Genomic DNA, 144,179 nt, shown 5'->3' on the forward strand with positions numbered 1-144,179 from the left:
CATGCTTCAAATTGTGCGTTCTGGTGAACTTTGAGTACTAATGTAGTCATTATTCCAAATAGCTGACCATGGATACCACATAAATCTTACCACTTGGGCCTTGTGAGAAGGCTTGGTATCTTCTAATGTCTGGCTAGTTACCTATGTCTCTGTCCAGCTAATAATTAGCCCCCCCCCTTTCAAAAAATCCTAGATCTGCCCCTGGGACTGATACAGAAACTATAGAATTGAATCTAGAATCTGAGCACTAAAGGAACAGCAATTGTGGAACAGGTAAAATGCATAAGTTATAAAGACAGAACCTCCACTACATAATACTGTACATGCCATAAAATTGCTTACTCCAACAAAACTGAACTGTTACTGAACATATGAGCATATAACAGTACCAATTGGTATAGACAATGGTAAGACTTCTATACTTGAAATGATCTCTATTTTTTCAATTCTTGGTTGAATAATCAAATGATTGTACTGTGTGCTTATTTCAACTTGGATAGAGGGTATAGAATCCATTTACTACAATAAAAAGTTTTGTAATAAAACTACCAGTAAGCTTTGTTTTCACTTTAAAATGGTGTAGCTAATGGGAAAGAGAAAAGCACAAAAGCTAGTTTAATGCAATTCCAAAATACACTATGGCCAAATTTACTGTGTCACATATGCGTGTGTTTCTTTATTAAGATAGACTATGTGCATTGCAAATGTGTTAGTAAGCTTACTTACGTATCTCTGAGCTTTGGTTGATATATATCACAATGGAATCGAATCAGGTATATCATATTCAGTTAAGTTTTATGCCTAGAACTCTGGACCAAAGCACTGAAGGAGAAATGGAATATCAAAGGATATAAAAGAGATGAGGGTAGCAGTTAAATTACCAGTCTAACCGGTCGTAAAGGAGCTACAGGTGAAAGGTGACAAAGAAAAGAGGATGGAGAAACAGTGTATGTAATAATTATATGGGGACATGATCAGTGTCTAGAACTGGTGCAGTTTGTAAGGGCAGGAGGGACAAAAGAGGATTTCTATAGCTGACCATGCGTATATTATGGCTTTAAACGTTCTCAGTTTAATTGTGTGGATGCAGCCTTAAAATCAGTGCAATAGGACTTCAATCATTTAAATAACAATTATTCAAACCACAGGCAGTAAAAGTGACTGTTGTATTGAAGCCTTACATTAATTATTGGTGAATGTTCAATTGTACATGTATTTGAACAGAACCTCTGCATAGTATCCAAACAAAATAAATTCGCTTAATATGCTTTTTCATTGTATATACTGGCATACAGTTATAATAGAGTACTTAGTGTGGTAGGAACAGCAGCTAACAAGGGTGGCTTATTGTTTTCATTTAATTCACAGATGGATCACTTTCTTTTGATGTATAGTATTATCCCACCATCACAGCTGGGTAGATACAGTGTAATATTTACAAAATTCTTTATAATTATATTCAATGGAATGTTTTACTGACTGACTAACCAATTGACCAACTGAAACATTGTCTTTAAACAGTAAAGGCTTTTAATTGCTATAATCGGGTTTGAGTTTATGAACACTACAAACTATTTTACTTGAAACTGCATTGTTCCTGTTATTTAACTTTTAATCATGGCATCAGCAAATATAAGTAGATATAATAATTATTTTACAATGGTGGCGTGTTTTTACCTTCAAGAAATCAGTTAAATGATATCTGAATGAATGAAACATTTGGGTACAAACCATGCACACACAAATAATATAATTAGTTATACTGTAACATTGTTACTTTATCACTTGACCAGCTTGCATTCAATATTATACAGTGAAACCTGTCTATATGCTAAAGACCATCAGACCATCAAAGGTGGTGCATATGACAGTGTCCTATACCTATCAAAGCTGTGGAATCCAGATTTTTTGGCTCAGTTTACATGCGAAAGACATCCTTTGTGACCACTTACAACTGTCCAGATGACACAAATAATGCAAGTTCCCTTATTTTCAAGTGCAACTACTGATTAACATTACTTATCAGCATATACGTAGCTCTAATAATGCATGAACAATAATGTAATGCAGTAAAAGGTTAGTTGAGGATGTGGTGGATGTGGTGGATCACATCACTATTAATAATAATAACCATTGCCTTGTACTGTATAGAGAAAGGCTGTGTCTAGAGTCACGGCAATCACGTGAATAAAAAAAAATTAGACAAAAACCTAAGAAAACCAAAAAAAAAGGTTTGGCTAAAGCGAGGATCGAACCTGGGACGTCCCATACTCTAGCCCATCGCTCTACCACTGTACATGTATCACTGCGGTTCCAGCTACCATACTCCCTTAGTTTGTACCTTATTATTATTATTATTATTATTATTATTGTTACTGAGCAGACAGCACAGCTGATATGCTCAGGAAAAGAAAAGCAATCATAAAATGAATTTAGCTACGTAGTTACAAAGATTACAGTTATTGAGTTCTATACAATGTTTGCAGTTCCGCTGAAAAAGAGTCAATATTGTTGCTCTCAATGATGGAAGATGGTAAGTTGTTCCAATCCTTAATTGATCTGGAGAAAAAGCTCTGTTGGTATGAATAGGTGGATGAGTTTGGTAGAATAAAACGATGTGGGTGATATAGTCTGGTGGATCTTGTCATTGAAATAAAATGAGGAGTATATAATGTCATTCACGAAGAAGCCTATATAAATAACACCAGTAAAGAAGAAACTAAACCTGAACCCTTACCCTAACCTAACTCTAAAGTACAAGGCGCATCCCCTAAAGTCGAATGCTAGGGGCATACTACCAGGCGCGTCCCCTAAAGTTGAATGCTCGGGGCATACTACTAGGCGCGTTCCCTAAAGTCGAATACTCGGGGAATACTAGACTCCTGCCAACCCTAGCTCGCCTCAAACTCAACAAAAGCTTACCTTAATACAACTACTGTGTGAATTCTGGGTGACTGCGCCGTGACTTTAGCAGCAAAATGTCCAGTCACGATGCCGTGACTCTATATAGGCACAGCGATAAAGAAACTTAGTATGTATGCAGGGGCGGCGGAGTAGGGGGGAAAGGGGGGCTGCAGCCCCTGTGAAAAAAATTATGGAGGGGCTTAGCCCCCCTACAATTATCTGTAGCTGTGATGGAGAGTTTAACAGCATCATTCGAGATACTCTAATAGAGCAGTCAAGATCGAGATACTCTAATAGAGCAGTCTCAGTATTCTTTGAGAAGCAGTGTAGCAAGTTACGTATGTAGTATTGAATAACGAGATATAGTGTAGTTGTTATTATTATTATTATTGTTTACTGTGCAAAACCTCTTACAAAGAGTATATACAAGCACAGATAATAAATCAGCAAAATTAATTATGTGGCTAATTGATGTTCAGCTAGCCTTGCTTTAAATTGGTCTAAACTTGAACAGGTGATGAGGTCGTTGGGTAAGTTATTCCAAATCTTTATACTTGAAGGGAAGAATGAGTTAAGGTATGAGTTTACTCTTGTGTGAGGCTGTAACAGCCTCATTGAATGACCTCGTAGAGAGTAGTTAGATGGAGCTGGTATGAGTATGGTATCAGCCGGTACATCAAAAACTTGAGCATTACAGAATTTGTCCACAACTTGTCAATTGGATAAAAGATTTTCTTGGACAAAGACAACAGCAAGTAGTTCTGAATGGTGTAACTAGTGAGCAGTGTGAAGTTATCTCTGGCGTACCGCAAGGTACAGTACTTAGCCCTTTACTATTTACTTGTTTTATTAACGACCTACCAGCTCTAGTGAACTCTCAGATACGACTCTACGCTGATGATATACTTATTTTTAGACCGATTTATTCAAATGAAGACACTTTAGTATTGCAGAGAGACCTTGATGCCATAGTGAGGTGTAGTGAAGACTGGCAAATGTTTTTCAACCTTAGCAAATGTGTACACCTCAAGATCACTAACAGGATATTAACAACTAACTCAACATATTTTCTGAAACAACATCAAATTTGTAGATCTACCAGTGCCACTTACCTGGGAGTAACAATAGATGAACACCTGAAATGGACAAACCATATCCAACATGTTACCTGTAAAGCAAACTCAGCCAATGCCTTTTTGCGACGTAATATTAGCTCTTGCACTCAACAAACTAAGAAGCTGTGTTATCTAGCAATGGTACGTCCTATCTTAGAGTATGCATCAACTGTCTGGTCTCCATACACTAACAGTAGCATCTACAAGTTAGAAATGGTCCAACGAAGAGCTGCAAGGTTTATTACAAACAATTATTCACCCTGGGCTAGTGTAACTGAGATACTAGATCACCTGAATCTACCAACTCTTGAACAGCGACGGAACAATTTGAAGCTAGTTATGATGTATAAAATGGTGCATAGACAAGTTCACATCGATAATGGAACCTATTTAATCCCAACAGCAAGCCAAACACGAGGTCACGATCAACGATTTTTGCAGCCACACTCCAGAATTGATTCTTACCTTTACTCTTATTACCCCTCTACAATTAAATTATGGAATAACCTATCTAGCAGTACTGTGGAATCACCTACCTTAAGCACATTTAAACAATGTATTAATTATAGCTAAGTACAATCACTACAATTTATTCTTAATTTAATCTGTTGTACTATATACTCCATATGGAGGTTTCTGTACAGTAAATAAATAATAATAATAATAATATCTATTAACTGGTGCATGATCTTAAACATTGTGATCGCTTTCAGTTGGTTTCTGCAGTGAGCCAGAGGTGGCCAATTGTTGGTAGAGGGCAAGTATTTCCAGCAGGTAATGACCTTTTTTTGGTCTTAAACTTACAACTAGGCTATGGCATCACCAATCTAGACCCCCAGTTCCCCCCTAAATATAGGTGTCTCCGCCGCCTCAGACTCTGTATGTATGACAGGATTGATGCTATTGTATTGACCATCAATTAGTTGGTACATGCAAGCTACTGTGACAGTACAGATCATGGATAATGATCACATTCATGCAAGTATAGTTACATGTGGTGAAATACATGTATAACTGTTCAATATTTAGTTTATGATCATGCATGTTATACAGTGATATAATGTTGTGTATAGTTTCAGCATTAACATTATAATGTTCATGGTTTCAGCTTGCAATTGATATGAGTGTTATCTTTCACATCAATAATGATTATAGTGATTTCATAATAATTATGCTTTATGAAACAGGTACAGTGTACACTGCATGTGAATGATGTTATTGCATGAAGTCAAAAATTTCAGTCCTGTTGTACTAACATGAAAAATGTTATAACCATTACTGTAACAGTAAGAGCTCGTTGAAATGCACTGCCTAATGACACAATTATGATGATGTACAGATGTAATGTTATTGTTTACGACTTGTGTTTTGCTGATGTTACACATACTTATGTAAATAGCAAAACATTATTGACAAATTAGAATCTTTTTCAAATCTTCAACTATAGCTGTATAGCTACTGTATAGTTATTCTACATAGAAGATTATAGCTAGCTGTAACTATAATATGTTTAGACTTCACTATATAGGGCTGCTGTAGATTGCTATAATTATACATAGAAATGTAATTATGTGCATGTACATAGCCTTAAGACATGACGTCACTTGTGTGGCTTCCACCTAGCAACACAGATAACCTTGACATGTTAAACACAGGAAGTCGCCACCTTTTATAATTAGCTGTTTAAATAGCATCACTATACATACAGCAAAAGTGTAATAATTATTAAATCCAGTAGCAAATCTGTTGTCTTCCCAAACTGACATCAGTATAGCTACTGTCATTTTGCGTAGCTATAGAGTGTATAGCTATACAGTAGCCACATAGCTATACTTAGCACTGTATGTTATAATTGGCCCGGAAAACCGGTGCAAGCCCCTCGACAACGCCCCCGCCATACAGCTACTGTATGTAAACTACGTACATGATCGTGTAGCTATTTATCGCTCCGGCGTAACTATAGCATATTACCAAGGTACAATCCCTAGCATTCACGCACTATCCGTACCAGTACGTCTTCACAATCATGTGACACCACTCTGACAGTAGCTACTAAACGTTCAACAAACTCACTCTGTGACAAAATGTAATGGCCGAGGGATCCGGCGCTCTTAGCAGAAGAGAACACACTACGCGAGAACCCACGAAGGTGAGACATGTGTGTAGCTGTATACTATAGCCGACTCAGCCTTCATTGGCCCGGGCCATGTAGAGATACAAGACCGGCGCCCATTAGCAGCATGTCCCACTTGTCAGAGTAACATTCTGGCTGCGTTACTCTGTTTTTCTTTTGTCTTTTACAGTTGTCCAGCGCGTGCCTTTCTTTGTGCTGGGGGTGGTAGGCAAGGGCAGTCCATCAAGCCTGGGTTAAAAAAATAAATAAATAAATTAGCTACGACGGAAATGTCACGGCACCGTTGCGGCAAGATGAGAGCCTCTCAAAGAACAAACCCTTACAGTCTCTGAACAATATTGTTCATATAACCAGCTGACTGCGTTACTGTCCAAGGGTGTATACTCTGTTTACTGACATCTCGACTGACATCGACGTGACCACAAGATGGTTATCAGTAATATTAAGCTGTTGACCACTGAATGTGGTGCGAAGTATAGCTAGATGGTGCTTGTGCGGATTTGTACTTTCCTGTCAAGCGAAGTTGGTGGGTATGCATATGTAAACAAATAGTTAATAATCACCGAAGCGGAACGTGGGTAGCTATAAATATTATTGTTGCCGCATTCCTGTGGGATATGTTTATCCGATGAAGAATCACAGTAATCAAAAATGCATGTCTTATTCTTTAATAGATATTTAGACAATAGTTCATGTGACTTAATTTTGTTAGCGATTCAGTATAGTTGCAGCGTTTACTTTTATTTATTTTATTTTTAATTATACTGGACAGCCAGTAATTACTGATATCAGGAGTTCATAAGCCCGTAGGGCGAGGAGTATACAACGACCAAATAGCGAAATCTAAATTAACTTAGGCGATCCACTGTCATAGCAACCCTATATCTAATAATAGTAACTATCTATTTATTCGATATACCGTATAGCTACAGGTATAGCTATTTGTTTTTTCTTTGCGCGAGAATTGTAGATAAAGAACCCTGTACGTCTTCCCAGGTGAAACGGCCCTCCTTTCAGATAGATACTCCTAAGATACCAAGGGTTACGTGAAATACGGTTGAAATAATTCCGTATAAGGCGATTTTATTTATAGTAGAGCTCGTTGCCATGCCACTACTCCTACGTTAATTTAGATTATGCATTTTGTACTATCGGTATGGTCGTTGTATACTCCTCGCCCTAAGGGCTTATGAACTCCTGCTGATATGTCCAGGGGGACCAGCCCCAAGAAAAATCAAATACACAAGTACAGATTAGCTAACTACTTACATACATGCAATTACATCAACTACAAATAAATCGACTGATTCCAACTCAAGTAAATGGTGGGGTAAGTGGTTCCATTCATCAATTGTTCTTTGTCAATGTTCATGTTGCATTTTAAATGTCAGAATCTTCAATAGTTATTCAGCAGGATCTTTTAATTGAAAGCATGCACCGAATCTTGCATGTATATTATATAGCTATTTTAGTGATACAGTGTACATGCATCCCATGGTGTAGCTAAGAGTCGATTCAGCAGACACTGCAAACTTAAGGTAGCATTCCGAGTCACGTGAGACATCTGATTCAACTATAGTACCCATATGCATTGTAATTAATAAAATTTCTTAAGAACAATACATTAATGCCAACATCAAGAGAGGCAGCACCCATTAAGATTCCTGTATCATTAATAACTTATGTAGTTGGTAGTCTATTTAGTGTCATTAAGGGACAATTATTTTAGCCACTTATAAAATTGTAGGATACTGTATATAAGTTGAGTATGGCATATTTGACTACTTGTTGACTATTAGAATCAAAAGTAGCTTTGGTACTCTGCTAAATTCCAGTCTGCTTTTAAGTAGCTATCTCAGGCTGTCACTATTTCAGCTAATGTCAGCATGATTTGTACTAAGCATATAATAAAGACACAGCAAAATATTTTTAGATAGGGGGCACTATTCCAGGTGGTAAAACTAGGTACAACATTGTGTAAAGCACAGTCAATACACAAAGCATAATCTCTCTATAGGGGTCTGTGGGAAAGCCACAACAAAAGCTTTTTGAGATCAATTTTGAGGGGGCAAATTTATCCACTGACTGCTCTGCTAGTGCAACTGACTGTTCTATTGCAGTATCTCACACAGAAAATCAATAGGGTGGCTCCAGCCCCCCTTACCTCCCAGTCCTGGGTAGCTACACCTATGCTTAGGTGACTTCCTTGGTTGCTTTAATTATATACCTGATTGTCTGCTCGTTTTGTAATTGTGTGTATGTCATTACTTTTGTTACTGACACTATGACTCTACACAGGAAGAGAAGGAAAGTATATTCAAAGCAGTTAGTCATGGTGATCTTACCACAATTCAAAACTTACATTCTAGTGGAATAGATGTGACTGGTGATGTTGATGTTGTAAGTGTACAGTATATACGAGTAGTCCCTGATAAATAATGTATATATTCTATACTATACATAGCTATATAATTTTAGCATGGGTGTTCAAAGATGCTGCCTGGGGTTTACCTCGCATGTTTCCCAGGCAGTGCCATGATATTTCTCACTCATTATCATGGTTTTCTCATGGCTTTGATGCCAAATCAGTTCAAAGATATGATACACTTTGACTTGTTACATGGAGCATTAAATTAGTGTGGGTTTGGGTTTACAAGTTACAATGAGTTTAGTGTAGATGCTAAGATTTGAGTACGTAGTTTATAGTTGATAAGATTTCAGTAGTTCATGGTTGATAGTTACTAAACATGAATGATCAGTAAAGTAATTGTTTGGGCAATGTGTGGGTGTGTATATATTTTTACCCACCACATCAGAAGCCATTGAGCAGACCGCAGAACAACACAAAGAGGATAACAAGAATTACAAGATTTAGTAACTTATAGTTCTATGTACTTAACTTCAATGCAATAACTTACTTACTGTCCCAATAGCACAGTTATGGGCTTAATGTAGTACAAAGTGGTAAACCAAAATATCCCACAATCACAATTTTCTGGCATTGTAAGCATAATGACATATATACCACTTTAGTGGGCGTTCAAAGGTGCCGCTTGGTGTTTAACTCGCATATTTCCCAGGCAGGCAATATCATGGGAAAGTGGTTTGCCAATGACTTTGATGCCCAGCCAGTTCAAAGAAACGATACGCTTTGACTCGTTATATTGAGCGACATAGAGCTTTGCGTTGTGGGACTCGATTTTGTAGTGGTTGAGTATATTTTTTAAGATGCACTAGTTGGTTGTTAGTAAAGGATAATGAAGGCACAAAATAATTGTTTGGGCGATCGTGGATGCATATTTCTACCCACCACGTATCAGCCTTTGAACAGACCACAGAACGGAAAAACTACTACTACTACGCTGAAATAGGTTAGTAACTTACAGTCCTAAGTACTTAACTTAATATAATAACTTACTTACTGTCCCAATAGCGAAGTTAGTTGGCTTAACTTAGTACAAAAATGATAACAATATAAACTCAATCCCACAATCGCAAGTTTTGTAACATAGCGTGTTGAAGCTAGTAACGTATTAATGACATTTTAACGTATGGACAATGTTTTGATGGCTATTGGCCCACGCTTTTAAAACCACGATCAATTTTCAGATGTTACTGTATAAAACAAATGGGATGAGTTCTCGTTAGTTCTTCACCTATTAGGTGAGTGCGCCCCAAGTGACATATATCACTTATACCACAGCTGCTAGGAATTTTGATGACATATACACCTGCAGCCCTCGGGCCTGCGGCCCTTGGGCTTTGGGTGTATATATCAGCAAAATTCCTTGCAGCCGTGGTAAAACTATTAAATGAATAATGTTCTGAAGGCTACTATACTAGCTCACACTATTTCAACCACTATCAATCATCAGATAAAAGATCTTGAGTGCTCTGTAGTTCTTTCACTTTTCAGGTGAGCCTGTGTGCATAGAATAATATATATTACTTACTGTATACCACAACAGTGTCAGATTTTGCTGATATACAGCTGTATATAACCCTTCAGGGCCGGAGGAGGGAAAATTGAGTTGGTCAGGCCATTGACTATAATGTTGAAATTGCTACTATATACATGATGAGAGAGGAGCTGTTGCACAGTGTGCGAAGCATGAGCATTCTAGGGGGTCTGGGGGCATGCCCCCATGGGAAAGTTTTGAAAATTAGACACTCAGATATGTAATTTTAGTGATATTTCACTGCTAGCTAGCTATATAAATATGCTCAAGCCTATCTGTTGTTCTTCAGACTTTCTATACTATGTATAATTGTAGACCTGACATACAGGGGACACAGCATGAAACTTGCTGTATGGTTCATTTAGTTATAGCTAGCAATTAGAAGTTCAGGGGGGTCTGGGGGTGCAACCCCCAGGAGCTGCCGAAGTTTTGCAATTTGAAGGCTTGAAAATGCCTCAAAATTTAAAATTGATGCTAAATTTTAAAATAAAACTAGCTAGCAACTTGCAACTTTCCCCCCAAATTTCACAGGGAACCCATGTAGCATGTCCCCCTTTAGCTAGGATATAATTACTATACAGTGAATTCACACAGTTACAATAAAAAGCTATACAGCTACAAAATACAGTATACTACTATACTTGTTTGTATGAAGTGAACGAATCATCACGTAAATATACTGGCGAGACCAATCAGTATTCGAAAATGGCGCGATGTGGGTGAGACTGAGAGTTTGCTCAGTATCTCGACAGGACGAGTAGGTAGTTGAAGAGGAGTGATTTCTACTCAACATCTCATGCAGATGGCCACCATGTAATGTATGGGTGTACAGCTTCTTGCCGCGGAATGAGTCATCTGGTTTGTCACTGCCAGCCCTTCGCCCAGTAAAAGAAGCCAAGAGAGACAAGCCAAGGAATGCTAATGATTATTTTATGAAGATTGAATTGTGATATAAGTGTGCTGGTTTAGAATGAAAGAAGGCGCCTGCCTTACACGTGATAAATGCCAACTTTTCAGCACACGTGATACTGTACGTAGAACCCACAATCATTTCTGTACAAAACGATACGAATGCTATACTGTACTGTAAGGTAATTGGAGGTACTATGCGTGTAGTTCTGCGCTTTAGTTAGGCTGAGAAACTAGGTAACTACTCGTGTCATGCATTTTCAATAACATCTGTAAAATGTACGTAGCTACATGTAGATGTGATCGTCCAAAGGTTGTATGAGAGTAATGTAGTCCGAGCTGGTCAGCAAATTGGTTCAACTCCAGATTATTGGTCCGGCTCAGGCCTGACCAACCGGACCATCTCCTCCAGCCTTGCCCTTGGGCCTGCATAGCTCTCAGGAATTCTGGTGTATATTTATATCAGCAAAATGTTGCCTGAGAACTAATGGTGTAGTATATCAGCAAAACCCCTTGCAACGGTGGTGTAACTATTACATGTATAGTGTATACATTCAAGTTTTACTGTTTTCAATTGGTTAATATAACACGTAGAAGAGTTATTTACAATTGCAAAAATTGCTTTAAGGCATACGTAGCTAATAGGGTCTGCATTACAGTTAAAAGGAATAATGAGGACTCTGAATGGTATAATAAAATTATAGCAAGAGTGGTGTATTTATTAGGGGAACCAAAGCTTTGCACAAAAAAGTACATGCTACGGTGCTAGTGTTAGTAAAAGCTACGTACAAGTGTAATAATTATTATATTTTAAGCAAAGGTAGAAGCAAGGGGAATTTCATGTGCTGTGTTTTAAAAAGAAATTGTCAAAATTATGCTTTGTGAGTAAAGACTTAGAATATGTGACTGGGCCTGTGAATATAGGGCATGTGAGCACATGATCTTTGCCTACCTTTTCAAACTTCCATCACTCATAACTTTTTTTACCATGGTATACTATGGGAATGCAATTTCAGCTCATAAGCATTTAATCAAACGGTACGGTCGTACCGTTTAAGCAGGGATCATGGTGAATGTTTCATGCGCCGCCCAAAATTCCGCCTTAAATCACCCTACAGACATTTTACATGATGAAAATCACCTTTACAGAATAGTACTAGTCCATATAATACATAAAACAGCATTAAATACAACAAAACATTTACAGGTGGCCGGATATAAATTTTTTTAAATCACCCAAAACTCCAAATTTAGTCTCACTCACTGCCTCACTCACTGCCTCACTCACTGCCTCACTCACTGCCTCACTCACTGCCTGACCACAGTCGCAAGCCTAGAGCCCAAACGAAGCAGCACACGGTCACCATTTTACACTACAATAGCAAACTCAACAGTGGGATGTGCCTTTTGGGGTTCTGACAAGTATATACCCTGTGCATCTTGTCTTTTCTTTTATCTTCAATCAGGCTGCTTGTCTTCTTCTCCATCCAACGAAACCATATCAAGGCATTAATTTTCCATATCAACACTTTCTTTAAGCAGCATAATAGACACCACAAAATTATTTAAGGTTCTTAGAGTACACTACTGTACGGAGGTACCACCGGTACTCCACGATAGGTCACAAGATCACGCCCATTCTTTATTCTACATAATAACTATATCGATCTATTGATCGAGACCATGCCCCTTTTATGCTAGCTGTATTTTTGACCACACACCTTCAAGTTGGTAGGCTGATTTGAGATACTCTAGTCTAATAATCGATCAAAACCACGATGAACGCACCCTTTTTGGGCAAGCACACATCTTTTGCAGGTATACTCTAGTACAGCAGTCACCCTAATAGAACAGTCACATGTTTATAGCTAGCTGTATGCTTTAACAAAAGAAAAAAATCTAGTATATTCAAGCGGTAAAAAGTAGTGAAACAAGAGGTGAACAATGGTAGTTATTACAGCATAGTTCAGTGGGAATCCCAACTTTGGCATTGAACACAAAATAATTGTTATACCATGCCAAAGTAGGGATTTCCCACTGAGCTATGCTGTAATAACTACCATTGTTCACCTCTTGTTCACTACTTTTTATCGCTTGGATCCCTACTTCATTTTTAAATTCATAATTATACTAGTTGACTTTATGACACAAGTTACAGAATACAAATGTTCTCTTCCAATTCTGAGACTGATACGATCTGTAGAGTTACTGGGTGTAGTTTGTGCCCACATGCCCTGTTTTTGCAGACCTGGTCACATATTCCAATAGCTATTCTGAGAACATCATTTAAAACTGCAGACACAATTTGGTGGGTTTTGTCACAATGTCAGGACATTTGTTGCTGCAGGAGTTCCAAGCAGTCAGATTACAGCGTACAGCTGTTTGTGTGCCATGACTACTTTTAGCATAAAATTAATGTCCAAGTTTACTATTGACTTTGTCAGCTACTCTAGTAGAACACCCAAAAGGATTCCAGTGTGTGATCTAATATAAATTTTAACCACTATTAACTTGTTTTCTGTCACCTCATGATTGTGCCACATGTAAAAAAAAGGAAAATGTATACTTTTTCATTTAGCGGACTCAGTGCATGCCAATTTTCAACAACGTTACTTGAATTAAGGCAGAGGATACCACAAAAAGAATAAGGTCAGGTTAAGGGCAGGTCCTAGTTGAAGACAACCAGCAAACTGTGCATGTATTGGCTGCAGAACAAATGAAATTGACATCTTTCTTCTAGACTCTGAACTGATCACTGTATTATACTGCTTAATTGTTAGGGTATAGCGAGCCTGGTTTGTGGTCACATGAATATAGGGTACCACGTTGGCTTGGGAGAATTGACTGCTGGAATGGTAAATGGAATGGAATTTTTAAAAGTCCAATATCATTGTTTTATATCCAAATGAAGTACAGTGAAACCTCAACTATCCAGACTCCACTTATCTAGATTCTCAGTTAACCGAACTACGGAAATGACTGCTCTATTAGAGTAGTGACTGTTCTATCAAGGTAGTTGAAATACTGATAATTAATTTTTTTTCTTTATGCTATTTTAAGTTATTTATACACAGTTTCAGAGATTCGGACTTTTCAGACTTATGGACCACCCCTGGTCCTGAGGAGTTCAGATAACTGAGGTTCCACTGTATGATTTCCCCAAAGTCAGCTTTTAGCATTTTTGTGCCTCACCATAGTTTGATTCCATTTACCATTGTGACGTCAGTTATATTCATCAATACCAACAAAACTTCTCCTGTTCCCAAATGGGAAATCAACAAATTAGCCAGCTGGTTACATGTATGCATTGTCAGTGCCGCTGAGAGAATTTATGAGGCCTGAGGCAAATCAAGAATGTGAGACCCCTATAACCATATAGCTAGTAACACCTTAGTTTACGAAGCACACACTAGCATGTGAAGTATACTAACCTAAGGGGGCCTGAAGCATGCCTCCCAGGAAATATTAGAAAATGAAACACTTTGAGATTGAATATGAGAGTGATTTTAGTACCACATCACAATACAATCATTAATGTTTATTTTACTGTTGTATTAGGGTGACTGCTCTATTGAATGTATTGGAATACATTTAGCTTGAATTTTATAGTAAACTTTCTGAATACAGCACTATATCCACTGAACATCATCATACAGTGCATGTATCTGTACTTTTTAAAATCAGTTGTACAATTGATTTGTACCCTGGTCATATTGGTATAGTTTGTAAACAAACTTATAGCATGCAGTGTTATGGATGCACTAGATGCACATATTACCAAGACTAAACAATGGAATTTCATTATTAGTTCAAATTTAGTTATTAAATTCATAAAATCTTCTAATCAGTTAATTCCTTTCTAGTTAGTTTGGTTATTAAAAATCCATATCACTATTCCTGTAATTCATTCCACTTTTAATACTTGTACACTCTCATGATATTCATACATAACTGCAGTCTGAGAAAACTTATAAATGCTACCTAGCTGAAGCTGAGAAGGAAACATGAATCCAATTGGCTATATGAATTGCATTATAATTTAAAATTATAGCAAGTATACAATGCAAGTGTTCTAGATCTGCTGCAATCACCAGACCTCTAAAGACCACCAGAGTATGTACACACAGAGCTGAGGCCACAAAAATTTAATAACAATTGGATGGAATTCCTCTATACAGTTATTGAAGTTTTGCTTATTTTGTACTACTGGGTGACGTACTAAAAACATTTCCAAATCTTTGTATTTAAATATCTGATGGGTACATAAATTTGCCTACTTTTTCAAATTTTTATGACTGACAACTTTTTATGTCATCATGCTATGACCATGCAATTTTCCACCCTTGTTAAATATTTAATTGGCTATATGATGCAAGTTACAGAATGCAAATATTCAATACTGAGATATCACCAGTTGTGTGACGGGGTGTAGTTTGTTCCCACATGCCCTATTTTTGCAGGCCCAGTTAAGTACAGTGCGATGCATATATTTAATGCAAGAAAACTTTGATGAACTGGACAATTAAGTAATTTTTGATGGGTAAACTTTTGATGAACTTTTGATGAAATGCTTTTAAGATTTAGAATACTAAATTGTAAAATTTTAAGATGGCAACTTTTGACAAACTTTCAAGCATTAAAACAATTCCCTTTGCGATAGAAATAGAGTATAAAGTACATGTACTTTTACCAACTATTGTATGCCATGTTACATGTTATAGTACGTTCACGTTGAGCTGAATCCTCAAAAACATTTAATAACTCATGGATGCAATTACACATGATCTTGAAATTTGGCTCATTTGTAGTACTGCTTGACCCGCTAAAAATATTTCAAAATCTTTTTGTTCAAATGTTTGACATAGTATTTACAGCCAATCAAAATTTTCGCAATACACTTCCTATGGGGAAGCCGTATAAGTACAGTGTCCATTACAGCCCTTTCCCGAACTTGTAATGGAGCCAAACCATACGTGTCTGTTGTTGACACCTTTGCTGTTACCAATAATTATCTGGTTGGCTGAAATGTTGACTCTGTTGAGGAAAAATCCACTTTTAATTTTTAGCTGTTTTTCAGGATTCAGCTCAACGTGAACATACCATAGTGTATTGTTCTCCCTGTATAGGGTAAATGGACTGGTTTACATTCTGCAGCAGAAAAAGGCCATTACTACGTGGCCTCAGCTCTTCTCCAGTGGGGGGCTAAAGTGGATGCTGCTGAAGAGGTGGGTGGAAACTATTAAGGACTAGCCTATTAAGCTCATTTTTTACGCAATATGTATGCTATGCTGTACTGCTCAAATTTTCCCTATTATGGTCAATATTATGTTCACTACATTTCATTGTGCCTGAATCAAATATGCTCAAAATTTTACCTAAAATACTTTCATGAATTTCCCAAAATTTTCACCTATCATGCTCTTTAGTGATTCCATTATGCCTGCATTATGCTCCTAGGTTAGCAACATTTCTTACAAACATTTTAATCATTGAATACTCTATTACAGTATTTCACTACAAAGTTACTGTTGAGTGCTCTATTGCAGTTTGCAGTTTCCACTGACTGCTCTATTAGGGAGTATCAATCTATTTTCATGGAATTAAGTTCCATAGTTTGAAATATCCGACTATTATGGTAGCTTTACGCTGGCACAGCACTCTAGTCTGTAATGCTTTTATTATGCTGGCATAATTATAATTATTTACGCAGGCCTAGTTATGTTTACTTTATTTCATTGTGCTGATGCATATTAGTAATGCTGTGACACCCTACACTAGAACAGTATTTTGATTTATTTATATAAAAATGCTTGCATGATGAAATCTTTCCTCTACACTAAATAAAATATGTGACTGCTCTATTAGAGTATATTGATCTATTAGTGTAATGGTACTATTAGGTACAATGGTATGTCAGACACATTCCTTGGTTGTTGCTGGATCATATAGTCGAAAGGCAATAGCACATTCCAAAGTGAGCCTCAGTGCTAATGCTACTGAAGGCAGTTAGTCTAGGAGGGTCTGAGGAGGCATGCTCCTCCAGGAAAATTAATTTCACATTAATTTTAAGTGCTATTAGGAGGCAATTAATTGTTGATCTATAAAACTGTGTGCACGATACTTATTGTTAAGGATAAAACTGGACACTGACCAAAAAGCACTCACACAGTATTGTTTAACTAATTCTTAAATTTTATCATTATTTGAGCCCATTAGTAAATGCAGAGAGAAACAAGGCCAAAGCATAGATAAATATAATTGTATAAGGATTTTTATATTATCTCTGAAATAAAAGTAGCCTTTTTAAGTAGCATTTATAATGGATGAAGTGGACATGAAGCTGTTCTGGGTGCTAGATTGGTTAGATAAGTGTTGTTTACGTATATCAGTCATTTCCATTGAACAAATGCTAAATATGGCTTGTTCACAACTTTTAGATTTAAGTTTGAAGGTTGAGGCTCTGTCCTCACTGGTCGCACCTACTCTGACATCGTATCCTTGCTTTGATGCTTGATGTGTCATAGTTGAAAGGCTATTAATTTTGTGACCTGATCTTGGAAAACCTACCTTTTTGGCACATTGGTCAATTTTCTGTTTTATAGCTTAAATGAGGTACTGGGTATTCGTGTTAAATTTCAGCTTAATATATTTAAGCATTCCTGAGATATGGCCATTTTTCTGTCCTGTACATCACAAACTAATTTTTATGGTAATGTATTGAGTTCTGCGAGTGATTAAGGGTGACAAATCACTTTGTTTACCAATGATTCCATTCTTACTATCTAAAATACTTTAAAAATACATTTCTGATAGTTTAATGAATTATTCTTGGTACATTTCTGCAGTTAAATCTAAGACTAAGTTTTAGCTATTCCAGCACCTGAACAAATCACCCAATTTGTAAGTTAATTGTTGTCCCACGCATGTGAAATTACTACATGGTCTGATTATAATCATCCATATCTCCTGGTAAAAAGAAGCTATGAAACTTCAAAGAAAGAAGGTTTAATAGTTGCTTTATCCAAACATGAAAAAAAATTGAATTAAAAAAATTGGCGAAATGTTTATTTGAGTTTTCCCAAAAAGTTTGCTTGTCCCCAAAAAGTACTTAGGTTTTCCAAGATCCGGTCACATATTTTGCTAGTGTCTATATCCCAGTTGCATAATTATAGTATGTAAAAATAAAAACTTTTGTGTGTAGTTAACTTTGTTTACAAAAATTAATTTGTGTTTGTGTATATACTGTGCTGGCCACACAATACTACAGGGTATGCACTGTATTATATTTTACTAAATAACGCTATGTATATGCATTGCTATACAGTATAATTGGAGGACTCCACTACACTATGCTGCCAGATATGGACACACTGATATTTTTAACCTACTGGTGGCTAATGGTGGAGATGCTAACAAGGAGGATAAGGTGAGCTAGCGTAATTGCAGTATGATAAACAAGTAAGCTCTCATGATTTTACAATTCAAGATCATTTTCATTCAGAAAGTTTGAAATGATGTTTGGCTTTTATAGAGTGGAAGAGTGCAAAATTTGTATCATTTGTGAAAAAAAACCTGAAATTTTCCATACCAATTGTGCTCCTAGCGAAATTTATTTATTGCTGTAGTACCATCACAAATTTGACTTTTGGTGACTTTTTGTACTGAAATTTCATTAATAAATTTTGTCATTATCTCCCTAAGGAATTCTACACCATTTAAAACATGGTTCCAAATTAAAGGTGTTACTACTTGACTTTTGTTTGAGATCAATAGCTTATTACACTCCAAAGTTAGTTTTTGTATTTATCTGCTTCAAGGGTGTAAATTATCAAATGGACAGGTAACTTAATAGAATTTTGTGGCTAATACAAATAATTTTGGTATGAAATTATCTATTGTCTTCAAATAAAAACCAAAATTGTTTCTTTAAACAATATCTTTAATTTGAAACCATGTTGTAATGGTGTAAAATTATTCCTCAGGGAGATAAAAATAAAATGATGAATTTTTGATGTAAAAATGGTCATAAGTCACTAAAGGTCAAATGTGCGATGGCACTATAGACATAAATATTTGTCTTCAGGAGTGTGGTCTGTGTGGAAAGTTTGATGCTTTTCTCAAAAAATGCACAAAACCACCATTTTACACACTATGTCACTCTGTGATTTGTATCCTGGTGCATAATGTTATACTGTATTCCAATAAAAACCTGTAAACATGTTAAATAGCAGGATGAAATTAATGTTTCAGATGTGAGCATTTAGTACAGTATACTTCTCAGAGACATTACCTGTAATTATTGTTCAAACTTAAGTGAAGTGACAGCATAGATCACATGACAAGTGGACAAGGGATGCTGATGGAGTATCATCATGCATGAGTACTTGAATGTGAACTTATTTAGGCAGTAGTATAATAACTATTTTCAACCATGAAGTGATGAAGACATATCGTGCAGCCTAGTAAAGCAAGAGTGGATGCGTACCAGACAAGCAACAGTTAGAAAAACTGTGCATGCTTTAGTTAATTTTAAATTACTTCAAATTTGGAGGGAAAAAGAGCATAAAATGCAGCAAGTTTTGAACACATTTGATAAAAATGCAAATCGGTTTTGTGCCATAAACACAGGGTAAACCACTTGAAACTACTGTATTTGAAAGTTGGCACATGGTGTAACTGTCATAGTTCAAATGTTTGTGATTTGAAAAAAATTATTCCAACAATCATGGAGTTATAGCAAAATGCCAACCATGAGTAAGAAATGTACGATTGAGGTTTTAACAAAAAGCAGGCAAACTAGCTATAGTCAATGAAATGAGCTGACAATATTATTGGCATATCCACTGTAAAAAAAGCAGGCAAATAATGAACCTTACTGCATATTATTATAGTGACTATCACTAAGAATTTGTGGTGACTTTTACTATTTGCCACAATATTAGCTACTCAGTGTATAGGTAGATTAATCATTTTAGAATAGCCCTTTTCTGTGATTTGCAAGGAATCAGATTTAAAAACCAATGAATTATACTATATAATAATTATATGTTACGTCAATGTTACAAGTCACCAGTACAAAGATCGGCTATATACAAATAAATCACCCTGTAGAGTTTAAATCAGCAACAAACAAGTCACCCTGCAGAGAATTCATCCACAAAAGTCACCTGTAGGAATGGCATTCGGTAAAGTTACATATACAAGTCACCTTGTAGGAGATTAGTTAGAATCAAGTCACCATGTAGAGAGTTTAGCTACAAACAAGTCATCCTGTAGAGCATTCAGCTATGTAAAATTCACCCTGTAGATAGTTCAACTACAGTATACACCCTGTACAGAGTTCAAATAGCTACATGATAATCATTTTATTCAGTTAATTTACAATAGACCAATAGACACATGGTTGTACATCAATGATAAGCTTCTTTTTGTTCAAAAATTCCTGTAAAAGAAATTTAAAAGGAAGCCGGCTTTGGGACTTGTAATTACATAAAGAAATGGTATCTATACCAAAACAGATACATTGTGAGGCCCTCCAAAAAGGCCAGAGTGAAAAACAATTATGAAATTAAAGGTGGCAGCCAATGGAATAATGCTATAATGCCAATCATTTTTAATGACAACGGCATTATCATTAAAAGTGATCGGCATTAGCATCAATGCAGCCATTTCTTGGCTACCATCTTTGAGTTCACAACTTGGAGAGTTACACCTTTTTTTACAGCTTAGTTTTTTTGCTATAGATATACTTACTACAGTATAATACTGTAGTATCTGTACTAAAATACTTATGAAAGGTCATTTCCCAATGTATATACAGTATATATACTGACCTTAAACTCAACATGCTGACATCCATTTATTATATGCTGCATGAATTATTCATTATATTACTGTGCATTTAGAATGGGAAGACTCCTCTGGTAATGGTAGCAAACTATAATAAGCAGCACCACTCAACAAAAGAAGTGGAAGTGAACCCCACAAAATATGACCAGGTATAGTTGTAACAGATGATCAATGACAATGATTTTTTGCTTGTCTTTCAACCCTTATTGATGAATGAGCTTTTAACTATATATTATTTTATGATGAATTATTTTTATTTTTATTTATTCAATGTCATGTTTACATTGTTGTTCTGAAATGGAGACATCCTTATGATATATAGCAGGAAATTTTTAGCAGGATGAAACTTTGGCGAATTTGGTGAGTGATTGGTGCTTCACCAAACTAAAATCCATAAACTCATTCATTCAATACAATCTGTATTACATGTAGCTACTGTACAAACAAATTCAACCAACTTCTTTCTTGCCAAAACCTGTGTCTATTGAGGCAAATTCACCCAAGTTTCCTTCCACCAAACTTTCTATGTTATTACACAATTCGATGCATTGCAAACAGTTCATTGTGACATTCATATTTTGTTATGTAAGTATGTGGTCCTTTCTCCACAAAGTATATGCATATGGTGAAAACACTTCATGGGGTTTATAACTTAAAAAATTCTTTAAAAGACCATACAATCTTGAAAATTTTGTAAAAAATGTAAAATTGTAAAAGTGCATGCTACTCTACCTGTTTTTGATATCTATTACCAGCAGTCATGTGAATTTATGGGTTGGAAAAGTTTAGTGATTTTGTTTGATTAAAATGGCATTTGCAAAACTTGTACATTGGTTAGCCAGCTATACCGCTTACCATTATATGTACTGTGCTGATACACCAAGACATCAATATACACTCTCTGGCCTGTTCCTTCAGAGCCTTGCATTTGCTGCTCTGTCTATCACTGTTGTTGTTATTACTCATGGTCTGTTTTTGTTGTTGACTGGAATCAGCATTGTCACCATCCTGGTTATTGCTCTCTTCCTTCTCTTCAACTACTATCAGTATTACAAAACTTCCCCACCAGATAGTAGTGTAAAAGGCATAGGGTGCCACTCTGGAAACATTTCCGATGCGTAATTTTCCCCATCTACAGTATGCACACCATAGTCATTATTACCATGAATTTTACTTTGTTGGCATGCTTGATTGTATGTACTCTAATAGTATCTTGTTTTACTCTTCCTTTGAATGTTGGAAAGGTGCACTGTGTCCCCCTTTGATCCTTTATTGATTGTTGACAACTTTTTAAACTTAATATTCTCTTTTATTGTACCAAATACTGTAAATTTATTAGACAAAGATCGCATGTAAGATTGAGGATAAACAGATCCCTCATAACAAAATAATATGTGACCGGATTTGACAAAAACAGGCTTCCACACACATCCAATTCTTTGACTTTAACTGCTTGTAACTTGATCACTCAGTATGCTATTGGCCTACAATTTTCACAAAGTTCTTTCATAACATTGAGCAACTACAGGTCAAAATTTGAAAGTGATATACTTCTACATTGAGTTATGGTCCTTTACATTCACAAAGCTGGATGTGTGTGCAAGTCTGGATTTGTTAATTCCAGTCACACAATATTTTATGAATAGCATGCAGTGTAACTAATAACTTTAAAATGTGGTAAAACGTTGTTCATTAATCAAGATGGATAACACACGAAGACATGCATGTTTTTTTTTTTGTAATTTAATCCGTTTACATTTTGTGCAGTCTAAATAAATTACCTTATCAAAAATATTAAGTTTATTTTTTGATTATGATCTTTTATATATATATTTTTAAGGCTAAAGAAGAGCGGGATGGAGAGCCACCCAGTAAGAAACCTCGCCTTCACAAGGTAATACGTAATATAATTCACTTTATTTTCATGACAAAAGTAATGTGATCAATTGTACAGTACATGATTGCTCTATTTCAATTCTCAATCTTTTTTCGCACTGGTGTATTATAACTAGTATTTTAGCTACTTGAAAGCCAATTGCTGCAATACTAAAGATAGTAAACCACAAAGATAATAATTGGAACTTTTGACTAGTAACTACAGTAGCAATAAGTGTAATACTTATCAAGTTGTGTTAAAAATTATGGGTGAAAATGTTTGTGTTGATTTGAATATAATATTTTCACCAATAAAGCGAATTACGGTATAATGTATTATCAGTATTCATATACTGTCAGTGTGTAATTACATATTATATGGTGTGGCACATATACTTTGCTTGGGAGGATCAAAGTGCTGAAGAGTGTTTTAATAGTCATAAAGTAGCAAGGATTCTTTATGACTAATAAAGAATAGTTGATTGATAGATACAGTGTAACAGCAATGAAAAGTATGCTAATTCACTTGTGTATATAAACAGCAAAGATACACTGTATGAAGAGTATTAATAAGCTTAATCAGTGTATTGCACTTAACTAAAATTAGTCAAACTTTAATCCCATTTGCTAGTTTTATGGCTGGAAACAGAAGCTGATCATAATTTATGGTCACTTACTAATCGACTAGTTGCTGAAGCAATTACATGAATGGTGGAAGTCTAATATCTAGTTGTGTATCTTCTTGAATGCTATCATTCCTTGTAAAAGTATTTGAAATATATAGCTGAAAACTATACATTTTGAAGTTATGACTCTGGTGAAAAGTTTTAAAGATGTGTTTCCTTCAACACTATTATTAATAATTAGAAATGAGATACAGTATGTGATGAATGGCTACTATAGATAAATCATGTTTAAAATTTTACACAGCGGGGGAAAGGGGTACAGACAAGTTCAGATCCCACACGTTAAAAAGGAAATCTACACTGAGGAATGTATGAAAGCTGGTATAGCTAGCTACAATCTGTTATAGTTGATGTATATACATAGTTACAGTACATGCACATAGTCATCTCTCAGTAATGTTTCGTTGTTGAATTTCACCATTTAGGCCATTGCAGAAGGTTATGAAGTCCTACAAGCTGATATTTGACTTAAATACCTACCACATGAGAATTATTTTTAGAGGTGTTTATTAAATAATTATGTCATAGTAATAAACTAATTTTGTCTTTATTGGCATATCAAAGTGAAACAGCTCTTCTAAGTAAAGGGTAGAGAAGGAGGGGGAGTGGAGGGGGAAATTTGCTCCATAATGCACCATCCTGGATCTCTCATTGCACAGCATGTGTCATTGTAAATTGTTTTTAGATCAAAAGAAGATGGCTTTTTGCTGTAGCTAAGCATACAAAAATGCATATGTATAACTCATTTTGAATGTTTTGTTGTACTGTTTGAGTATAAGCTTGAGCCAATTTTGCTTTGAAAATAGAAAATAGCCTATTATGCTTTTGAGCAGTGCTCAAAAATCCAGCTTATTATGCTCAAAATTACGCTTTCAAAATCAAGATTATGCTCTTGAGTTGGCTGTTTTATTAGAGTATATCACTGGCCTTTCCTAACTGCTGTATTAGAGTAAGTGCCTGATCACAAGTGTGAATAATCAGTTAAGAAATATAATAATAACATTATACATTTTTTTACATGAAATGCAGTGATAAGGTGTAGTGTGTTCATGTTTTGCTGCATTTTTGGAACGTGCATTGCACATTTTACTTAAAAAGCTTGAAAATCACCCTAATATGCTGGCACAATGCTTGATGCTCTTGCTAGCATAATGCTCAAAATTATGCCGGTATAATTGGCACAAGCCTATTTGAATTATTTGCTTGGCTACAGTATATATGTATCAAAATGATGATGCCACTGTAGGAGGATAAGATGAAGATAGAAACGGCAGCTCGTAATGGTGATGTGGCAACACTTCAAGAGTTAGATTCTAATGGTGTTGATGTGACTGGTGTAGTCAGTGATCAAGTTAGTGGCACTGCAACATTACACATGCAGCCATGCATACTTCAATACATTGTTACATACATTTATACCAGTTGATATATGCAACCGAATCTGCGAAAGGGGGTCTTTTAGCCTTTCTAATTGCATGTACTAGTACTTGGCAACCCATAACTTGACTTGTGAGTATGGTACCAGCCCAAAATTTAGTTATTGTACACTCACATCATAGCACTATTTCTGGATGTAATTTTAAGACAACGGCTTAAACAGATGATGTGTTATGACTTGTCAAACTTGGAATTTTTGAAAGGCTATAAGACCCTTTTAAGGGCCTTTTCGCAGATATGGTCACATAATAAGCTTTATTTTTATACCCAAACATAATCATCATACTCTTAGTGTCCACTTTTACAGTACGAGAAATGTGCATTGATTATGCCAACATTCTGCTCAATACTAAAATTGATGCGTTGATGATGTATTGCACATATTATTAGCTGAATAGTACATTTTGCTAACAGATTCTGCTTAATAATAGAGCAGTTATGCATGATACAACAGTGCTTGCTTTGTAAAGAGCAAGGACCAAATGAACAGTCATTACACAGTGAAATTGTAGCTATGAAGTTGGAAATAACCAGCTAGTATTGAGAAAAATAGATAACCTTGAGTACTATATATTTAAAATAATACATACTTAGGTGGAAACAAAAGAATTGTGGAAAATAGGAAAGCAAAATGTGACCGGGTTTGACAAAACCAGCTAGGCTTCCACACACAACCAGACTTGTCCTCAATGAAGGAGTACCCTATCACTTTCAAATTTTGACCTGTTATAATGAAAGAATTGTGTGAAATTTTTAAGTCAATAGTATAATATATGTGACCGGATCAAAGGGGTCTTATAGCCTTTCCAATTGCATGTACTTGACAATCTATAACATGACTTCTGTGTATGATATCAACATGAAATTTGGTCACCTTACACTCCTAACATAGTCTTATTGCTGAAAGTAATGTTACAACAATGGGTTAAACATATAATGAGGTATGACTCTTCAAACTTGGAAATTTGGAAAGGCTATACGGCCCCTTTTCTCTTGTCAGATCCGGTCACATATAGTGGTCAAGTTAAAAGCAATTAAAGACAAAGAATTGACTGTGCATTGAAGCCTAGTTTTGTCAACCTCACATTTGATTGTGAACAGATGCAATAACCCCAGAATGCGGCAAAACATGTGGTACAAAAATGGCACAGAGTTTTGTAGGTTGCAAATAATTTAGGTAGGCTTCCATTTAGCTTGCCAATAGTATACAGTAATATGGTTAACAGTCACTAAATTTACCACTATTCACAATTATTTCAGTTGTATTTACATGCATTATACATGTAGTACTGAGACATACTTCATACAGTTATGAATACAGTAAGTATAAGCAGCTTCATCGTTTAATGTGTCTTTATAGAATGGATTTACTGGTCTGCACTGGGCAGCACTACGTGGTCATTACAATGTGGCCTCAGCCCTCTTGAACTTGGGGACAAATGTGGATGTTACTGGAGGGGTGAGTAAACCTATTAGTATGCTGGTATTGCACATAAATTTAAATTCATGCGTAGTAGTTTCCAGTTGTATACATATTGGGAGATAGTGGCAAACTTAACAAAGAGTAGTATAGCAGCGTGACTAGCAACAGTGGCTGTCTGCAGCTGTAATATATAACACTAACAACTTTAATATTAATTTTAGCAAACTAATTTTGTACAAATGGTAATTTGTCCCACCAAACAAAACTTAATTGGCAAGCATTCAGTATTCAGTTGTAGTGGTTACCTCATTATAGTTTCCTTCCATGTACAGCAAGTTATGGCATGGTGATCACTGTAGTCAATTTAATACCCATTAATTTTGTTATCTCCAGTTGGCTTGGTTTGTCAGTTACCAAGACTCTAATAGAATAAAATTTCCTAGGTTCAAATTTGGTAGCATTTTTGATAGCAAGTAGCTAACAAAGTATATGCTTTGCAAAATATATAAAAGTTAGATAGCCTATCTGAGATAAAACCTGTTTGATGGTAAAGTGAACTAAATCAAAATAAAGCAGTATTGTTATAATTTGTAAAATTGATGACATTAGAATTGTGACTGTTCTATTAGAGTAGTGACTGCTCTATTAGAGTATCTTGATCTTGGAGGCACAAACCTATTTGCCGCACTTTCTTCACAGTGTACAGATTATAATTTTAAAGCATTTATAACTATTGTAATTATTTGCCCATTAATTGGCTTTCTGTACTTCTGAATGCAGTATGAATGCATGAGTTTCTGGTGTCAATATAGTCCTGTAGGTCCAAAGGGGGCAAGAGAAGAGCCAGGGGGCTTTGGCCAGGGGGGCGATCCACCTATTCATTCAGAAGTGCTTTGGTTCTGCAGAAAAAAGGTATAATAATACATATATAACTTGAAAGAAAATGTACCCATGCACTGCCATAGGCGGATCTAGGAGGCACTGTCAGGGGGACCAAGGGGGGCAAGAAGTTTTACAGTGTTTATTCCATTAAGAGGAATTCTAGTACACAAGTTATATTCAGTTGCATAACTTTATTCAGTATGGCAGACATACAGTTTTAAGACTGTAGTTAGAGAAAAAACTTTTTAAAATTAGACCTCCTAGGTTTGAATTTGGGAGAATTTTGATAACATTTAGCTAATGAAGTGTATGTTTGCAATGCATATAAAGATTAGTTAGCCTATCTGAGATAAACCCGTTTGATGGTAAAGTGTGCTAAATCTAAAATAAGGTGTAGCTAATATTGTTATAATGACATCAGAATTGTGGCTGTTCTATTAGAGTAATGACTACTCTATTAGAGCATCTCGATCTTGGCACAAAAATTCAAACTTATTTGCCTCACTTTCTTTACAATGTACAGTATAACTGTAATATACATTTATAACTGTTGTCTTCTATTTGCACATTGGCTTTCTATACTCTGAAAACAGTGTGAATGCATGAATCCAGTTTCTGGTATCAATATAGTACTATGAGCCCAAAGGGGGGCAGGAGAAGGGCCAGGGGGGCACAGCACCCCTTGGCCCCCCCTCAGATCCGCCGATGTGCACTGCTGTCTTTAGAATTTTTTATGTGTGCTCATATCTGTATTAGGCCACTCCAAGAAAATTCATTGTTTCCCATTTCCCACCGGCATGCAAATTCTCTTCCACATGGCTTTATTCATTATGCTGTAAACTGAACATTTTATTCATTATTTATCATGTGAATGTGTAGCAGTTGTACACAGGCACTATTTCTAGCAATAACCATATTCAGAGTCATAACCCATGGAGCTTTTATGCCCTTAATTTTAGCTCTAATAGCTGTTGTGTGGGTCATGGATTTAAAAATTAGTAGTATAGTTATAATGAATAATGAACTGCCTGCAGTGTTGAGATCAATCAAATGGGAAACAATGTATTTTCTTGGAGTGGCCTTATTTTGTGCATGCATATTTGTTTGCCCAAACTGTGTAATGTCAGTTGTATTATAATGTACATAGATGAGCAAGATATCACCACTACACATTGCTGCACGTAATGGTTACACCAATATTGTAGCCCTACTGATAGGTAATGGGGGAGATGTAAACTTGAAGGATGAGGAGGTGAGCTATTATAGTAGGTCAATTAGCAGATAAGGTACACATTACAGTAAGTATGTATACATACCACATCAAAATTGATCTACAGAAAGGATTTAAACTCTGAGCATAAAACACATGGTGACTGTGGAATTACAATATTTGATTTTTCCTCCTACATATATAGCTACTGTATCTTCTTTCCAGTTTAGCCTATTAGAGTAAATGCAATCAGTCACACCTAAACAAGAGTTTTGTGATCTTTCCATACAAATTGCTGAAGATTGCATTTGTTTATGTCTTATCAAAAAAATGTTTAAAGATTGATCTTTCTTCCACACTAATTTTGTCCTTTGCTGTGGTGAAGAAAGGTGATGCAGGAAAGTTACCTAGCAATGGATTTACCTATAATCCATAGCAAATTAGACAAGATGATGCAAATCTCAACTCTTTATTTCATTGCATTCATAAGTTACAATATGAAACATCTGTTCTCAAATTTGTTTGCATCCTTATAACTAGGAATGCATGTGGCAAATATGCTGGCGTAATTTCTGGCATGGTAGATATGTGTGGGAATCAGGAGTTATGCTAGTGTTTTGAGGTGATTATAACTGTAACAGTGGGAGAATTTGCAGACTGCATGAAACCCATTTTAAAAGATTGAGAGACTCTAATAGAGCAGTCAGAAATTCTAATAGAACAATCAAACAATATTACTTTATAGGCTGAATGTTTTGAGGGACAAACTTTCACGAATTTCACAAATAATGAGCTTTGTGAAAATCTAATAATATTGTGAAATGTTTTAGGTTTATACACATAGCTATTGCCCTACCAAAAATTCTCATGAAATAAAAAAAATGAAAATTGTATTTTACACAGTTTCATGAAAGTTTGCCACTATATGGTACTACTGTACTACTGTAATCAGAGAAGGTTGGAAACGTAATAAGTGCTATGAAAATTTTTTCATGCTACATGTAATTGCATTTTTGAGATTGTAAGGCAGGATATAGCATGAAGGAGGGCAGCAACATTGAATTTTGGCCATGAGAATCTCATTTCTAGTCTTTTTGTGGTGGCTAGTTGTTGCTATCGTTTGTCTGGAGGCTTTCTTCATCTTTCTAGTCTCATGTGATCCCCGACTAGGGTGCACACCACTAGTTCCTTAGTGTAGTATGCTACATAGGATGACTTCTTGGGTGTTTATTCATACTGTTTTCTCGAGTGGGACTCTTCTCTCTATCTTACTAGCTCGTCAACAAAGACATTTACAGCATCTGTGACCTGGCACGAGATCTCGCATGATTTATACGTAGCCAAAGTTTTAAAACCTAACCTTTTCAGTGGGGCTTAACAGGCCTCATTGTGCCAATGCCATGTTTCATCAATTGGGAGGTATTTCAGTACCCAAGAATGTCTTCAATACAAAACCATAGGGTTAACGTACACGCTTCCAACCCCCTCTGTACTGTAATAAAACAGTCTCATAGAAATGAAATATTCTAATATAGCAACCAGCTAAAAGTAAACTATTTCAAGCTGAAACATCAATGTATGTGGTCTACGTGTAATACAGCAGTTATTAGACATAAATGGTGGAAAAGTTTGAGCATTTCTTTAAAGCATAATAGGCAATTTTTAAACACAGCTCAAAAGCATAATGGTCAGAGCATGATAGCCTCATGCCTACCTATAATGCCAAAGTTTCTAAGCACATATAGCTGATATTTTACCAGAGCATACATTTACCGGTGTAGATAATAGGTGAACCAATTTGACAAAACCAGTCTATAACATTGTCCATAACGTTTTATGCCTTTGACCAATTCACTTGAAACTTTATACACAAAGTGTTTAGCTGCCTCTTTTTACAAAACTTAATACAATTTGGCCAAACTGCCAATTGGAAAGATTATAAGACTGGTTTTAATAGACCAGGTTGCATAATTAATAGCAGATCTGGTCACATAAATTATGGCTATACTTAGTGTTGCACCAATAACCAAATTAGCCGATTATTCCAATAACCAATATTAAACAACAGAATTAGCCGATACCAATAACCGATCTGATTCACACTAACACACATTCTCATCATTATTAAATCTATCATATTAGTAATATAACCATTGATATACAGCTCATTCTAGGCCAAAATGTAAAGTTAGATGTATACCACAAGTAAACGTTACCATGGTAAACAGGTATTAAGTACATTTTGCTACTGCTATACAGTTGAGACGAATGGCTGATACTACATAAAAACATAAAACCTCAGTTTACTGTTGGGCACAGCCTAAAACCTGACAGTTTACTATGGACATGGCTTGTAGTCACTGCTACATAACTCATTAACACATAACTTAAGTAAAATGCCAAATAGCTTATTTCTAGCCTCCCCCAGACCATTATACTATACAGTGCAGTGGAGATTAACATCAGCTTTGATTTAACCAAAACCGATTAATCGGCTAGTAGCCAATATCAGCCCGATACCGATTATTGAACCAATTATTGATGTAACATTAGCTATACTGGTGCTGCAAAGAAATGAGATAACTCACATACAAACAAACTTTTTTATCAGTGTAATCATAATATTATATTATCATACAAAATACTGCACTCAAGAATAATTGCGTATGTTTGATATAAGCACAGCTTTAAACTATGAATACAATACAATGTTATGACATGTTTAGCTGTTTCTGGTAAATTATAGTCATCGCAGACCGTGGTGTTGTTATAAAAATAATCTTTCAAATTTCCTTTTTCACTTCTGACTCTTGATTCTGATAAAATAGCTTACGATCAACTTAATTCTAACTGTCCTACATCACCTTCATACTTGCACTGCCTTGTCACCTAAAACTACGGTAGTTACTGTGTACTGCATATAGTTGTTACATACATACATGTATATAGCAAGTCTCCATAGCAGTTGATCATGAGTACTTTGTGATTAGGGACCCGCCGATTATGCTCATAATTTTACCTATTATGCTATGCTGCACTGCTCAAAAATTTACCTATTATGCTAAAATTTATGCTCAATACCTACCTATTATGCTCAAATTATGCCCAATTATTTATGCCTCAGTTCTCATGCTCTGCTAATAATTTCCAGTTTATGGATAAATAATAAGTGGCTGAAGCACAACCTCACTTGTCAAAATTCATATCACAGAAAAATCGATATACTCTAATAGAACAGTCAGTTATGTGATTGTTCTATTAGAGTTACTGACTGTTCTATTAGAGTATATCGATCTTTCTGTGATAGCCATTTTTATAAGCAAGAATTCGTACTGTTACAATATATTCTACCTATTATGCTAGCATTATGCTCAATGCTTTCAGGTACCTATTATACTCATAATTATGCCAGCATAATCGGCGGGTCCCTATTTGTGATCCTTTTACTGTTTAGTAAAATTGTCACTTTTACTGAATCATGAGTTAAAGTTTTACTTTGAGGCTCAAATTTACTTTGAGGCTCAAATTTACTTTGAGGCTCTCCCTATGTGTTAATGTATAGTAGTACTGTACTATCTCATGCAAGTGTGTATAATCAGTTTTTTTTTTCAGTCTAACTGTACTCCACTGGCAGCAGCTGTAAACAATAATCACAGTAATACAGTGTACTACCTTATCAAAGAAGTTGGGCTGGATCCTACACAGTGTGATGAGGTACAATGATTGTAACATAATGTATAAAGCACAGTTAAAGTACCTGGGTCTGGAAAAACCGGTCTTATCACACATGACAACAAGTTAAATTTTGTAACAAACACAAAGCTACACAAATGTACAATTTCACTGTCATATTCTGCTTCTGCTGATTGCTTTTGCCAAGCTCAGTGGTGAGCCAAACAAGTTGTCTGGGGCCATGATGCAACACAAAGGTGTCTGTAAGTGGTTGAACAGCTGCATGGTGTTCGATAAACTATAAATTTCCTTTTATTATAACCAGTTTTGAGCTATAATTGGCTCATAACATGTGATGGTCACTGTCTTTTCATCCCTACACTTTCTCATTTTGTTCAAGTTGGTACATCATTCACAACTCAAATTATGGGATGCCAGACACATATGATCAGAAAAGTTATAAGACCACTTTTTGTCAGATCCAGCCACATTTGGAATTTTAAATATGCCGCTGTATACATTGTGATAATTCAACACTTTAACAGTAAAATAACTGTTGATTACTTTATAGCAATCACAACAAAAGATCGCACACCTCCTGGAGGAGGAGGAATCCAATAGGAGAGCCAGTTCAAACCAGCTTGCTGGATCAAGTAATCCACAGTATAGTAAATACATATGGTAGCTAATACAGAGCTGAAAATATTGTGGACATGTAACATTATTTTTACAGCAATATATGTGACCTAGTCTGGGAAAACTGGTGTTATCACCAATTTAAAAGTACCAAGAAATGACGGTTTTAAGTATTTAGTGTGTTGTAGCTTGCCAATGGAAGGAGCTACATGTACCAAATGTTCGCACATTTTACACCAATACCTTACCTTTCAGTACATCCATAAGTTTGCCTCCAGTTTAGATAGTTTTTAAACTGGGGTTGCCAAGCGAACTCCAAAGAGGTGGGAAGCAAAGGCTTATAGAGGGCAATAGGCTTTTAAAAACAATTTAAAAGGAAGATATAGGGATGAATTAGGCCAAGTTATGGCATTTCAGGTCTCAAAACTAGCAAAAATGAAAGGACATTTAGAGCATACGTAGGTCTTTATTCAACACCACGGAGCTGTACAGCCACATGCAGCCATACCCAGGCTACATGGCCAGAGCTCCGTTGACCACTTGAACAGGTCATCACTGTGCTCGGGAAAAGCAGCCAGCAAAAGCAGCCGCTTAAGTCTAGTTGATTTTGATAATGAAATTTGATAGTTTATTCATGTAGCTTGTGGTCTAAGTGAAAAATCAAATCTGCTATAATGGGTGATAAGACCAGTTTTCTCAGACCTAGTCACGTATATAATATTATAGCTTTGGTAATACATTTGAATCAACTACATAATGTATCCACAGATCGTGTTGGGCACTATACAAGGCACCTGAACCATTATCATACCATAATAGGTTTCTGCGATTACTTGTAAAATATAAGGTCAACATACTCTAACAAAACAGTAAATAACTCTAATAGTGCACTTGGGTATCATAACTTAAATCATTGTTTTATGTATTACAGTGGCATATGTAACAACTTTAAACAGGCTGTAGGACCAGACGTCCTACAGACCTTCAGCACTTGTGCTGTAAAGTTTAATAAATAAATAAAAAATAAGTTTCATTGTATTGATGAATACTTGCTCACTGTAAATCAGATAACAAATATTAGAGTACCGCATATTAGTATCCTTGTTTTCAGTTTCCTATGTATGGATGTACTGAATGTATGTATAATAGTGCTGTGTTGGTCCTTGCAATGTAAAGTATTATATACACAGGTGTATTTACACCCATGGTACGTGCAATCAACAAGAGGACTATTATTGCTTACCATGAAGCAATGAAGAAGGGTACAAGAGCATCCAATCAGATGAAGTTGGTTATGATGGGAGCAGAAGGAGCAGGGAAGACCAGCACTGTTGGTTCTTTCCTTGGTAAGCAATTCCAGGAAAACCAGCCACCAACAAATGGTGCTGAGTTGAATTCATGTACTGTTGAGCGGATTTTTGCAACAAAATGGCAACAAAGTGAAATAAAGGATCAACTAGAAAAGCTTCCAAGGAAGTTTAAAAGTGGAATGAAAACTTACATATCAACTATTTCAAAGAATTTACAGGTAGAAAAGCAAGTTACAACTACAGACACACAAGAAGAAATCCCTAAAGAAGTGGCTGCTCGAGTGCAGGAGGTGTTGGATACTAAGGATGTTTCTGATGGTGATATTAGAGTTATCATATTAGATCTTGGGGGTCAAGAAATATACTATGAAATTCACTTTATGTTCTTGGCCCCAGAAGATGTGGTGTTGATGACATTTGATGCTTCAAAGGGTCTTGACGAAGCGGTAATTAGTCGACAACGCTTAAACAGATTCCAAGAGAAAGTGGCAGCTAGAGGAATGCAAAGCAACCTTCAAGTGCTGGAAACACATTTCCAGTCAGTTTTCAGTCACTGTGGGGTTAAAGTGGAAGGCAATATGTACATTTCCAAACGTGTTCCAACAATTATTATGATTGCCACACATTCTAAAGATCTCACTGAGCACCACAAAAAAACTATAGTGAACAGATTTTACAAGGTATTCTCTGGCAAACCTTTCATGGATCATTTGCCAACATCACGTGCTGACGCATTTCATTTCATTGATAATGAAGCAAGAGACTCAGCCATCTTTACAAAAGTCAAGGATACTATTATAAAAGCAGGAAAACCTGTAATTGAAAAGCAGTGTCCTATAACTTACCTGCAATTTGAAACAGGTTTGCTACAGGAATCAGAAACAAATTCAACCATAACTCAAAAAGAAGCACTAAATATTGCAATAAACGCTGACATTGAAGAAAACATGTTAAAAGAAGCTCTTCTTCACTTCTCCTACAAGGGTGTCCTACTGTACTACCCAGATGTGCCAGCTCTACAGGATGTGGTTTTTGTGAATCCACAAGAAGTGTCCAATCTTGTCTCCTCTGTCATTTCCACACATAATTATGAGCCATCCTCAGCTGACTTACAGTCATCATGTGATCGTTATGATAACTATGGATTGCTAGAAGAGGAACTGCTCGATGATATGTTAAAGACATGTAATCATCTGAAGCAGAAAGAGGTCATCTTAGGTCTGCTTAAAAAGTTTGATCTTGCAGTAGACGTGTCTGTTGAGACAAAGTTTGATGATGAAGATGACGCTTATGAGGTCCCTAAAAAAGGCAGAGTGTTTGTGGTACCCTCCATGCTGGTATACAACAAGATGAGGATTTACCAGAAAAAGGTTGATGATGTGGTAGTGTTGTATCACTTTCCTGATAAATACTTACCAGAAAATATATTCAACCACTTGCTAGTGAAAACAATCAGTTGGTGTAATAAGGGGGCTCATCATGTTAGATGGTATGATGTAATGCATACACACATATACATACTATATGTTTATGTCTTTTTCACAGCATATACAGAGGTACTGGCTACTTTGATTTCAAAGGTAAAAAGCAGAGTTTTAAGTTACAGCAATGCCACACCACCTATTCTATTAAGTGTTATTTTACAATACATGCACAAGATGAACAGATGATGTTAGAACAACGACAGGAGCTACTGTCACACTTGAAAGAATCACTTACTGTAATCCATCAAATGTACATCCCTTCAGCAAGACAACCCATTGGATATTTAGAATGTCCAGTAGACCATGATGATAACTGTTTGCCTCATGTTCGGCTCAACAACATCAATACTTCAAATGATGTCTTCTGCTCCAAAAATGAATGTAAGATTGTTCCCAAGAAAGCCTACATGTTATTGCTGACCACAGTGAGTAATAGAGGTATGTATCTCTTTCAATGGTCACAATTTGTTTGCAAACAATGTATTGTTGTTTCTTTTATATCAGATTCTTCAGTAAGAGGAAGTTCCAAGGAACTATTAGAAACTGGTAAGTAAAGGATCATAGGATCATATATGACATGTCTAGTTTTCTGTTGTCCTTCTGCAGTCCCAACTCCAAAGCAGTTAACCAATATTGTAGTGCCAAAGCTTGCTGCTGACTGGAAGACTGCATCTATTAATTTGGACTTTGAATTATCAACCATCAGAATTATTCAACAGAAGTGTGGCAGGGATGACCCAGAGAGTTGTTGTTTTGAGATGCTTGCAGAATGGCTAACTACAGGTGAAATGGAAACACCTAAGACCTGGAATACACTATTGTCTGCACTGAAAACGAGCAAGAAACTGACTAATGTGTGTAATGAGATTGAGAGGAAACTAACAGAAGGTATATGCATTGACTTATCAAGTTATTTTGTTACAGTTTCATAATCTCATAGGTAATTGATGACAGACCTTTACTGTAATAGAAGACTACAAATAGTGGAGTCCAAGTTTCTCTATTGCCTTTGTATGTATTTGTATGACACTTCATAATAAATTCACAAAGTTGCTGATGTGAGTAGGAGATGATCAGGTGTAGAATAAGCAGCTCCCCAGAGGTTGTAGCCTGTAGCTTTCATGGTATTTTTTGAAAGTTCACCAATATTATTATTTTAACAGTCAGTCACCAGACAATTGCCATAAAAATAGTGTAAATGTCAGGCCATAATGAAGTTTGGTCAGACATAATGGCCTAGCTGTCAAAGGAGCCTAAGGAATATACTTTAAATATGGTTTATGGCTTTGACTACTAATCATATCTACATTGTTACAACCCAAGGGTGTGACCATGAATGTACTTGGCTAGTTAGCAGCATTTGTATAGCCCACAACAACATGGTGACATTATTTTGTTCTCATACTGTATATAGAGGCTATGCTAAAGGTAACAAGCATGCGTCCTAGCATGTCAGTTCAAAACTACACATGGTAGGACAATATGGTGAGTGAACTGCAAAACATTGTATTTATCACTGTTTTGTATTGACAAACAGTACAAAAGACTGTGTAGAGTAGACACTTCATACAATTGTACAGTAATTGTAGATATACATAGATTGTGGTAAAGGCATCATTCCCAATATTACGTTATACCCTGTAACAGTATGATACTCATTTGACTGCTCTATTAGAGTCATTATATAAAGTATATGATCTCTAACCCTTAGCCAGACAAAGAGGGAGAACTTCAGCCCCTAGCTGACACCTTCTTCCTACAGTGTATAGTATGTGCAAACTATGCACTCACTAAAATAGGGGTGGATCTAGGGGGGGGGGTTCCAAAGGGTTCCATGGAACCCCCATTTTGAAAGAACCTCTCTTACTTGAGACACTCTAATAGAGCAGTCAAGATTGAAATACTCTAATAGAGCAGTCACAGTATTCTTAAGGGGAGCAGTGTAGTAGGCTATGTGTGGAGTTATAAATAAGGAAATATAGTTGGTGAGGGTATCTATGGTGAGGATCAGCTATTGTCAGCAGGTGATGACCTTTTTGTCTTTTTTTTTTCAGTCTTTGAAGTTGCAATTCCAGAGTGGAACCCCCTTTAAAATGTTTGGATTCACCTCTGTATAATACTGATAAATAATCATACATGCATACACTACACAAAGCTTACACCCCCATCTTCTCTGCATAGCTATGGTCACTTGAAACTTTAAAAATGGACAGACAATAGCAAGGATGAACTGTCATGCCACCAGTGCATACACAGAATGGTTTAATGGCAATGGTAAAGGCGCATCTGCATGAAAACCAGTATAATATACCTTGTATCAGTATGATACATGATACTCTCTTATGAAGCCATTTGACTGCTCATTAGAGTAATTCAGCATTATATAAAAGTATAGATAGTCCGGGTTAGTCTCACCCAGAATTTCTCAATCAGGAAGATGGAAGAACCCTTAGCCAAACAGAAAAGAAGAGCTTCAGTCCCATAGCTGACAGATTCTTCCTATTTGCCAACTATATATGCAGTCACTATAAAATAATACATGATAAAATAATAATCATATAATACACATACATGCACACACACTAACTATGTACACATACAGTGTACACCCTCTCCTCTCTTCACCACTACATTAGTTATTGAAAAATAATGAAAGGACAGATAATGGCAAGGATGAAATGTCGCACAACCAATGTACACCCAGAGTGGTCATGGCCATAGCACATCCACATGGAAGCCAGAATCGAAGACCATTTAAACTTCTAGCAGCAGCATGTGCCACTGGCATAGTGACAAACCCCAAAACTGAGTCTTTCTTGCTATAAACTTAAGATGTTATCAAGGCTTGAAATACCTCCACAGAGTTGGCCATGATGTGTGCCAAGTGACAGTACAATCAGGCAGCATCCAGTGCTTTTTTTTCACTGCAATCTTGTCTAACCTTGTACAAAGAGGCGCTGATCTATATGTGATGTTAAAACCATTAATCTCACACACACACACACACACACACACACACACACACACACACACACACACACACACACACACACACACACACACACACACACACACACACACACACACACACACACACACACACACACACACACACACACACACAAAGCAAAGCAAAGCAAAAGCCTTCAGCGGCTGCTACGTGGTCACGCTTCCCAGTGACCAGCACTGGAGTGCCTGTGTGCTACTCAGGTGCTATGAGTCAGTGCAGGTATGCCCTCCTGGGGCAGGACTAGTAACCCACAGGAAGTTGTACCATGTCTCACAGGTGTGAAGGTGTGGGCATCTGAAGTTCCACCTGGACCTTCAACTGCTATACGCTATATGAGACATGGACAGTTGAGCATTTGCTTCCCCAGTTTACACCAGGTACCCATTGATGTTTCAACTGTATGGGCTGCTTCCCCAGTTGGCACCAGGCCACCAGGTCCCCATTTTAACAGTTTGGTAGACTGGAGCTTGAGTAAGAAACTTTACACGCACACACACACGCATGCACGCACGCACGCACATGTACACAAACTTGAACTTGAAGCCAGCCATTCTGGGATAATGTTGTCCAACAGAGGATGTGCCCACTCTTTCCATCAATGATGACAATGGAGTGTAGTACATCTGTGCCTTGTAATGTTTTACTTCCTTTGCAAAACACAATGATCGATGAAATGGTTTATTCAAAGGTGATGGCTCCACAAACTAATGAAGTCATTCATTACAAAAAGTTATCCATCTGCTACGACAATCTTGGGCTTCTTTGTATATATATATATATCTGTAGTATAACATATACTAATATATATATATATATATATATATATATATAATACCAAGATGACTCATCTACTCCACACTTCTTCAGGTCCTGATGGACCTTGACCTACCAACAGAGTTTCACACCATGAGCAAGGTGCTTCTGAGGGAGCCAAGCAAACAATAGTTTCTTGGGTTGCCTTATGTCAGGAATTTGGGAAACATGTCCTAATACAATGTTAACAAATCACCAATAGACACAATCATACCAAATCTTCCAGCCAGCTCAGCAGTAGTGAGGTGCTCCTAACATTGTACAGTTCTATACTAATACCCAAAATGCAACGCATACATCTCTGGTGAAACCTGTCAAACTTACTAACCAACTCTTGGGTGTGGCCACCATTCAGTGCCATAAAGCAACACTCCCAAAACAACAAATCTGTACTCTGTTCTCTTGGTCTCCAATGTCAAATTTGATGCAGTAAATAAATGCTTGGGTACTTGTGAACTCTTACAACTAACCTCACCAGCTACTTCACCATGTGCTTCAACCAACGATCCCAATACTTAAACTGATCAACCACTTCCACTATACCTCCATCTAATACCAATGGAGCCAAGTCACCTTCAGTGAGATCAATCTTAACAACCAGCAGCTTTGTCTTAGGGACACTCAGGGTATATAAGACCTAGCCCACCAGCTAGCTACTTTGTTATAAATATTCTAGCAACCATTACACCAAACAAATATTCTGACTGAACAAAAAAGTTTGGTCTCCCAGTTCTCTCTCCAACCAGTTTCCCATCCAGTTTAAACTGCACTTCCATACTTACTGCTCAATACTGACTAAGCCATCTACAGTGTATCAATAACTAATCCAAAGTACAGGATAAACAGAGTGGGAGCAATAGTACTTCCTTGGTGCAAACCATGAGAATGGCTCTAACATTCTACCTCCAACTGTTACTGTAGCAGACATTCATCATGCAAGATCAATTATAACATCTTTAGTTACATCATATTTCTACAATGCATACCAAATAACTACTCTGTGTACAGAATTGTAAGCCTTGTGCAAGTCAACAAATGTGACTGGGACTGCGAAAATAGGGCATGTGGGCACATGATTTTGCCTACCTTTTCACGCTTTCATCACTGATAATTTTATGTACCATTATACCATAGATATTAGAGTACTCTGATATCTATGATTATACTATGGCAATGCAATTTTGAGCATTTAGTAAGCATTTAATTGGCTTTATGATGCAAGTTACAGAATACCAATAACCATTCTGTTCCAGCAATGAGATATAACCTGTAGAGTGGTGGGGTGTAGTCTGTGCCCACATGCCCTGTTTTTGCACAAATAATAAAACACTTAAGTAGCCTGTATGATGTTCAATGGCCACTAGCTGGCGAACACAAAATATCATACCAACACAACCTCTGCCAGCCTTGTGGCTAATGCCTCTCCAATTATCACAGCAGGACAAGTCTCCTTAGCATCTCTCCACTCTGACAGCCCACATCTCTCCTAAACAGTCTGAAACAGCTTGAGGATATAGTCAAACAATGGTCCACCTTAACATTTCAAAACATTTGGCAATAGACCATTGAAACCACTAGCCTTACCCACAGCAATTCTCCCAAGAGCCCCCAGAATCTCATCCCTAGCTACTAAGCTCTCTCCTAATTGGCAATTGCTCTACATTATCAAGCAAGCACCATCATCACCAGCAAAAGTTCATCAGTAGGAGTTGAACTGATCACAGATTGTAGATCATCAAAGAATCGATCCTCAGGTTCCCGATGGATTGGGGGATAAACTTGGTAATATTCAGTTTGATAGAATCACTCAAACACAGTTGTATAAATAAACGAGTACAATTCTTGAGCTAATGGCAGACTAAATCCTTCCTATCTAAATCCCTCCATGCTTGAAGGCATTCGACATAATCATAAATGGTTTCAAAACATTATCAGTAATTTGATCCACCCAAATCAAAACGTTACTTGTGGAATAAAATATTCGAAATAATTGCTTTGCTATAGCTACAGTACGTTGTCATATGCACATTTACACATATAGGGGATACCTCCCTACAGTATGGTGTCCACAGGCACAATTAAATGTTCAGTGCAAGCATAGCTATATAATACAATCCTTGGTGAGAAAATTGTCTTAGTTAATAGCTAGATACCAAAGTTGTTGCTAATATTAAGGTTTGTTATTAGTGTGGTCTCTTAGCAGTTCATTTTCATTGTGGTCTAGCATTTAGCAGGTGTCAAGCTGTCTCACATACACCTGTACATATATAGATTTGCTTAATTGACACATTATTGAAGTATGCCTACTGGCCTGCCATAGTTAACAGTTTAAATTTTCTTTAATAAAATACCAAACAACATTACAATTATAATATTTAGCATTCTAATACAGGCTAACTAACTATGACTAACTGTTTAGTTTACAATTCTGCAGCCTTGTCAGTATAAGGCTCGCACAACCATCACCAGTATCAGAAGACCAAGGCTGCTACCTAAACCATTGGCTCCACTATCTTGTGTTGAAACTCGACGGTTGTAGGATGGCTGAACCACACGAAGATTTTGAACAAGTGGTGGTCCCTCAAAGCTCTCAATGTGGCGCAATCGCTCTAGCCACATTGTAGGTACTGTCAGTGTACTTCTCATAATGAAAAAATGCACCGTCTCATGACATGGTGGAGAAACTTGGGCGCCAGCATAATAGTAGTAGCTGGGATCAGTCGGCAAGAACTCACTTGGTGTTACAGTGACTCTAGCTACCCCTTGAGACTCATTGCGAATATTGTTAAAGAGTGTCAGCCAGGATCCAGTCAATGGCATGCTGTCATCAACCTCAAGAAAAACTCCAATGACATTAATGTAATCCTCGTCTGTAGAGGCTCCATCTCTCTTTAAAAATGCGTGATGAATTTCGCCTGCAAATCTTTGACCATTAATAGTATGCTCAGACCCATATGTGCTGTTAGGTCCCCAGTGGAAGTGAAACTGAGCCCAGTTGTAGGTACCCAGATGGTTCGTCATGCTGATGTTATGATCGCCGGTGATGAATCGCATATTTCTTCCAACGTTGGTCCAGTTTCCGGTCCATTGCCGATCGTACCCCGCGAATTGTAGGTTCATTAACGATCTGTTTCTCACTACATCAGCAGTGATAATGTCGATAGGTGACTGGCGCATGTAGACTGACCCATTGCACGTCCAGTCCGGATTCGCACTCCAGGAGTCTTGATCTGTGTAATTGAATATCGGGCCTACATCCGTACGCGCCTGGACGCAGCAAGCGGAGCAGAATAACAACAATAGTGCCACAGCTTTAAGCATCGCGTACGTTCTCAGCTAATAATGTCCGAGTTCAACTGCAGTTAAAAAGCTTTGTTTTGGGCGAATTATGGGTTTGTTTTAAACTAGCGGTGTATTTATAGTAGGCATGATCTGTGCCGAATTACGTATTTAAACGCGTCACCGGAAGTTTGACTTCAGCCATGACGTCATATTACTTATGTACAGTTCTCCTGAGTTAAACTTTCTAATTGGTTATGCACAACGATCTGGACGTGCCATGCAAACTTGTGAACTTCCAAATGACCTGAAATCATAGGTATAGCACTTTCATTGCTATCTGTACATTATACAGTAATGTTATGTACTACCTGCAGATCCGAGATCATCTAGCCTAGAAACTCAAATAGTCCACATTTATTACACACTTTTATTTGTGATCGGATTTGACAAAACCAGGCTTCCACATATGCAACTGTGAAGGACCACAATTCAATGTAGGAATACGCAAATTTTGACCTATAATTGAACATTGCAGTGAAAGAAGTTCATGAAAATTGTAGGTCAATGTGTGGACAAGTTACAAGCAGTTAAAGTCAAAGAATTGGATGTGTGTGGAAACCTGGTTTTGTCAAATCCGGTCACATTTGATAACAACAATAACATTTGATTATTGTAGCTAGCTATTACCTGAATTTACTGACTATTAGCACGAGTGCTGATTGGAACATTTAATTTGTCTTTTTCTTTTTTTTGTTTGTTTGTGTATTGTATTGTTATATAAAGTTCTTGCCGTGCCTATAATGTGCTTTTTGCACATCAGTATAGTCACATGTGTCTGAGGTATGCTGATGTCATAGTATGTATTTTAACATCTTAATGATGGTTTACTCTTTCTTAGTTGCTATATAAGTAATCAGCAACAGAACTGTAACTATATAACAAATCAATCTTATTGAATGCTGCATGCATGCATGCAGCTCCAGCTGTACAACCTTTATAGTATTCATATAGTTTTCATGAGGCTATTGTTCTACATGGATAATGCATGTCCTTGTAGCCAGTTCATTTTATAGTATTCGTATAGTTTTCGTGAGGTTATTGTTCTACATGGATAATGCATGTCCTTGTAGCCAGTTCTTGGTTTGTGTTAGTTTGGTAGTAGTAGTACATGTGTGTGTGTGTGTGTGCGCGTGTGCGTGTGTAGCATAGCCAGATGGTTAGGGCATCTTCCTGGTGATCGAAAGGTCCCATGCAGGTTCGATTCCCGGTTACGCTACTTTGGTGTTGTTGTTTCCTTGAGCAAGAAACTTTACTCATATTGCTCCAGTCTACCCAGCTGCTTAAGTGGGGACCTGGTGGCCTGGTGTCAACTGGGGAAGCCTGTAACATCAATGGGTACCTGGGGAAACAAATGCCCAACTGTCCTTTTCTCGCTGAACGGTGTTGAGGTCATTGTGGGACTTTTGGTTCCGTGACCTCTCCCAGATATCTGGACAGTCCTCCTGTGGGATACTAGCCCTGCCCCAGGAGGATTTACTTGCACAAGGCTCAAGTGCCTGGTGCACAGGCATCCCAGTACTGGTTCACTGGGCAGCAATAGCTGTGTTTCATACAGCTGCCGTAGGCTTTGTGTGTGTAATGTTTGTGTTGCTATGGAGATGAAAGAACTCTATAATTTAATATATTTTCTTTGCAGATACACAAGAGTGGATCTAGGGGGGTTCAAAGGGTTCCATGGAACCCCCCTCCCCTCTCCTTCATTTTCAGAAGAACCTTAATATTACTAGATGAGCTGCTGCACTGAACATCTGATGATGCACAAACACACACACACACACACACACACACACACACAGAGGCACGCACAGACGCACACAGACAGACAGACAGACAGACAGACACACACACACACACAACACAACACAACATTATACACAGAGACCATTAACCTATATACATAAAGAAGTTTCTAAACAATATTAGTACTTTGATCCACCTGAATCACAACATTATATTACTTGCGGAATCAAATGTTTGGAATTATTCATTGTTGTTATATACAGTATATTGTCATTATACATTTACACATGCAAGGATACTTTCTACTGCACAGGTACAAATCACTAAAGTCCTATGAATGCTACCACCAGAACAGATATTGTTTTCAATTAGAATTTGGTTTGTTGGATCACTCTATTAGATTATGTAGTCGAACAGTACAGTCCCTAGATGTATTCAAGAACAAACTTCTTTTTTGAACAAATGGCTAAGGTTAACAAATGGCCAAGATGGATTTTGATTATTATTTAAAGTTGATTCTATTTTTGCATTGATAAGGTATCTTTTGCCATCTTTCCTTTACTAATATTAATGTACCCAGTTTACATGTATATTAAAGATGAAATAATATTATGCCAAGCTTTAACTTACTCATCTTCCTGCATTATTCTCATCACCATGCACTTACTTTCCATTTTTGCTACAATTGATCATGTGTGTTTGCAATTCCATGCTACCAAGAGTAATTGGAATGGTATACCAGCACTATTATATAGAGTTTTAATTATTGTTTCACATTACCACTCCAGAATGCAATCACCCTTTGTGGTGTTAATTTCATTTTTAATGCATCATTCCCAACATACAAACATACAAATATATATGCTTATAGAGTATCTACTTTATGATGCAGTATATTGCTTTAATTTGCAAAGCAATTAGCATCATGGTACAGATGTTTCTTGGTTGTCACCCAAGTGCCAATGTCCTTGACTTCTGGAATGACATCTAGCTATGAAGCCATTGGTCATTTTATTGACCAAGTGTGACTTTTGTCAAAAGTGTGACATATTCAAGTGCTGCAACTACAGCCTTGTATGGTTTCATGCTAATGGCTAAATATTTGGCTTCCCAAATGTAGACAAATGTGATTTGACAATTACTTTAGTTGATGTTTTATATATAAAGCCTTGGATAATTGGCTGCAGTTATACATACCTTTATATCCATGGTAACAGTGAAACATCAAAAAGGTAATAAGTCACTGGGTTCTAAGTGAAAGGCTATGCCAATTATCACTTGTGTCTGATATGGAGAGTACTGGTATATGTGTGCAAAACAGCACAGGCACAGGATGTGCTGACAGTTCAAATTTGGGAAGCAAAACCCTACAAGTAGTACCCACGACTCCTGAGAATGCTGGTGGACATTTTGTATGGCTCTCCTGTATAACACTACTTCAGTGAATATTGCACTACACAAAACCATGCCAATAATGCCACAATTCGCCATGTAGCTTATGATCTCACGAATAAATTCTCAAGTAATTGGCTTTCAGAACAAACTACAGAACTCACTCATGTTGGTCTCATGGTAATCTAGCTAGGTCTTCAAAGTCATGATTCTTAATTCAGGAAATGGGCAAGCTGGTGTGATAAACGGGGTCCCACTGTCAGAAATAGCAAACTATTTGGCAGCCATGCACAAGGAAAGCTGCTTATATAAATCACTCTGCAGTTTCAGTCAGCAATTTCTTCAGTTAAAGTTAAGGTAGATGGTATGGAGTTGGAAAACATCCTAGGGTGCAAATACAGTACTGTTGAAAGGGGCATTTCATGCCAGGTTTCCATTGCCACGCTACACAGCTACCTGGGATGTTCAGGAAGTTTTTCAGTGTATAGAGGGTTTAAGGCCATCCTATACTCCATCGCTGATGTAGTTGACCTATATAAGCTTGTAACATTGCTTGCTCTAACAAGGCCACCGTGCTCAGCTGAATTAGCATTACTTCACTTAAACAGGAGACAGTATAAGCCATCTTCTACCTTGCAGCTTTGACAAAACAGTCATGACAAAGCAAACAGTTTGTGGAATTTTTCTTTCACACTTTTCCTTATAGCAGTAAATTGTAGGACTTTTCAGTGTTATGAACAACTGGCAGAGAAGTTTAGATCTGGGAAAGCAGATTTATCTTTCAGTAGTCAAGTCTCACCACTTGGTGACCTCTCGCTCAATTGCAAGATGGCTACATGAGGTGTTGAAAAATTCAGGAACTGATGTGAATATTTTCTCTGCACAATCAGTGCAAGGAGCTTTTGGTTCAGCAGCAGAGATTACCACAAATGACACACAGAAACCAACAGAATGTAGTTCTGAATCTGTTTTTCGAAACTCTATTACTGATATATTTATGACCCTGTGTGCATGGGCATGCAGTGTTGTCATAGTCCCAAACATTAGAGGGAAGGTGGTAATAAATTAATGACAGTGAGCAAGTAACTAATAATAGTGTAGTACTGAGCAGTAGCCATGCAGTGATTAACTGCATGCTCAACTTCACAATTGAGTGGCAACTGCCTTTTGGCATTAGTTGTATGCCCAGATCACTTTTTAACCTTCTGTAACACGAAAGAGAAAAAGGGGTATGGGCACAAGATTATCGTGGTGAAGGGAGGAAGGGTCTGGTTACTCTGCATTTAACTAACATCGATTATAGCTCAGCAACACCTTTATATTTTGTTTCTTACTGCATTAATGTTTTAGTTACATGTTTCTGACTCCCTGTATTCACAGGCTTTAGCCTCCTCACAGGTCCCTAGTAGGATAGCACTTAATAAATTAAAAATGATTGAGATACTCTAGTAGAGCAGTCATTTAACTTTTCTAATAGAGCAATCAGTTACAGCTTGGTCATTAATTCTTCCTACATTTTAAGACATTGCTGTGATTGGTAACTAAAAGCCTAGAACCTATTCTCAGAGCTTCTATTTTTAGGTGCATGTCCTCAGACTCCTTAAAATTATTCTTTAACTAAAATTCATACAATGAATTGTCATTCACTCCATGAGTGCTTTTGTTATTCATTAGTGTTGTAACCAAATTCCTTTTTATGTGCCACAGCTTCTGCCAAGTTCTTTAAACAAAGACTGAAACACTTTTTTTGGTTTCAAATTATAATTAATTATATTTCTATTCTATACATGTGTTCTTTGTTTAATAGTTGTGTCGTTGTTTTTGTGATTGTATGTGTAATTCCTGTCTGTTGGCAAAAAAATGATACTAAAATTCATTCTATAATCAATTTTCAGAGACCCCCTTAAAAAGCCTAGTAGATCAGCCACTGAATTAGTTTATAATAGTGACTAGCATACTGGGTAGGTAGCATATCAGCTGCAAACACAAAGTGTTTACCGTATAGCCAGAAATTTTCAAGGGACAAAACTTTTGTGAATTTCATCCCTCGAAAATTTCCCACTATACGGTAATTAATTACTGCCATCTTATACAGATTTTCTAATGGTAGAGTACTTTCTCTCTAGGAAAAAGGATGTGAAATACCAGACTATGAGCTATATACATTCCTGGGAGTGGGGCATAACATTGAGTCTACTAAAGTAGATAAACTAAAATATTAATAGCAAAATACACAATAGAAAAAAACACCTCCAGCAAAATTGGGCCAAGAATTCTGGGTCTCTAAGTGTCTGTTATAGACGGGTTCCATTGTATACACTAAAGCTGAAATCTAACTAGAACTATGTTTGCTACAAGTCAGTTGTGTTACAAACAAATCATTTACCATTTCATATTACTGTTTTACTTTTCAGTTAATCTACCAGCACAGGTGGTTCATGCAATCTAGTAAGCAGAATGCTGTATTAGATCATCTTGATCAGTTATTACCACTGTGTTAAGAAACAATAGGTCCCTCCCCTGGCATTCAGGTAGGTCTTCAGTCTGCTTTCCTCTATGCCTAGCTATGTAGGTTTAACAATCATCAATGATGAAGTAAATGGTGATATAACTTGCATGATGAAGACAGAGTGGTAAGACAGGGGGAGGGCTTGTATGAATCATAAAATCCGAATAGGTTAGATTATTCATTTTGTCGCAAAGACATGCGTACACAAAAGGAATATAGCCTGTTAACATGCTCCTCGCACAAAGTACACACACACATACACATGAGAACAGGTTTACAACCTACAATGGATAGGATACATAATATTATATACAAAATAACAAAACAGTTATATTACAGAACAAAAAAAAACAAAAAAATTAAGAAGTGCAGAGTGAAATGCAAATGAAGACAATTCGACAACTGGAGAATACAATGAGGAATATAGAGTTCCATAAAAGGGGTGTTAACAAAAAAAAAGAATGATGGTAAGGATTGGTAGTTGTAGGGGGAATAGAAAGTGCTAGTGGATGGGATTGTGTGTTGGTTGTAGAAAATTGAAAACGCTTGTTAAAAGGGATGGAAATTCGTTCATGTAGGACATGATCATAGACTAAACCATAGATAGTATAATCAAGACACACGGTAGTGTGTCGTGCGGCCCAAGAAGCCGGCGCGCCACACCGTGAGTATATTGACAGGAAGAACGAAAAAGTCATTTTCACACCTTTGTATCTCGGTGATCACTTATCTGATTGGAACCAAATTTGCTACACAGTTGCCCGCCAGCCAAGGGAGTCTACATTCCAAATTTGAAGGAAATCGCTCCAGCCATTTCCGAGATACGAGCTGCCAAAGTTTCGTTTTTTTTTTCTTCGTTTTTTTTTTTTTCTTCTTCTTCTTCGTCTTTTCGCACACTTGCAAAAATTGCTGTAACTCGCAAACGCGTACTCCGATCGCCTTGAAATTTGGCACACAGAAAGGGAGTCCAAAGGCGAATCCTAGCATCACATTTGGTACAAATCCGATGAATGGTTCAGAAGTTATGACCGATTATTCGCGTAAAACAAGATCGATTTGTTGTCACGCCTACAGGGTAAACCGCTTCATGGAATGAGTTGAAAATTGCTATGTAGATGGAGTAACCATCATAGGAGTGCCTTTTGGTGGTTTGAAAGGAATCGAGATAAAGATCATGGAGATATGACACAAACCCCAACCTGTGTCACTCTAATATCTATGGTGTCACAATTACGCGATCGATTTTTTATAAATATAAAAGTATTAGTTTTCACGCCTACTAGGCAAACCGCTTAGAGCAATGAGCTGAAAATCGGTGTATAGCTGGAATAATCTTCATTGAAAGTCCTTGCAGTAGTGCAGAAGAATCGGATTACAAACCACTGAGTTGTGATTCGAAAGCCAACTCCGTGTAGCAAATGCGAGATCGAGATACTCTAATAGAACAGTCACCCTAATAGAGCATTCGGCTAATTTATTTATTCCATTATAGAATTTTATTACATCACAAGTTATTCTGTAGGGAGTTCAGCTGCAAACAGTTAATCTTATAGACAGTTCAGCAAGAAGACAGTCACCATGTGGAGAGTTAAGCAAATATATCACTATAGAGATTCAGAACATTACAAGTCACACTGAAGAAAGTTCAGCTATAAACAAGTCATGCACTGTGTAGAGAATTCAGCTACAATTAAGTCACTCTCTAGAGAATTCAGTTACACAGAATTCAGCTACACACAAGTCACTGTGGAGAGAGTACAGCTACAAACAAAGTACCCTTTAGAGTGATCAGCTACAAACAAAACACTTTGCAGGGTGTTCAGCTGCAACAAATCAACCTTTAGAACGATCAGCAATGAACAAATCAACACAAATCTACCTGTAGAGAGATAAGCTAGAAACAAATCACCCTGTAGAGAGTTCAGCTACAAAGAATCACCCTGTAGAGACATCAGCTAGAAACTAGACAGTAGAGAGTTCAGCTAAAACAAATCAACCTGCAGAGAGATCAGCTACAGACAAATCACCTTATAGAGAGTTTAGCTACAAACAGATTACATGTAGAGAGATCGGCTACAAACAAATCAACCTGCAGAGAGATCAGCTACAGACAAATCACCTTACAGAGAGTTTAGCTACAAACAGATTACATGTAGAGAGATCGGCTACAAACAAATCAACATGCAGAGAGATCAGCTACACACAAATCAACTTGTAGAGAGATCAGCTAAAACAAATCAACCTGCAGAGAGATCAGCTACAAACAAATCACCTTATAGATAGTTCAGCTACAAACAAATTACCTTGTAAAGAGATCCGCTACAAACAAATCAACCTGCAGAGTGATCAGCTACACACAATTCAACTTGTAGAGAGATCAGCTACAAACAAATCACCCTGTAGAGAGATCAGCTAGAAACTACACACAATTTAAGGAGTTCAGCTACAAGCAAATCACCCTGTAGAGAGTTCAGCTACAAACAAACCAACCTGTAGAGCGATCAGCTAGAAACAAATTACCCTGAAGAGAGGTCAGCTACAAAAAATCACCCTGTAGAGATATCAGCTAGAAACAAATCACCCTGAAGAGAGGTCAGCTACAAAAAATCACCTTGTAGAGAAATCAACTACAAACAAAACACTTTGCAGAGAGTTCAGCTACAAACAAATCAACCTTGTAGAGAGATCAGCTACAAACAAATCACCCTGCAGAGAGATCAGCTACACACAAATCAACTTGTATAGAGATCAGCTACAAACAAATCACCCTGTAGAGAGATCAGCTAGAAACTACACACAATGTAAGGAGTTCAGCTACAAACAAATCACCCAGTAGAGAGATCAGCTACAAACTAGACACAAAGTAAGGAGTTCAGCTACAAGCAAGTTACCCTGTAGAGAGTTCATCTACAAGCAAATCAACCTACAGAGCAATCAGCTAGAAACAAATCACCCTGAAGAGAGGTCAGCTACAAAAAATCACCCTGTAGAGAGATCAGCTAGAAACAAATCACCCTGAAGAGAGGTCAGCTACAAAACAATCACCCTGTAGAGAGATCAGCTAGAAACAAATCACCCTGAAGAGAGGTCAGCTACAAACAAAACACTTTGCAGAGAATTCAGCTACAAACAAATCAGCTTGTAGAGAGATCAGTTACACACAAATCAACCTGTCGAGAGATAAGATAGAAACAAATCACCCTGTAGAGAGTTCAGCTACAAGCAAAACACCCTGTAGAGAGTTCAGCTACAAGCAAAACACCCTGTAGAGAGTTCAGCAACAAAGAAACCACCATGTAGAGAGTTCAACTGCAAACAAATCACCTTATAGAGAGTTCAGCTACAAACAAAATCACCCTGTAGAGAGATCAGCTAGAAACTAGACACAATGTAAGGAGTTCAGCTACAAGCAAAACACCCTTTAGTGAGTTCAGCTACAAACAAATCAACCTGCAGTGAGATCACCTACAAAAAGCACCTTGTACAGAGTTCAGCTACAAACAAATTACCCTGTAGAGAGATCGGCTACAAACAAATCAACCTGTAGAAAGATCAGCTACACACAAATCAACTTGTAGAGAGATCAGCTACAAACAAATCACCCTGTAGAGAGATCAGCTAGAAACTAGACACAATGTAAGGAGTTCAGCTACAAGTAAATCACCCTGTAGAGAGTTCAGCTAAAACAAATCAACCTGCAGAGAGATCAGCTACAAATAAATCACTTTATAGACAGTTCAGCTACAAACAAATTACCTTGTAGAGAGATCGGCTGCAAATTAATCAACCTGCAAAGAGATCAGCTACACACAAATCAACTTGTAGAGAGATCAGCTACAAACAAATCACCCTGTAGAGAGATCAGCTAGAAATTAGATACAATGCAAGGAGTTCAGCTACAAGCAAAATCACCCTTTAGTGAGTTCAGCTACAAACAAATCAACCTGCAGTGAGATCACCCACAAAAACGCACTTGTACAGAGTTCAGTTACAAACAAATTACCCTGTAGAGAGATCAGGTAGAAGAATTCACCTTGTAGAGAGTTCAGCAACTAGGGACCCGCCGATTATGCTCATAATTTTACCTATTATGCTATGCTGCACTGCTCAAAAATTTACCTATTATGCTTAAATTTACGCTCAATACTTACCCATTATGCTCAAATTATGCCCAATTATTTATGCCTCAGTTCTCATGCTCTGCTAATAATTTCCAATCTATGCATGGATAAATAATAAGTGGCTGAAGCACAAACTTACTTGTCAAAATGCATATCACAGAAAAGATCGATATACTCTAATAGAACAGTCAGCTATGTGATTGTTCTATTAGAGTTACTGACTGTTCTATTAGAGTATATCGATCTTTCTGTGATAGCTATTTTGATAAGCAAGAATTCATACTATTACACAAATATTCTACCTATTATGCTAGCATTATGCTCAATGCTTTCAGACACCTATTATGCTCATAATTATGCCAGCATAATCGGCGGGTCCCTATCAGCAACAAAGAAACCACCATGTAGAGAGTTCAGCTGCAAACAAATCACCCAGTAGAAAGATCAGCTAGAAGAAGTTACCTTGTAGAGAGATCAGTTACAAAGAAACCATCATATAGAGAGTTCAGCTACAAAGAAATTACCCCGTAGAGAGTTCAGCTAGAAGAAGTCACCTTGTAAAGAGTTCAGCTACAAAGAAACCATCATGTACAGAGTTCAGCTACAAAGAAACCACCTGTACAGAATTCAACTACAAACAAATCACCCTGTATAGAGAAGAAGTTACCTTGTAGATAGTTCAGCTACAACAATTCACCCTGTAGAAAGATCAGCTAGAAGAAGTCACCTTGTAGAGTGTTCAGTTACAAAGAAACCATCATGTAGAGAGTTCAGCTGCAAACAAATCACTCTGTAGAGAATTCAGTTACAATGAAACCGCCATGTAGAGAGTTCAGCCTCATACAAACCACCTTGTAGAGAATTCAACTACAACAAATCACCCTGTAGAGAAGAAGTTACCTTGTAGAGAGTTCAGCTACAAAGAAACCATCATGTAGGGAGTTCAGCTACAAAGAAACCACCATGTAGAGAGTTAAGCTGCAAACAAATCACCTGTAGAGAGTTCAGCTAGAAACAAATCACCCCGTAGAGAGATCAGCTGGACAAAGTCACCTTGTAGAGAGTTCAGCTACAAAGAAACCATCATGTAGACAGTTCAGCTGCAAACAAATCACCCTGCAGAGAGTTCAGCTACAAAAAAATCACCCTGTAGAGAGTTCAGCTAGACGAAGTCACCTTATAGAGAGTTCAGCTACAAAGAAACCATCATGTAGAGAGTTCGGCTACAAAGACACCACCATGTAGAGAGTTTAGCTGCAAACAAATCACCTGTAGGGAGTTCAGCTAGAAACAAAATACCCTGTAGAGAGACCAGCTAGAAGAGGTTACCTTGTAGAGAGTTCAGCTACAAAGAAATCTTCCTGTATATAGTTCAGCTACATTTCAAGTCACCCAGTAGAGAGATCAGCTGCAAAAAAATATCCTGTGGGGCATAATGGGCATGTAATAAATATATGTATATAATTTGTATAATTACTAATAAAATCAAAAATAATTGAAGTACAAAATTCTTCTTTAAGTTCTTTTCTTCTTCCTGTAGTAAAGAAAAAAACACATGGGTTAAAAAGCCCCAAAGCCAGCCATAGGCCGGCTTTGCAGTATACAAATACAAAAAGAAGTGATATCTAATCAAAAACAGCCAAGCTGTAAAAAAAGGTGCGGCCCCCAAAAAGGCCATGGTGAAAAAAGATGTGAAATCCAAGGTGGCGGCCAAGAAATGGCTGTGATGGTAGGTTAATGGTTACATTTTAATAACAACAATTCAGGTGAATTTGGTGCCAAGACCAAGCGGCACAAAATTCACCTGAATTGTCGTTATTAAAATGTAACCATTAACCTACCATCACAGCCATTTGTTGGCTGCCACCTTGGATTTCACATCTTTTTTCACCATGGCCTTTTTGGGGGCCGCACCTTTTTTTACAGCTTGGCTGTTTTTGATTAGATTATACTATCTAGGACTAAACTAACACAAAAGGAGCGTCTAGAAGGCCACTTGAATTCTTGTAAACATAACTGCCCTGATATATATAGAATGCTGATGTCAGGCCTGCCAACCCACACGGATTTACCGTGAGACTCACAATTTCACTACCATGCAAGCTCAAAGTCTCACAAGCAGTAGCTCTAAACTCATGGATTTTTAGTTAAGCTACCAATTCTCACAGATCATCACCGTAAAACTCATGATTTCTTTCACTTTCAAGCTCAGGTCAGAGTCAAAGCACTCAGAATGCCCTTTCCTAGCCATTTCCAGTTTTCAGGGAATTTCCCTGGGTACATAATTGTGGTACAACTAATAATAGAGGCAAAACCACATGATTATAAAGGCGGGCATTGTGGAAAGGATTTTTCTTCGGCCTTCTATTTAATACCAATACACTGGAAAGTATTTGGAGCAAGATCTGGAGTTGATTTTAAGCAGTCAGAACTCTGATCAGAATACTAACCCTGAAGCACTTGGTTTACACGTCACACAAGAGTACCTGCTTTCCCGGCTGAGTTTGTAGCCTATACAAATGGTATGTACTATGTATCTGGAGTATTTTATTTGCTTTCAGCCTCTAGGATGAAATTGACACATCTTCACAAAGTCATCAAGTGATATTATAAGCACCTAGTGGCTTATATCAAGAATGTTCCATAGTCCAGTTATGTGCTACAACTTCACAGCACTGAATAAAAGAGTAACTGTTTCACTTTCAACACGGTGACTTCTGAGTAAGTACATTTAGCTAGCTGGTGAAATAAGACTTGTGCACACATTTACTGCAGGTCTAGATATTCCGTGCATAGATTAGTGATGCAAAACATGTTTTAAATGTTATACTGATGCCCATATGAAGATGGGCATGTGTATATGTGTTGCATGGTAAAGGTGGCCTATCTGCCCATTGTTTGGACATGGGGGCTGTTGCAACTTGCTGTGTCTGCCTGTGCAGATACAGTAGTCCATTCTGGGTGTCAAGACCAAGTCTCAAGGTTTTTCTGTTCTCTAGGTTGGCAGGCCTGTGATGTCCTCGCCGGTGGTGCTTATCAATTAGAGATTTATAATCTTTCATAGGGCGCTTAAAATGTTTAAGCGCCCCACGGAGAAAGGGGAGACGAGACTACATACACACTGATACAGTTAAACACGCACACAGCTAGACAAGTGTAGTAACTTAATTACAATAAAATACCGGCCGTGGATCCACTATCATCGCGAGCAACATATATACCACAATCGATAATATTATATCTCAGTTTAGTGATTCCCACAATTGATGTAAACTGAGATTATTTTATTGCTGAGTCGTTTGTCTTATCATCGTCGAAATGGAGCCAGATATAGAAGAATGGAAGGGACTAACTGCCCAAGAGCTAATGGACAAAAAGGATGGCATAGAAGAAGAAATTAAATCCCTCCACGAAGAACTAGAAAATGTAAGCTTATTTTAACATAGATCATATGTAAATCTATGGTTTTAAATGCGTAGACTACATCGAACTTGTTGGTTATGATTATGATTATGATTATGATTAGATACTGGAAAGACAGCACTCAGTGCTGGTTACATCCAGGAGGGGGGGGGACCCTCAAAACAAAAAGGGGGTTAATTACAACAAATCTAGTCCAAAAATACAATTATTAAACTGTTCTAGTGACTCTGTATCGATGATGTGATTAGGGAGGTTATTCCATTGCTTGATAGTTCTTGGAAAGTAACTCTGTTGGTAAGCAAGTGTTCTAGTTGGAGGAATTATATATCTGTATTGGTGATGCAATCTAGTTGGATATGAAGTAGGCTTGAAATACTCAGGGAGCTGGATAGATGGCAAAGCGTGATGTAATACTCTATATAGTAAGTTCAAACGATCAATACATCTTCTGCTCTGTAGGCTCTTCCAATGCAGTTGATCCAACAGGTAAGTGACACTACTCATTGGATTGTAATCCGATGCTACCCATCTTGCAGCACGACGTTGTACCTTCTCTAAAGTATTGATTAAGTATAGCTGGTGAGGGTCCCAGACACAACTAGCATATTCCAGCAGAGGACGTATTGATGTTAAATAGGCTGTTATCTTAACTTCTTTGGAGCATTTACTTATATTACGTTTAAGAAAGTTGAGACTTTTAGTTGCTTTGCCGCAAAGATGATCGATGTGGTGGGACCAAGACATTGATTGGTGGAATATGACCCCTAGATATGGATGCTGACTCTTCAGTTCCAGAGCTTTATTGTCAATGCTGTAGGTGGTGAGCATGGGAGTTTTGCTTCTTGAACAACGTAGAAAAACACACTTTTCAACATTTAGTTTCATTTGCCAAGTTTTAGCCCAGTGGAAGACTTTATTTAGATCTTGTTGTAGGATGCTATTGTCTTCTTCTGAATCAATAATTCTGTAAATAATACAGTCATCGGCAAAGAGACGAATCGAGGAGTTGATATTTGTAGATATGTCATTGATGTAAAGTAGGAACATTAATGGCCCAAGTACAGTGCCTTGTGGGACACCTGACTTTACTGGAACAAACCTGGAAGTTACATTATTTAGCACTACTCTTTGTTTGCGTTGTGTTAGCCAAGCCTTAATCCATTGATGAAGGTCTCCTTGTATTCCATAGTGTGATAGTTTCTGTAATAATCGTTTATGAGGAACTGAGTCAAAAGCTTTTGAGAAATCTAATAAAATTAGATCTATTTGTTTCTGTTGGTCCATTACCTTTAAGATTTCCTCTGTTAGCATTACTAGTTGGGATTGACATGAGTACTTAGGCCTAAAACCGTGTTGGCAATTATTGAGGATATTATTTTGGTCTACATGATTCATAATTGAGTGAAAAACAATATGTTCCATTACCTTGCAACAGGTAGAGGTAAGAGAAATTGGTCGATAATTATTAGCTGAGTTTCGGTTGCCTTTCTTATGTACAGGGACAACATTTGCTGTTAGCCAGTCAGTTGGAAGATTGTTGGTGGTAAAAGATTGGGTAAAAATTACCTGGAGTATAGGTGCAATTTCAGCTCTGCATAATTTCAGTATTTGCGTAGGAATCCCATCAGGACCTGGAGCCTTGCTAGTATCCAATTGTTGAAGTAAGTTTTCAATTCCTTCGGTTGAAAATATAATGTGGTCACAAATGGGATACGTAGGAATGTCCAGATTTGGAGTTTCGTTATCTTCGTCAGTAAAAAAAGTGTAGAACTGATCATTAAATGCATTAGCAATGTCAACAGAAGAAGTAAGCAGGGAGTCATTACTTTCTAAGGTGGTAACGTTTGGATGGTCTTTCTTTAAGTTCTTGATTAATGACCAAAATCGTTTTCTGTTGTTGCAGTGGGAGTCGTCAAATAGGTATTTACAGTAATTGTTATGAGCTTTATCAACTAAACTGTTAACTTCGTTCCTTAGCTTCCTGTACGCTTTCCAGTCGTTTTCATTTTGTGTAGCCTTAGCTTTGTTGTACAATCTACGCCTTTTAGATATCTTACGTTTAATTTCTCGATTTAGCCATGGAGCTTCTTTGCGATTCTTGACCATTCTTGATGGAACGTGCCTGTTCGTCATTTCAAAAATCATATCTTTGAAATTATTCCAGTTATTTTCAACAGGTCTTTTGTAGGGATCACTCTGGAAGAACAGGTCTTTAAAAGCTCTAACATCTTCTAGCATTGATTCTGTGTTTGCTTTGTGAAAAAGGTAAGTTCTGTGCGGATTGTTATTAGGTGCATCGCAAGTTGTATACAATGTAAAAGTAACTGCTTCATGGTCTGACATTCCAGGTACAACCTTGATGTAGTCAATAAGGTATGGTGATGTTGTCAGGACTAAGTCCAATACGTTATCGTTTCTCGTAGGTTCAAGTATCTGTTGTTCCAAGCTGAAATCATTAATTACGTCAACAAACAGGTTATTCACTTCTGCTCCATATGTTGGTCCAGGTTTAACATGACCGATTCCGTCACTCCATTCTATACTAGGAAAGTTAAAGTCCCCTGCTAGTATAATATTAGATTGGTTTCCTTTAGTTCTACTGATGTGTTGAAGGGCCTCTTTCAAACTTAGGATAGGGTTGCTTAGAGCATCAGGTGGCCGGTAAAATGAGCAAACAAGGCATGGCTCATTAGAGACTGGGTAAATTTCAGCCCATATCATTTCAGCATTTTGTGATAAGTTGGGTTGTTCTGTGAATTTCAAGTTTTTTGTAAAGGCGAGAAATACCCCTCCTCCTCCAGAGGTTCGGTCTTTCCTTATCACAGAGAAATCGTTAGGAAATATTTCAGCAGTGGAGTAGGTTTCATCTAGGTGTGACTCACATCCTATTATAATATGGGGTCGGTTTTCAAAAATTAAAGTTTGGAGCCTCCCTCTTTTGTTTAAGCTCCTTAGACTGCAGCAATTAAAACTAAGTACTCTCAGCTCAGATTTGTTGTTGTTTGTGCATGTGTAATTAGAATCATTTAGGGTGGGATTATCAGTGCTGGGGAGTGAGTTGCTAGTAATTATGGTCTCCTCGGCACTATTGTGCCGTTTTTTATTATGTAATTCTTACCATCTTTGTTCATCTCATTTAGTTGGTTTCTTAACATTTTGTTCTTCTTTTGTTCAAGTGGCGTGCAGTCAGCAGATACGTAAACTGGCTTTTCTTGGTTTAAATTATTTCCATTCTTAAGTTTAGACTTGTTTCTCAAAATTGCAACTTTATCTTGGAGGTTGGAAACGGTGACTTTGAGTAAGCGGGCTCTACCACCTTTCTTTCCGATTCTGATAGCATTAGTAACTAAGGTTTCCACTCCTAAACTTTCGGTAAACAATGATGTAGCTGTTTTAATATCATCTCTCTTTCTGGTTTGTGGGTCTTCTTCCTTTGATTCTTCTATATTGTGCAAAATTAGATTAAGCTGTCTTTTTTCTTTTTCTTTCTGCTCAGAAATGATAGAAGAAGTCAAGTGGGCAATAGATTCTTCATCACTGGGGTCAGGGGTTATCTTTGACAAGGGTTTGTTGTAATTCTCTAATTGTTCATTTATTCCCTCCACAATTCCAGTGAGTTTTTCTTCTACTGCTTCAAGCCTTGCATTGACATTCTGCTGCTCCTGTTGGAGTGCGGATGTACCAGAATCTACTTTCAGTGCGAAAGCAACTTTTGTATAGCATAACGTACAGAAAAACATAATTTTCCCACTGCTACCACTCAAAATGTTATACTCGTTTTGAGTTAGACCTGCACATATTCTGTGTTCCCACTTACAGCACCACTGACATTGTACAGCATCTTTCTTAGCTTCTTTTTTACAAGTAACACATTTCTCGACTTGTGGGGCTTGTTTAGTTTTCTTACTATCTCTTTTGGGAGGTGAGGTGTCTTCTGGTAGCTTGCGTTTGATGATTGAGGTTTGGCTAGCCATCTCAGCGATGTTGTTCTAATTAATGCCCACTATGACCAAAAACAAACAGAGACAAACGCATGTACTGCAATAACAAACAACTGGCCTTTGGTGGTACCGTTAAAATCGCCACGGTACAACAGCTGGAGAGCTTAGGAGTCGATTTGACGAGTTGAGAATGAAGAGCAAATTTCGCGCAAACGATCGATCACGTGAGTATTTAGCTCATGGTACTTAACGTTCTCGGAACGATTCTACCGTGAATACCCTTCAAGTTACTAAATTATCCGGTTACTTTATTCTTTGCGAGGTCTTTGCGACAGCCAGTGTTTTCCAGTACTACGTTACAAAACTTGGGTAGAGTTTACCATAGATTGTATATTCCCTACTTGGGTTCAGTGAAAGCCACTTTAGGAGCAGGAGCTTGTGGGATCCCTGTTATGCATCTGGACAACAGCTGCTCTTAACCCCTTTGTGACGAAAGAGGGCACTGAGTAGAGGAATGATCCGGGTAGGATATATATATATATATATATATATATATAATCTATGAATTTACCGCCTGTTTATAAATGTTAAGCCAAGAGGTAAGCAGCCCTAGTCGTAAAATTAGCTAATACCTTACATAAGAAAAATTTTTTTGACCCACACTGTATGTTGTTGTGCCAATTGCTGAGGTGTTGATTACTGTGCAGGTTGCAGAAACTCATATTTAGGTCCCTTTTTGCTTATCAGTCTACTGTACAGCATAAAAATTTGACAGGAAAATTTTGACGAAACACAAACTAACCTGTGTAGCTGGTTCAAAATACTTTTGTTTCAGTATAGTGAGGGATAATGGGTGCCAAAGGGTTAGAAAGCCATCGGAGTGTTCCTTACCAAATATCTGCCATTGGATTTGTCATAGAACAAGAAAGTGATTTTTAACCTCAAAATGACGAATTTTAATTTCCTCTGATTTCCTTCTGCTATAGCTCATTTAAACCACCATTCACTGCTCATTTTAAATGTAGTCTGGGATCTGAGGTCTCTATCATGTGTCATGGGTTATTACACCATTTATTAAATGATCAGAAATGCAGAATACAAAATGTATGGGGGAATTTGCTACACTGCATTGGTTTAGGCCTTTTTGCCATGCCAAAATTCCATGAATTGGGCTTCTTCTAGTATCATTGTGCTTGCAGAGAGTAATTGCTCTACATGTCACACACCCGGAAAGTTGCTAAGCAGACTCGAGGTACACAATAATTAATTTTGTTGTTAATAATTTTTCAATACAAATGTATTGGACATATGTATCTATTCCAGCTGGTATTTTTACCACTGAACAAAGCAAATGTTTGCAAGCTTCTTCATATGACAAATTGTGGGTAATTATTTGTAAAAATGTTTGGAGGGACTTATACACTTAATAAAGAATAAGAGGCAGAATCTCGATTAAAGGATGCTAGCTATATTCTTACCAAGTTTAGGTCTGTGTTCACACTATTCATTCATACTGTATGTGTATTTCATGACAATTCTTCAATTCAAAAATGAAGTAGGGATTTAAATGATAAAACTAATGAGACAAGATTATGTGAATATGATGTTTCAACATAGCTCTGTGGGAAAATCCCTATTTTGGGGTTGACATGCCAATGTAGGGATTTTCCAACAGAATTATTACCATCATCAGTGCTCCTGATAACAGTCGGACAACGGACAATTTTGGACAAATTAGCCAATGTCTAATCATAATTGTATTTGACAGGACATAATGTCCAATCAAAAGAGCCCAGCCTTACGGTGTGCATATTTGGTTGATTGTTTACTTTACCAATAATAGCTGTCTCTTGGTTGTTAAGAGAGTAAAGTTTCAAGCCACCCAAGGGAGTAGCCACAAATATACCTATTGCCAACCCCTCTCCTGTACAGAAACCTCACAAAATCACTTTAATAGTGCTTCAAGAATACTATCCGCAGCACTACCTACAGCCAGAGTGCCTTACATCAGGGAATGCCAACTACAGGCAGTGTTATAGGCCACTTGTGTCCGTACAAAGTGTAAGTATGTCTGGACAAGTTTACTTTTGTCAGGACATGTTGTCAGGACATTTTTTCCTGTCACTTAAGAATTCTTATTGGGAGCACTGCATCATTCATATAATTTTGTCTCATAGGTCCCTACTTTCATTTTCAAGTTAAAATATACGTATACTACAATAGCTCTATGGTTTACAAGTGTGATTGCTCTGCACTGGCAAGTTTTGGCAGTTTATTCAGTACTAGTGTTTCTGTTTTACATTTAACACTAGAGCTGATATTTGATTGATTGATTTATTGATTGATTGATTGATTGATTGATTAATTGATTTGCTACTGGGATAGACAGCTTTATCCCAGGGGGAAGAAACATCACAGCTCCAGTATTCAATGTACAATTCATATGTATACATCAAACTTAATGTAATGATAGGGTAAAGTAGTAATTATAAAACACGGCTAGTCTGTTGTATAGGTGACATAGTTCTATTGAAGGCGTTTTTTGTACGGACGACATCATTTCAAATATACTGCTAGTCAAACGATAGTTTCCATAACCTATCTAGCAACTCTACATTGGTGCTATCAATTAAAATTGGTGGTGAGAGTCCCACATATTCAGAGCTGGTCTTACAAGGGTGATGTAGGCAGTTTCTTTAACTTCTTTGGTGTATTTAAATTGTGTAACGTGTGTTTAATAAGACTTAGGACTTTGATTGCCTTGAGTTGGATATGATGGGACCATGTCATAGGTAGGTCTGTAATGTCTAATGAGTGTTTAGGAATGTGGGGGTAGAGGCAGGTCAAGTCATTGTCACACATTTTTCAATGTTTAACTTCATTTGCCAGGTATCTGTCCACCTGATACACTTACGTATATGACTTGTGAGGCAAATGCTGTACCTAAAGTACGGTATATCTACATGCACATCAATTTGGGAGCCTAGGGAAATTCCTGCAATACAGTTTTATTATTATTATTAACACATTACAGTGATCAGCACCGAAGGTCTGACAGCAACATGTGCTGCAGCCTTAGGATTACCTAACCTAATTTCAAGGACTTAGACCTAATGACTTGACCTAGTGACTTGACTTAGTCAGGGGTGTAGGAAGCATGGGTGCCATGGGTCCTTGGGCACCCATAAATATTTTCGGTTGCGTAACTAACGGGTGACAGCACACTGTACTACATATACTGAAAAGATCAAGATGCTGCTGTCAAGTCATTAGGCCTAAGTCTAATAAAGCAGTCGCGACCATTTTTTTTTTTTTGGTCTTCAGCCTTACCACTGGGCACCCATAAGTTAAATATCTTCCTACGCCCCTGTTAGTGACTGATAAGGTATAACAGAAAAGGGGCCAAAGTAAGGAAAAAGATCCCTCCTACCCCAGGATTTGAACTGCAGATCACTCAATGTCTAGTCGGGGCCACACTCAGTCTTCCTCCAGTTAGGTCATACTGTATAATTATTATTATTAACACTTTACAGTGACCAGCACTGAAGGTCTACAGCAACATGTGCTGCAGCCTTAGGATTGCCTAACCTAATTTCAAGGACTTAGACTTAATGACTTATAGCTGGAAAGGTGTAACAGAAAAGGGGCCAAAGTAAGGAAAAAAATCCCTCCAACCCCAGGATTCGAACTGCAGGTCACCCAATGTCTAGTCGGGGCCGCACTCAGTCTTCCTCCAGGAGGGATGGATTTTCTTCCTTAAACCTAAAGTATTTATTATTAACACTTTACAATTGTTGGCATTTGCATTGCAATTTTAAAATCTTTTTTCATGTGTAATGATTATGTCAATACACTCGATCATACAGTACACAATGTGTTGAGATTTGTCTTTTGATGATATGGTGGTGTATTGATACTGCGTATCATTTCATCTCTTTACGTTAGAGTTAAAGCACCGCCGCGCGTGTGTACGGAAAATACAGTACGAGGGTGTGTGTTGAGAGGCTAATAGAGCTCGAGGCAAAGCCAAGTGCTGTGTTTGCCTCGAGACACCCCCGAGTACTGTATTGTTCGTACACACAAGCAAGGCGGTGCTTTAAGTGTTATATTGTACTTCCTGGTTGCGTCTGGCTCGGAGCAATTTTCTCTAGTACTCAAACCGCTGCGATTTTCGGTGATAAGGATATCAGTAAGTGTTCATATAATCTATTTCTAGTAGTAGAACGGACTAATATGATTAGTTTGGCTGTTTTTAAAATAAAAAAATAAAAAAGTTTGGCTGTTTTAGCGATTTACAATGTCACGCACGTGGTCAATCATACCGTCTTAGTGGAGTCGTGTTTAAAAGCTTCGTGATCAGACGATCAGTAAGTGTGTATACAATCTATTCCTAGCTGTAGAACGAACTCGTAGGATTAGTTTGGCTGGTTTTAGCGATTTACAGTGCTAAAATAATTCTCATAACTGTACTGTATTTTCCCAAGTGTGCTGTATTTGCCCAATTAAGCGCATAACTGTACTGTATGACTCGGACAGTACAGTTATGCAGTTGATTAGTACTGTATGGAGAATACGATATGTGGCATTGCTTTGATCCTCCCACGCAAAGTACAATATATACTAATACATAGTTAATACAGCCTTAGCCTGACTGCTCTATTAGATTGTTTAGGTAAATACTGTGTCTAATATTCGGGAATCTGAGAAAATTCCTGCAATACAGTTCAGTAGTACTATATAATTGGTGGAATTTGCATTGCAATTTTTAAATGTTTATTCATGTGTAACACATACACTAGATCATACTGCTAGATCATACTGCATACAATTTGTTGAAGAGACTGGTACTATATACAGTAACTGTGTGATATGGTGGTTTATCGATATATCATTTCATCTCTTTGCATACTGATATGTATGTCAAACTGTTAGAAGTTTCTCACTGCATATTTTACAGGCTCTCTGATAGAGATTTCTGGATTTCTGTCTTATCCTGACTGCTCTATTAGAGTGTTTTGGGAGTAATGTATCACAATTATAGTACTACATATAGGCGCCGGTTATATAAACCCTGAGTAGTCTCAGGTAATGATAATGTCCCAATAAGTGAATGTTTGGATACCATTCATTTATTTACAGTTCCATTCAGCTACTCTAATAGAACATACGTACAACAATTAAATACTCTGTTTGAACAGTCATCTTCAATTTTAAGGTATTCAATGAGGGTTACACATTGACAACCTGTGTTTACTGTTGCTTGTTTGTTACTATGGTTACAGCAAGGTCAGGTGGGTACCACTGGTTCACTAGTTGACAAGGATGGATACCCCAGAGATGATATCGACATTTATGCTGTCAGGATGGCAAGAAATAAAGTGATAAGTGAGTGATTTTATTTTTATTATTATTTAATTGCTTATCTAACATGTATGTAGTGTTCAGTTAAATGCTAAGATACATAAGTAGGTTTTCAGTTTGCACCTAATACCTGTGCTAGCTGACTGGCACAGATCACACACTGATACATTGTAGTGTTATGTATAGGACCATGCAATCAAATGGTTGGAGAAACATTATGAAGAAATGGTTTTCAATAATATGTCTCTAGGTGTGTATGTTTATCAGAATCACTGTATGTTGAAAATGCAAAGCTACAACTTTTGTTACTAATTTTTATTTCGCAGTTTAAAGCATCATCTTAAATTTATTTGGGAAATGTCACCAGACCGCATTTTTGATTCCTTAGCAATATTGAATTTTTACCATAGAGTCGGGTTGTTAAGCTCATGCGCTTATAATTTCTGGAGAAAACTTTTGTAGAAATCATACTATCTGTTAGGCGCATGCGCCTAATGAATAATTATGGTGCATTTAACAATATTTTGTAACAATACAGTAGTTTGTGGTCACCACGCCAGTGTATAAGGATATTTAACTCCATTTCTTGGTGAAATCCTTCGTGACAAACAAGATTATCACTATCCAGAAGGCTGATTTGCTGTATAAGGGAGACTTACAGTGACATCAATTTTCCAGTTTTGCTATCCCATGTGTAACTCTGTCTTATGTTAAGCCTTGCATTGGACCGTGTGTGCTTATCAGTCATGGCTAATCACAAGAAATGTATATGTACTTAACAAACAATAGACAAGTGTGTTTAATAACCCGACTCTATAACATTTTCAGAAACCCTTTTCATTTTACTTGGATATAAGCCACATACTTATACTCAGATAAGTTATAGATATGTCAAAGCAGGAGTAGAATAACTTTAGTTGTCAAGGCAAAGCTGAGGACGAGTGTTCATATTTTAGGACTACTGTGATATAACTGGTTAGCATCCAAATAAAGACTGTTGGTGTATATGATGGCTTCATATACAGTCAAGAACGACTGTTAATATTTACAACTGCTAATAGAGTAGAGGCAATGTAGCACCCCAATAAAAAGTACTGAAACTAGCTGTAGTAAGTAGTGCATAATGCCCAATAACTGTAAAGCAATAAGAAGCTGGGGCGGTTCTAGAAAATTTGCTGACTGGTTTCCAACTCAAAGGCAGAAAAGGCAGGGTTCATTCTAACTACAGCTATTTTAACATCCTAATTAAACCGTTTCACAGTTAAATTGTACCATGCACTCTAAGTCTATACAAACAGATTTGATGCATCATCGAACACTTGCAGAAGTCAATCGATAATTATTTTTAGAGGCACTTAACACATTTAAGGCTTGGGAAAAGCAATTTTATGTTGGAAAGGACTGTTTATGCAGTTTGGTCACTAGACGTTGCTAGTAATACACCTCATTTTAGGCTTAAATTTTGCTTACTCTTTAATTATTTATTTTGATTTAACAAAGCTGGCACTACACCTGATAAGAATCCAGTAATCTAAACACTATGCATAGGTACAGTAGTGCCCTTAGGAGTTTGAATACATGTAACTTAGGTATGTATTTATTGTGCATAAATTGGATACTGTATGTAAGAGTTGATTTTCATTCTGTTATCTTTACAGGGTTGCAGAATGATCACAAGTCAATAATGAAACTGATTGAGGAGAAGATTCATCAACTACATGAAGAGGCACGTAGACATAGAGTGGCATCGGAAGGTAAACAGATTGTTAAATTTGTTATTGCTCTTGTTGTTATGTATGTAAACAGACCCGGGTAATAGAAACATACTTTATTATTAAAGCCATAAATTTATGGAATTAGTGCAGCTACTGTAGGTAGGGATCTGCTACACACGTCGATTACACGTACATACATCAGTTCTGAATGTGTACTGTTGTATTCATGTATACATGTATATTTACAGTGCCTGGCTTTTTGCAATACCATAGAGACTGTATGAGACTAGCTGTTTCATAAATGTTTCTTTTTAGAATATTAAATGCTTTACAGCCATTTATCCATTTTTGTTGCATACATGAATGCCAAACATTTATTCGTATTGTCCAGCTGGTTGTATAATACAAATGGTGCTATGTTGCATGATGAGGCTGCATAAACTTTGTTATTGATTTCTCATCCTCCAACACTCAAAAAATAGCAACATGGGTAGATGGATTTTTATTTTTTAAATATTAACCCTCTCACCGCCACAACCACCATATGGTGGAATTAATTATAAACACCTGTAGCATTGCTTTCTAAGTGCTCTGTAACTGCTTTGGTATGTGTACACGGTACATATGTACTGTACATTTATACGTAATAGGAAAGCGATAGTCACATATGTACTGTATGTAGAGGTGCACCAATATGGAAGTTTTCCAATGTACTGATAACCGATAATATATTGGCTACAAAAATTACCATTCTGATACTGATACTGATATCCGAACATAAAAGGTTTTCAGTATAGACACTACAATGTATATTAAAAATGTGGCAAAAAGCTTAAAAGGTGGTCACTAAAACGTATGTAAAGAAAAAAAAATGAATTGTGAAAAAAGTAGTGATGAAAAAGTGTGTGCGTAAAAAAAGAAAAGAAAAGTATGTTCAAGTCAGGAGTTGAACCCTGGCCATCATGAAAACCTTTGTAATGTAAGACTCACACTTCAACCATTGTGGTACCAAATCGTACTATCTGCTCATACTTGCTAAAAAGTCAACTTTTCACCGGTCGCGATATTGGTACCGATACCGATATCAATATTGGTGCACCTCTAACTGTATATTATGATGAAACTCATGTGTAAATTTGTTGTTGAGTGCCCCTTCCTCCTAATTATAAAAATAGCTACATACATGAATTGTTTTCTTGGACCAGAACAATATTGTGACATTGTTGCAAGTATACGGGTAATAGCTATTATACCGCAGGCATGAGTGCATATATACCAGACAAAGCACGAGGACCCATGGTACACATGGCCTACATGTGTGGGAAACTGCTGACTTCAAGTTGCTTCATGATTGTATATATATTGAATTTCAGTAGTGGACACTAAGAACAACAGCTACAAGGCATTGCTGTGCTAAGAGTTCAAACGTAAGTGCGATGACACAAGCATATGAAAAGTTTGACTGGGAGTTTATACAGTGACCAAAAAGGGACAGGACATTGAAACAACTTTGATAGGATGTTTAAGGTGGCTTGGTACAGTTTCCGTATGACTTCATGATTACAGGGTCTGCAACAAGCCAGCTATCACCATGAATTATCTTGTAATAGCAAAAATCAATGAAGAATTTTCTTTGCAACAAACAGGAACTCTCTGGGATGCATGTGGCTTGCGTTTGAAATTTGGCCCTTCAAAGCAAACTATAGTTCATTATTGTTCCAAGGCTTGTAATATTGGCACATGGTACATACACATATAATTATATTCATTTGCAAATCACAGGAACTGGTGGTCAACCACAGTATAATGATTATAGTTAAGCCTTATTACTGCTTACATAGCACTGTTGAAACCTTATGAAAACTGTACAGAGCCACCTGTTGTGAATTTCACTATATGACTTTATATAATAATCATGAATAAATTATATTACATAATTTAGGTGGTTCTGTACAGTTTTCAGCCACCTGTTTGCTTCTTTATACCCTTGTAGTTGTCAAGGTGCCGGTTCCCATCCTATCCTGAGGTACAGGGGAATTTAATCAGTACCATTCTACTATAATAAAATGCCAGCTGTGCTACTTAGGCCTTTGAAACTTTTATTTGGACCTAGTTTCATTATTCATACCAGCTGTATGGATTAATTATCAACGATCTATCATTACAACATGGTATAAAAGCGATGTTTGTGCCATATTTCCGATCCACAATAATCCTCTGAAGAAATCAATCCATAGGACTGTGGAGACAATTTTGATCACCTATGTAGGATGTTGTTTTGGAGTTATTTGCTCTGATAGGGCCTACGTACCTCATGAAAATAAACTTGACAGCAAAGGGCACCCACCAACTGACAATGCCATTGTGAATCATCACAAGTGCAAATCATCACAAGTGCAAGACATGCCCACTGATTCGTGGCTTACCACAGGTATTCTGCACACTCTATATTACAAAATTGTGGTGCTGTCTTGGTGTTAGATGTACCAATTATAGGAGAAATATTAAATATATTGTTGCAGCAATCCTTTCAGTTTATTTAACATAACAGCTACATAGCTACATGGCAGATATAGCTATGTACGTATATACAAAACTGAATCTCCAGCTGGCTGTCCTCAGTGTCCTGACTTGCAATCTGATAGGTATATAGCTGCGTAATATAGCTGTAGCTACATAGAATATGCTTGTGGCACTTAGAGTTACTCTCTAACTGATACTGTAGCTATCAAGTGTGGTTATACAAATGTAGCAATATTTGTGACTGAATTTGACAAAACTAGGCTTCCACACACATCCAGATTTGCAATTTTAATGGACCATAACTCAATGTAGGAGTAAGCTATCACTTTCAAATTTTCACCTGTTATAATTGCATAGTGTAGTTAAAATTTTTTTTGTGAAAATTGTAGGTCAAGAACATACTGAGTGGTCAAGTTACAAGCAGTTAAAGTGGAAGAATTGGATGTGTGTGGAAGCCTGGTTTTGTCAAATCTAGTCACATATGTGCACTCAATTACAATTGGTAACTCACAATCTTACACTATAGTTGCGGTGTAGAACTGAAAAGTTTGTAGTACAATAAATTTAATTTCGATTTGAAAAAAAAATATTAGCATGGAAATTTTCTGAATTACATTAGAACTTGCCTTTATAATATTTGTTTTAGTCGAATGGGTTCCTCAGAATACTTTCACAATACTACCAAAAATCTTCCAAGATGTGTGACTATATTATAGTAAAAAGAGATAGCAAAGATTTCTTGGAATGAGCTAATGTGATATATGTGCACCTAACTGTGCAAAAGAAATAATTATCCACACTGGCGTAATGAGATATGTGCACTGTTTACAGTGTGTATGTACTGTATATCTCAATACAGTGCATATATCTCTTTAACATTCCTGAACCAGTGCAATATGCGATGTGTAGATTCTGGCTTTCCTTTGATCTGAGGTGTGAAAGTGGTACATATGTTATGTGCTAAAATGAACACATGTTACGTACATGTAATGTCAACACATTGTTTTGTTATTTCCAGTACATCTTGTCAGTGTTACTGAATGTATATCTCCAACTGATCAATCAAAGTAGACCCCCAATTAAATCCATCAAATCTACATAATCTAGCTTCTATATCACTTGTAGTTGTTCCATTCAATTCACGGTAAAACCATGGCTGGGTGGGGTTATTGCAGCAATTACTAGTGATGCAACCAGATCCGTCCCACAGTGGGTCATTGAAGTAATAGGCAGAACGATTTAATGTATTGGCAGCTCCTGATTCACAGTAATAATTATTTCCCACAAAAGGGGGAGGGGTAAATCCTCCACCAACAGCACATGGACAGTTGTAAGGGTGTGCAAGATCATCATATCTTCCATTAGCATATGTCCAAATGTGTTGACGTGGGTTGCCATAAGTCAGTGACAGTCCTTCAACGTACTCACCATCTATTGTACGCCTGCTAAGGTCAAAGTGATTGTGAGAGCCAAAAAACCCAGCTGATACTCCCTTCTGGTATCCTCTTGTTCTACCACACACCCTCTGGTAACTTGTTCCAGTAGTGGAGAATTTGGCAGAAGAGCAAGTGTAGCCATGGTTTTTGACCACTCGACAAAAGCTTATGCCTTTGTAAGTATCTTTACGCCACCCACTGGGACAATCATCTCCTGCACTGATATTGATGCTAGCAATTCTTTTCCATCCTCCACCCACACCAGCACATGTGGGAATAAAGTCACCAGCATTCGTGTTGTTTTCAGTAGGCATGCTGGTTACTGTAGTAGTAGTAATTGCAGGTTTATTAATTTCCTCCATGTTGCAGTAGGTCCATTTATTATTAATGCGATAGTAACCTGACTTGTTACCAGTTTCAGGATTATTGTTGTAGATGTCCTCACAAGATGATCCAGTATAAGTCATTCCACAGTACTCCCTACTCAGGATCCAGTAATATCCTGGTTTGTTCTGGCTCTCTGGAGTCTCGTTATATATTCCCTCACAAGACTTCCCGGGATTGAACTGAAAATCTGTACATTCTGATTGGCCATTGTCAGCCATCACCAGTTCCTTAGTGAGGATCAGTGTTACGAAGTACCAAATCACTGTCAACATGGTCTCTGATAGTGAGCAATCGAGTAAGCTACAGCCAGTTATTCTCTAATCTCGTTTGCTGAATGCATACTGACCATCTGATACGTGATCTTATATAGCCAGACTCTGCACTGTAAGAATTAGGGATGTCCTGTTCCAGGGAATATACTTGAAACCCTAAAGTACGTACTTGCATACCACATGTCCTTTGTATGGTTGTCAGAATTCCTGTTCCAGGATAGAGGGGAATTTCCTTTAAATTTACTATTGCAATGCAGGACAAAATTTCCTATAGTGTATACTTCACACATAAGGTATGTACCAGCCAGATAATATTTCAAACACAGATCCAGTTAATCCACCACAAGATTATGGTAGTGTGATTTCCTACAAGAAGAATATTCGTACTTCCCTTATAAGAAAATTTCCAGGTATAATCACAATTCTAATTTACTTTTTCAGAACCTGTAGTTTCCTTTCATATCAAAAAGTTTGCTTGCAATTTGCACAATCAAAATAACAAATACATAGCATAAAAATGTATGCAGTTAAAGTTTCTGTTCGCTTTTCCACTTGTTGTATGTGCTTCAGATCTTCACGTAAACCTGCATGCAAAACAAAAGGTAAGTTTAAACACAAAGAAACAAGTATAAGAACAATTCCAAAGTCAAGCACGATCACTACTGAACTACACAACTGACACTAGAAGTATGCATGGTCACAATCAACAACATGGTACAAATCACTGTACATCCACAGAAAGAGTATGTATGTAGTTGTATTAGACCCACTGTAAACTGTATGATGCATTCCCCACATGAAGGATGGTGCCCACCGCATAAATGACTGTGCATGACAACAATTTGTACTGCAGTCTTTGGATTACCTAACTTAATGTTTTACACATATTAAGACTGCAAGAGGCTGTACCTCTCACTACATACATGCATTCAAGATTCATGATGATGATCTACAATGATCTGTGTGTTCAGCTATTTGCATACTTATAATCTGTATGTGAATTTCGTTCCTTTGCACTGAATTAAAGTCTTGTGAATGCTTACAGTTTATCTAGAAAAGGGTGCAATGGACAAGTGAAAGAGAAATCATTGTACTGTCAGAAAGAGATAGTGGTTGGGATGCTTTTCATGTTGCAATATCACTGTCTTGATGTCACATGACAATATATATCACCCTTTTCATATGGCCACCCAAAAGTGGGTTCAACCCCGGTTGAATAACCCACCTTCAACCCAGGTTTTTGTTCACAAATAACCATCATATGATGGCATTCATTGAGTGATAATCGTCTTCTATACATTTTATGTATTTATTAAAAACCGCAACTCGCTTTTTTTTAAAGCCATAAACTGAGTTCAACCCAACTTTTCGGTTATGACTTCGAGGTTCAACCTGAGTTTCTCAGCTATGATGACTTCAAGGTTCAACCCAGGCTCAACCTGGTTAAGGCGATCATATGAACGCATTAACCCAGGTTGAATGTGGGTTCAACTTGGTTTAAAGTGACCATATGAAAGGGGTATAAATGAGAAAAGAGTCTGACATCATGTGTTAATATTCAGGATGCTTGCTTTTTTTCTTTAGGTGTGTTAGATGGCTAAATAATGGAAGGTGTTCTTTTTTGATTGTCTCATGCATGAATTGAAGTAGTCTTTTCTGTGATGACAGATTAGTGTACCAATCTGTGTCCAGTCTCTCCACACCCCAAACAGTAGCTACTACAGATTCACTAAGAAAATCTCTTGCATCTAGTACTAGAAGTTCTGCAGAAACAGAATACCCAGTTTTTGATGGTTTCAGTTAGACTTTGTGCTATGTAGCTCTTTGAATGATTTTTGCACCCATAAGCCATCCTCATGATGAAGTTGGTTACCAGACACTTCTGTCATAAATTCACATTCAAATGCCTTGAGAAGCCTGACTTGTTCTAGTGCAGCTGTCATGCACTTTTTGAAGTGCTGATGGATTTTCAGTAAGTCCTAAAGCTCCACGTGATCCTTTAACTGTTGAATGACAGTGATCAATTAATTGGCATTGCAGAGAAACTTTTTGAATTGCCACATTCCTCAAACCACTTTCAAAGATTCAATATACAAAGAGAAGTTTTTCTGTCTGTGAACTCAAGCAATAGCCAGACCTAAATTTTCAAGATAGTATCCTAGAAGTGAAAAGTTAGACTCTTGGCAATTGCTGTTTATCTCCAGGTAGCTATCATCATGTTCACTTTCACTAAGGCTTTATGCTGCAGTTTATTCAAAATTCCTTGGTGTGAATTCCTTGTTCAATATAGCAACATGTTTTGGTACAGAGATAACTGTATGTTACAAAACATAATGTTAGATCAATTATTAATGTGTATGCATGAGTTCACTGATAATGGAATGGCTATCAGTTTAGACTGGCTTCTATTGACATTGTAGTTATGTATACTGCATAATGGTACTTATAGTTGATGCCAGAGCTGTAAAACTTAGCTACTAACTATACAACTTATGTTTATAGGCAGCTGGTAATCTTTTACCATACAAACTTGCTATTTATTATAAATATATACGTTTTTTGTTTTTTTTAAATTTAATCCTCAGATGTAAAATAAAACGTTGCATTGTTCACTCTGTCCCAAAATCATCAAAAACTGAAAATTTTATTCAATGTTTGGCAAATACTGTAGTTCCTGCTTTACTTTGAAAAAAAATGTATTCATTAGCTACATAATTAGTGTCAATAATTACTATGGGAATAAACAAGTTGAACTTTCATATATTTTACACATTCTCTAATGGAGCAGTTGATAATATATTCATGTTTTGGTGGTTACAATGACATTTGAAGGTAACTTCTCTCCATATTGATGTTTATCGTTCAGGGAAAAAGTTTGGTGCTTTTGTCCGCTTCATCTCTAATCCTTAAAAATTGGAGCTAAGCAACTGTACTATGTATAGTATATTCATGTTAACCAATGACTTGGAAGGCTGTTTAAGAAAGATGCCACACAACTCGAAAGAACCATAAAATTAGCTGTTGCATAACAAGATGAGTATGTGTGATTACATAAGCCAGCCAATACTTGCTACAGTTTGTAACACATTTATAATGACAATGTTAATTAATAGAATGCTTTCCATGATGTATGGAGTATTTGCTTGAAGAAGGTAGGGCTTCAACCACAAATTTGTCTGACTGCTTGCTTCAAAGGAATTCTCTTAAATTGCTTCGCTAAATGAATGTATGACAACATTTCTGAGTACACTAACTTCTTAACAGTGAACATGATTAATTTAAAAGCACTGGAGTAAAGTGCTGGTTTAAAGTGCATCTTATCCCATCATCTCAGGAATTTGAAACGCTTCATTGCCATGTAAACATCTTAAAATGTAGTCATTAACAAAAGGAATTTATTAATGAACAACTAAGTCTACATTGAGCATGAATATTTTCTATATAATCATTATAAAAAATGAACTCACTACATAAACAAGTACACAAAAAAAATAGAATTTTCAATTAGAGTAGGACCATAACACATCAATAAAAAGTACTGAAACAAACTTGAGTAGTGCATGATGTTAAATCACAGTAAAACAATAAGAAGTGTTATATCCCTACTGCGCATTTCCATTATGGTATCTTGAACACAGTAGGGATATAACGTTTTACTGTTATTCAATATTGTGCACTACTCCAACTTGTTTCAGTACTTTTTATCGATGTGCTATGGTCCCAACTCTAATGTTTTCATATGTATGTTGCCAATTAGCTATGTTTGTAATTGTTGTGTGGCTTGTAAGTAGCTAGTCTAGAAGGCATTTGACATAGGTGTGGACAGTGCAACATAGGTGTGGACAGTGCAACATAACCTATGACTATTTTCTTAAAAACTTGACTTCTGTACTGATCAACTATTTTGAAATTTAAGGCTTGTAACCAAAATGTCTGAATGGCTTCTTCTTTTTATTGTCTACCAGCCAGCTCATTTTGTTGTAAGCAACAACTTTTCAAGTAAGTATGGCCTCAGGCATACAATCCTCTAGGTTTGTAAATTTTTAATACTGCACAGTGTATGCTCTCCAGTGGCAAATTTTCAGTGTTTCCTCTTTTAAAATTTGTTCCGCAACAGCCAAGATTTTCATTGGATTTGTGACATGCACCTAAAATTATCAGTGTAAGTATGTGCTCAGTTTTCATATGAAGCCATTGCCATCCTAGTGGCTTAGTTTACACTGGTTATTACAGTATAACAGATACCCACTTGACACCACACCAGATGTTGTGGCACAGTGGAGTATGTTGCTATTATAGTTAAGTCATTGTGAAATCCCATAAAATATTTAGGTTGGGTTAGCAGTACACAAGTGTCAAGTCTGTGACTGTTATGTCTGTTAACAGTTAGTTATAGGAAATGCTGATCAATGCATACAGGTAGCTAGCCTTATATGGATAATTTTACACTACAATTGTTTACAAATGCAGTCTTAGAGCATCTACTGTACATATATGTATATTTTAATTATTTCTTTGAGGAAGGGGGTGCCCCAAAACATACATGCTTTGTACACTCTTGTACATGTCAAATTTATGGCTACACTTAAACCCCATTCCAAATTTCTAGACCAGCCACTTTTCTCTGTTGATCACTTCATTGGTTTGTTGACTTAATTATTCTTGCACTGAGATAGTGATTATGCTACTGATCACATGTTGGAATGGCCCAATCAACCATTTTAGTAGCTGGTAAATGTCATATTTAGTTGGTGACTGTCACTTAGTTGCTAGCTTTATGCATTTTGGAGTGATTGAATGAATGATGTTATAGTGTACAACCATAGTGATAAAACATTGCTCAAGATCAAATGTGAATCTGTAGTATTTGGAATCTGTATATTGTTTTGTTTTGTCAAGGTATCACTATAGAGTCTGTGTATAGGTATGACAAGTGAAACAACAGCCTCAGGCAACAAATGAGGAATATTGAAACTTTATTTATAGCTACCCTTTTACAGTACAGTAAATTGTGTACTGGTACTATATGCAATTTGGTTGCTGATTAATTTTAAAGTACTTAAAATCAGTTTTAAACTAGTTTCCTTCATGGAATTCAAATTAAGGTAACTGTTGAAATAGTCACACATGTACAGAGGGTATAGTAAGAGGAGACAAAAGCATGTTGTAAAGTTGTTTCTGTGTAGTACATGCATGCGTATTATGAATTTTTCTTTAATATACAAATGTGCTCAAAATGGCCTACATTACAATACCTACAAGTATGTACAGGCAGTTATGCATAATCAGCAAATGCTTGGACTGACAAACAAGCCTAGTGATTTGGTAGTCCTTCCTGGTAACCATGTGTGATCCAAATTCAGTGTAAAAGTAGTACATATGCTTTACATCTTTAGCTTTGGAAGTTTTCAGCTAATACATGTATGTATCCATGCCTGCATGTATACCACAGACATACAATTACTGTGCAGAATATTGTATAATTACTGCTAGTATGAGTGGTGCCAGTGGACAAATAATTTTTTTCAAGCACCTTATTTAGAGGTAATCCTGGCACGACTGATATACCATAGCAAACTGTATATAAGTGATATACCACAATTTATGGCTACGCTTACAGTACTTCACACATTCTGTGAAATTCTTACTTAAACAGTAATCAAGCCTCTAATAACAAAATGCCTAAATCAACCAAGAATTATTCATCTTGGTTGCTGAGAAGATCAGTTGTCGATGAACTCTTGTCTCCTTTGTGTATAACTCGGTAATAATGAGTAGATGGGTGTGGCATTACTAATCCATCAATGATTCTACTGATTTCGATCACTAACATACAGTACATACCCTTTCACTATAAACTGCTACAGTATACATACATGTGTACTGTATCTCTGCTCATTTTCATCTACTGGGGAGTAGAATATACCAGTATCACGATTACTTAGGATATGACTGAAATATACAGTACACACTCTCCGTTGAGCAATTATAACAAGTGCAATGAAAAATTAGGAATGTCAAGTTCGATTAGGGATCATAGAAATGAAAAGTAAAGAAACAAGGGAGGTTGCCTATACCTACAGGTATACAAGTGGACATTTACTCCCTAATTCACTCTGTATACCCATGACTGAATTAGGGATTAAATATCCACTTGTATACCTGCAGGTATAGGCAACCTCCCTTATTTCTATGATCCCTAATCGAACTTGAAATTCTTAATTTTTCATTGCACTTGTTTGTTTACTTTTTTGTAACATAATTATGAGTGGTGCACCTGCGCATACCACATCAAAAAAATGAATGATGCCTGACATTAAAATTCTAGATGCACGCCCCAACTATCAATTAGCGAAAAGCAAAGTAGCTGTTACGCTTTGTGTCAAACTATGCTCAGCACATTACACAGCATTTCGAACGAAGAAGAGTACAACAACTGCCTCTACAAGCACAATCACTCACTACAAAAATTGATGCACGCCCCAACTATCAATTAATCAAAAATGAATTAGCCATTACGCTTTGATTCAAGCTACGTATACTGAGCATGTTACCAGTGTTTCTAATAAAGAACAGTACAACAACTACCTCTACAAGCAATCCACTCCCTGTGGAAAATACGGAGGATTTCTGCATAGCAAACTATTGAGAAGCCATCGTGCACTACCATGAATTTACACCTTGCGGTGTCAGCGAAAAGAAATGGGACACAAAGGAGGACAAAGGTAAGTCCATGATGCACTCATTGTAGCTACAGTGGTTGGCGAAAAGGCACATCTCGGGAAGAAGCGACATCGAATAGTGAAGAAATCAAGCCTGTAGCTCTAACCAAACTCAAGTTACACTTGGCTGAAGGCATCAGTCAGGCAGTCAGTCAGTCAGTCAGTTAGTAGAAAATTATGTTAAATACAATTTTTTTTAAAATTTCATAGAAACTTGCTGGAAGGGTTTGGAGTGCGTCTGAAAACATTTTTGGGCTTGGCTATGCCTAACCGATACTGTCAAGCTGTTATGAAGGTAAAGTGAGGCTGGTATATACTTGGGCAAAAAGCCATAGAGAGAACATAGAATACACAGGGAAAAGGTGACATTTCTGGACCATAGAATTGTGGAGGAAACACCAGTTGTTGTTGTTCCAAACCTCGAGTAAACAGTATATTGTAAATGTCATATGTTTCCTGTCATGTGTCATAGAGATTTACTTTGTCAAACATTCGACGTGTTGTAAGATTTCCTTACCATTGCAAAATTTGATGTTTATACTGTACATGAGATTTCCTATACGTATATAGTCAAGGACACATGACATGCTGTTGACTTTCCTATGGTATCTGGAATTGAGGGGGTACATAATGTATACTTGGTCAAGGACACATGGTGTGCACATGGTGTGCTGTTATTTTCCTATACTATTCAAAAATTTGGTGTGTACATGAGATTTCCTAGTCAAGACACATAACATGCTTTTAGGTTTCCTTTACTATTAAGAAATTTGATATATGCATTAGATTTCCTTAGCCAAGGATACATGACATGATACTAGTGGAATTTCGTGTGTTCTAAACTGGTGGGGAGGATATTCCCAATGGCACCATATTGTCCTCCATCTACAAGTATACTGTGTTTAGGAAATGCGCTGGACACATGACATTTACAGACATTTCCTGGACACAGGAAATTTGTATTTTGACACCACAGCACGTATCCCAAATACAGAAGATATATGTATGATCTTTTTTTGTGTTTAACCCTTAAAGCTGCGTAAAACTTTACAACACACATGCACCGCATCCGCAAAAGGCACTATAGTCGCTATTGATATTGATCGATCGATAACTCATATACACTCGTATACACGGATTTGTGATTAAGCTTTTCGGAATGCTGAGAAAAAATGGTGTCCCAAGTTTTACTGATTCCAACACTCCTTCACTATGACACTTTAAACACAAGGGTGTAAATTTGCATAATATTTTAGAGAAGAAGATATCTCAAAGGTTTGTAAATTCTGTGGACTATAAGTCATGTGGAAGATGTTTCTGTCGATCTACAAGTTGATTATTGTCCACTGTGGAATGGTTCGTGCAGTGTTGCTTTCAGCAAGTGCCTCAAGATTAGTCACCTTGTTGTCATCTTCACGATCGAAGCGTTCAAGTGAGCTGATTACAATTCTTGTTGATTGAGGACAGATTTTCAACTCAAACCAGATGAAGAAGAACGTGAAACACAAGAGAAACAGTACTAACTGTTTTATTATTGATATCTGTAAGCAAGAGTCCATAATAAAGAGGAGAGTGTCCAACTCAGTATTGGTCCATGAAAAATGAAATTCATTTCAAAGAAGCCTTGCTATGAAGGGGTGTCAAAGTGTTTTAAGAGCTTCTATCAAAACTCACTAGGCTTCTTTAATATGAATATGGCTAAAACATGGTTACTCAGGACAATTACCACTATTTACTTACTACCAGGCTAATTTTTGATGGACCAATACCGGAGTTACTCTCTTCTTTATTATGGACTCATGCTGTAAGTGTATAACACTTTCTGTTGCGAAAACAGTTGTTGGCTAAACATCATGCGTTTTCTGTGCATTTTATTTTTTTATTGCCACTATAGTGGCTTATGCACCTTTAAGGGTTAAGAAATGTTGCTAAATCTCTTCTATCCTGGGTTAAGGAATGGCATCAACCCTGTTAAAGGAAATGTGGTAGAGATTGCGCCCTATACTGTGTAGTATGTACTTCAGAAAATGTCAAAGAAATGTTCAAATGTCATGTTCACTGGAAATGTACAGAAACAAGAAATTTCTGTACATTTGCAAGGGAACCATAAATGCAACTTGTGATATAATAAAAGTATACACTCAGTGTATTTCTGTTAGCATGTGCACCCCATGCATGCATTTCTGTATTGTTCCACACAAGCAATGGAAAAGCATCATATGTGACCAGATTTGTGAAAAGGGGTCTTCCACACACATCCAATTTACAAATGTTGACAAGTCATAACTAGGGACTGGAAAACATTATTGACTTGAAGTTTGGTCAGTGGTGAGCACCACCATAGTTTAATAGATTGAGAAAATTCCAGGTTTGTATCTTTTTTTGAACGCTAAGTTATGGTCTTCAAAGTCCATGGAATTGGATGTGTGTAGAAGACTCCTTTCTGCAAATCTGGTCACATATTACAATTATTGATGCTAATGATAAAATTATTTTAAGAATTTGTATTGTCTTATTGTCTTATTTTACTCTTACTGTGTTTGTGTATAAATTATAATTATTGTACTATTCTGATGGGTAACATGTTTATGTATACATTTGTAGGAGATGATGCAGCAGATAAGGTAGCTGCGAAGTCAGCACCAAAATTACCAAGTGGATTTGCTAAAATCAACCAAGTGTCGTCAGGATCACCAGCTCAATTAGCTGTAAGCTATACCTACATTACATAGCTGTAGTAATCAGGCTTGTATTTGCGTGTGAATAATCATGTCAGTGGAAACCTCTGACAGGTTTAGACATATATACTTATTGTGTGTAACACAGAAGTAGATGAGATGCTGTAATACATCAGAGATAGTGATTTTATGAACATACAGTACTGCTCAAATGCAACATCATCTTGCAAGAGTGCAAACTATTATAAAACCCAGGGAATAGCACCTTTTTTGCTCACGAGTATTCATCCCAAACAAAACAGGATGAATAACTATAAGCAAATGGGGTACCATGCTCTTTCATTAGTGAATTTTTTAATTGCTCACACTCTCGCAAGATGACATTGCATTTGAGTGGAACTGTATACACAGTCCCAGAAATAACAGTCAGCCATCAGCCTTTTCCTGAGGTTTCTACCAATTATTTGGTGGTCAAATGTCTGATCAGCACCATCCACAACAAAAGATCCGCACAATTAAAAATCCATCAGGCTATTATATGTAATGCTACTCATAATACTATTATAATCGGTGTCATGACAAAGTAGATAACAGTACCTCACAGCTACTCTGTCTCCACTTGAATAAAACACAATGGAAGCAGCATTATGTATGTATCAGATGAAAAGTCATAGCCAAGCTAAAGATACAGTGTTTATTGCAATATGATGCTGCTGACAACCTACATAGAAATAAAAAGGATGTGACAGGATGGTCAGTTGTTTTGCTATAGTCATGTGGTATTTACCACGATCTATATTAAATGTCAGTGAGTATAGAGTACAGGCGTGGAAAAATTGTGGTGTTGAACCTACTAAATAATTGTTCCCCATGTATGTATATGTAGGCATTGTGTAGTAGGCTAGTTACGTATACTGTCATTACACATTTGAATACACAATACTTACATACGTAGTTAGTTCACACATTTTTGATTAACAAAGTTTAGTATGAACCCATATAACATGAGCTCCTAAAATGTGTACGGTGGACAGGATATGGAGTATCATGTTACAGTGTACCCTCATGGCAATTTGGCAGTATTGGCCCACATGCCTTTAAAATTACTCCTAACATTTTCATATAGTGGAGTATTCTACATACATTAGTTGTTTTTTTTTTGTTGTTTTTTTTTTGCTTTCTAAGTTTTTTGTGGGTACAGTGTAGATGGTACTGTGGCGGCCTTTTGGGCCTACTGCAGGAAATAAAGTATATGAATTATGAGTAAACTCTATGCATCTCATTTCTTGTTGCTTCTTTTATCAAGATGCCACTCAATTCATGGGTAGAATGTCTGTGACTTTAATGAGTTTATCACACACAAAGGAATAAAATTCTCTCACAGAAGCCTGCTACATTCAGATTAAATGCAGGCGCATTCTCCATATGCAAGGCTGTGCAATGAGCATATCATAATCAACACCTATTTTGCTAGATTTCAAGATGCAGATTTCATCATGGAATTCATAGCTTAATATCAATAGCAAGATCTTGTCAGCTCATTCGATTCTTTTCTTAGATATGGGGTACATAATACCAAGAGTAAATAATGGAATACTGGTTCACAAATGATGATAAATTTTGTAAAAAAAGCTTAACAAGGAAGTGTAGTGAATTTGTAACCTCATAGGCATTACATCTAAGGCAAGGGCAGTCATCACCTGATGTGCAAATTTAATTCCTACTTACTGTACAGTAGCTATGGACTTTAATAATCACATTATTTATTTGAGTTGTTCTGCACCTTTTCGGTAGATTTAATTGTTTTTGGTCACACAACATGGAGTGCATCCTCACAACATAAATACAGTGTAAAACTGCTTGATTGCTTGTTGCAGCCAGTGCTGCTAAATTCATGGCTACATTATTTGGTTTACTATAGGCAAATACACCTGTAGTTAATATATGATGTAACGTGAAATTGCTATGATATCTTGCAGTTAAATACGGTACCTTTACAAGTTTTGATACTACAGTTTGATAACATGAATCATTCTAAAGGATAATTGAGACAAGTTGGCATGTATGCAACCAGAGATGGTCAACACTATCAAGTAGCTATACACGTACATGTTTGCGATGCTTGCAAAATAAATGCGAATAGTTGATATGTACTAGTTTCATGTTGCTAAATTGATACAAATGGAACATGTTGTATTGCATAATGTATGCTATTAAATATGTGCACATTCACTGCACATATACAGTACATCCTCTATAATTATTATAGGGTTTGGCTGTTGGTGATACACTAGTGGAGTTTGGATCTGTCAGTGGACGAAATTTCAACACATTGCAAGATGTCGCCAGGGTTGTGCAACACAGCAAAAATGTATATACATATGTATGTGTGGTGTTTTTCTTATGGAGTAATGGTGCACAGAAGTATGTATAAATTGAGATGGATACCATCAAATATGCTATACCATAGTGTTGCACCAATATCCAAAATAGCCGATCATTCCGATAACCAATGTTAAGTTTTTTGGCCGATACCGATAACCAATTCGATATACACTAACAACACTAACAGTCATCCTCATCACTATTAAATGAATCATATTAGTGATATAAGCATTGATATACAGCTCATTCTAGGCTACAATGTAAAGTTAGATGTATGTCACAAATAAAAGTTACTCATGGTAAACAGGTTTTAGTACATTTTACTACTGCTATATAGTTGACAAGTGGCTGGCTACAGATATACCTAAAACTTCAGTTTATTGTTGGGCATGGCCTAAAACTTCAGTTTACTGTTGGGCATAGCCTAAAACCTGACAGTTTATTATGGGCATGGCTTGTAATCACCGCTAAACCATCAACACATACAGTAACTCAATTAAAATCGGCTTTGATTTAATCAAAACCAATTAATCAGCTAGTAGCCAATATCGGTCCGCTACCAATTATTGAATCGATTATCGTTGCAACACAACTATACCAAACAGGGGTGGATCCAGGAGCTGGCAAGGGGAGGGACACAAACAGGCTAAGTTGTAGGTGGTTGAGGAGAGCCAGATTCTCTTGTTAGTTGCTGCATTTTTTGAAACAGCAAATCATCACCTCTTTAGTGTCTCACTGTTGATTTTAGACCTTTGCAAGATGGATGTGAAGTCTTAAAAGCTGTTTAAAGGCTCTGAATGTATTAAACAACAGTAACACGATAATTATTTTAGAGGCGCTTAGTACACACGACAGTGCTGGGTGACAGTTTCACAGTTAATTTGACTTTGGTTCAGTTTGGTTTCAGGTGAATTTGTAATAAATGCTAGTAAAATGTGCATATTTTTTATGAATTTTAAAGATAATCTGATCTTGGCCTAGCATAAAGTTCAGTGTTTTAATCAGAAGTGGCTCCTCCACAGGTGAGGGGGAATTTACCCCAAATGCCCCATCCTGGATCCACCATTGCCAAAAGTATGTGTTGTGAGTGGCGGTATTAGTATTTGGTGATTGATAAGGAGAATTTCAAATCATGTTTTGTGAGTCTCGCTTTTTTGCATCTGACAGTGGCTGAAGCAAATTTAAATTTGCCGTATCAAACTTCATTTACAGTATTCTAAGCTTCTTTCTTGAATTCAGTTTTCTTCAACATCTCATCGATAATTGTTTGAATTACTGTTTTGATCGCACAATAATATTATTGCATACGTAGATATGGCTGAATGGAATATCAAGTACAAGAATTGTTATAATTATTGTGTGCATACTGTGTATGTACAGGTGTGTAGAGTTTCTACATATATCTGTTCTACTTACAGAGTCCAGTGAATGTTGTGATAGTGAGAAATGGTAAAGTGAAAGATTTTACTTTGATTCCGAAAGTGTGGTCTGGTGCTGGACTGTTAGGGTGAGTACTCGGTGCATGTGTGATGTTTCAGTCTTCTACTGTGATTATATAAATAGTGTCAGCATAAATTGTATACATGCACTAATAGATCCCACTCACCGCCACTACCATCATTTGGCAGAATTGATTATAACACCTTTTTAAGTGCTCTGTGGCTTCTCTCAAACATTTTAGTTGTCCCTGCACTTGGTCATGCCCTTAAGTGAAGAGAACAGGGATAATTGGTCCCTCATGCATGATTGTGAGAAAGATGACATCATTGTACTCTTTTGACGGTCGATAATAAGCATTGTACAGTAGGTGATTCTTTGTCGTGATAATTATTTATTTGCACTCATGCAACATACTCTAATGTAATACACAAACATTGTAATACAACATACAGCATGTCAGTTCATGTTAACTTTAGGTCAGCACTCTGGAATTCCTGGGCAGAACCCTCCACTTGTTTAGTTTTTATTCCTTTTGCGTTTTGTGTACATGAGTAGAAATATGGAAAATACTATGTAAACCTTGTTGGGTTTGTCATTCATGATGAGTACACTAAATCAAGTCCTTCTCTGTAGTACAGATGTTACAGTTGTGAGCTGTGATTTAGACCCTGTAAATTAACTTATTTCCCATATAGTTAAGGCTACTGTTCCAACTGTCTAGCATGCTATCACTCCAAGTCTAAGTGTGTTATAATTAGAAGAAACTTTGTTAGTCCACTTCTCAATAGCTCTAAATTGAAAGAAGCACTGAAAAGAAATTGATGAACAAGATTTTTTTTGCTTGTCTGATCATATTTAGTAATGAACAGGTACAATAAAATTATTACATTAGCATCATTATGCTAAATTTATCATTAGAACACGGGCTACATTTTCATGACATCAACAATGATAATTTCATGTAAAAAATTACTGAAGAATGTATTTTCCTTATCCAGTAACAGAGCAACAGCAGTTTGGATATGCAAGATTACATACTTTTACTGTAAATCTGAGTGCTCCACATTTCCGAAGTTGAACATAGCTATGTGTACACTGATCCATGTATATACTGTATCTAGAGTAGACCCTTGGGTATCATGCAGTAAATTTTATTATCTGATATCTGAAACATATGATTAGTTGGAGTATTTTGAATGTACTGTAGGTGTGTAGTCTGTTAGAGTAGTTTGAATGAATGTCGATGTATTTGGTACAGCTCAACTATAACTTCATCATATCATGCGTAAGCATGCATGACTCCATGCCACGTTAGTACGTGGCTCACGTCTGTGTATCCACCTCACTTCTAGTGGAAGCACGCACGTGGTCTCATTAGAGCAGAAGGTCTCATGGAAACACGCAATATTCTCATGGAGTAACCATGCAGTAAACCACGCAGTGAAATGTAAGATACGTGTACCACAATTTTTTTAATAGCTAATACTCAAATAATCTTTTTAAGTACGTACTTGTCAATAAACACATTGTTCTCTACAGCGACGTCAAACACTCACGATTCAGTATAGGTATTTGGGCACCACCATTCACGTGATCGCCTAAATAAAACATGTGACAGTCACCTTTAGACTCGCTGTACTCAACAGGCCTAGCTTAGGCTAGGCGTACAGGGTTTATACCACCCAGCAGCACCTTGATAAGTGAGGTAGCTATCTGAGATGAGTTTGTTCTTGGATATGATGGCTTGATAATGATGCCAGCTATATCCGAAGTTACTGAATCTAGATATTACATAGTGGAATGGATGCCTGATACTTTGTGAACACGACCCTGCAACAGAGCATTCAAGTAAACACGAGAAATATAATACATTGCATTGTATACAGCCCTACAGGCACAGCTGCAGTAGGGATAACTCACGAAATATGTAGCCACACAAATGTTTCAGCCGTGGACGGTATCTCATGAGTTGACAGCATACAATTTAATATCACTGACGTTTGCGTGGATATATTATACGTGGAAATTATATTCTAATGAGTGGTTAGCTGCAGCTCCACACAAAATCATGCGTGCTATTATGTGTGGGATACCATACGTGTGTGAAGTTATAGTTGAGCTGTACTGTAGCTAAGTGAGTGCACTTTAGTTATTTATCTGAACACTTTTAAAATCACCCAAGACCATTAGCCCCTCACCCGGGGGTCTACTATACATAAGCAATTGTGTACATACATATGTATGTAGTAATCAGAGTACATTTATGTAATGCTTTCTTCCAGATGCAACATTGTACCACTCTCTGCCATCAGATAAGGACAGTATAGAATTGTATCTGTGAGCACCTACATGTAAAATATACAGTAATTCTTATGTATACCTTCTGTATTGTATCGACTATAAATGCATTCAGTTCAATTGTACGTATTATATCAATGATTGAAGTGTGTATAGCAGCAGCAGCAATAGCATCAGCACCAGTAGTAGCACCACCACCATGCAGCACCAGCATAGTAACAATGTATGTACAAAAATAATATTATTAATCAGGAACCTTAATTCTCAATACACTTGTTCATAAGTACACTTAAGAATGTATAAACTTCCAAATTTTAAGCACTGGTATGGCAGGATGTTTGGCACAACAATGAAATAGCAGTCTCTTTGTTAGAAAAGTTTTAATGATGACTGTTCTATTAGAGTATTTTGATTTTAACACTTTTCAACAGTTTTACCCCTAAATTGCAGGCCTTAAATTAACGATGGACAAAATCTGCACAAATAGCACAATGTCTGCACATAATTAGTTTTGGGCGGACACACATGTCCTTGCAAAACCAATAGTGGTACCATAAAGCTGATGTGTACATGTTTGTTTGTAGTGGTAACAATAACTGTCACTTGTAGCTAGGAGATACTACATTTTCCCAACCCAAGGATTTGCCAATGCCAGCTCCCCTTTGTGTACTGCTATCACCAACAGCTGTTGTGACCACAGCCTGGTGATATGTTGCAGCTATGTTGTTGTATTTAACCTCAAAACGTTCAATGGAAACTCCCTATTCCAAATCCAGCAGTGCATATAAAATATTCCTCTAGCTCATGTCTGTACAATTTGACTCGATGTCTGTACGTTTGTGAATATGTAAGGCCACTCAGCACCTTAAATATTTTATCCCCTCATTGTTTATTCATAGGTGAGATATATCTCTTTCCTTCTTGCTATTTCCATCTTTTCAGTGTCCATGTATGCATAAGATACAACTGTATTTGTTCTGTAGCTTTTATTAGCTTTCTAGCTAGCACATAGTAAAATTTTGGAGTGGGGTACTTCAGCACTCCCACTAAATCCACCCTTGCTATAGCAAAGAACTCACTCAACACACCCAATTAGCACTCAACAGTCAAAGTAGGAATTTATTTGCATTTATTGTAGCAATGTCCCTTTAATGAGGATGAGTAGCTCTACCAATCATTGCTTGCAAAGCCAAATGAAAAGGGAGATGCCATTCATACCATGATATGATTGGCTAATACGTATAATAAATATTATGCAGTATCTCACCATGGAATTAGATGCAACAGGAGTGGTAGAGCGGGCAATGAACTTTAGTGATGAAAGTTGGACAGTGCATGCATGGTATACAACAAGCATATGTAGTTATGGCTCTCAAGTGTGTATCACATCTGATGTGTTGTTATGCACCTATCAATGTTAAGCTCCACTGCCCCCCTCCTGGGCTTACTAAGGGATTAGTGGGGGATTTTTGCCGATTTGATCAGAAATTTTGCCCCACTAGTGGGGCATTTGACCGTTCGAAATTTTAGGCGTTTGCTTTAGCTTGCGAGCTATGAGAATTGATCTGTTTCCTAAAGTTTATACCAGCGATACTACATGGAGATTTGACCACTAGTTGTTCCCCAGTGGGTGGAGAATTTGATTTTTCAAAAAGTCAAATCCCCACCATTTCCCCCACTACGCCCGGGAGGGGGGAGGTGGGGGATAACATTGATAGGTGCATTATGGTTATGAATTTTAACTGATAGGTTGAGCCTTTCAGTGAAAAGAGTCCAGAATTTAACTTTCTAGATGGTTGGTTTTATAGTATGTCATAATCAGTCTGAGATGTGATAGACCTTGTAGACCCTTGGTAGCGCATCTCTGAAGCTTCCTAATAGAGGGTCAATATCCTATGCCAAATAGGAGTTTCAAACTTGTACACAATATTCCAAATGTGGTTGCATACAGCATATCAATTGTAATAATCTTCTGATCAAATCAATAACCTGTGAAATCTTTACTGCACTGAGCTCTCTGATTAGACAAAGGATGAGGAATTTAATTAAGGATTGGCAATGTCTGGAGTACATATTTTCTTAACCACACATTGGTTCCCATACAAATTTGTATGTTTTTCAAAGTGTCTCACAGACTTACAGTTCCTTGGATTGAAATGAAACATGGACCCAGGGTTTACTACCTATAGAACTGCCAATTGGCACAAACAGAGTGAAATAGCATGTTCATAAGTGAAGATATGGCTTCAAGAATGTAGTACATGTTGTGGTGAAGAATAAGTCTATTAGTCACAGAAACACTTGCTGAAATTGTCCTAATTTATCGGGCAATTGGAAACAGTGGAAATGGAAACCGGAAACAGAAAATGGAAATGGAAAACGTAAATAATCAAATTGTCATACAAATGTACCCTAGAGTAAAACCATTGTTTAGTGTCCACCTCTTAAAGACCACCTCTGTACAAAGACCACATTGTAATTAGATGGCTAAGGACTACTTTGTGGTCACCTTTGATAAAGACCACCTCATTACATGGTAATATTTGGGACGCTTCAAGCATGTATTTCATGACTCACATCAATCTCATCTTTTTGTCCACACTTCACCCAAGTCATATACCATCATCACTTAGTTTGTACCAGCATAGATAATACTATGGTACCAGAATGTGTCATACAAAAATATTCCATGCAAGTGAAATGTAGCTAGTACACTACAACCTACTGTATCAACGAAGAGCCTAGTCTTTTTAGCTGTTTTGATAAAGCAGTCTGACATAGGATGTTTGGAAACTAGCTATTATTGCAATGCGAAAAGGTGGTCTTTGTAAAGAGGATATCTTTATAAAAGGTGACCATGAAGTGGTCAGTATGCCTTAGCCATCTTTGAGATCTAATTATAATGTGGTCTTCGTACAGAGGTAGTCTTTATAAGAAGGTGGTCTTTAAGAGGTGGCCACTAAACAAGGGTTTTACTCTGGGGTACATTTATATGACAATTTGACCATTTTTGTTTTCCAGTTTCTATTTCCACTGTTTCCAATTGCCCTAATTTATCAGTATCCAGTCCTACAAGCCGTAATGAATCCTTAATGACAGTGCAGTAAAGGTAAATAATGCTATACTCCCATTCTGTTGCTAGATACTTTGCCCTGTTACTAGATACTTTGCCAGGGTCTGTAACTGACTGTTATAATTGATTTTGGTTTAAACTGCTGTCCTATGTGGTCTGTGGCAATGCTAATGTAAGTGTCAATAGTAATATAGGTTGAATTTTATCAAAAACAATAGTGTAAGATGAACTACAGATACTCGATGACTAATTTTCATATCAAAATGATCACAGTGCAGCAAAAATTATAACTACACTACTGTTATGCGTTCCATGGTTTCCCTTACTGATGTAAAACAGCATTTGCAATGCCTCAGAACGATTTAACAGGGTGATAAAAGAGTGTTTATTACCATGCTACAAATTATTACCACTAAGTGTTTTTGCCCATGCAAGTAATGAGCAAAGCTCTGATTGACCTTGTCAGTTATCCCTAGTTTCATAGACTTGAGGCAAAACATAGGCCAAATAATAGCATTTTTCAAGAAGGCAATCCTTCTGCCATAGTACTCAAGTGATTATGCAATAGCTGATTTATTATCCAATTAACATTCATTCCATGGCTTCTGGTAAAGTGGTCTTTTGGACATGATAACAAAAGTGTTGGACCATCATGTTTGCTAACTGATTGAGGTCACATTACAATCTGAGTCAGTTATCAAAACTCAGAGTGTAAAATGTGACCCAGTCTGCAAAAAGCTAAGGGGACTTATAGCCTTTTCAATTGCAGGCAATCTATAACTTGACTTGTGAATGTGGTATCACCCTGAAATTTAGTCCCCTTATGTCCCTAACGTAGCACTATGGCTTGGGTAATATGAAGGTGATTAGTTGAAATCATGAGGAGTTATGAATAGTCAATTTGGAAAGGCTGTAAGACTCCTGTTTGCAGACCAGGTCACATATATCTTGCATCATCTGCAAACATTACTTCTGATAGCTGTGTCATTCATATAATTAATGTGACATTGATGAACTCAAGAACTGACTAGAATGTGAAATAATTTAGGCCACTGTAATTTTCTATCATCTAGCCATAGTTGCAAAATCAGAATATTATAACAACAAGCAGTGGCTAAGTGTATGATTGTTTATAGGTATTCCATTAGAGTACAGTATACTGTGGCCACTTGCTAATCTTCAATAGTAAAATTACAAAAAAATGATATAACTACTGAAGTTGGTTATAATTACCTTTATCCTTTTAAACTCTAATAGAACAGTCAGGCAACCTACAATATTTCTATTGTGCAATAATTTATGGAGGATCGGTTATTGTTAATCCCTGAATATGCCAGCTAAGCTGTTGGCCAGCTGCTCTTCTATCCTGCAGTAGCACAACACTTTTATCATGCAACAAAACAAAAAAAACTTGTATATGTGACCAGGCCTGCGAAAACAGGGCATGTGGGCACAAACTACACCCCATCATTCTACAGGTCATATCTCAGTATTGGAAAAGTATATTTCCATTCTGTAACTTGCATCATGATACCAATTAAATGCTTACTAACAGCTGAAAATTGCAATGCCATAGCATAATGGTACAAAATGTTATGAGTGATGAAAGTGTGAAAAAGCAGGCAAACATCATGTGCCCACATGCCCTATTATTGCAGGCCTGGTCACATATGTGGCATTTATAATGGCAGCAATAATAGTGTGGTACATACTAGCTACAACTACGGTTGTATACTTACACCCAACAATAATTAACATGTTGTATATTATTAATTTTGAGGGAGAAGTATAATATAACACAGACATAATAATAATCATCTAAAATCCAAACACTAATGCCGCAGTTTATTAGGGGTCAAGTAACTGTGCCTGAATAATTTTAGGCATAATGATGGGTCAGAGTAAAGGATCAAGAAGTGCAACATTTTGAAGCAAATTAAGAGCATAACTGGCATATGTGACTGGGACTGTGAAAATAGGGCATGTGGGCACATAAAATCTGCCTACTTTTTCAAACTTTCATAGCTTATAATACTGCATGGCATCATACTATGGCCACACTATTTGGAACCCTTGTTATTAATTTTAACATTTAATTGGCTTGATAATACAAGTTACAGAATAAAATTATTCTATTCCTGTGTTGCGATACGACTTGTTGTGTGACAACATGTAGTTTGTGCCCACATGTCCTATTTTCGCAGACCTAGTCACATGATACATTTTCCATCAACTGAGATAGAGATCGATAGCCTCGTAGAAAAGCCATGTGCACTCACTCTAATTCAAATAGACTATATATAATTATTATTATTTTTGCAACCTTTGATCTAGTTAAGTATAATGTGAATGAAATTCGAAATAATAATTTTCTGACGTCTACAGTGTATACTACAAAAGTATTGTGCATGCAGCTGAACATGTAAATGAGTATACATGTTTTATTAAGTTGACTCGATAATTATTCACCATTCATTTTTCATTAACATCTTGACTAAAGATTCAGATTTTGAAATCCCATACGATAACAGTACAGCTGTAAATATGCATCCAATTATGTAAACCAATATTATAAGCAGTGATATCAAAGTGTGGCCATGTGTGATGTATGCATACTACAATCAGATATGCAATTGGTATAAAAACTGCCGTATATAATAATTATATAGTTACCTATAGTAAGTAATGACTTAGATGCTAGTTTTTGTCTTTAATTTAGTAGAACTTCTATAATAAATTTAATATTAGAGTGTATAGAGTTTGACTTTGAATTTGGCTGTCTTTCATGTATACTGCTATGTAAAGGCGGCCAAACTCAAACTATTAATTGCTATCAGAGAATCTACATTGTATGTATTAATTTCTAGCATGCACTAATAATTACAAAAAGGATATTAATAAAACTTGCAGCATTACTCACCACAGGCAACAATATACATGACAGTATTAGATTTTATATACCAATATCTGATTCCATTACAGCATGCATTCATCACACATGGCCATACTGTAGTGTCACTGCTGTTTGTCACAAGAATACCTGGTCCAGTTAACTCTTCTTTATTTGGATGCACAGTTTACTTTTTACAGCTATGCTGTTTTGTGTAGCATAGTGCATGGGCATTAAGCAGTGCAAACCATAAAAATATCAGCATCCGCATAATTCCAGCTTATTTACAATTGCTTTCCTATACAAAATTCAACAGTTGCATCTTGAAACCTTGGCAATTACAAGTAGTTCATGATCATTGATCAATATTGCTTGTAATAATAGCAGTCAGCACTCTCAATGCTATCATAATTTTAGCAGGAGCTGGTGGTCAACCATAGCAAAGTAATGATTATATTTAGGCCTCACAGCTAATGTGATAGCTTATGCAACACTGTTGAAACCTTATGAAAACTGTAGTGAGCCACCTTGATTGTATTCACAGCAGTTGTTAGTACAGTAGACAATTTATGGTAAGGGTTAGTTCTGGAAGCTGTTATATGTGCATGTACTTGGTCTCACATAACTTGACTTGTGAAAATGGTTCCAGTTTGAAATTTGGTCACATACGTAATAGCCATAGCATAGCACTATTATTTGGTCTGAAGGTGATAGGGTGAACTCATAAGTAGTTATGATCAGTCAAACTTGGGAATTAGGAAAGGCTATAAGACCCCTTTTTGCAAATCCAGTCACATATTTATAGAGCTGTTTAGCTGAATTCCAAAACAAACGGGATTAATGAACTGTTCATGGCAGCATATCTAGTGTCATTATAGTATTTTTTCAAGTAAAGTGAGTTGTTTAATGCACAATTGGCTTCTGTGTGATGATGTATAAAACTCATAAATCTACTAATCATAAATTAACAGTTATTCTAATAAAAGCACACCAACTGATTTAAATGTGTGGATGTTACGATTATTATTATCTGTTCTCTAAGCTCTTGATGATATTAAATTGCCACAACAAGTTGGTCCACTGTAGCAGGTAGTTGACATTTCCATATGCTATTTATAACAGACATGCGATGCATTATGTCATACATGATACATATAATTGTAATTGTGCAGGATATCTTTGGATGATGTCTACCGATGTATTACACTGATCTCACTGTACCATAATGCACTTTTTGTTGTTGTAAAATAATTTTTGTATGCAAAATTTCTACGAAAATTTCTTACACATTTTTTTTTTGTTATACGAAAATAAATTATCATGAAAAATTTTTGCATGGAATAAAGCAAATTGCAGTATACTTTTTTGGATGTATAGAAATCTAATGTATGTACTTTAAGCATACAAAAAGCGAATAAACTCGATTCTCCCTTCTGAATTAAATTAATAATATGTGCCCGGGCCTGCAAAAGCAGGGCATGTGGGCACATAAAGTTTGCTTACTTTTTCAAACTTTAATCATCTAAAATTCTACTGTGCTATGGTCATGCAAATTTTTGCCTATAGCTAGCTATTAAACATTTAATTGACTTTATACTTGAAGTTACAGAATAAATATATTATTCTATTCCAGCATGGAGATATGACTTGTTCTTTGACAGGGTGTAGTTTGTGCCCACATATCCTGTTTTCGTAGGCCCATTCACGTAATGTTAGCTTATCTCCGGTAATGATAACAGTTGCAATATTATTACTATAAAAGCAACAGCTCTCTGCTAAATGAAACAAGTACATTATACAGTGGAACCTCAGTTATCTGGATCCCACTTATCCGGATTCTCGGTTAACTGAACTACAGAAAAGACTGCTCTATTACAGTAGTTGAAAATGCTTTTAAGTTTTTATACACAGTTTCAGAGATATGGACTTTTCAGACTTATGGACCACCCCTGGTCCCAAGCGGTTCGGATAACTGAGGTTCCACTGTAAATGTACTGTATTGTTATAATTACTGATGGTCCCCTTATCTGTTTTTTTTTATGTAACTTCCCCATCACCTAAATGGGACGGATGACTGTTATATAGTTATGAGATTGGGCTGATTGGCATTATATACAAGACCAGTAATCTTGTAATCAACTTCATAGCTCTGGTATTCTCCTTGAGGTATGTATTCTTTAGCATAACACATTTCAAGCTGAGGAATACCATTATGCATTTTTCACTTCACGGTCAATCTTATTGCATGTGACACTGTATGGGGTTTTAAACCACTGCATTTATAATTATTTCTGTTGTAAGACTATATACACCTCTGGCAGCCAGCGTCTATGAAGGGGAATGGGCTTTATAACAGGACCAACCATAATTCAAGGCAATCAACACATCACTGGAGTGTTGCTAACAAATGTTTATTTCAGATAAATCTTTTTATGCTTTAAAGAAAATTAAGCAGTTTGTAATTTTCTTGCTGAACAATGTGATTACTTATGTTCCATCTATATTATATATAGTGCATTCTTTATAATTACAATAATTATTGCTTATTATCTTCTCATACATTATAATTGTGTGGTTCAGAGCCTCTCCCTTATTGATAAAACAGCCAAGATTTAATTAGCACCAGTTGATGTTGACTCAAGTTGCTTTCTGCTGTAATTAGCTACTGTATGCTATTATGTATTAACACTACTTTGAATTGAAGAGATGATGGGCTTGACACCTATTATAGTTTCTCCTTACACATCACAAGGTGAAGCCTTTAAGCAGCTTTTAACTTGTATGGCATCATGGGTATGTCAGAGTACGAGTGATATATCAGCAAACTGAGCAAAGAATTAAAAGCAAAGACAGAAATTGTCAAAATTAATCGTTAATCAGACACTCTAGCTGCAGTCAACAACTTTTTAAACATGTGCACATAATAATGCTTATCGTCTGCATTGAAAAATACATGTTGTAATTGTTATTTTTGGTGGATTTGTTTGTTCAAGGGAATAGAAAGGAAGTGCTTGTGTTAGAAGCTTAGAGCACATAAAAATGGGATTGGTGATCATAATGTATCTGGTGGTGCAAAACTACACTGTCATGGAGTGTGCTTAAACTATAGCACATTCCTGCAGTGTAGCATGCCTGTAAATTTTGTTATAATCAGTTAGACGTTAGCTACCTAAACATTATTATTAGCTATGCTTTATAAAATCCCTTTCACAACCTCACTAGCAATTTGCCTTGGTCAAACAAATTAATGTTATCAAAAATCTTGTGATTACTTGTGCCTTTGAATTTGACCATAAAGCTCCTGTTACTGTGTTTACTTGATTAAACGCCGCAGCGTTTATTACCTTAGTCCCAAAATTGATGCGGCGACTATTCAAACTTGACCACCACTCAATAGTCATGAGCAATGTTTAAGCCATTATTTTTACAATCGATTGTGGGGCCACTCAAGTGTGGCAACTATTAAGGTGCGGTATTTAATCAAGTAAATACGGTATATGGATTTTCAATTTGAGTGTCAACGTGTACAGTGGCAAAGTGGGAGTAAAATGTCAACATCTATAAGTGGTCCAATAATTGTCCAAAAAAGATCTTGATCCAAATAAACATCTAATGGGAGGACGCAAAAGGGAAAAAGATAAACAGCACCTCACCCACTCCCATAATGGCAGCATAAGGTGTGTCCCATTTGTTGGAAAAGAGGGACATGCAGTCAGTCAGTCAGTCAGTACTGAGAAAATTCCGTTTAATAATATTTTTTCCAAAAAAAAAATTCTGTAACAGCTTGTTGAAAGCATTTTGGTTCAATCTGAAGACTTGTTTGGGCTTAAATTAGTTGTACCTAACCAAGTTGTCAGGGAAAAGTGTATTTTTATTTCTTTATTGTTATTTCCTACTAGCACTAGAGTGATAACTATATATCACACACAAAAATCAAAACACACTATACATATGAAAAATGTACATATGAAAAAGTTTAACATCTTCCTCCACAACTGGGTGGAGGGCCCAGTAGCGGAGGACAGTCTTTTGGGTAATGTTTTAATGGCCCACGCCCACACCTTTGTGGTCCCTACTGTACAGTACTATCGTAATGTATGATTCCATTAATATATATATATATATTTATTTAGTAGCTAGGACAACAGATCTGAAAATTAAAACTAACAAGAACAATTGCAACAAATTATAAGTAACAAAGAAAGAAAGAAAGAAAAACAAAGCAATTAGAGTTACTGCTTAATTGATGGGAGTCTTGACTCTACTTGTAATTGAATGAGGTCAATTGGTGCTGATCCTAAAGAGTGGCCAAAGGACCCCTTTAAGGATCTAGAACCCCTCAGACATCTAATTGCTGACCTCAGAAGTGAAAAAGACAAGCAGCACCGCAGTGTTGGGAGTAACGTAATATTATTACTTTAGTGGTAACAAAGTAATACAACGAGATACGCTATAAAAACAGGTAATATAACGCAAGTTAATTTGCTTACAAATGTAACGCGTTACCTAAGTAATGTAGTTACTGTAACAAGGTTAACATTATGTAATATTATTACTACAAGTAACGAAATTACTAATCTCGTTAGTTATCCTCTGAGTAATGCCTAGCCACAACGAAGTAACGAGGCCTACTGAATGAAGCTTATTCATCAGCATCTTACTTATAACCAAGATTTGAATATTGTCCAACAATGCAATCATGTCACGTGATAAGGTGGCAGTTTCACAGGTGACAGCTTAAGGCTGTGGACACAAAGTAATATAATATGTAATATTATTACAGTTACTTTATTTTATGGGTAATATGTAACTGTAACTAAATAGTTCAGTTGCAAGTAATATGTTACTTTAAATTTACAAAGTAACTTGCCCAACACTGAGCACCAGATCCACCCCATTACAGCAGCATAATTTGAGTACCATTTATCTGATAGCAAGGAAGCAAGACGTTTGTAAAACATGGTTGCTTCGTTAGCCATTCCTCCTATGGCTGAAAAATTAAAGGAGTAAAGGAACTCTGTTCAACTTCACGTATGCAAGCTTCGTAAGAATGCTTCTTACACAATTCATGTTTTCTGTAAATGGCACTGGTGGTACGATTACTGGGAGCATGTGGATTAAAGACTTTAACATCAATGTAAGTTTTCTCACAACGGCCACCCCAAAAACCTGAAATATCATCTAGTCAAGCACCATCTTCGATGTTTGATGAGGCTAATTAAGGTGAACTGCTCACCTGTAATAGGTTGTAAATGTGGTTCAACATCCACCTCATGGCAGACCTCAGTAAGTAAGTAAGCTCGCTGTCAAGTCACGGATCTCGTTGTGACAGATTGAAGGGAAGCCACCCTTGGGACATGTAAAGGAATGTTCAACAGTGAACTTAGTTCCACAGGCGCAATGTTGAGGAAACCTGGCAGGATCCCATCCATATCACGCAACAACGTCATGAAAGGCAGTTTTGTGGAGAGAAAAATTGTGCTCCTGCAAAGGTAGAACAGTTAACCAATTTGAGGCTCCCTTTTCAGAAGCTAGCTCAATTGATCTCTTCAGACTAGTTGTAGCCCCTTCTAGTAAAGATGCTTTGTTAGAAGATGTCATAGAAAATTTCAAGCGATATATGTGACCGAATTTTGGAAAATCACCCATATGGACGTGCATGAAATAATTAGAATTTTCATGTTTAGTGGGTTGCTAATAAGAGCAGGGAACCGTTTTGAAAATATTTCAAGAATTTTCTTGTAAGTTAAGGTATTGAGAATGGCTTAATCCATCAACAAGTAGATTTGCACTATAAAGTTTGTGATTTGATCATTAAATATTTTAGGTGTCAAATGCGCCCATATGGGTGATTTTCCAAAATTTGGTCACATATTTCACTTTTTATTAAAAGTTGTTCACCATGAATATCATTTGAGAAAGCACTGGTTTGAGATAACAGAAGGGATTGCAGAGGCTTGCTAACTTTGTTAGAGGTGAAAAACTCAAAAGCACACATTCTGATAGGGTTGACAATACCCATACCGCCAATCCTAGTGGGACGAGCCAAAAAATCTCTATCTAAATCACTGGGTGGTAGATGGCCAGTTACTGCAAGAATGAAGCTGTGTCTAATGCAATCCTCAAGTGGGTGAAAAAGATCATCAACATTAGGTATAGTACGAGCAATGAATAACCATTTACTGACTAGTCCATGCGTAAAGGCAGAGTAAGCCGCATGGGGCTGAGTGATGGCAAAAGATGACAACAACTTTAATTCTCTGATCCAAGTGGTGATTTTATTAGAAACATACTGTGCAACAAAAGCAGTAGATCCAATAGCAGCCCCGAGATGAGGCCGTCCATCTGTGGTTACATTGACACAAGTATTTGCAAAAAGCAATTGAGAATGTTTCAGGTACTGTTCTTTGACAACAAGCCAAGTCTTAGATGCATTAGGAAAATATAGCCAAAATGTGGTCCAAGTAATGAAAGTTGGTCCCACCACAGACACAGACGTGAAACTTCAACTTGCATCATCTGCATAACATGCCTGAGTGACATTGTTAGGTAATCTATGAATAAGAGGTATTGTAGACAAGGCATAAAAAGGCATAGCAAGGGGGTCCCCTTGAGTAGTCCCTTCGTTGGAATTAATAATTTCTTCGCAACTTGTTGAAATCGTTTCGGGTAACGTTGATCTGGATGATTATATCATACTGTATGATTACGTTACCTCTTATTGATTGCATCATGTGTTTCATCATGCATGTATTGCGTTTCATCATACATGCATGTTTTAAAGAAACCTTTCAATATAATGCGAAGAAGCCATTTCGTATCAATATGAATACGTTTAAAATCAATCATGTGATAACAGAAGCCATATCTAATGATTATGATTAGTACCGGCAAAAGCACAAGCGCCGCAAGACGAATTTCGGTGTTGATGTATGCGCTTCTCCTATCTGGAATTCGTAAACAGTCATGTGATAGTTGTCTGCAATGCTGTCATCATTCACCAAATGACGGACTCCGAAGCGGTAGATCCTGAGTCTCTCCCCACGAAAAGGAATCCTACGAAAGTGAGCGATGTATTTGTAATTGTTGTTTGCTACTCGGATAGTCACTGCTGAAGGATATGTGTCACGCGGTGACAGCAGTTTGTGTTTAGTCACCTCCCACCGTGGGGCCGGCTCCACGCTACCCCACTCGAGCTGGCGCATCCCGCAGAGAAACGTAGTTATACTAGCATAGCTACGTACGTTATTAAGATACGTAGTACTTCCCATATAAAGCGATGATGATCAGCCTGCGGTTAATAATAAATAATAAAATAATAATAATGGCCTATGGGACGGTATCCGCAATGACGTTTTCTGACGTCACAAAACAAAATGGCCGTGCTAGTGTGTGGAGTTCATTAAATGCTATCCTACTAGGGACCTGTGAGAAGGCTAAAGCCTGTGAATACAGGGAGTCTGAGACATGTAACTGAAATATTGAAGAATGCAGAATAAAAGTTTGTACAGGAAGTATTGGCCTCATTCTCTCCCTTGTTTTTTCTGCTATTGGAGGTCTGGCTCATGAAGCCACTATCTTTTACAAACATCTGGCTTCTCTTTTGTCCAATAAGTGTGGGGATAGTTACTCGGTTACTCTAGACTGGCTCCATTGCTGTCTTTCCTTTTCTGTGCTGCGTTCTGCTATTGCCTGTATCCGTGGTGCCCGGTCATCATCAGGTCACTTTGACAGAACTCCCCCTTCAATGGATCTGGTTAGGGTGGAGTCACATTTAATGTAATGATTTACTGCTTGAGCTTTAAGTTTTGTTTACTGTACTTGTGTGTTGTAGCTACATACAATTTTATACTTTGTATCATGCAAAAAAAACAGGAAGGTATTGGGGGAGATAGTTTTTCCCTACGATAACTTTTATAAATTTGAAAAAGGGCGAAGGTGAGGCACATAGTATATATTGCAATGCAAATAAGCCTATTTGTATCCAAATTAAAAATTTTTAGTTTGCTTTCCTTGTTAAAACACGCTTTGCATTGTCCATGCATGTGTAATACTTCTTAGTTTATTATCTTGTGGTTCCAAGTGTAGAAAACTATAGACAACATTCATTTAGAATACTGTGTGCTAAAGTCTCTGAAGCCCCCACACTAACTCAGCCATTTGTCAATTATGACATCAAATTTTGTCATTGCGGATATCATCCATTATAGTTGCCAACTATATTATGTGTGGTCACCAAAGACTTGGGAAGCTGTATCCTACACAACCACATAATTATCAGCTATTACATTCAATGAGCATGTCATTAGGGCCAGCCTTAGCATCCTTGAGGCCCTAGGTAAAATGAAATTTAGATGCCCCTCCTTAATTGCAGAAAGCAAATTAATATTACTTATATAGCAAGCTAAGTAGATGGTCATGCAAAATTAATTCTTAGAAGTGCTCACCATACAAAATTCTGCAAAAATTCTCAGTAGCTAAAGCTCTACTTGGAACCATGATGATGGCTATTCCTACACAAGTGTAAAATTCTTTCCTGCGCTTTATCCCATATTATTTATGTTTGGGTTTATGTGTTAAAAATGTTATTTACAAAGCTGGGGCAATTTTGCTATCACACTTCCTTCTATATTGCCATAGTTAATACTGTGATATTACAGAGGATCATTAATCAGATCAAAGTTTGTGTGATCTGATATATTGTGCAGATCAAAGTTGTAGCTAGTTAATACGAGTTGAACACTATTATACTGTGTTGCTAGAACAAGTTCTGTAACAAGGTACAGCTGGTAGAAGACAAGGCAGCTAGGTTCCTGACAATTTTAATTAATCATCTTACAAAAGTAATATTATTTCATTACCAACTATTTAATACTTAAAAACGAAAGACTACTCTATTAGAGAGTAGCTTATCTAGCTAATGAAATCCATACAAGTGCAAATTATATTCATATGGTTATAAGTGTCATTTAGTCTGGACTATGTCCCACTATTATCTTAAACAAGATTCATAGTTGCAATGAATTCATTAGCCCACATGGTACCACTAATAATACTCTAAATGTCAAAGCCTGCAATTATTCTTTGAAGGATTGCTGTGCGCTGTAACAAAAATAAATCTAAAAATGGGTGACTGCTTTATTAGAGTAACTCAAAATAATTGTGCTCATATCAGTAGCAGTTATACACTTACAATAACTTTTTTTGCCTTGACGTATTGAGTGGTTAGATGGCTGTTTATCTAGCTAATGGAATCCCTACAATTGTAAACTATATTCACACCGCTACTGGTGACACGTCTGACACGCTTGACTTCTATAATGTGATTCATTATTAAAGGAAGTTTATTAGTCCCTATGATGTATATAGCGCTGTACTAAGTGTTTCTGCTTAAAAGTAGTCTTGAAAATGCTCTGTATAGTACCAAATCCATAATGACTGTATTCACTGACTCTAATAGAGCATTCACCAAATTCGCAAAATTGTTATGTTATGTTACTATTATGACGCACTGTAATACAGTATGTAACTGTAATGCATTGCAAGTAATAAGTAATTTTTAAAAAGTAACAACCCCAACACTGTCCTACACTTGTATTCTTATACACAAAATGGAAATTCCCTACACATTGTCCCTCTTTCTTACAAAATTCAATAGTGTGGGAAAATTTTTTACGAAGTTTCTTAATAATATTATAGTACTACATGTGTACATCAAATAAGTTTGAGAAAAACTTGCTATAACTTAAAATTTTGGCTTTTTATTAATTTTAGTTTGGTATGTACATGCTTTCATAGTCAGGAGCCCCTTTTGCCCTGAGGCATTAGGCAGGCTGCCTACTCAGCCTAATTGTAAGGCTGGCTTTGCATAAGCCAGAAAAAAATCTCATTTATTAACTACACTCAGTTTGTAACAAGTCATAATGACATTACACCAGCTCAACCTTCATAGAGTCTACAGAGTATTTTTTTGAAGAAAAGTACATGTATTATGCAATTTTATGTAACTCTTGTACTATAATCAGCAGGACTTCAATCATAATTTGTCTGGTTGCTTGCTTCAGATGATTCCTCTTAAATGGCTTTCCATACCACTGGTATTCCGTTGCATGTGTAATAAACTGTGTTGTCAGAAGAGACTATACTTGTATTATTTTGGTTGTGTAATACACCTGTAACTGTGTGACAAAGAAGACCACTGGTAACTTATGGTTTAAAACAATACAAGGTGGACCATAATATTATGGCTCATTACTGGCCCATTACTGGCTCATGAAAACAAAGGTTCACATTTACTGGCTCACGTTTGGATGTGGCCCATGAAAATACATCAACCAAAAACCAGCCTTACTTTTCCCTGATGATGATATGGCAGTATTGGTTATAGGTAAAACTAAGCCCAAACAAGCCTTCAGATCGACCCGAAGAGCTTTCAACAAGTTGCTATGAAATTTTAAAAAGTTATGCAATGGAATTTTCTAGACTTACTGACTGAGTAACTGACTGATGCCTTCAGAATAGCTTAACTCTATAATGAACTTAACTCTTAAATTAACTCTGAGCTTAACTCTTAACACTGTTTGAATAATATGCTTATGTACCAGATGACCTTGTGACAATTATTTTTTAATTGACTGTTTAGACCATTTCATGCTAGTGACTGTTACAACACTTAGCACTGCAAAAACAGAATTGATTTCCTTACCTTTTGAGACAATGGAAAGGTAGTGGAAATGTCAGTATTATCATACCTTTTGTCAGGAATGATTAAATTTCCACAACTTTCCTGAAAAGATTCAGCCGAGTTTAAGGGATCTTTCCATATCACTTAAAGGCCAGGAAAGGTCATTATCCAACAGCAAATGTAAGAAAATATCACTACGTTTTATCCTCGTCCCACCCCTATATTTTACAATTTGGTTTTATTTATTAAATGCTATCCCACTAGGGACCAGTGAGAAGGCTAAAGTCTGTGAATACAGGGAGTCAGAAACATGGTTTAAATGTAAAATCAAAAAGGTCATCCATCCATACACAAAGTACACCACAATCAAAGTACAAAATTTCTGTCTTGGGTGTTCATCTGGTACACACAATAAATTCTCCTTGAACTTGACAAAGTTTATCGATGGCAGTCTCCTTGCCTGAACGTTTTCTGTGCACTGTAAATGGAAAGAAATACATGTAATGCTAAAACATTGTACAGTACGATTAAAATACCTGTTAGTATTCCAAACAACGTTCCACTTCTCACATCCTTCTGATCTAATAAAAATATATTACTGTATTATAGTATTACCCTTCAAGAAACTCACAAAGAAATAATTGATCTAGATGCCAAAACAGCTTGTCCTTGGCAGCGATCAATACCTGAACAATAATTCTGTTGAATGCTGAATGGTCCATTGCAGAGGATGCTATTGAAAAGGAGATAAACATGTCAACTACTGCCAACAATAGAAAAAACACCTCACAATACAACAGTACACAATATTTACAGCTGTACAAAGTGATGAACTAAGAATCCTCGAGCTCCTTGTGTTTTGATGGTATGCTGTTGTAGAAGTAAGGTTTCACCTAGCTACCAATATGACCGTCTCTACCTGGTCCATACAATTTCTAAAGTTTTTTTGATTTTCACAGCATTTTCATAAACTGAGTATGAATACATACGTAAGTATAGGACTGCATACAGCAGCACCATTCAAATCAACCTCAATTACCTGCCTCCTTAACATTAGCTAGGAGGGACCCACCTCATTATTGTACCTATTATGCTGTGCTGCACTGCTCAAAAGTTGCCTACTATGCTCAAATTATGCTCAGTATTTATAACTCAGTTCCCATGTTATTCTACTACATTTGTACTTTTATGGGAAAACAGTAAGTTACTGAAGCACAGACTCTAAATCCTAGCTTGTCAAAATACGTCACAAAAAAATCGATATACTCTAATAGAACAGTCAGTTGTCTGATTGTTCTATTAGAGTATTTCGATCTTTTTCTATCATCAAGATACTGCACAGTTAGGTGTGCATATAAATTATCACATTAACCCATTACAAGAAATCCTCACATTTCTTTTATGTCTCTGCTATCTCTTTGCACCATTATATAGTTGAGATTGATTGTGGGATTAAGTTTCTTAGTCCTATTCTCAAAGTTCCTTTTACTGAAATGGAGCTGTTTTTTAATACAGGTGAGTTCTATAGTACTGTTTTGATAAATTCTAGACAGCTGTCTCGGTGTAATCTAACATGCACAAAGTATATTGAGCCAATTTAAAAGTGAGGTTGTATTCATGCGTGCCAGTAATTTTATTCATGAATATAATTTATTTACCATTATTATAGCAAATACCTGGAAGTACTTATAAACAGCGTTAAACCATCATTATCAAGTCACATTTCGATGACCTGTGTCTCGATGTTACATATCATGTGCTAAACAGCTACGTAGCTAGATTGAGCCATTGGTAGTGAAGTGATATTCATGCGTGACTAATTTTATTCATGGTTATAACTTACAGTACTCATGTAGTGAGTACCTGGCAGTATAATAATATGTGACCCGGTCTGCGAAAAGGGCTCTTATAGCCTTTCCAATTGCATATATATGGTAACCCATAACTTGACTGGTGAATATGGTACAAGCCTACAATTTGGTCACTCAACAACCCTAACCTGGCAGTAGCTGTGGGTGTAATTACATGGTGATAGCTTTAGTAGATTAGGAGTTATGGTTAGCCAAACATGGATAATTGGAAAGGCTATAAGAGCCCTTTTTGCAGACTGGGTCACATATTTAACCATCATTATCAATTTGCGTTTCAATGTCTTGTGTCTCTTTGCTCACTGTATAATCCCACAATTGATCTTTTCGTATGCTTGTGATGTTGCACGTATATTTGAACTCTTCGCACAGCCATGCCTTTGTTGTTATTCTTACGTTATTTCCAGTGCCCACTATCAAAATTCACATATCCCAATATAAATACACTCGTGAAGCATGCCAGCAGTTTCTCACCCATGTAGGTGATTAGCCCGCATTTCACTAGGAGAGAAGATGTGTACTAGTCCCTTCAACCGTAGAATCAATAGTTGTATGACGGGCACGTTTGGTGTGGTGACATTGTGGTGAATGTGGTCTCACAATCAACTTTTGCATGCTAGGCTATAAAAAAATTGAGTAAACTATTAAGCATCTTTCCACCAGGTATCATAGCAGTGCAGCTGCTGGCACTTGACATGTACGATGTTGCACAAAACATGTAGCCAGTGCAATGTACTGTATAATGCCTTATAACATGCTTGTGATCTGCAAAACCACAACCAGTGCATTAAAAGTTATAATTTGCTTTGGTCGCTCAATTTATACATGCATGCTTGTTTGTTTATACATGCATGAGCACGTACGTGTGCATTACAATGACTCTATTTAGGAGGAACAGGAAAGTTTATTCAATGCAGTTAGTCATGGTGACCTTACCACTATTCGAAACCTACATTCCAGTGGAATAGATGTGACTGGTGATGTTGATGTTGTAAGCATACAGTGTACTATGTGTATTATACTTATGTGTCTTGTATAGCTCATAATTATGACTTTAATGATGCACTGAAAATATTTGTCAGTTTCTAACTTCTACAGACGAAACTTATAAGGCCAGGCAAACTTGATTACTTGTTTATCATCCACAAAAATTCAGATTTCCATGTGGGCAAGAGGTCATTTTTTCTTTTTTTATTATTAAAGAAAATACTCCAAATCAAGCTGTCTGCTACTATAAAAGAGCTAAAGCCTTTTAAGAACTAGTACCTATGTTTTACCACCATTTCTGAGGTACCTGTACAAGTGATTTTTGCTATTCTGTAAAATGATAGCCAGCCTTCTTAGCATCATTGCTAACAACAATTAATTAAATTAGAGGCAGTGGGGTAAAAGGGATGCAGGCGGGGATGAGAAACAATTAATCAAGTTTGTCTGGCCTATAATATGCTATGATATGATGTACATCATAATCACTAATGTTCATCATCACTTTATTACTGCATATTTATCAGCGACGAACAAAGGCTGGACACGATTATAATTGAAATATCACTAAACTAGGAACTTGAAATACAAGTGTTTCTACAGCATGCAAAAAGCAGTAAATAACATTTTAGTACAGTTACAATCTTAAATTAAATTCTGTATTTTAATTACACTATTGCATTTTATCACTACTATTTATTATTTAGTTCTACTACGGCCACAAGTGCTCTGCCTGATATAAATGCACGAGCCTGAGGGCCGTTAGCACGAAGGCAAGTGTGTTTATACCGGCAGAGCATGAGTGCACGTTGTATAACTGTTATGCACAACTCAGCGGGAGAGTCTCACAAGGCAGCTGCATCTCTTATAAAGGCCAGGTTTCTAACATCAATTGTGGGTGACTGAGCCGAACGTTGTGGTGACATTCCCTCTATAGTACCGCAGCCACCTGAGATATCATGTTGATCAAAGCCGGTATGTTATGGGCTATAGCACTAACCTGAATTCACTGTTTGGCTCTCAATCATTAGTAGTGCTCAGCATACGTGATAAACTCAATTGCCTGTGAATGTTTTCTAGAAGAAAAGCAGCTAAAAAACGGTCAAAGTAAACAAAACCTAACTACTGCTACTAGTCTAATTCTTACTATCTACACTGGCTAAACTCGAATCTAGTAGCAAGACAAAAACTGGTTGCCACAATCGAGTGTAATGGTGAGGATTATTTAGAATAATTATACCGTACAGTGTAATAATTTGACAGGGGAGAATTTTTACGAATTTGCTCATTGTCAAATATTTACGAGGAAAAAGTTTTATGAATGTGCTGACTTCAGTAGTCTAATTAACCAGTCACATGAGCTTTGACGAAGAAAAATTTAACGAATTGCAACAATTCGCCTAATTCGTCAAAATAATTTTATTGACTCATTGTCAAAGATGGACTATGGTTTAATCTAGGCTCGGATGGCATCAGTCTAGTAAGGTTGTAAGTACGTTTATGTATATGTAGGCTAGAGTTTTGGCCACTGTGTTGGCTTTTTTGATTGCCATTAGCTGCTTGACTGACCTTTGATCTGGTGACGTATAGTGACGTTATGGACCCACAATCGACTTTTACATGTTAGGCTATAAAAGAATTCGAGTGAATTGTGAAGCGTCTTTCCACCATTAGATGAGGTGTCATAGCAGTCTCGGCTGCCGGCACTTGTGCAATGCTGCCCAAAACTGCAGCCAGTGTAATATCTGTATATTGCACTATGGTCAGTGCTTTATAACTTATAATGCACTCGTTGCGGTCTGCAAACTGCAACCAGTGCATTATAAGTTATAATGTACTATACAAATTATGGCACTGGCGGCGCCTTTGAACTGCCCATGCAGAGTGGTACATATCATGATATCATGTATCGTGATCATTGTGGCATCACTAGAGTAACTGTACTTTACCAGTATTGGAAGCTAAGTTAGTGTGTTCTGTCTTTCTACAGGGTGAATGGACAGCTCTACATTTTGCAGCAGAAAAAGGCCATTACAATGTGGCCTCAGCTCTTCTCCAGTGGGGAGCTAATGTGGATGCTACTGAAGAGGTGTGTGAAAACAATGTAGTATGCCTTCAGTACGACCCTAAATACTTCCAATAGATTGCTACAAAAATGAATGGAATTTTCTACTGACTAACTGCATGCTTGCCTTCAGACAATTGTAACTCAATAACAGCTAAGGCTACAGGTTTAATTTTTTCACTGTTCGATGTTGCTTCAGCCTGACATACATGTTGCAATACATACAATGCACGTATCATGGACTTACTTTTGTCCTCCTGTGTGTCCCATTTCTTTTTACTGACAGCCCAAGGTGTTAATTCGCAGTGGTGCGATGGCTTCCATAAATTTGTAAACGAGTGATTTCTGTGGTGGCAGGATTGATTACAGAGGCTATTCATTATTTGTATGCTGAGAAATGGGATGAACATAGCTGAAAGTGAAGCAAAATGACCACTTTACTCTTGAGTCAGTAATTGATAGTCGGGGAACACGTTCAGTTGAAAACATTACCTCTGGAACCATCCTTTCTTTCGATACAGCATGTGTGGGTTCACCGGACACAATAATGTTACGAACAAGTAACCAAGTATAATCAAGAATTTTAATTTTGATTAGGAATCATAGAAAAAGTACATCAAACTCGTCTTCAACTTGTTGGGTTTGCTTTTGGTGGACGGTTCTTGGCAGCCTGTATAACCATGCCAGACATCTGTACAGGCCTGTGAACACCAGAGACATGCTGTAAAGGGTTAACAATACTCTGGAAAGAAAAGGAGGGGGATGAACATGTCACATTTGTTTGTTCTGTGAGATTTCAGCTCATTTCCTGTCACTGACAGGCATACAGCAACACTGGTGAAAACCTATCTAAACTAGCATAAAATGCTACAAGGATCACTTTGGCCACCAGATGCTCTTAAAGGTTATGAATTGCTCTACCTTTGGTTAAAAATCCATACATATAGCTGCCAGGTTTTTCTGAATGCACTGATACAGGTAATTTTCCAAAATTTAGTCACATATTAATTATTATGCTTAATAGATCTGTTGATACAATCGTGAAGCATAAGATTAGCCTAATGCCTGCTCTATTAGAATATAATTTGTTGTATTGCATATTCATATGTTTACAATTTTATTTCAGTGAATTTGCTAAAATTGTCTTCCGCAGTGACTTTAATTGTTTTGTTACTTTGTCATCTTTTGTTTTTCCATATGACCTACAGAATATCCTGCATCCTAATCTTAGGATTTAGTGTTCAGTCACAATAGATTTTGTGTATTTAAGTTATACCTATTTGTTTGTTGTCCTTCTGCTGTGGCTGGTATAATGTAATGTTTGTGCATTGTATTTCCACATGATAGTAGTAGATAGTTATTTGTATTTAATACATTAAATTGTGCAGTTACGTGTACATATTTTACTGGTTTAGGACACAAATTCAGATAAACCTGTCTTAGTAGCCACATGTACAGGGTCGCCCAGAGAAATTAAGGGGCCCAGGGCAAAGAGTTAAAGGGGGGCCCCAAGAGCAAGGAGGTTTTCATTCTGAATCACAACTTCACCCAAGCTGTAAGTCGAAGAATTATACTGTGACTGCTCTATTAAAGTATCTAGATCTGACTGGTCTATCGATCTTATTCAAGGGCCCTTCATGGGGCCTGGGGAAAAATGCCCCAGTTGCCCCTCCCCCTGTGGGCGGCCCTGCACTTGTATATAGAGATGCTACCACTACTGTATTTTAAATTCCTAGAGTGAGAAGTTATACACTCTTTCATCTTTCTAAAGCAGCCACTTGTTTGTTAAGGCTAAGATATATTGGCCTGAAGGTGACTAGCTTAGACAGGCTTCACTGTACAGGACGAGGGAGTATTTTAATGAATAGGAGAGTTTTGATGAGTATTTTGATGAATAGTAATGCTAATTATAAGATTTGTCGAAAGATTCCCCTAAAAAACTATTATGCTTTACAATAGCATAACAATAATTATTGTTATATATATATATATATATTTATACAGTATGATTTGAGGACGCCACTACACTACGCTGCTAGGTATGGACACACTGATATTTTTAATCTACTGGTAGCTAATGGTGCAGATATTAACAAGCAGGATAAGGTGAGCTAGTGTAATTGTCTGTGGATAAAGTAACCAACTGGTCTAGGATTTTTTAATAATGTACATTTTAATTACCAGAGTTTTAGTAACATGTTTCTGGCTTCCTGCTATACACAGGTTTTCAGTAGCTTTTCTTGTGGGTCCCTAATGAAATAGTGACTAATACATGAATGACCAAAGACACATGGGAGGTAAATGTTGTGCAACTACTGGTCAAATGCATGCAGAGGAAATTCTAGATCTCAGGCTATGTGGCTTCTCAAGCACTTACCTAGATTGCAAGCTGTCTGTCAATCAACTCACCGCCAGGCCAGGTCTGGAAAAGTTTGTGCATTCAAAGAGTTTCTGACTCCCTGTTACACAGGGAGTTTCTGATTCCTTGTTACACAGATGTTCAGTATAGCCTTCTTTGCAGATCCCTAGTAGGATAGTGACCAATAATTGTGGTAATCAAAACACATGGTAGTATGTTGTACAGCCTAAGAAGTCGGCATGTCACACCAGTGTTGTATTGACAGGAAGAACAATAACAAAAATTTTACACACGTGCTGCCTTTATGAAACCAGATGACTATATCACTAGATACGTATCCTGTAGAAAGTTACCATGTAGAGGACTGTAGGTCACTCTGTAGAATGGTTAGCTACATTACAAGTCACCCTGTAGAGTCTAGACAGTTCAGCTAAACCAAGTCACCTGTAAAAAAATCAGCTATGCAAGAGAATTCAGCTACATTACAAATCACCCTAAATAGCTCAGCTACAGTAAGCTACAAGTCACCCTGTAGAAAGTTCAGCTATGCTATAAGTCACCAAATAGAGAGTTTACAAGTCACATTGTAAATTATTCAACTAAACTGCAAGTCACCTTGTAGAGACTTTAGCTAAGTTACAAGTCATCAAACTTGGAGAAGGCAACACAAATTCACCTAAATTGTTGTTATTAAATACTCGCCATTAAACTACCACCACAGCACTATACAAGAACATTTCCATTATAATTCAACATGATGACATACATTTACTGTAGTGAATTGTATGTTACATCATAATGTGCATTATTAAATTGCTGTACATGTATAGAATGGGAAGACTCCTCTGGTAATGGCAGCAAACTATAATAAGCAGCACCACTCAACAAAAGAAGTGGAAGTGAACTCCAAACAATATGACCAGGTATAGTTGTAACAGATGATTTATTATATTATGTAATTTTTTTTTCTGCATGTGCTCTGTGTCCCCTTGAATCCTTAATCGATTATTGACCATGCTTGATAAATGTGACTGGATCTGTGAAAACAGGGCATGCATGCAGATACACAAATTTGCCAGCTTTAATGTTTTGTGCCATTATGCGATGACCATGCACGTTGCAGCTTGATTAATTGGATTTATAATACAAGTTGCAGAATACTAATTCCATGTATAAAGAAACAGCATGATATCTTGTGTGACGGGATGTAGTCTGTGCCCTCGCTACCAATGTTCACAGGCCAATCACAAATATCAAACTGTACGGTAGTACTGCTTAAGTAAGGATCCACAAAAAATGACATGCACTACCTAAAATTCTGCCTTTAAAAATCATCCTAAAAACATCTTGCACAGCAAAAATCACCTTTACGGAATAATAGTAGTAGTCTATCTAACATCAAATATAACACAAGAAAACTTACAGGTGGCCAGATATAGAATTCTTTTACAAATCACCGAAATCACTGATACCAGAATTTTCATCTGCTTGCCTGCCTTCCTGTTGCCTGACCACAGTCGCAAGGTTGTAGACCAAATGAACCAGTGCACGGCCACCGTTTTATGTTTATGCCATAATAACAAACTCACCAGTGGGATGTGCCTTTTGGGGTTCTGACAAGTGTGTGCCCTGTATACGCTTTGTCTTTCTTTTATCTTCAATCAGGCTTGTCTTTATTCTTCTTCATGCTGTGTAACTACGTATATTGAGGTGCTAATTTTTCCTATCAACACTTACCTTGAGCAGCATATTTATATGCCGCAAACTTATTTAAGCACTTATGCTTGTTAGATACCCGTAACTACATGTTTAATGAATACCACACCTATTAACATGATGTTGGTTGATTAATAATGATTGAGCACCGAGACCATGCCTCTTAACAATCTGTTTACTCAATCACAATGATCTTCCTCGTTATTATTGATCTAGCTGTATTCATAATGCTAGCACAATGAAAATATGAAAATAATAGTGACAGGCTTACTGAAGATACTCTAATACAGCAGTCACCTTAATAACACAGCTACATACATGTGTATAGCTGTATGCTATAGCAAGAAACCAACAAGCTAGTGTATTAAAAATTATTAATTTTAGGGATCCAAGCAACAAAAAGTAGTGAAAAATAGAAAATCCCTACTTTGGCAATGAACAAAATGATTGTTATAACATTCCAATGTAGCAATTTTCCCACCAAGCTATGCTGTAATACCATCATTCATCTCTTGTTTTACTACTTTTTACCGTTTACTTCATTTTAAAATTAATATTTTTTAATATATATATATTATATTTCATTACAGTATGTTGTTGTTTTATAGCATCCAGTGAGTTTATGTGACAAATATTGCTTTCCTAAAATTGCAAGTTTTGGGATAAATAGATCTCTCATGATGCACTAATTGACAACTGATATTGCAATGTATAACATAGTTGCATGTAAATGAAATTGGGTAACGTAGTAATACATATGCATATTTTCATTACAAATTTAGAATCTGTTTTATTTGTAACACATGCATGCATGCCAAATTAGCTAACTTTAAATTCATTGTTTTCAGTATCCAAAATCCATTTACATCATTAAAAAATTTTTTTTAAAAACTATTTTACAGGTTAAAGAAGAACAAGATGAAGAACCACCCTGTAAGAAACCTCGCCTTCACAAGGTACAGATTTATTATACATACATAGTTAAATATGATGTACATACTGGCATTTGCTTAGTAATAGAATTACTTTCATGATTAAAATTTCATGAAATAATATAATCAAATGGTACAGTAGTACTGTAAGTAAAGATTCTCCCCTAAAATGAACAGTGCCCACCAAATGTACAACAACCTATATAGAAATGTTATATGTAACAAAAATCTCCTTGTGGAATAGTTAGTGCATCAAACATCAAATCTTGTATTTAAAAACAGAAAACATGTACAGAGAGGTCTTAATACTGATTTTTAAAAGGTTGCAAAATCCGATTTTTAGTCAGTCTGCCTGCTTGCCTTCTTGTCCCTGCCTGTCTACTTGCCTGCCAGCCCGCTTTCCTGCCCACCCACCCACCCACCTGCCTGCCTACCTCACCACAGTTGCAAGGCTAGCAGCCAAACTAATCAGCACATGGCCACCTTTTCACACCACAATAGTGAACTCATCTGTGACATGTGCTTTTCTGGCTCGAAAGAGTGTCTGCCTTCTGTGCTTTCCATTACTTTGATCTTTAATTATTATGTATATGGTTGTCTTCTAATAAATCATATCAAATTGTTAACATCCTGCATCGACACTTTTCTTAGAGAAGCATATGTAACCGGATCTGCGAAAACAGGACATAATTGCATTTTTTTGAATTCCTGTTTATTAAATATTTATAATCTGCTTAGCCAAGTGTACCCACTGTCAAAGTTTCAGTTTTATATGCCAATAACTTTGGGAGTTACAGCCCTACAAAGTAGCAACAACAGAAAAATCTATTTGTACAGCAAGCTAGTATAGGGAAAATAAATAATAGGCGCTTACAAAAACAGTTGTAACTTACCAACGGATTGAGGTATGGAGCTAAAACTTTCACCATCGTGTTCGCCATGAACAGAGGAATCAATTACGTGGTACGTGTTTCCTTTACTCGCCCTTCTTTACTGCATACAAAGGCGAAACTCATGAAGGAAAATCAATCACCTACGATCGCTTCAACATGACATAAACAAATGCTCATAACGTATGTACATATCCTTGGGTCTACTGCAACAAAATAGCAATTTTCCAACTCCTCTTGAGCAGGCGAATAAGATGATATCTATGTAGATTTTTATTGTTAGTCCCTTCCTTCATTAAGAAAGAGGGGTTAAAAAATTTACGTATTTTTTCAATGATACACAATTATTTCACCCAATGTATTCAATGCTTTATACTGTAAATTTAGGCTTGTGTGATTATGTCCCTTTTTCACAAATCTGGTCACATATGTAAATACCACAAAACTATTTGAAGCACTATTATATAGTATTATATAATGTAAGGAGAAGCTGCTGCAATTATAAACAATTGCATGGTGCGACCCTACTCTTAAACAATCAGAACACACTCCCATGCTGCTAACAATCATAGGGTGGCTACCACAACCATTAATGATCTAGCTGTAATGAACTGCAGTTCTGCTGCAGAGGAAAAAAAAGGCAACCGTGTCCCTTAACCTGTTGTGTAGCTCACTTGAGATAGTTATAGCATGATTGAGTTACTGTAATAAAGCAGTCACAGCCACATGTGTATATCATAGTTATGCTATGTATATGGCAAAAAAGTTAACAAACTAAAATGCAATAAGATTATTAATTTAGATATGAAGTAGGGTTCTAGCAATAAAACGTAAGTGATAATATAAATAATGGTAGTTAATAAAACATAGCTTAAAATCCCTATAATTTTGGTATTGAACTGATGGTGGTAACATGTCAATGTAGAGATCAATTGTCCCACATAGCTACATGCAGAGGTGTAGCCAGGATTTTCTTGAAGGAGGTTTGGATTTGGAGTGGCAGGTCTTTAGGGGAAGGCCTGGGTGCTTCCCCCTAGACCATATTTGAACGAAAATGATGTATACACAAAACATGCCCTTAGGCAGTAACATTAAAAGGTGCTGTTTGTGCATCTAGCTAGCTAAAACCTACACACTGCTGTTTATGCAGCTTGTAAACCTATTGTAGCTAATACTAACTTAATCTTCAACATACTGTCGACAGTCAACTTCAATTTCTCTAGCACACGCAAGCCCTCCACATGGAGTCCCTTAGTTGGCAATACCTTCTTCCAGGTATACATTATTCTCGGCATGTTTTCTGTTGATGGTCAGTGGCTTCAGACTTGGCTTGTACTCCAATGTATTCAAGACATCACGTGCCCACAACATGTGACAACTAAACAAACCATTCATCAGGTAAATCTACATCAACAATTCACAGTTTGTGCTCGCCTGTCACATGTATAATATGACCACCCAAGTTTTTCACAGCTGCTGCCTTGTAATATGTCTCAACCACCCAACAGGCCTTCGCCATTTCCAACATTGCATCACATGCGCAACTGATCACGTGATGCAATGGATCTTGATGATTTGCAATAGTTCAGCATTAATATAATGTGACCTTCAAGAGTAGTACAGACGAACGCCAGTGTGCAAGTAGCTACCGGAGAACTCCAGAACTGTAAGATCTGATGTGATTTTTAATTCTAAAAAAAATCTGAATCTGAAAGAGGGGTTCGTTCGAACCATCTGAACCCCCTGGCTATGCCCTTGACATGTATGTTGTAATGACTACTGTACCATTTTAATATCTCTTGTTTCCCTACTTTTCAGTGGGAAATTTTTGAAAGTTAAACTTTCAATCAAAAATAACAATACTTTTTTGAAAATAATAGTTACAAATACATCTTAGAAGTGACAATAAAAGTGTGAATATAAACAAAGTTCGAGTGCAAGTTGTCTACTTCATCAGATAGCGATAGGCCTCAGTATATAGCTATGTATAGCTAGGCACTGGGTCACTGGAAGGCAAACACGATTCAAGCTATGCTACAGGTGACACCATGAGACTTGAAGCCTCAGAGCTCAAGAAAATCATTACTGAGTGAAATGATAACAAATACCTAAAAATGCTAACTAGTCATAGCTCAGTCTGCAGGCCATTTGTATTAAGACCAAACAACATGGTTCAAGATTTGAAGGAGGAAGAAATGCGTAGCTAGATGCGATTTTTCTACCAAAGCCAGATGGTCCTTTATCAATATCTATGCTGAACAATCAAAGCAGCAAATACATGATGGTACATGTTCAACTCAACCATTGTTAACTTAATGCATTTTAACTTTTTGAATCTTTCTAGTTAAGTATCTATATGGTGTGGTGTGGTAAAGAAGGACTGTTTCAAAAATATTATTTTTTGAACTTTCAATCAAATGCTCCTTCCAAAAATTTAACCTTTCAAAAATTTCCCACCATATATGGTACTTTTTTCAATAGAACCCCACTTCATTTTTAAATTAATAAATTTTATTACATTAGTGTGATTTGTAAGTTGAGTTGAAATTTTGGGTGTATGAAAAATGCTCCATGTTTGTTGTCATTAAAATTGTATTTTTAGCATTGCAAACTTTTCTTATGTCAAAACAAGTTGTCATGCAGTACCTAGCATGCAATACTGTATGTGTAAGTCATCTAGAATGTTCTGTATAATATTTCATTTAAGTATCATGTACCACGGTAGTGGTACATAATAGGGATCAGGCAGAAATTTTTCAAAACACTCTAATAGAACGCACGCCAAAAGCAGCCTTCCGGGCTTTAGATTTTATTTCTAAAACATTCTAGACCTTTCTTTTGTGTTTACAACACTAGCCAACAAGTATTAAAAGTAAGGGAAATGGTTTTAGGTGTTTTTTAAAATTTTGAAAATGGTTAGATTCTCCATCTTCTTCTTTCTTTCTTCTTTCTTCTTTCTTTCTTGTTTCGCGCGCCTACAGCTCGTAGGAAGTAGATATCAGCCCTAAAAACGTATGGCGTATTTAAAAAACATTCGTACCCAGGTCTGTGTGGTATTAAAATCTTCCCTCTCTAATGCGATTGCGAGATATAGAGCAAGAATCACTCTTCGAGACGCCATTCGATCGAGAAGCCATACAGATGATAATATAGAATTGTTTAAAATTCCATTGCTTTAGCTCACAGGACTAAAATGCATCAAGTTGTATCACACTAAACATTAAACATAACTATTGTTCACTGAAACTCGGGTTTTAGACTTCCTTCATTACGAGACAGTGAAGGGGGTGTGGCCCGCACCTCGTCACTTAAACTATTACTGTACGCCTTTCGTGTATACTTTCTATTATATTCTTCAGCTGTTTACCAGCTAAGAGTCGACATAACAAGGCTTGTAAGCTATTGGAACACACTGGTAAATTTCGAATTGAAAAGGGGTGTGTCCCTTCCGTACGCGATTGAAAAATAAAAAGCGGGATACTCCGTATACTCAGCACTTTAATTGGAGTCGACCACGTTTAGTCAAGCGTGTGTTTTACTCGTGTTGAGATTTCGCACCGCTTCGTTGCAGTAAACGGTCACACTAGTGGATTTATCTACTCGTCAAAGGAACGTGGTATTGTTTACTGTATTGTTAACTGTATTGTTAACTAATTGTTTATTAAACTTATTTATGTAATTGTTTATTGCCAGTTGATATTACAATGGGTTTCTTTATTAAACAATCATGTACTGTTGAACATATATTTAAGAAGTAGTCCATGTGCATGGACATGAAAAAAATCATGAAACTAGTGGGGCAAAAAAATTATTAATTTTCAACAAGTAGAATAGGGATCAAAGATTTGATTTTGAAAAAAACTGCGTAAACAAGAAGTAATAGGGATGATAATCCACAAAATTCTATGCATCATCAGTTCAAAGCAAGTTATTTGAATAGTGTACACTCAATTTGCGATTCCTATTTCAACTTGTGGTTAAATTTTGTTAAAATGTTGAAATAGGAATCGCAAATTGAGTGTACACTATTCAAATAACTTGCTTTGAATTGATGATGCATAGAATTTTGTGGATTATCATCCCTATTACTTCTTGTTTACGCAGTTTTTTTCAAAATCAAATCTTTGATCCCTATTCTACTTGTTGAAAATTAATAATTTTTTTGCCCCACTAGTATATTATGCCTCTTGCTACATAATGATGATGTCACTGTAGGAGGATAAGGTGAAGATAGAAACAGCAGCTCGTAATGGTGACGTGGCAACACTACAAGAATTATACTCCAATGGTGTTGATGTGACTGGCGTAGTTAGTGAGGTTGTATACAATCACTGGATTAGACTGGTGAACTGGACTGGTGAACTGGATATTGGACTCAGGTTCTTCCCTTTTAGCAAAAGTTTGGGCAACTGGTTGTAGCTATGCTAATCTAGTCCACTCCCACCCCCCCCCCCCCCCCCCCCCACACACACACACACACACACACACATAAATGAAAGCAGTATGGCCATTCCAGACTTGTCAACTTTGTTCAGTTGCATTTATATGTATCAGCTACCAATGGAATAGCAAGACAGTTAATGGCTAATTCCTGACTCAGATGGCCATGCTTTGTATTTGAATGCATGGTTCCTACTATACTACGTATATAAACATGTACTGTAGGATTATACTCTATTATAAGAATAATGTTATAGTCACACAATGGAGTTTATACCAAGAGAGAGAAGTTTCACTGCAAAATTGTAAATGGATATTTTTTATCATTAATATACATACACCCCTTTGTAAGAGATAAAACACTTCCCCACGTGCTATACATCAAATATAGCACATAAAAGAGTGGGTGAGAGAGAAAATATTAAAGCCAAGTGCTATATTTTGTCTCAAGACCACTCTGAGTGCTATATTTGACATATTAGGCAGTACTTTAACTGGTATAGAGAACCGACAACTTGATCATGAGGTACACAAAAGACACACGAAGTAATTAGAAAATCACAGAGTAGCCTTATTGTCAGTGGTAGAATAGGAATTGTGCCTGTGCTGCGCCTGCATTAGACTAGGGTGAGTGAGCTAGAGGATGAGTCTAGTCCAACTTCTCAACAGCTAAAAATTTTCGATTGTGGTACTTAATAGGTATATTTCTGTGGTATTCCTAGGACTCATCTGTGTATGTGAACCAAATGTAAGAACATTTACTGCTGCTGACCACAAACAACCATCATCACGAAATCTTCAAGTGTGTCTATAAATTAAATTGGGTGGTTTTGCTCTTACTGGTTGGGTTGACTGATCTACCAGCATGTTAAAACTATCAGCCTAGATTGGCTTGGTTGATTGGTTGTACTGGCCAGAATGGTTGATAGTAATCACTAAAACAGGACATATACGTAGGCCTGGCAGCTCTATAACTACCTGATATAGAATTGTGGTATAACTGCCCAACATAAAACAGTTGTTTTCTCTATGGCTTTTATAAAACTGTTTTTGCTTTGATCCTCCCATGCAAGGTTCTTCAAAGAGGAAGAAAAAATAAGGGTTTAGATTAGGGATCAAAAGAAAAGTTGTGAAACAAGGGAATACCTAAAACACATATAGTGAAACAACAAGAGGTTTCCTATACATGCAGATACCTGTATACTAGTGTACATTGTATGTATTTAATACCTATTATGTGACTGGATTTGTGGAAAGGGGTCTTCCACACACATCCAATTTACCAACTTAGATAATCCATAACTTCGGATTGGAAAAAGCTAATGACTTGAACTTTGGTCGGCAGTGAGTACCAACATAGCATAATGGATGGGGAAACTATCAGGCTTATAATTATTATGTTTCTTGAACACAAAGTTATGGTCTTTCAAGTTCATAGAATTGAATGTGTGTGGAAGACCCCTTTTTGCTAATCTGGTGACATAATTATGTGACCAGATTTTGGAAAATCAGCCTTAATGTCACATTTTACAACACACATTTATGATCAAAATGAGGCATTCCAAACTACCGATCAACCATACAAAGCACATACAACAATAGATGCACTGGTACATACACTTAATGCATGGTTTTGGATGGGAGGGAGTGGACAATTTTTTCTGTCTGCGAACACGCCATGTGTCTCAGGAGGATCTCATGATCTTAAACCTGTCAAACTAGTTTATGAATTATACAATGAATCATTGTGATGTCATCATGTTTCATGTATCCTTGTTCGCATTCTAACCCGAATCTTATTAAGTGTACGGATTTAAATTCGTGGTGCTAGCATGCCATTGTACAATGTTCGCAGTCATCTCATGTAGTTTGTGGTGCTGAATTTAATTTACTTCACCCGAAAGGCTATAGTTTATATTCTCTTATTTCAGCACTAAAGCATGTTGGCTTCATTTACTGTGATATGGTATGTAGGTTTGCACTGTATTTATTCTTCGCCCACGTCACAGCATGTTAACTACAATTTATTCCATTGCAATAAATTACATAAAATTTGAGTGAATAATTTTCTAAGTTCATACAGGGGTGTAACAACCTATTGAAAGTGTTTTGGGTCAGGCTGAATGCACTTTTGGGCTTGATTATACCTAAGCAATACTGTCAAGGAACAATGTATTAATTGTGAGGCTGGTTTGGGGGTGATATTTTGTGGCCAGAAAAGTCCAATCCTTCATTATCCGTAATATACAGTACTATTTTGTACTATATGATATGATATGCTGTGTATATACTTCATTTAACTCATTTACTCTATTTAACTAAGTTTGCACACAACCACCTAAGATGATTAGGCAATGCCAAATAGACAGGTCCAATTGTGTATTTTACATTCAATGTAGCAATGTATGGCTGCAACCATGCAGTTGCCTAAATATGCTAAATATATAAAAACCTGAGTCTGGTAGTTCGATGCAGTCCACCACTCCACTGAGTAGTCCAGTCTGCCAGTCCAGTCTGCTAATCCAGTCCAGTTATTATATACAACCAAATAGTGATCTCATTGTAACATTCATACAATCATGCAGCCATGCATGCTGCATTAGTAATTGTATATACATTTTAAACTAGTTGATAGGCCACATATTTATGTTGTGAATAGTGATGCATCAATTAGTATTGAGCATAATGCTGGCATATTTGTTACATTTTTTTTTTGTAAAGTGAACAGTGCAGTAGGTGTATTAAACATTGTACATATTGGTTGAATAGTACATTTTGCTTGACAGGATATAGATATAGCACTCTAATAGAGCAGTCATGTCTGAAAAATTCTTGCTATGGGAAGAGCAAGTCAGCGTATTCTAATAGAACAGTTACAATTGTAGCAGTGAAGTACACAAAGAAAACAGACAATTCAATTTTTTTTTTAATTTATCATAATCTGAGGAAACAAGAGTCACTAAAAATAGCTTTATAAAGGGTAATACAGCCCTGTTGACTTATCAGAAGCAACAACACAAGAATGGCACAATGTGATGCATTACAATGGCACCTACAGTGGAACCTCAATTATCTAAACTCCAGTCATCCGAACTCCAACTTTCAATTAACCAGACACCAATTGAAAATTGATTGCTCTCTTAGTGTAATGACTGTTCTATTAAGTAGTTTAAAATGTAAATAAATTGTTTTAAGGTTCTTTTGCACAAAACGTAAGTAAATGGGTTTTTCAGTTATCTGAACTGACATGCAGGGCCCAGATAATTGTGCCAGGGCCCATATAATTGAAGTTCCAGTGTAGTTTTGTACATTATCTAAATATTAATATAGCCAATAGGCTTGAGTCTATTCTGCCAGCATGATTCTGGAATAACAGTTAGGCAAAACATCATGCATAAATAAATGCTTGGCACAATTTGAGGAATAATTGGCCGAAGTTTGCAGTATTTTGGAAAAGCCTCTATACAGAAAAAGAAGTTGTAAAAATACTTATTTGATTCAAATCTCTATCAATGGTAAAATAAAAATATACATACAACCGTTGTGGTAATTGCTAAACTTTCCATTCCAAAGTAAAGTTACCAACAAATTTGAACAGCAGATGCTGTCAGGTGAAAAATATTCTTAATTAATTTCTTCCGATTATGTAAAAGTCATAGCGTTGTATGGTTGTTTGAACGTAAGCTCAGGAAAGGCATAAAACTGAGTATGATAGGCTAATTTTGCTGGAAATTCACAACAAAACTCATGTACTGATACTGACTGATACTAACTTCATTATTTACTTCGTATTTACCCAGTCTTATTCCATCTTGGAACAAAAGTTTTCAAGGCCTGAGGCAAAATTAGATTACTATATAGTCATAACATGCAGTAGTCCATCACTGTACAAAGTTTCCCAAGATGGTCCAAAGATGGAGTAAAGACTGACCAATAAGGAGAAAAATACAGAGTTATAGTGTCAACATATGGGTTTTGCTGTGTTCCAAAAAGGACAATGAATAAATAAAAGCATAATAGACTAACACCTAGCTGTCTATATTTAGGTATGATTTCTATCCAGCTCATCTTACATAATAGTAAAATGTGCTGTGATTGATCATTGCCACTACAACTGTATTTGAATACAAAATAGAAAACAGTATTGTATTTGTGTATATGGCAAAAGAGTATATACCTCAAGTTCTTGAGTAAATGTTTAACTATTCTTATATAGAATGGATTTACTGGTCTGCACTGGGCAGCACTGCGTGGTCACTATGATGTGACTTCAACACTCCTGAACTGTGGGACTAACGTAAATGTCACTGGAGGGGTGAGTTAACTTATGGTACGATGGAATATAACAGAATCGTCATTGTGTGATGGAGCAATTACAAATAAACAGTAGTGCAGTGTAAATGGCAAAATACTGTAGCTATATGCACATACATGTGTAAGTACAGTAATACAAACCAATATGCTGTAACTTGAAAAGTACATCTCCATTATGAATGCCATGTAGTAGTGTGTTTAAATGAAAAGTAGTAGCAAACTTACCACTGCAGGGAGGGATATATAACTTGAAGTTGGCTTACAACTGTAATGTGTAAATCATTGTAATTGCTGTCAATATTGCTGTTTGGCTATTCAGTGGTAGTTGGATTTCGTACAGAAGAAGAGTAGTCACTAGAAAAGAAACATAACCCATCCATCATATAATAGTTTGAACATTGCTATATATGTACCATGTTTGTGCACATCTTTGTCTAACTAAACTTTGTATGTTAATGTCAGTTGTATTACAATGTAGCTGAGCAAGATAACACCATTACATATTGCTGCACGTAATGGTTATACTGATATTTCAGCCCTATTGATAGATAATGGGGGAGATATGAACTTGAAGGATGAGGAGGTGAGCTAGACACCAACATTATACTGTATATAGTGAGTATAGATGCAAACATCAAAACTGATCTACAGAAAGGATTTGTACTCCAACTATAATATGCATAGTAACTGTGGAATTACATTATTAAGGGTAAAGTCCATATTGGTTTTTCTCATATTTTCATTCCAGTTTTTGGCCTAATAAGTAGGGACCTGCCGATTATGCTCATAATTTTACCTATTATGCTATGCTGCACTGCTCAAAACTTTACCTATTATGCTTAAATTTATGCTCAATACTTACCTATTATGCTCAAATTATGCCCAATTATTTATGCCTCAGTTCTCATGCTCTGCTAATAATTTCCAATTTATGGATAAATAATAAGTGGCTGAAGCACAAACTTACTTGTCAAAATGCATATCACAGAAAAGATCGATATACTCTAATAGAACAGTCAGCTATATGATTGTTCTATTAGAGTTACTGACTGTTCTATTAGAGTATATCGATCTTTCTGTGATAGCTATTTTGATAAGTAAGAATTCATGATCATACTATTACACAAATATTCTACCTATTATGCTAGCATTATGCTCAATGCTTTCAGACACCTGTTATGCTCATAATTATGCCAGCATAATCGGCGGGTCCCTACTAATAAGGTCATTATTTTAATCAAAGTAGTCCATTCTGACAACATTATTATTAACTACATGCAGCACAGGTGAAGTACATGTAGGTAGGTCCATCGTTAAACTGTGTTAACTATTGTGACTGTTCTAGTAGTGCTTCAAAAACAAGATACTCTTGCACAAACAATTCTTGAGCAGTGTAAATCATTCATGTACAAAACCTTTGACATAGAAAAAATGCTGTGCACAAAAATTGTGTACAGTATGGTTAGTAAAAGTGTGTAGTATTTTAAGATATAATTATATACACTGTACATAATTTACTGTGGTGTACATTGCTGCTTTTGGATATTATAGTCCTTGCAGACCATGCATGGTATCATTAAAACACTTCTGACTTCTTAGCTCTATAACAGTACAATAACTCCTGATTAACGTCTGATTGTCTTCCACCTCACATTCACATTTGCACCACATAAACACATTAAATGTATTAGAAAATTTTCCTTGTTGCACACCTTATATGTATACAGAATCATCACTTTGTCGTAAGTACAAAAAAATCTCTTTAAACGTCTCTCAATGTGTAAAATACAGTAGTACGTATCTTATGCAAGTGTTTCATTTCACCATTTTGTAGTCCAACAGTACTCCACTGGCAGCAGCTGTAAACAATAATCACAGTAGTACAGTGTACTACCTTATCAAAGAAGCTGGGCTGGATCCTACACAGTGTGATGAGGTACGTATGATGATTTATAATGTATGTACATATAGTTTGTAATTTTGTAACTCAAAACAGTGTGGTATTACTGTTTACACTGTAGTAGGGATCATCACAATAATGAATTGCACCTGCTGAAATGCGTCCTAGAAATATCTTAAGCAGTAAAAAGTAGTTTAACCAAATAGTCTTGGCATATCCAGTATCTAGTATTTAATATAAATAAAATCCTATAATATACAGTATGTACACACCTCCAATATTGATTTTTTTTAATTAAAAAGTCACCTTAATCCAAATTTTGGTCTGCCTGCCTGCCTGCCTGCCTGCCTGCCTGCCTGCCTGCCTGCCTGCCTGCCTGCCTGCCTGCCTGCCTGCCTGCCTGCCTGCCTGCCTGCCTGCCTGCCTGCCTGCCTGCCTGCCTGCCTGCCTGCCTGCCTGCCTGCCTGCCTGCCTGCCTGCCTGCCTGCCTGCCTGCCTGCCAGCCAGCAGAGTTGGGGGTAATGCGTTACATAATAATATTACTTTTACAGTAACGAGTAGTATAACGCGTTACATGATAAAGTAGTAAGTAATATGTAACGGATATTACATCCATAAATTGTAATGAATATAACGCGTTACTTCCTTTTAAGGCGCATTGTATCCAGGCACGTGACTGATTGCATTTTGGGTCCAGACAAGACTGGAGATAGCGTTATAGGCATGGACAAGGAATGATAGTGTATGGGGAGTGCCCTTGTGGCCAAGATACAACAACAAAGTATATATTTGTGACTGAACTACACCAGAGAAACTCATGTCTCGCTCGTGTTACTTGTAGTTGTAGGCTGGTAGCTTGTATTTAGAAGGTTGGACTTACTTTATAATTTGTAACGAACAAATGTAATATGTAATATTATTACTAGTTACAGCCCTCAGAGTAGTGAGTAATATGTAACTTGTTACTTTTTTCAGTAAGTAATATGTAACTGTAGCGCGCTACATCGTGTAAAAGTAACGAGTAATATGTAACTAGTTACATTTTTAGTGTAACGACCCCAACTCTGCCTGCCAGTAGGCAAAATTGTATGGTGCAGGTTAATTCAATGGGCTTTTGTACGCATGTACTGCATACATTTGCTGCTTGTGATTTCTTGGCTTGAATTACGTACTTTTGTCAGTATGTAAATTAGGAGATTAAGGATTATGGTTTTAGCTATATAAATTCTTTCCAAGATTACAACTACATGAAACACATATTTTGCACATTACTGTTCTTTACATCCAGTTTCTTGGCTAATGTAAAGCCTAGGATGATGTTGATACGTATGATATATAGTAATAATGTTACCTTTAATGACTTAATTTAAATGTGGTGCATGATGTTATAGAACACCTGTAGTTGAATTACTGAGATTGTTAACATGCACCTGTGAGCAAAAAGGATTGAACTGTAAAGGAAGAAGTTTCACACAAGTACTGCTATAGCTGTACTGTTCTCAGGCAGCTGATAAAAAGAAGTATTGTGTACCTCTGGAAATTTGATCATCTTACTATGTAGGATCATGCCACCAATACTGTGCCATATGAGTGTCCCATGTGGCCAAGTACTGCTGGTGAGGGTGGCCACCAGCAAGTGTGCATATTACAGAAACCTAGAAAATGCCATTTCATGAATCTTTAGCTCTATAAGTTAGTTCTTCAGAATACATAGTATCCATTATTGTTGTGGAAACTCCTTCAGGGTGGGACACCTTCTATATTCCAAATTTCAGTTGAGTCTGGCCAGCCATCAATGAGATATGCATCATAATTTTCATAATCTTTATCTTGTACCACTTAGAATAATTCCTATAACTCGCTAGTCGATTTACCAAGCATCATACAGCAGATATGGGAAATTCAAAGGGGGTATAGACTACTTCAGCATCCCATAATACCTAAATCAATTACCAATTTTCTTTGAACTATTGTATTCATTGTATGACAGTAATGCAGAATTTTGACATCATGGTTGCTGGTTACTTTATAGCAATTACAACAAAGGATCACACATCTCCTGGAGAAGGAGGAGTCTGATAGGAGGGTCAGTTCAGACCAACTTGCTGGATCAAGTAATCCTCAGTATAGTAAATATATTATATAGTCAACACAATGCTGCACATTGTAAATGTGTAGAAAGTAGTGAAATTGAAAAGAATGTAACTTTGGTACTGTATTACCTTATTTGAATTCACTATGTATAAGCTTGTCAGGGCCGCTGAGAGAATTAAGGGGGCCCAGGGCAAATTTAAAATCTGGGCCACTATAACCCACGATTTTCAATAAGGAAAAACAGACAACATTACAAGAACAAACTTAGCTAACTATCTACTAGACTACAACTAAAAGCTAACTGATAATTTAAGCTTATTCACAGTTTTAGCATGCAAAAAATTAGACCCTTTGAGATTGAAAATGAGACTGATTTTAATAATTTATCACAGTATATAATTTTATTCAACTGTATATTAGGGTGACTACTGTATTAGGGTACCCCGAACTTGAATTTTATAGGAAGCTTTCTGCCAAATACATACCACCTAGGAAATTTTATACCTCAAATTTTAACAGTTACTATAACTGAGTATTTGGTTGACTGCTATAATAGGGTGACTATTCTATTAGAGTATGTTAATCCTATGTAAAAGTCAGTGTCTATATATATAAGTGCCTTAAAAATATATTATAACAAGTAATGGTTTGCTGCCACTGCTGCACTGCATTGCTATGGATCTTACTGGCTATATATAGATGGTATTTACTGAGGCTTCCTGTCTACAGGTAAGATTTGCACTGTTGTATGTTCATTTTATTGTAGCTATGTGTGGATAATGTAGCTACGGGGCAGTTACTACTGTATGAGGCCCCTGGAGGCTCCCCTTGGGGCTCCTTACAAAGTGGGGCCCAGGGCAAACTTCCCCAGTTACCCTCTTGTTGGTGGCCCCGGTTGTGCTTGTGTAATTTTTAAGCATAATGCTGTATATCCACACAAAAAAAAAACAGCCAAGCTGTGAAAAAATGGTGCGGCCTTAAAAAGCCTGGGTGAAAAAAGTTGTAAAATCAAAGATGGCAGCTCAAATGTGGCAGCCAAGAATGGCTGCAATGATGTTAATGCAGCACCATTTTTAAATTAACAATGCACACAGCCCTTATTAAAATTTTTAGCATTAACATCATTGCAGCCATTTCTTGGCCGCCACCTTTGATTTCACAACTTTTTTCACCCAGGATTTTTAAGGCCGCACCGTTTTTTCACATCTTGGCTGTTTTTGTGTGGATTTCACTTCTTTTTGTACTTTATAAGGCCCCAAAACCTGCGACTTTGACATTGTTTTTACTCACATTTCTTCTTTTCTATGTAGATACAATGATGATTATTGAAGACAGACTTATAAATGTATTTCATTGCATGATTTAATTCAGTACTTGATAATATTATTGTAATACTCTAATAGAGTGCACAATTTTTGAGGACTTCTAATAGAACATACATAGAATGTTCTAGAACAATCTAGTACTTCTATTGGTAGATCTATGAAATTACAAACGTTTCATTATAAACAGATTTCAACTAGAAATTTCATTTATAAAGCAGAAATTAAGTGAAGTGATCAGCCAAGGTAGCAGTGGTTCAGTGGTTAAGGATGCAGGTGTTAGGTATGGAAGTCCCTGGTTTGAACTCTGGTAAGTTTTTTTCTGACATTTTTTCACACCATTTTTACCTCGTGGTGACTGTGGTTAAGGATGCAGGTGTTAGGTATGGAAGTCCCTAGTTCGAACTCTGGCAAGTTTTTTTTTCTGACACCATTTTTACCTCGCGGTGACTGCTCTATTAGAGTATCTCGATTCCACAATTTTACACTTGCTTGGTTTTTGCTTTATAACTTTGTCGCTGTAACTCTATTGCTATTCAAACTATCAAAAAGCACTGCTACAATGATCAGCCTATCTACACACCAATTTTCAAGTTATTTCTATACTCGGTTTACCCTGTAGCTGTGATAAGAAGTTTGATCTTTTTTACGTGAATAAACACTCATACATGTAACTCCTTGAATATTCCTTAGATTCACAACAAACTTGGTACATGAATCCACTGTTACACGCTCTTCATTTGTGCCAAAAATCGAGGAAATCAAGTTGCATGTTTGCATTTTATAGCAAATTTTGCAAAGTGTGCGAAAAGAAATCAAAGCCCCCGTAGCCCCCCGTACGCCATAAGAAGAAAAATACAAAGAAATTAAAATGAAATTTAGAACTCCCATATCTCGCTAATCGTTGTTGCAAATTTAATCAAATTTGCTGTGTGGCGTACCCTACCTAGGGGACAGCTATGATGCAAAAATGGTGTGCTTTGGAGAAGGGGTCATGGAGCTATGCACGTGTGAAAAAGCTGTTTTCTTTCATCCTGTAAATATATTCACAGTGTGGTCGCCGGATTTCTTGGCTGCACGACACACTACTGTGTGTCTTGATACCCTGTAGATGCCTGAGGAGTAATAATAGCATGATTTATTCTTGTTAAATTACATATCCAACTGTAAGATCAACACACTCTATTAAAGTAATAAATAACTCTATTAGAGCAGATAATTAACATTACTGTTTCATTAGAGTGTAATGTTCCTAACAGCCTAATAAATACATTTTCATTAGACAATGACTTTATTTCATACCCAAAATGTGACTAGGCCTGCAAAAATAGGGCATGTGGGTACATGATTTTTGCCTACTTTTTCAAACGTTCATCATTCATAACTTATTGTACCATTATGTTATGGAAATGCCATTTTCAGTTCTTAGAAAGCATTTAATTGGCTTTATGATGCAAGTTGCAGAATGCAACCATTCTGTTCCAGTACTTAGATATGACCTGTAGAGTGATGGGATGTAGTTTGTGCCCACATGCCCTGTTTTCGTAGGTCCGGTCACAAATGGTCATTGCATAATCAAAGAATGCAAACTTACATATTAATACTTATGCTTGAGAGTGATGCATAACTGTTGAGAATGATGTATTCAAATTAGGAAATTTCTGCATATAATAGATGTATTAGGTAAAATTAATATCTATACCAAGAGTGCGGTCCCTAGAAAGCCAGGGTGAAAATGATGTGAAATCAAAGGTGACAGCCAGAAAATGGCTGTGATGGTAGGTTAATGACAAAAAAATACAATTCAGATGAATTTGTGTTGGCCTTCTTCAAGCTTATAGGATTAGGCACCGAATTCATCTGAATTGTCATTATTAAAATTTCTGTCATTAGCCGACCATCACAGCCAATCCTCAGCTGTCACCTTTGATTTCACATCCTGGCTTTTTGGGAGGCTACACCCTTTTTCACAGCTTGGTTGTTTTGTTTTTTGTATAGATATCACTTTATCACTTCTTGTATACTCCAAAGCCAGCCTGTGGCCAGCTTTGGAGCTTTTTTACTTGCTTTTTGTTTACTGCAGCAAGGATGAAGAGATCAAGAGTTGGATTCTGTGGATATTTTTTATAATGATATTCTTTTGCAAAAATTAATACTGTATGAAAATTATCACACTTGTCCTCTCTCCTATGCTACAGGTTGGCTCACAACTTGGCTGGTTTGTAGCAACATCTGTACAACATAACTTGTTTGTACCTGACCTCTCTATCGAGTGATTTGTTGTAGCTGAACTATCTACAAGGTGACTTGTTTGTAACTGAACTCACTGCTGAACTCGCTAAGAGTGATCATGACTTTTTGTAACTGAAATCTCTTCAGGATGATTAGTTTAATACTCCACTGGTGTAGCTGAACTTTCTACAGGGTGACTTGTTAGTAGCTGAGCACTTTACCGAGTAACTTGTTTAATACTGAATCCTCCACAGGATGCTTGTTTGTAGCTGAACTCTATACAGGGTGACGTGTTTGTAGCTGAACTCTCTACAGGGTGACTTGTTTTTTAACTGAACACTCTACTACGTGACTTGTATAGCTAAACTCTCTACATTGTGACATGTTTATTACTGAACTATCCACAGGGTGATTTGTTTATAGTTGAACTCTCTACAGGATGATTTGTTTGTGACTAAACTCTGTGAATTGTTTGTAACTGAACTTTCTACAGGTGACGTGTTTGTGGTTCAGCTTTCCACAGGGTGATTTGTTTGTGGCTGATGGTGACTGTGGTGTGAATGTGTATAGTACTGGTGTAGCTAAATCCATTCATGGTGAAAATTGTGCTAGAGTAGATCAACAATTATCAAAAATTTGGTTACAATTATGAGTTCATTTTATGAGGGATGAAGACCAACCTGATTGAAATAAAAGGAAAGGCAAGGCACAGAGGGCACACACTCGTTGGAACCCAAAAGGCACATGCTACTGGTGAATTTGTTATTGTGGTGTAAAATGGTGGCTATATGCTGCTTCATTTGGCCCCCAGCCTTGTGACTGTGGTCAGGCAGGCAGGCATACAGGAAGACAGGCTGGCAGATGAAAATTTGAGCTTTAGTGATTTTTTTAATACTAAATCCGACTGCCTGTAAGTGTTTTCTTGCTTTTAATACTGCATTTGATGTTAGTAAAGGTGATTTTTGTTGAGTAAGATGTCTCTAGGATGATTTTAAAAGGTGGAATTTCAGGTGGCACATGTCACTTTTGGGGGATCCCTACTTAAACAGTATTACAGTACTGCATGGTTAATGACATCAATCCCATAGGTGGTTCCATTAATGTAATTTCATTTTACAATGTAAATTAGATGACAATTTGAAGTCCTGTACATTTTAAATTGTTGTCAGTACAGTGTGCAGTGCTATAAATAATATTAAATTTCACAGGTGTATTTAAACCTATGGTACGTGGTGGAATCAACAAGAGGATTATCATTGCTTACCATGAAGCTATGAAAAAGGGCACAAGAGCATCCAATCAGATGAAGTTAGTGATGATGGGTGCAGAAGGAGCTGGAAAAACAAGCACCGTTGGCTCTTTTCTAGGTAAGCAATTCCAGGAAGATCAGCCACCAACAAGTGGAGCTGAACTGAACTCATGCACTATTGAGCGCATTTTTACATCGAAATGGCGACAAAGTGAAATAAAAGATCAACTTGAAAAATTACCAAGGAACTTTAGAAGTGGGATGAAAACTTACATATCAACTATTTCAAAGAATACACCTGTACATGTAGACAACCAAGTTGCAGCTACAGGCACACAAGAAGAAATTCCTAAAGAAGTGGTTGCTCGAGTACAGGAGGTGTTGGATACTAAAGATGTTTCTGATGGTGACATTCGGGTTGTCATATTAGATCTTGGTGGTCAAGAAATATACTATGAAATTCACTTTATGTTCTTGGCCCCAGAAGATGTGGTGTTGATGACATTTGATGCATCAAAGGGCCTTGACGAAGCAGTAATTAGTCGACAGCGCTTAAACAGATTTCAAGAAAAGGTAGCCGCTAGAGGAATGCAAACAAATCTTGAAGTGTTAGAAACACTTTTCCAGTCAGTATTCAGTCACTGTGGAGTTAAAGTGGAAGGCGGCATGTACATTTCCAAACGTGCTCCAACAATCATTATGATTGCCACACATTCCAAAGGTCTCACTGAGCAGCACAAAAGAAATATCATGAACAGATTTTACAAGGCATTCTCTGGCAAACTTTTCATGGATCATTTGCCAGCATCACGTGCTGATGCATTTCATTTCATTGATAATGAAGCAAGAGACCAGGTCATCTTTGCAAAGGTCAAGGATACCATTATAAAAGCAGGCAGACCTGTAATTGAAAAGCAATGTCCTATAACTTACCTGCAATTTGAAACAGGGTTGCTGCAGGAATCAGAAATAAATTCAACCATAACTCAAAAAGAAGCACTAAATATTGCGATAAACGCTGACATTGAAGAAAACATGTTAAAAGAAGCTCTTCTTCACTTCTCCTACAAGGGTGTCCTACTGTACTACCCAGATGTGCCAGCTCTACAGGATGTGGTTTTTGTGAATCCACAAGAAGTGTCCAATCTTGTCTCCTCTGTCATTTCCACACATAATTATGAGCCATCCTCAGCTGAATTGCAGTTATCATGTGATCGTTATGATAACTACGGATTGCTAGAAGAAGAATTGCTCAATGATATGTTGAAGAGTTGTGGTCGTCTGCAGCAGAAAGAGGTAATCTTAGGTCTACTTAAAAAGTTTGATCTTGCAGTAGAAGTGTCTGTTGAGACGAAGTTTGATGATGAAGATGACTCTTACGAGCTTCCCAAAAAAGGCAGAGTGTTTGTGGTTCCCTCCATGCTGGTCTACAACAAAAAAAAGCTTTATCAGAAAAAGGTTCATGATGTGGTAGTGTTGTATCACTTTCCTGATAAATACTTACCAGAAAATATATTCAACCACTTGCTAGTCAAGACGATCAGTTGGTGCAATAAGTGGGGTCATCATGTTAGATGGTATGATGCACATACTGTATAAATTATGTGCTTAGATTATATGTGTTTTTGTTCCACAGCATATACAGAGGCACTGGCTACTTTGACTGTAAAGGAAAAGGACAGAGTTTTAAATTACAACAATGCCAAATTACTTATTCTATCAAGTGTTATTTTACAATACATGCACAAGATGAACAGATGATGTTAGAACAACGACAGGAGCTACTGTCATACTTGAAAGAATCACTTAATGTTATCCATCAAATGTATATTCCTTCAGCAAGACAACCCATTGCATATTTAGAATGTCCACTACACCATGATGATAACTGTTTGCCTCATGTTCGACTCAATAGCATCAATACTTCAAATGATGTCTTCTGCTCCAAAAGTGAATGTCAGGCTGTTCCCAAAAAAGCCTACATGTTGTTACTGACCACAGTGAGTGATAAAGGTATGTATGGCATCCAATGGTAGCAATTCTATTACCAATAATAATTTTATTATGCTGTTGTTTTATAAATCAGGTTCTTCATCTGCACCAGTACTAATGAGTAGAGGTTCCAATGCACTATTTGAAAAAGGTACATAAGTAGAGGATCATTCATTATAATGGTATATCTAGTTTTCTGTTGTTCTTCTGTAGTTCCCACTCTGAAGCAATTAACCAATATTGTAGTGCCAAAGCTTGCTGCAGACTGGAAGGTGGCAGCTATTAATTTGGACTTTGACTCAACATCCATCAGGCTTATTCAACAGAAGTGTGGCATTAATGATCCAGAAAGTTGTTGTCTGGAGATGCTGGAAGAATGGCTAGCTACAGATAAAGGGAAAGGACTTAAGACCTGGAATACTCTACTGTGTGCTCTAAAAATGAGCAAGAAACTGACCAACGCATGTAGTGAGATTGAGAGCAAGCTAGCAGAAGGTATGCACTTATTACATTGTTACAATTTCATGATCTCAGTATTGTGTGTAGGATGTAATCCATGACAGGCCTTGACTGTTATGCATTCTACTCTAAGTACCCATCAAACACTATAGAATACTTCAATTTTTAGTCCAATGCGATGTGTACTTATTGACTTATTAAATTTTATATCACACATACTTTGTATAATGAACGTTCTACATACTGTAGCACTTATTTGTTCAATAGTGTATACATAGTCTGATATGACCAGTGTTGGGCAAGTTACTTTGTAAAAGTAACTAGTTACATAATACATATTACTTGCAACTGAACTATTTAGTTACAGTTACATATTACTCGTAAAATAAAGTAACTATAATAATATTACATATTATATTACTTTGTGTCCACAGCCTTAAGCTGTCACGTGTGAAACTACCACTTTATCACGTGACATGATTGTGTTGTTGGACAATGTGCAAATCTTGGTTATAAGTAAGATAAGCTTCATTCAGTGGGCTTCGTTACTTCGTTGTAGCTAGGCGTTACTCAGAGGATAACTAACGAGATTAGTAACTTCGTTACTTGTAGTAGTAATATTACATAATATTAGACTCGTTACAGTAACTATATTACTTAGGTAACGAGTTACATTTGTAAGCAAAGTAACTTGAGTTATATTACCCGTTTTTTATAGCGTATTTCGTTATATTACTTAGTTACCACAAAAGTAATAATATTATGTAATGCGTTACTTATGTAACGCGTTACTCCCAACACTGGATATGACCACTTATTATAATAACAATGAATGTTGCTACGAGTAGGAGGTGACTGAGGTATACTATACAGTAGAATAAACTGCACTCCAGAGGTTGTAGCTTGCATATATACTGTACATAATATAACTTTTGTGAAGTCTACCAATTTTAGTTTGCAAGAATTATTTCAATTATTATAACAAAATAACATTAGTGACTATGTACCATAATTATATAGCTGCATGCCTGAACAAAATTGAAGTAAACATGTACAGTATAATACAAAATTATAGACACTCAGTACAATATTATTATAGTAAGATACACAGATTATCATATAGTATGGTAGTAGGGTTAGAACCAGAATATTGGTCAGAAATCAGCCTCATGGTGCCTTGGCAGTATTGGTTAGGTAGAATCAAGCCCAAAAGTGTTTCCAGAATGTTTCAGATAGGTTGCTATGGAATCTTTAAAACTTATATTCAGTTGAATTTTCTGCTGACTGACTGATTGACTGACTGATCATGACTGAATGAATGACTGACTGACTGACTGACCGACCGACCGACCGACCGACCGACCGACCGACCGACCGACCGACCGACCGACCGACCGACCGACCGACCGACCGACCGACTGACTGACAATGGTAGACTGACTGAAGCAACCTGAAAGATACAGTATCAAGGGTAACGTGCATACACTATGACATCATAATCTTCCAGAATGTATAGTGTTCTGTTATTACAGTACATATAGTTAATAATAATCACTTTCCTTGTAGCTAGGCAGTGATTGTGCTATACCAGTCGTGCTGAGTAAAATGTATCAATAAAATAATACAAAATGGTGAAATCTAACAATCTTAACCATTATTCCAGAAGTGTGTATCTAATGACTCAGTATGAAAGGTATCAGAGTACATACAGTATAAGCTGTGATCAATGAAGAATCCTAACAGTAAGTGCTTTTTAATTGAGAGTTTATGACTTTTTCAGGCAAATGATATCATTTACTTAACAGGAAAGCAATCTAGTCATGATCAGTATCAAGACATTTTTGTGTGGTATAAGTATGTACAGTATGCTGAATTTGTGCAGTCACCCTCAAAGTTGCAAGCCTTGCAGTCTTATTGTCATGTTTCAATGTTTATGATCAAAATAAGGTTCTAGCTTAGCAGTATTTAGATAGCAGTAAATTCTGTGAAATATTCCAACAGGTGCATTAACTTTCTAAATTGTAACACAGTATATTAATCCTAATTGTTTCACACATGACATTACGACTGATTTTGCACATAATTATAACTACCTATGAATATTAGCAAGAGAAGTAATTATGGGTGTATATACAGAAAACAAAATGGTTGCTGTACTTGTATAAAATATAGACTTTGATCCCACAGGTACAAGTCACTCCACAGTGTGCAAAGCATGAGCTTTCTAGAGGGGGGAGGGGTTGGGGACAAGCCCCCCTCCCCCCCCCCCCAAAGGAAATTTTGAAAATTAAAAATTCTGAGATTGAATTTTAGTAGCAATTTTGACAGAAATTTGTTGATTGTTCAACACTGTAAGTATGAATGCTATTATTATTATTATTATTATTAATGGTTTACAGTGACCAGCACTGAAGGTCTACAGCAACTTGTGCTGCAGCCTTAGGATTACCTAACCTAGTTACAAGGACTCAGACTTAAACAATAACTTATAGCAAATAAGGTGTAACCGAAAAGGGGCCAAAGTAAGGAAAAAAATCCCTCCAACCCTAGGATTCGAACTGCAGGTAAACCAATGTCTAGTCCGGGCCACACTCAGTCACTGAGCTAGAAAGAATTAGCCAGTATAGTGTTCCTCAAGGAACTTTTAAAATATCAACTTTATGAAATTGAATTTGGTGGCAATTTTGACTAAAATAAAATATGTAAATGTTTAAGAAAATTCAATGCTGGAAGCATGAATGCCCAGGGCTGGAGGAAGCGGTCCGGCCACCAGTGTTTCAGCATCAATTTTAAAAATATATATCCGAGTTGTTGATAGGCACTGACGGATTATGCTGGCGTGTGTTTGGGAATGATTGATACCTAAAGCATCATGCAAGCATTGTGATATAATGCCAGTAGTATATTTACATCTAAATCCTTCCCCGTGACAACCAGTCATGGAAAAGATCGAAACACTCTAATAGAACGGTCACCCTAATAGAGCACTCAGGTACCTCATGCTGATTTATTAGTCATACACTTTATGAAGCTAGCAAATACAAAATAATTCTAAATAACTCTGCACGGAAGTGTACATATATATAATTGAATGAATATTTGAACACTGCAACATAGCATAATAGGGTAAGATTAAGCATGTATAGTTTAGTGCCTAGCTACGTAGCTAATAACTGAGTTGTGACTTCATGACATTAAAATTAGTGATAGGTATATAGCCACCAGTGTTAAATGTTAGACTCATACATGCGTATAGCTATAACAAAAAGGGACAATACTGCAAGAATTTAATGTGAACACATAATGTAGCTACATACAGTGAATTTGACATGTGTTAGTCAATAAATTGCTAAGGATTTTACTGCTGAAAATAGTCTGATTTAATCTCAGAGCATGCAATTTTAAAAATTTTCCTCGGGGAGCATGCCCCCAGACCCCCTAGCATTCACACAACAGGTGCTCAGTATTTCATAGTGCCTAGCTACCCCTTGGCCTGACCACTTCAGAATTGCTTCCTCCGGCCTTGATGAATGCTACTGAGCTGGTAGTAGCTATAAAGTCTATAAGAAAATTTTGAGAATGATTGTGATGCCAATTTTGGGTGAAATTACACTGTAAGTTGAAAATTTTTATTGAATGTTCAGTTATTACCAAGCTACAAAACAGTTATGTCAAGTAGGTCCGGCTAAGGTGTACTCATAATGTAATAAAGTATCAATCAGACAGTATTTAAAAGTTAAAACGACAGCTGCAGGGTTATACAAAAGGATATACTATATTACCGTGCCAAGACCTAAAGTCCATGGTCATGTCACAAATAACAATGGAGCAATTGCATGCATAATTTACTCCGCTGATACTGGATTTGATAATGGATTTCTCATGAATTGTGCATGATTTAGGAGTTGCATAGTTATAAAATCAACATTAATGATTCTTGACTTTGTGTCTTGATAATTGTTAGGCACTCGTAATAAGCATCTTCGAAGACTTAAAAACCTGAGGTGACATCAGTAATTACTGAGGTGCAGGTAATTATTGATATCACCTCAGGTTTTTAAATCCTTGAAGATGCCTATCACGAGTATCTAACTCCAGTATTACCAAGACACAAAGTCCAAGATCATTAATTTAACTATGCAACTCTTAATTCATGAGAAATCCATTATCAAATCCAGTATCAGCAAAGTAAATTATGCATGTAATTACCCCTTTTTCATTGTGACATGACCATGGACTTTAGGTCTTGGCATGGTAAGATAGTGTCTATCCTTATGTACAATCCTGCAGCTGTCTTTTTAACTTTTAAGTACTGTCTGATTGATTGATACTTTGTTACATTATGAGTACACCTTATAGCCTTTTTGTTGGACTTACTTGACATAACTACTATATTGAGGTAGTCTTATTAGAGGCAGTCTTATTAGAGGCGGTCTTATTATATGGGTGGTCTTATTACAGAGGTAGTCTTTGTTAAGAGGTACCTGTTAATATGAAGTTTTGACCAATTTTAGTTTTTCGGTTTCAATTTTTCAGTTTCAGTTTTCAATTTCCACTGTTTCCAATGTCTCTTATCTATATGACCAGTGCACAAAAACCCTGAGTCACCACAAATACTGGGAATTTTTCTCAACAATATTAGATCTGAGAGTCTGACTCAACAAATCTATGGACTTTAACCTTCTTGTGGGTCACTAACAGTATGGCAACAATTCCAATGTAGTTTCACAAACAAAATCAGGCAGGTGGGTGCAAATAACTACTGTTATAGCTCATCACAACAATTTCCATCAATGTAGATATCTCAGTGGAATATTGCATCTGGTGCACATGTGATCCTTTCACTAACTAAAGCTTACAAGCAGTCATCGATCACCTTGAATGCAGTGGAGCATTGCACAGAATTCAGAATGCAAGTGTACCAGATCTTAACCATATAGACATGACAGTAAAAGTTAGACTGAAACATCAACCTGCACCACAAAGCACTCTTATTCAAAGAACCTTACGTAGGAGAATCAAAACAAAAAAAAAAACAGTTCTATAAAAGCCATGTTCTGTATTGGGCAGTTATAGAACACTTAAATAGACCACAGTTCTATACATCAGGTAGTTATAGAACTGCCAGGCCATTTGAGTGATTACTATCACCTATTCTGGCCAGTACAACCAATCAACCGAATCAGTCTAGGCTGATAGCCTTTACTGTGCCGGCTGACCAGACGGCCCAACCAGTAAGAGCAGAACCACTGGATTTAATTTATAGACAAAGATATTGATGGTGATCAGCAGCAGTGAATGTTCATACTACATTTTGTTCACATAAATGGATAAGTCCTGGGAATATCATGGAAATATTAAGTACGGTGGTCTCAAAATGAAATATAGCACTTGGGTTCACCTCATGCTATATTTGTCTCTCTCCCACTGTTTTTCATTCTATATTTGACACATATCACTCATAGCTTTGCTTTAACTCTTATTACATATTATTATGTGTGCATTTTAAATCTACATACCATTTGACTAAAGGTATGCATCAAAATATAATCTCATGATATAGCTAGCTTATAAAAAAATATTTTCCCTCTCCTCCCCACTTCCTGTTCTTTAAACAAGGGCTAGTTTCTAAAAATATCATGTGGGCACACAACAACCAAATAATTTGGGCACAGTAAAACCAAGCAAGCTTGTACGTGCAATAAAAACAGAACAGCAAAGCTAGGTACATGTGCAGGTACAAATTAGAAGACCCCATTGCAACAATCTTACAAGGAAGACAGTCCAAAATGAACCACTTTGACACCAGTATTTAGCAGTATCTTACTGAGATACTTTTTAATATTATTATTATTTTATTATTAGTGCTTTACAGTGACCAGCACTGAAGGTCTGACAGCAACATGTGCTGCAGCCATATACAATTACATATTATAGCTATGCACTGGCTAACAAAATAGTTGTTTACAGTTTCTGCTATAAGGTATGTATAGGTGTTGAGCGATAAAATTAATGTTTGCAAGGTGTTAAAATTTTATTTGTATGTACATGTAATGTATGCAGACTTACAGTATAATATGATACATACACTCTACAATACATTTGGAGAGAATATACACATACATGCATGGGTGTTCATACAGTCTTGGAAATGATCAGGATGAATACTGTATATACCACATATATACAATGGTACACATAAGTAGTAGTTAATTCTGCATCATGGTATACACTGTATACATGTACAATATACACTGAGTTTGTAGCTATAGTGTGGCATGTTGGAAACCAACAGCCTATATGAATAACATCAAAATATTATTGATTGCATAAAGCTTTGAAATGCCTGTTCTAGCCCTCCTATTGCATATACCATTAGTTACAATGCATAAATTTTAATTTGTTGAAGTACTGAAGCACTTCATCTGCAACAACAAATTCTTTTTGAAAAGGAAATGCATGTATTAGGACAAATGTGACCCGCGCTAATTACATTTGACACTTCAAATATTTCTGACCTGGTATAAAAAGGCATTCCCAGCTAGCAACAGCTTTAGAGTGATTACAATCATTAGTCTATGCACTGAATTACAATTCTGTGAAACAGTGCATAACTGTCATAATGGTGACACAGTAAATTGCAAGGTTCTAATTGTTTCATGCATGGCATTAAGATTGATTTCCTAAATCTGGTCACAAATGCAGTTGCATATATTATTCAGACAGTTTCACAGTAGGCAAGCTCAAGATTTTGTAAGTCAATCATGAGTCACCCTATTAGAACTACTTAATGGAATTAATTCACATGAAGGCCAACTATACAGGCTAGTTGCACTATTGGTTCTTATAAAACTAGCAAGTTCTGACAATCTTCTTGCAATATACTGTAGGAAGAGAAAAAGTTACTCAGCATTCAAAAGTTTAATATCCAAAAATCATAGGTGTATACAACTATTCCAGTATTACATATTTGTAACAATGAAGCTCGCAAAAAATACTGGAGGATGATATTTACAACCACTGCAAATCATTACTTATAATAAATTACTAATTCCTGTATGTGTGCAACTATTTTAAATCTAATATATAATATTACGTGCAATGAAAATCAGCAGCTTGTTTCTTGTTTTCATTATTATACAGGAAGTTTTAATCTTAAGTGGAATTGCTAGAGTAGTTCATATATACTATACACTAATAAAAATTTAAATGCCATAATTAGCTATAGATTGCATAAGGAAGTACATTATTAGGTCAATGAAATCATCAGGGTGACTCAAGTAATTTTTTTATCTGGTCAGGCCAGAGACTAGTCTGGTAGTATATTTGTAGATATTAAACAAAGCAAAAGTTCCCTCCCCCTATATATTATGAACTCTTGGACAAAGTCATTACATCATTAATTGCCACCAAAAGTGAGATAATTTAACACGACTATATGTATACCACTGGGGGTAACCTTGTCATCATAAAATGATTTATTTCTACAAGAGTTAGTATTATTAACTCTTGTTATCTAGCAATGAGACTAGACAGAAAGCCTCTGAAGCATGGAGTCAGAAACTTAAAACCGGGAATAGTCCCTGACCAGGTGGTGATCCATAGACAGCTTTCAATTGCAGTCTAGGAAAGTGCTTGAGTAGGCACAACCCAAGATTCCTATCGTGTGTTTTCTAACAGAACCCTTCCACAAATTGTATATGCACTAGCACCACAATATTTTATTTACTGTCACTGGTTGAGATCATTTTAAAATTTTGCTTAGTCATGGTATTATAGTCAATTAATATGTAGTGATAAAAATAAGATTGTGTCAGTGGTACACAATTACCACATGCACATGTGGACCTCATAACAGATGATATCACTAACATGTGCCTAAATAGAATATCACTACAATAAGACTGAGTAAGCAAGTTCTCATAATATAATTTTTGCCAGGTCACCTGAAATGTATATAGGTAGATTATTTTAGTTAATCATGTAAACAATAATATCCCTCAGAACAGTATTATTGTTAAATAATTTTATAAGACCAATAAAATGAGGCTCTAACCAGCTCATGGAGCAGTATTTTATCAGTTGTATATAAACAGGTCAAAATTACAACCTCAGTTTAAATGTACCATAGTGCCATATACATGCAAAAGCTACAGCTTGTCACAACAAATCCTATCAATGTAACTATTTCAATCAATAATAAGGCCAGCGCACACATGGTGCGTTTACTAGGCTTAAGAAGTTTAGGGCTTTGCCAATCAACAGCAGTCATCAATCACTCTGAATGTAGTGGGACGTTGCACAGAATTCCTAATGAAAGTGTACCAACTGTTCAGCTACCTATAGCTACAGTATAAATTATGTGCATCACCAACAAACAGTATATAATAACTGAGGCAATTACTGTAATTACTGTACCTACACTTTAGGTAACTAGGCATAGGCGTAGGAAGCGGTGGGGGGGTAGCCATTTCAAGTTGTCTCTTAAGTTCTCAACAATCTACCTACCACCAAAAATTCAGATTACTATTATGATCTACAGACAGCTTACAGTCTAGGCAAGTGCCTGAGGAATCACACAGCCTGGGTTTCAGGATTTCGTTATATAATAAATAAAATAACTAGAGGAAAAGTTAAGAATTTTAACTTAATTTGGATTAGGGGATCAACAAAAAAATCAATAAAACAAGAGAATTGCTAAAAAAAACAGTGAAACAAGACTGAGGGGTTGCCTATACCTGCACATATACTAGTGGACATTTTTAATCCCTATATTTCAGTCATAACCATGACTGTACTGTATTAGGGATAAATTTACACTAGTATATCTGCAGGCATAGGCAACCTCTTTTGTTTCACTGCTTTTTAGCTATTCCCATGTTTCACAATTTTTTGATCCCTAATCCAACTTCAAAATTCTTAATTTTTCATTCTCCTCGTTTGTTTACTTTTTTGCATGTATGACTGGTGTACACCTAAAAAGGAAGAATGGCACCTGACATACCAATTTAGTGTCTGGATGTGCGCCCCAACTATCAATTATTAAAGAAAAGTAAAGTCCTATTTTCAGCTATGTTCAGCCTGCTGCACAGCATAGCGATGTCGAACAGTATGAGAAACACCTCTGCAGTAAATCCAGCCACTACAAAAAAATATAGGTTAGTTTTGTGATAGTCAGCAGAGAGGAAACCATATATATACATGCTATTGTGAATTGACACTACTACTGTCAGTGGAAAGTGATGGGACACAAAGGTACGTCCATGATGCTTAGTTGCTCTGTAGGTGCTGCATTATGCCAAAAGGTACCAGTTGGATGAAAGTGCTATCTAACAGTGAAAAATCAAGTCCATAGTCTTAGTGGTTATTGAGGTATGCTTGTCAGAAAGCATCAGCAGTCAGTCAGCAGAAATTTCAAAAAATTAAAAATTCATATCAACCTATTTGAAGCATTTTGGGTAGCACTGAAGGCACTTGGATATACCTGAACAATACTGTCAAAGTGCCATCTAGATATTGTGAGGCTGATTAAGGGTATTATTTTTGGCCAGAAAAATCCAAAACTTTGTGATCCCTAATACACAGTACTATTGTACTACATGACAACATGAGCTTTGCGTGAACATGTGCTTAGAATCGATGGATGCATGATCTAACATGCTGACAATAAGCTACCTGTATGTAATCCTTCAAGTTTACAGGTATAGTGTACATTTATGGGAA

The 144,179-nt window shown here is 36.7% G+C and overlaps 4 protein-coding genes across 7 annotated transcripts; 3 read left to right on the top strand and 1 right to left on the bottom strand.

Moving 5' to 3' along the window:
* The first annotated feature begins 6,010 nt into the window (after positions 1-6,010).
* On the top strand, positions 6,011-36,547 carry LOC136238122 (uncharacterized). 2 transcript variants are annotated; one of them, XM_066028463.1, is made up of 16 exons: positions 6,011-6,168; positions 8,452-8,553; positions 16,148-16,246; positions 18,346-18,447; positions 20,927-21,019; positions 22,711-22,764; positions 24,678-24,782; positions 26,229-26,327; positions 28,321-28,425; positions 31,996-32,097; positions 32,627-32,708; positions 33,882-35,490; positions 35,547-35,923; positions 35,990-36,031; positions 36,092-36,373; positions 36,426-36,547. In XM_066028463.1, the coding sequence occupies exons 1-16, from the start codon at positions 6,109-6,111 to the stop codon at positions 36,431-36,433; spliced, it is 3,321 nt and encodes a 1,106-aa protein (XP_065884535.1). In that variant the 5' UTR covers positions 6,011-6,108; the 3' UTR covers positions 36,434-36,547. The 2 variants fall into 2 exon arrangements, with proteins under 2 accessions (XP_065884535.1, XP_065884543.1); XM_066028471.1 differs by lacking the exons at positions 6,011-6,168; positions 8,452-8,553; positions 16,148-16,246; ... (1 more) ...; positions 20,927-21,019; positions 22,711-22,764 and adding an exon at positions 27,104-27,203 and having other exon boundaries at positions 24,680-24,782.
* Positions 36,548-41,603: 5,056 nt separating this feature from the next.
* LOC136251284 (carbonic anhydrase 1-like) lies at positions 41,604-42,681 on the bottom strand. Its single transcript, XM_066043729.1, has one exon. The coding sequence runs from the start codon at positions 42,627-42,629 to the stop codon at positions 41,748-41,750; it is 882 nt and encodes a 293-aa protein (XP_065899801.1). The 5' UTR covers positions 42,630-42,681; the 3' UTR covers positions 41,604-41,747.
* Positions 42,682-55,654: 12,973 nt separating this feature from the next.
* On the top strand, positions 55,655-87,151 carry LOC136238148 (26S proteasome non-ATPase regulatory subunit 9-like). The gene is made up of 7 exons (XM_066028505.1): positions 55,655-55,838; positions 65,059-65,161; positions 66,796-66,891; positions 80,797-80,900; positions 83,140-83,241; positions 84,674-84,762; positions 86,978-87,151. Exons 1-7 carry the CDS (start codon positions 55,731-55,733, stop codon positions 87,009-87,011), a joined length of 636 nt encoding a protein of 211 aa, XP_065884577.1. The 5' UTR covers positions 55,655-55,730; the 3' UTR covers positions 87,012-87,151.
* Positions 87,152-99,794: 12,643 nt separating this feature from the next.
* On the top strand, positions 99,795-135,309 carry LOC136238136 (uncharacterized). Of its 3 annotated transcripts, none has more exons than XM_066028483.1 (16): positions 99,795-100,020; positions 106,398-106,499; positions 108,483-108,581; positions 110,562-110,663; positions 111,747-111,839; positions 113,535-113,588; positions 118,670-118,771; positions 123,111-123,209; positions 123,687-123,791; positions 125,043-125,144; positions 127,141-127,222; positions 131,965-133,582; positions 133,642-134,018; positions 134,092-134,148; positions 134,190-134,492; positions 134,544-135,309. In XM_066028483.1, the coding sequence occupies exons 1-16, from the start codon at positions 99,889-99,891 to the stop codon at positions 134,555-134,557; spliced, it is 3,441 nt and encodes a 1,146-aa protein (XP_065884555.1). In that variant the 5' UTR covers positions 99,795-99,888; the 3' UTR covers positions 134,558-135,309. The 3 variants fall into 3 exon arrangements, with proteins under 3 accessions (XP_065884555.1, XP_065884565.1, XP_065884558.1); XM_066028486.1 differs by having other exon boundaries at positions 99,797-100,020; positions 134,211-134,492; positions 134,544-135,307; XM_066028493.1 differs by lacking the exon at positions 118,670-118,771.
* The last annotated feature ends 8,870 nt before the right edge of the window (positions 135,310-144,179 follow it).

Source organism: Dysidea avara, chromosome 1 (assembly GCF_963678975.1).
Source record: "Dysidea avara chromosome 1, odDysAvar1.4, whole genome shotgun sequence".
NCBI lineage: Eukaryota > Metazoa > Porifera > Demospongiae > Dictyoceratida > Dysideidae > Dysidea > Dysidea avara.

Excerpts from the sequence above, each read along its gene's own strand:
- LOC136238148 (XM_066028505.1), top strand. The coding sequence starts at position 55,731 with ATGGAGCCAGATATAGAAGAATGGAAGGGACTAACTGCCCAAGAGCTA. Across the intron at positions 66,892-80,796 it reads ACATAGAGTGGCATCGGAAG|GAGATGATGCAGCAGATAAG; the intron begins GTAAACAGATTG and ends ATACATTTGTAG. Across the intron at positions 83,242-84,673 it reads TTGTGCAACACAGCAAAAAT|AGTCCAGTGAATGTTGTGAT; the intron begins GTATATACATAT and ends TTCTACTTACAG.
- LOC136238136 (XM_066028483.1), top strand. The coding sequence starts at position 99,889 with ATGCGCTTCTCCTATCTGGAATTCGTAAACAGTCATGTGATAGTTGTC. Across the intron at positions 106,500-108,482 it reads TGACTGGTGATGTTGATGTT|GGTGAATGGACAGCTCTACA; the intron begins GTAAGCATACAG and ends GTCTTTCTACAG. Across the intron at positions 127,223-131,964 it reads AGACCAACTTGCTGGATCAA|GTGTATTTAAACCTATGGTA; the intron begins GTAATCCTCAGT and ends TAAATTTCACAG.
- LOC136238122 (XM_066028463.1), top strand. The coding sequence starts at position 6,109 with ATGGCCGAGGGATCCGGCGCTCTTAGCAGAAGAGAACACACTACGCGA. Across the intron at positions 8,554-16,147 it reads TGACTGGTGATGTTGATGTT|GGTAAATGGACTGGTTTACA; the intron begins GTAAGTGTACAG and ends CTCCCTGTATAG. Across the intron at positions 36,032-36,091 it reads CAAGGAACTATTAGAAACTG|TCCCAACTCCAAAGCAGTTA; the intron begins GTAAGTAAAGGA and ends GTCCTTCTGCAG.
- LOC136251284 (XM_066043729.1), bottom strand. The coding sequence starts at position 42,629 with ATGCTTAAAGCTGTGGCACTATTGTTGTTATTCTGCTCCGCTTGCTGC.